The sequence below is a fragment of the Eumetopias jubatus genome, unplaced genomic scaffold, assembly GCF_037043125.1.
Source record: "Eumetopias jubatus isolate StellerSeaLion01/CBP00866 unplaced genomic scaffold, mEumJub1_p1.0 scaffold_3, whole genome shotgun sequence".
Classification (NCBI taxonomy): domain Eukaryota; kingdom Metazoa; phylum Chordata; class Mammalia; order Carnivora; family Otariidae; genus Eumetopias; species Eumetopias jubatus.
In genome coordinates this window covers 32,902,262-33,023,546 of record NW_028274809.1, presented here as the reverse complement: position 1 = coordinate 33,023,546, position 121,285 = coordinate 32,902,262, and the positions used below count along the sequence as shown (strand labels likewise).

General features: G+C 40.2%; 1 protein-coding gene, 2 non-coding genes and 1 pseudogene across 3 annotated transcripts; 1 reads left to right on the top strand and 3 right to left on the bottom strand.

Annotated features, from left to right (window-relative positions):
• Window positions 1-4,215: 4,215 nt before the first annotated feature.
• On the bottom strand, window positions 4,216-4,322 carry LOC148164682 (U6 spliceosomal RNA). Its single transcript, XR_015767950.1, has one exon. It is a non-coding gene; the product is annotated as a U6 spliceosomal RNA (small nuclear RNA).
• A 35,746-nt stretch (window positions 4,323-40,068) lies between these two features.
• Window positions 40,069-40,175, bottom strand: LOC114204177 (U6 spliceosomal RNA). Its single transcript, XR_003608133.1, has one exon. It is a non-coding gene; the product is annotated as a U6 spliceosomal RNA (small nuclear RNA).
• Window positions 40,176-44,917: 4,742 nt separating this feature from the next.
• Window positions 44,918-115,724, top strand: CYP20A1 (cytochrome P450 family 20 subfamily A member 1). Its single transcript, XM_028112109.2, has 13 exons — window positions 44,918-45,069; window positions 53,346-53,395; window positions 54,168-54,334; window positions 56,941-57,083; window positions 78,715-78,882; window positions 84,910-84,988; window positions 96,584-96,699; window positions 97,483-97,537; window positions 100,268-100,388; window positions 103,546-103,657; window positions 104,862-104,926; window positions 115,166-115,255; window positions 115,393-115,724. The coding sequence occupies exons 1-13, from the start codon at window positions 44,998-45,000 to the stop codon at window positions 115,541-115,543; spliced, it is 1,389 nt and encodes a 462-aa protein (XP_027967910.1). The 5' UTR covers window positions 44,918-44,997; the 3' UTR covers window positions 115,544-115,724.
• On the bottom strand, window positions 111,262-111,786 carry LOC148164681 (large ribosomal subunit protein eL21 pseudogene; annotated as a pseudogene).
• Window positions 115,725-121,285: the final 5,561 nt, after the last annotated feature.

Genomic DNA, 121,285 nt, shown 5'->3' with positions numbered 1-121,285 from the left:
AGTTTTAAAGCCACCTCAGAAACATGTACATTTCTCCCATCAGGAAATGATCATAAGCCAGAGATATCCATTTGTAATTCATTGAATAGTACAATAAGCTGGGCTTTTTTTTTTTAACTTTTCTTTCCTTTCACATAATTAAAATCTTTTATTAATCAAGTTTTGACAGTCTAAATGTTGACCTAATCCTCCTGTGTTTGTTAAGGTTAATAAATCCTAATCTAACCCTCATGGGTAATTCTCATTCCAGAACTCCTCACTAGTTTGGCCAGGCAGTTGCTGGGCCTGCATCAGAGTTGCATTTCTTTCTTGCATCTTAAACTCCATCTCAGAATCTGCTGATGCCATGTGCAACAACCCTATACCACTGGAACTCTAGAAGCTTTATCAGTATGACAGACTCCTAAATAATTTTTGTGAGATTTATCTCCCACCTTCTGGCATGCATTATTTTACTTAGGCATCCAGGAAATTTCTACTTCATGCTCCCTAGGTCCCAGTAGTATAATGTCATCAAAATAATGAACAAGATGTATGGAATTTCATAATAAAGAAACTATTTTGCTATGTCACAGAGGAGGACAGACATAGCCCTAGGATAAAACACTAAAGGTATAATGCTGTCTCTACTAGGTAAAGGCAAACTGTATCTGATTGCCCTTATTCATTAGAAATGAGAAAAAATTTTGCACCCACCCAACAGGTAAGTTAATGGGGATAATAATTACCACGTGGATGAAAGTCCAAGCAGGAAACAGATGGCATATTGAAATTGAGTAATTTATTTTTTTAAAAAAGATTTATTTTAGAGAGAGAGAGCAAGTGAGTGCGTGGGGCAGAGGGGGAGGGGGAGCAGACTCCCCACTGAGTGCGGACTGCATCTCACGACCCTGAGATCATGACTGAGCCGAGAACAAGAGTCCCACACTTAACCGACTGTCCCATTCAGGCACCGCCTGAAACTGAGTAATTTAAAGATTTATGAAGATGTAGGAAGGGTTTAAGGTATCAGTAGCAACAGAGGTGAGCTGTCACCAATCCTGGGCCTGAAGTGACAAGAGGAAGAACTCCAATTCCTAGAAAGGGTATCTACATGGAGAAGGTCTATGACAGGAGCTGTGGCCAACGGTGAGTCCACAACATGAAAGCCAGGAGAATGAATATCTTGACTTTACTTTCCTGTCATCCTCTTATCTTATGCTACTCTTTCTGATTGGCCAAACTTAACCAGAAGTCAGAGGGCTAGGGAACCCACTGAATATCCTTTTATATGGACAGTACTACCTGTAGACCAGAGCAAGAAAGACCCACTTTGGGTCCCGTGCTTGAAAAATATCCACATATCATGAATCCATTCAAAAAAAGTATTAGGGGCGCCTGGGTGGCTCAGTCGTTCAGCGTCTGCCTTTGGCTCAGGTCATGATCCCAGGGTCCTGGGATCGAGACCTGCATCTGGCTCTCTCCTCAGCAGGAAGCCTGCTTCTCCCTCTCCCATTCCCCCTGCTTGTGTTCCCTCTCTCGCTGTGTCTCTGTCAAATAAATAAAATCTCTTAAAAAAATATTAAAGAACACATGGATAAATCAGGATTTGTTGATCTATCAGGATTTAGTGGTATTTGTACAGTGAAACTAAACTTTCAACATCCACTCTCATAGTGAATACTGCTCGGGCTTTTGGGAAATACTTCACATCTCATGTCTCTTATCTTTGAAATAAAATGTGGCTGCATCTAAATGCTATAAAGGTTTGTAGGTTGTGCTCCTGCTAAAGTTGGAGAAGAATATATGAGTGGAAAGAGGATCTGAGCAAGTAGATAAAATAGATAAATTAATTTGTCAAGTCTTTGTTCTCAGTAGCATTAACACAATAGATTCTTGCGTAATGAAGTATCATTTCCCAGCAGTGTTGAGCAATCATTTTCCTCCTCTCTTCGGGTTCCAATTAATGAACTAGAAGCACTCAAGAATTACTGTGGTGACCACAATGGTTACAACAGGCAGCTTAGGAACAATTTTCTATATTAAACTATTCTTACGTTTTAAATAGTATATATGCAGATCTAGACATAATATGAGCAAAATATGGTACCAGTTCTTTACATTACTGCACAGATATAGTTGTTGCTTTGAGAAATGGTGAAAAATCACAATGTAAGTGATACAACTGTTACAAAGAATTTAAACTATTTTATAATATTTCCTGCAATAAAAATATTACCATTTGCAATAATTCCATTACAGTCGAATACAATAGGTAAAATTCATGGTTCATTTCTGAATCTAAATATTACTTTAAAAATTTTATTGATAGGGACACCTGGGTGGCTCAGTCGATTAAGTATCTGCCTTCAGCTCAGGTCATGATCTCCAGGTCCTGGGATCGAGCCCCATGTCAGGCTCCCAGCTCAGTGGGGAGTCTGCTTCTCCCTCTGACTCTCTGCGCTTGTGCTCCCTCACACTCTCTCTCTCTCAAATGAATAAATAAAAATATTTTTAAAAATAAAATAAAATTTTATCGATAAATCCAGTTGCTATTGACTCAACAGAGCAAAATTTCTCCAGCTTAAAAGAATTAGGGGCACCTGGATGGCTCAGTCGTTAAGCGTCTGCCTTTGGCTCAGGTCATGATCCCAGGGGCCTGGGATTGAGCCCCACATCGGGCTCCCTGCTCTGCGGGGAAGCCTGCTTCTCCCACTCCCTCTGCCATTCCCCTCATTTATGCTCTCTGGCTCGCTCTCTGTCAAATAAATAAAATTTTAAAATAAAGAAACGAATTTAAAAACTATCCTTTATATGAATTATGCCTCAATAAACCTGAAAAGATTATTTAAAAAAAACTTATCCAAGAAATACTATGACCCAAGGCAGGCTAATTTGGAATTAGTGCCAATAGAACATAAAAGATGTGAAAATCTTGATTATAAAAATATGGAAATTTCTGAAATGAAGGGAAGAAAATTAATTTTATGGAATAATTTATGAATTATGTTTCTACATTTTGTTTTTTGCCCAAACACACTAGACCATTATAGAACACGCAGACATGTGCAATAGTTAAGTTCAGCTGTTTTTGTTAGTTTATTTTTTTTTTTTTTAAAGATTTTTTATTTATTTATTTGAGAGAGAGAGAATGAGAGATAGAGAGCACGAGAGGGAAGAGGGTCAGAGGGAGAAGCAGACTCCCTGCTGAGCAGGGAGCCTGATGTGGGACTCGATCCCAGGACTCCAGGATCATGAACTGAGCCGAAGGCAGTCGCTTAACCAACTGAGCCACCCAGGCGCCCTGTTTTTGTTAGTTTATTGACTTTCAATCATAAAAACCATAGCTTTACATATGTTTTAATTTTGTCATTATGAAGGTATATTTTTAGGGCAGAAAGATAGAATATCATTTATGTAACAGTTTGTTAACTTCCTTTGTGAGTTTTAAGTATTTGGACATGTCAACAAAACCCATACCAACATCCCCATCTCCCTAAACCTGTAGACTTCTTCCCTCTACAGCAGGAGCCCATAAGCCTTTTCCTATAAAGAACCAGATAATAAAATATTTTAGGCTTTGAGAGCCATATGGTCCCGGTCGCAACGACTCAATTCTGCCATTGTAGCATGAAAGCAGCCATAGACAATACATGAATAAATGAGCATAGTGTCTTCCCATAAAACTTGATTTAGAAAAATAGATGGGGCCCCACAATCCGTAGTTTGCTGACCCCTGTAAAACAGTATGCCAGGATATATCTGGCATCTCAACTAGAATGTCTTGGCCGGTACTGAGTCCAGGCTTCAGTTAACCAAATAAGCACATTCAGATCTAATATCAGGTGCTCGATCTAACACTAAAATCTCAAATCCTGAATGAATGAAACTATATAAATATATTTGGCCCTTATTAGCCTTTATATTTTCTTTTTTTTTAAGTTTTTACTTAAAAAGAATTTAAGATTAAGATTATTTAAGTAATCTCTACACCCAACGTGAGGCTCAAACTCATGACCCTGAGATCAAGAGTTGCATGCTCTTCTGAGTGAGCCAGTCAGATGCCCGTTTTATTCTTTTTAAACAGATATGCCTAGAATCCACCCCAGTACATGCTTCCTAGGTTCTCTCTGACACACGATCTTACCCTTTGTCTGATGTATAAGCCAGTGTTCTGCCCCAGGTTCAGACAAAAGGGGGTGCACTGTGTGTAGAGAATTTTATTTTATTATTTTTTAAAATATGGAACACTTCACGAATTTGAGTGTCATCCTTGCTCAAGGGCCATGTTAATTTTCTCTGTATCTTTCCAATGTTAGTATACATGCTCCCGAAGCAAGCACTGCATGTAGAGAATTTTAAAGCAATAATAAAACAACTAACTGTCTTCTGCTTTTTATTATCACAATGTGCTGGCAATTGTAAAAATGTCGGTAATAAATTCCTCCATTCTGCTGGGGGTGCTCCAACAGCAGCCTCTTTTTCTTGAAATGCCACTGTTAGGTTATTTCCTGTAGGAACTGAACAGGCATTTCTCTTCATGGGTCATGAGGAGTTTAATTTTCTTTATGGGCCTGGAGATAACGAGAGGAAATGGGGAGTTCTTCAGGATAATAGGCAGGTCCTTGTGATATAACTGACCCAAGAGAAGTTTCTGAAAGACTTTTCTGTGAGAAAAGGTAGCTTTCTTGACAAGAGGACAGATAGTGAGGTTCAGAGGAACTTGTGGTTTGGGCTGTGTCTTGCACTGACCAAACGTCCTGATCTCAGAGTTCTATTCTTTTCCAACAGTGCTCAGACTTTAGAATAAGAGACTTTGACAAGGTTGTGCTTTTTTTTTTTTTTTAAAGATTTCATTTATTTATTTGACAGAGAGAGACATAGCGAGAGAGGGAACCCAAGCAGGGGGAGTGGGAGAGGGAGAAGCAGGCTTCCTGCCGAGCAGGGAGCCCGATGTGGGGCTCGATCCCAGGACCCTGGGATCACGACCTGAACCAAAGGCAGATGCCCAACAACTGAGCCACCCAGGTGCCCCAACAAGGTTGTGCTTTTAAGCAGGAATTGAAACTCTACAACCTGTACAATTAGATTTTGGGGACTGATATTCAGCTCTATCAGTCCTGCAGCTGCACAAGATAAGAAATCCTTTTGAGAGCACCATAGAAGGTTTCTGGTTCTTCATCTCTACCTTATTTTGAGAATTCATGGCCCATGAGACCCCAGCAGGCCCAGGCCCAGGTCCCTTCCCCAGAAAAATACAGGCACTAAGAAAGAGGGGACTTCTCTCCTTCTGAAAGCACAGGCACCAAGAATCCTGGAATGCCGGGGTGCCAAAGGCCATGTGTCCCTTTTGGAGATACTCTGTTTGAGCACTAAGTCACTGCAGAGAAAGCGGTAGAGCCAAAAGACAGCAAGGAACAAAATCTTGATACCTGGGCCCTTGATTCAGCTGTTCCCCAGCTTCTTTCCTAGTCTCAGAAAGGACCTAACCTGAGTCCTCTTTGAGCCTTAAGCAGATGAGTTTCTGCAACCTGCACGTGAAAGAATCCTATCTTTCACTATTTTATAACAATTCTGCTGGTGAGCAAACACCTGAGAACAGACAAGAGGAGACAGCTCACAGGTTCAGTTGGCCACACTCGGGCGCCTACCTTACAAGTATAAGGACGGTGACAAGCTTCCCTGTTTCTGGGATTGCAGGGCCTTCTCCCTCTGGGGTCCCCCACGGCCCATGACAGTTGTCCTCTCCCTGGGTGGGTGTGGGGACATTGTTGTGCTCTGCTTCCAAACCTCCCCAGGGGACACAGCAGGGACCATGAGTTGAGGGCCCTTCGTTGGCCGCTGACCCAACCTGGGCTTGGGGTTCCCGAGCTCCTGTGTGTGCAGGGGCACCTCCCTCCCGGGTCAGCTTCTGAGAGGTACCACCCCTGCCCTGGGGAAGGAGGCGGCTTCGGGGCAAGACCCAGGCCTTTGCGGCCCCAGCAGTGACTCTGCATTTCTGAGCGAGGCTCCCTCCTGGGCCTTGTAACCCCAGACCCGAGGCCTCGCCTGTTCTGAACGTCGGGGGGCCCGAGCCTCGAAGGGGCTGCACAGACATGGCTGTCCGTGCCCCGCGGTCTCTTCCCTGGGCACCCCTGCAGGGCCAGGAGGGAAGAGGGAAGTGGGCCCTGACTGGCGCCCCCATCCTCAGACTCCCGAAAATCTTATCCAGCCCTGAAGGAAAGGGGCCCCAATCAGCAGATCCATGGATTGCTCCTGTCCTCCGTGAGGCACTTTTGCGCTCTGCCCCCCACACCAGCCTCTGGTCAGCGACCGTGGCAAATGCTCATGGGGGCAATTTTATCCTTAGTTTCAACGGTGGCCCATTTGGGGCTGGTTGTGTTCTCTGAATTTTCTCTCCTGTCCCCACTGCTGATGAAATTTCCACCCGCAGGCCCTCCTTGGAAGGCACGGGCTGTAGATGGAGGGCCCCCTGAGGGAAACAGCCCGGGTCACTGGGTCGCCTGTACCAGTGTCACCCCGTTGCAGGAACACGTGGATTGAACATGGACAGGCTGGCTCCACAGAGTCCACGGAGGTGTCAGACCCAGCCGGTTCCGGTTGATTGCTCCTGAGTTGTTAGCACTGGAATCCTGCTCTCTTAGGTAATACCTTTAGGGACACCCTCGGTCTCAGACCCACAGTGACCTGCCAGCCCACAGTGACCACACAGAGGAGGAAGGGAGCCTCAGGGAGGGAGCACCTGGGACGTTTGCAGACAGGACCAGAGTCCTTGCAGCCCAGGGAAACTTCAGGAGAAGGGGCCTTGCCCGGGAAGGAGGCCTGAACACTCTGCCCTGATTCTCTTCTGTGCACAGACGGACGTGACCCAGCCAAGCCCCCCAGGTTTGCTGCAGGGCCAGGTGGACCCAGAGTGGCTGAGCTCCGGGCTGGGATCAGCCCTTCCCACCTCCCCCAGGGCTTGTGTGATTGAGACAACTTTCTACTTCACAGCAAAATCAGGGAGAACTGTTTTCTGGAACCTGGCTGGTCTCCCCTCCCCCGGCCCACCTACTCTGCCCTGGTTTCCGGGCACCGGTTGAGCTCAGAGGTGGAACTCTCCACAGGGTTCTGAGTGGTCAGTTGTGGCCACAGACACTGGCCCTTGGAGGCAGAGCTGTGGAGCCCAACGCAGCCATGGAGGGCCCCCCGTCGGCCTCCGGATCCCTTTGGCAGCTGGTGTTGGAGCACCTGTGGGGGGCGCTGCTGGTGATTTCTGGAAGTCTCCCCGTGTTGTCCTGGGCGGTGCTGGTATGGACTGTGCTGCTGGTTTTCCTAGTGAAGAGACGACTCCCTCGAAGAAGCGCGAAGGCGCTGGGCCACAGGGACTCTGCCCGCCACAAAGTGTGTGGAGCAGGCCGTGAGGAGAGTGGCCCAACCACACAAGCCGAGGCCGCCCTCAGGCCACCCGGGGTGGTGGCCAGTCCTCCCCCGAGAGAAGCCCTGTGCTTGTCAGCAATGAGCACAGACCTGAGCAGGTTGGTGCTTTGGGACACTGTCAACTTTCCAAAGAAGGCACCAAAGAGCCAGCCTCCCGACCTTCCCCAGGTTACTGGGGAAAAACCCATCCTCCAAACATCAGAGAAGGATGGAGAGCAACTTCTGAGGAAAAGAACAAAGGATTGGCGTGAAAACACTCCTTTTCCAGAAGGACCAGAACTGCTCAACCAAGAAGTTTCGAGATGGAGGCAGAAAGGTCAGGAGAAGGAGGGAGAAGAAAGCCTGGAGCCAACGAAGGCACGCATGGAGCCGGTCCCGAAAGATCAGGCCAGCCAGTCCCCGTGGAGGGCTGGACCTGGGCAGCAGGCCGTCCCCCCGCCTGACCTCCCTGCAGATCACGCCGGTGCCGGGACCTGGGGAGTCCAGCCAAAGAGGGGAGCAGGGAATGGCCATCGGGCACCAGTGGATCTGAAGGGCATCCCTGAGGGTGCTGGCTGCCCCGGGTCCCCTCCGAGTCCCGAAGGGGAACAGCAAGACAGAGCCAGACAACTGCGGGCAGAAAGGCGAGAGACCGCGGGGCTGACACGACAAATCCACAGCCTGCAAACCCAGGAGGCCTCTTTGCAGAAGGAAACTTCCCAGCTGGACAGAGAGATTCAGCAGCTGAGGCTGAAACTTCAGAACCCTCTGGATGAACAGGACCGATACATCCTTCAACTTCACAGGAAAGTGTTTGAGGCGGAAGCTCAGTGCTTGGAAGTGAAGAAGAAACTGGCCGGCGTGTACAGAGAAATGAACTTCACGTGCCAGATGCGCAACCTCTACAAGAAGATGGCCCAAGACCTGGGCAAGGAGCTGGAGACAACCACCTCCTACTATCGCAGGGTGGTCCTCTTCCATCAGGACAGAGCCACAAAAAGCTGGGTGGAAGCTGCGTCCAGAGAGAGAGAGTTCCAGGAGCTAAGGAAAGAGAATGATCGCTTGAGGCGGATGCTAGCCGGTGCGGAGTCCAGCTGCCGGCCGGTCCCGAGGGACCCTCCGGGTCCGGCTGCTCCGCCCACAGCCCCCGCAGGCCGGGAAGGGTCGGGGGGTCTCTGGGGTCATCGGGCCCCCAGGGGGGAGGGAAGGCCCACCGTGAGGGCCCCGGGCCCCGGGGTCGCCTGCAGGGCTGACTGGGCTCAGGGCAGTTGGGCTCTGAGCCGCCACAGCCCGGCTCAGCATCTGCACGGAGCTCTGTGAAGAAGGTCTGACGGCTCTCTCTCCGGTGAAACGGCTACTATTTCAGAACTGACGCCACAGTGACTCTCCGCGGGAGAGCCGTGTAACCCCATCGCGGACTGTGCAAATAGAGCTTCGTTCACATTGTCGTGACTACACAGCTTCCCGCTGGACGCCTTAGAACTCTAGGCTCTAGGTATGGTGTTCGGATTTAAATTAATGCCACTGGGCCTGAAGACATCCTCTATCGTGGACATGGATAGAGACTTTCAACAAGACCATTTCCGCGCTCTAGGACTAGGGTTACAGTTCCGCAGAAATGACTCAGTATTTATGTGAATAAAATGTGATTGCCTTAAAAAGAGAGAGAGAAAAAACTTAAACAAAACAACATCCCACTCAAACTGTATAAAATAGTTAGTGTAGTCCTAATTTAAATTTTAGTCCTAACTCATATTTTAGTCCTAAAGTCAGATTTTAGTCCTAAATTCAAATTTTAGTCCTAAATTCAATTTTTAGCCCTCCACTCATATTTTAGTCCTTAATTCTTATTTTAGTCCTAAATTCATGGGATTAGTTTCATCTTAAATTTATAGATAGGAAAGCTTAAGAATCTGCAACCATTTCTCCTTGTTCTGTGATGTTTATTCTTAATCTTTGTTGTTTTGTTTGAGATGCTATTAATGTTTAACATTTATGAATTTTAAGCAGTCAAAATCCAAAGTTTTCTCCCGATGACAAGCATACACTCCCATGCACGTGGGCGCGGGCACACGCGCACACCCCAGGATGCAGAATCCAGACTGTTGTAGTTGCTTTGTGAGTACCTGAAGATGTAAATCTAGAATTGACAATTTCATTAATTGCTTGTAGATAAATAAATTACTGAAAGGAAAAAAACATGTGTGTGTGCGATGTGTAAAGAGAGGAAAGCTTCCTTGATCTTTAGCACAGAGAGCAGAGTGCCCCAATGGACCAGGGAAGATCCCAGGCAGGAGCGCTTCTCCCACATGGGGTGCGGCGGAAGAGGAGGCCAGGGGACAGTCCCCAGCTGCAGCAGGGAGAAGGGCAGGACCAAGGAGGGGGCTCCCAGCCTCCATCCACAGGGGGAGGCGGTCCCACCCCTGGGCCTGCAGGGAGGCCAGGGAGGTGGCATCTGCTGAGCCCAGTGGGGGGCAGTCCCGGGAATGGGGCAAAGAGCCCCCCTCTGCCCTCCAGGCCCCCATGGACTGCTGGTGCAGGGCAGCCCCCAGAGGGCCTGGAGAGCAGACAGGAGAGTCCGCCTCGGGCACAGGGCAGGCAGAAAAGGGTCCAGGAGCAATTTGGAGACGGACCCACACACACAACTCTATTTCACCCAAAGTGTGCCTGTGTGCGTTACTGCCTGCATTCGCACCCACATATGTAGTGAGAATCTCTGCAGCTCCTACGATGTCTCTGGCGCTGTCCTGCCGTGAGGGGCGAGGCCCGAGGACCCCCAGGGCTTCCGTCCTAGTGAGGGGCAAGGCCAGGGAATCCAGAGCAAGGGGACAAGGAATAGCAATCTCTGCTCTGCGGAGAATTCGAATAGGGTGACGGCTACCGGGGTCAGGGGCCACACCCAGAGGGTCGTTCAGGCTGAGATGAAGGTCACGGGAGGTAGGCTGGGAGGGCAGGGGGGCAGAATGTTCCAGGCAGGGAGCACAGGAGTATAAAGGCCGAGGCAGGGCTGTGCTGCCGGGGCTGGAGAAACAGGCACAAGTGACAGGGAAGGGGGATGGCAGCAGGGGCCCTGCCCAGAGCTCTCCTTCGTGCAGGGTAGAGACACCGGGGCGGGTGTAGACCTGGAGACAGGGGTGGTGGCTGGGCACGGGTGTGATGTGTGTTCTGCACAGATCTGCGTGGCTTTGGGGACAAGGGAACGAGGGGAGGGGGAGACGGGGCTGGATTCTGGGAGGGGGCTCACAGGGTCTGCACGGAGCACTGGGGGCTGGCACTGGGGTGGTCATCATGGAGATGGAGGGGGAGGACAGATCGGGGCTGTGTTTGGGCAGTTGGGGGGTCAGAGGAGAGGCAGGAAGGAAGACTCCCACCTTCTGTAAGATCGCTGTGTGTTGTCTGGGCGTCCTCAAGGAACCCTTAGAAAAATCTCTGCGTGGGGCTCTGAGGAGTGTCAGCAAGGCATGGACCCCTTGCACGAAGTGGGGAGCCCGCTTTCTGAGGAGTGCGGCGTGGAGCAGGTCTGTCCATCTGGGCTCCCGCCAGGTTTCCACCATCCCCGATGGCCCTCCTGACCAGGTGGTCTCACCTCCCAGCTGCTCCCACAACAGGGACCCCGGGGGCAGCTTCGGGAGGGGCTGGAGTGCAGGGGGAGGATTTCCAAGGGGGCGCACGTCCTACCTGATGGAGCCAACGTGGCTTCCAGTGGGAATCACGACAAATTTCAAAAAAGAAATTTTAAAAAGAGACAAAGAGAAAGAGTGAAAGCGCATATGAATCACTTGAAGACCTTGTCACAGAAAGATTCGGATTCCTCAGGTCGTGGAGCTGAGACCCTGCTCGGCCCCCATGGGCCGTCTATGCTGGGACCAGATGGGGACTAGTCAGGATCCTTAGATGATGATGGGATCGGAGTGGGGGCAGTCGGGGGGCAAGGGCATTTCTGGTAAAAGGCCCATCACAGGCAAAACCCCGGGGGCACAAAACAGCCTAGTCTGGTGAGCAAGGCAAGGTTGTGCAGTTAGCTTTCTGGAGCCCAGAAACTCAACGCTGGGAGGGTGGGGGCAGGAGGCGGAATAGATGCACACCCTGTGCACCCGTACTGTTCCCACTTACCTTTCCAGGGCTCCTGTCCTCACGGGCAACCTTGTCCCTCGAACAATGCCCATTTCAGAGGAACCCAATGAACCATAGACGTGAGATGCCTCTTGGGGAAGGCCAGCCATGGAGGAACCACTTTGCTCAGGCACAGCAACAGCTCTGCAAAGAAGGAAACTCTTCAGCTTCAAAATACGTCAACGCCTTCACACCACATGTGCGCGCGCGCGCGCGCGCACACACACACACACACACACACACACACACACACCCCCTCATTTGTCCCCTGAGCAGGTTTCTGATAACTCAATGGGCTGTGCACTTACGGACACAGCAAATGCAAACACAGCTTCTAAGGATTTGGTAACAAGGTATATTTTCACCTCTTTTGGGGTTAAAGAATATGTATTTTACTGTTGTCCACCTCAACTGAAGAGTAGATATACAGATATTTAATACGGTTTCTGAAGCCTCATAAAATCTATACGCTTTCTCATTTCAAGCAGCAAATTCTCCTTTGACAATGCCCGCAGGTACAAGTTTCAGGGACAGCTGCCAAAAAGACTGTGTGTACTTCGTAAAGGGTGATATGCTGGTTAGACTTTTATCTTTCATTCACTCGCTTGCTCGCTCGGGAATGATTTATGAAGGGCCTTCTGTGTATGCCAGGCACCAGGCCAATTTGGGTACCGCTAAGAACCCGACAGACAAGGTCCCAGCCTGAAGGCGTTGACCTTGAGCAAGACGCAGCTGGTGCCCCAGGCCCTTCCCGGGAGGACAAAGACCCCGTGCCAAGGTCCCTCTCCGGTTCGGGTTCCCGGGAGCCAGGGAGTACAGCACTGTCAGGGAAACTTTAATAATTTGGGTTTATTAGACCAGATTACAGAGCCGGAAGAATCGCATCACGGATGGAACAACGGAAACAAACAAATAGATGAAGCCACGCATTCACCCAGTTCTTATAAAATTCCCAAGAAGGACTTCCAGGATGGAAATCTCCAGCTCGGGCTCTGACCTCAGGCTTCTTTCTCAGGAGGAGTCCGATCGATCGCGGCTCCTCGCACCCTGAGCCCAGAGCGGTGTGCACGAGGAGGCAGCTTTGCAGAGGCCAAAGGCACAGGATTGACTGGGGGCACATGACTTTCATCCAAGGAGCCTCATTTACTGGCATGTGAAACCAGAATAAATCATTCTGGCCATGCAGGGCTGTGCCCAAGGGAGAAATCACACTTGTGTTGTTCTCCAAGAGGGTAACTTGGTGCCAGGCGCACCGCTGTGGAGCCCGGGCACAGCAGGGAGAACCAGAAATGCAAGTCCTCTTTGTGTAAAATGTTGCCATTGTGCTCATCATGGGTTTTCTGCATAAATTTTCGTTCTTAAAAATAATATTACATGCAAATATTTATCTTGATTACGGAGTCTTCTTGGCATACCTTAAATTTTTTTATTATTATAAATTATACATATATAATTTACCATTTTACCTATTTTTTAAATATTCATTTATTTATTTTAGAGAGTGAGCGTGTGCGAGCGGGAGTAAGGGGAGGGGCAGAGGGAGAGGGAGACAGAAGCAGAGAAGCAGACTCCCCACTGAGCTTGGAGCCCAGCTCGGACTGGATCCCAGGACAGGGAGATCATGACGTGAGCCGAAGCCAAGAGTTGGAGGCTTAACCGACGGGGCCAGCCAGGCGCCCCTACCTGTTTTTAAGTGTAAAATTCAGTGGCATGAAGCACATTCCCGTTGTTGTGCAACCACCCCCACCATCCACCGCCAGAACTGTTTTGTCCTCCCAGACTGAACCTCTGCCCCCAGGAAACACACACTCTCCTCTCCCCGCTGCCCCCCGCCCCTGGCACCCTCTATCCTCCTTTCTGTGTCTAAGAGCCTGACTGCTCCAGACACCTCATTTAAGTGGGATCACACAGGGTCCGTCCTTTGGGACTGGCCAGTTGTGGTGAGCGTGATGACTTGAGGGGTCATCCACGCTGTGGCAGGGGTCAGAACGTCAGGATGTCATTCTTTTTTAAGCCTCAGTAAGATTCCGTGTGGGGCTAAGACCACATTTCTTTCACTCACGTGTGCATCAATGGACATTTTGGTTGTTTGCCCCTTCCTGTTATTGGGAATGACGCTCCTGGAACAGTGGTGTGCAGGTATCTGTTTGAGTCCAGACTTTCAGTTCCTTGGAGTGTGAACTCAGAAGCAGAATCACGGGATCCTATCGACAGATAAATGGATAAAGAAGATGTGATATAAATATATATATATATGTATATATATATATACACATACACACACACACACACACACACACACACAAAACACACACAATGGACTATTATGCAGCCATCAAAAGGAATGAGATCTTGCCATTTGCAATGACGTGGATGGAACTGGAGGATATTATGCTGAGAGAAATAAGTCAATCAGAGAAAGACATGTATCCTTTGCCCTCAATGATATGAGGAATTCTTAATCTCAGGAAACAAACTGAGGGTTCCTGGAATGGTGGGGGGTGGGAGGGCTGGGGTGGCTGGGTGATAGACATTGGGGAGGGTATGTGCTATGGTGAGCGCTGTGAATTGTGCAAGACTGTTGAATCACAAACCTGTACCTCTGAAACAAATAATACATTATATGTTAGAAAATAAAAAGAAGAGAGTAGGAAGTAAAAATGAAGGGGGGTGGAAATCAGAGGAAGAGACGAACCAGGAGAGACTATGGACTCTGAGAAACAAACTGAGGGTTCTAGAGGGGAGGGGGTGAGGGGATGGGTTAGCCTGGTGATGGGTATTAAAGAGGGCACATTCTGCATGGAGCACTGGGTGTTATACTCAAACAATGAACCATGGAACACTACATCAAAAACTAATGATGTAATGCATGGTGATTAACATAACAAAATAAAAAAATGTTAAAAAAAAAAAGAATCACGGCTCCTATGGGAGCTCCAGCTTTGATTCTTTGAGGAAACTCCCTCCTGTTTCCAACAGCGGCCACCACATTTACGTTCCCACCAGCAAAGGCACAAGGGTCCCAGTTTCTCCACATCCTCATGGACACTTGTTCCTTTCTGCTTTTGTTCTCCGATGACAACATCACAATGGGCCTGAAGAGGACACCCTCTCAGACTTTGTGCCCGAGGTGAGGTGTCCCTCACCCCACCCAGCCACGGCTTCCTGTCTCCCATGGGTGGCCCAGAAGAAGTCTCAACCCTGTTCAAGGATTCGGCTTCTGTCCTGATGGAACCCCAAAAAGGGGGCTTTCCTGTGCCCCCACACGGATCCACTGACTTTTTGGTGCCTTGGCTAAGACCACGGTCTGTGTCCCTGAGCCCAGTGGTCAATTCCCACAGATGTAGGTGAGCCATCGGAAACATGGGAAGGACCAGGGTCCTTCAAGGAAGGGCCTGACCTCTGACAAGCCGCACGTCCTCAGTTTGGTGACCAGAGTGCCATCTAACAAACAAACTGCTGAACACCACTTAAATTAAAAAAACAAAACAAACAAACAGAAAGGTTTTGAATAATATCATCTCGTACATGTTCTTCTGCAACTTGATTTTTGGCTCAGTCGTCTGTTCTGGAGAATTGTTCACATTGATGGATGCAGCTCTAGTTCATTCCTTTGAGAGAACTAAAGAGAGTCTTGTACACGAAGACCTCCTTTACCAGCCCCTGTGGGCCAGACGGGTGGTTTCTAAAACTGCGTGCCCTGGGCCTGACCCCCCCGGTCTTTTTCTGGGTGGATTTGAGAGAGGATTTCCTCTGGGGACACGGACAGTCTCATGCTTGGGCACAGCGGAGACACCCCCAGCCGGGCAGGACAGACAGACGAGCTCGTTATTACCCTCATTCCATGTGGATGGGAGATGCACACAGGGGTGCGTGCCCTAAAACCAAAAAGCAGAAACACAAATGCCTGAGGGATCAGGGCACAGAACTAAGACAGGAAGACGGGCAAGGGGGACTCAGGATGCTCTGTATACATTATGGGAATGCGGGAACTCAAAACCCTGGCTCCCAAATTTGGTCCTGAGCTTTCTGGGCTCAGCAGAGAGAGAAACCCAACCAGGGAGAAAACACCCTTCCTGAAAGAAGGAGGGACTTGCTCAGGACTAGGCTGTCAAAGAGCCTCCCGTGGGGCCCACACCAGAGACCCTGGTCGTCACGGGCTGTGTCCTCCTGTGATTCCTTCGTACACCCATCTCAAAGGAGGCATCCAGGACCCCTCGCTAGGGGGATTTGGGCTCCCTGTGCTCCCAGCACGCAGATCTCACCCCCCACGACACAGGTCCCCTCTGTCCTCCATGAGGTGTCTGTCTGTCTGTCTGTGCTTGGCAGCGCCCCCTCCGAGGGCAGGAACTGGGCTCTGCAATGTGCAGGCCGCTCAGAAAGGCAAAGCGCCCGCCCAGCGGAACCGGGGTTCACCCGCAGCCTGGAGTTGGGCTTCTTCTTCGTGGGGGCGTTGGGCGCGGGGGCGGGGGGGCGAGAGCAAACACCTCCGGCTGCTCCAGTCTCTCTGTCCACGTGGGGATGATGGGGTCCAGCTCCTCTGTGGGACGATTAATCACTGCCTCTCTCCAGCTCCCTGCTCCTGGTTAATCAGAGTCATAAAACATCTTAATGTTAGGCCACGTCCTTCTGCAAACCTGGGTAAGTCCCTTTGGAAAGAGAGCCTCTGCCAAGCCTCCTGACGTGGATGCCCTGGGCCTCAGGGGGGCTTTCGGCAACTATCCTGAGTGGAGCCGTGTGAAGACCCTGCCTCCCCCCTTGGCCATCTGGGCCCAGCAGCTGCCTGGTGAGCATGGGACCCACCTGGAGTCTGGGTGAGTCACCTAGGAAAGACGCCGTGCCCTGGCCACCAGCCTGGGGAACCGTGTGCCTTCCCTCCTGAGCTCCTGGTGATGGCGTGCTCTTCAGCCCTGGTCCCCGCCAGCATGGAAATCAGAGGGCCGGCCCCACACCCAGGGCAGGGAATTTGTACCTGGCCAGGCGGCCGGGTCAGGTCCTCAAGAATCGGAGACCAAGGCGGCAATTTCACGGTGCTCCACCCAGAAGGTGGCTCAGCCTTGTTTGTAGGGCCGTGCGTACTCTCCCAAAGGATGTTTGGAAAAGGAACTTGCTATTTATCGTTTTAAGCTGTGTAAGTGAGGTTGCCGGGAAGTGACAGCTAGGGACGGAGTTGGGCTGGGTTTTTTCGGAAAGGACAGCGCCGCTGTGAAATGTGAAACCCAAGCTGTTGTTCAAGCTCAGGGATAGGAAGACAAGTGCAGAAATTCTGGACTCGCTCCACTATTTGGGGGTCGCTGTCAGGATGCGGAGCATGCGCACGGAAGGAGCGGGAATGACAAGTCACCCCTGCGGGACTGGGCCAACAGACGCTGAGGGGCACGGGCTCCTTGTGCCGAAAACCCCAGGGAGGAGAGGTGCTGCTGGCTCGCAGCTGGGTCGCCCTGGTGCTCTCGGGACCCCCGTTCCGCCCCTGGTGTTGTGACGCCTGGCTGGTGGCGGCGGCAGGCGTGTGGTCCGGTCCACAGGACGGGGTGGTGTCAGGGGAAGAGCAGATGGAGAACCGGGAGCGCTTTTCGGTGGCGACACACAGACTGGGATAAGACGCTGAGTATGTTCTGTCCCTGAAGCCCAAGCCAGCAACGGCTCAGGTGCCAGAGGACGCCAGGCCCACATCCTCTGTGTCTCCGTGGACGGGCTGCCCACCTGGTTGTGGCTTCTGAGATTCCTTCTTGCAGAAGCAGTGTTGCTCTGGCTGTGACTGAGGGTCTTCACTTGCTAGTAGCATTTTTGTGGACTTGGCAGTACAGTGCACGTGAAATGGAGTTGAGCTGGTCCCAAGCATACATAGACTTCCATATTCCTCTCGTGATGGGATAAAGGACCAGCAAGGAGAGAGAAAAGGATCGTCCCTTCTTATCAAATAAATGTGTTGAGCCATCTGTCTCTGTTTTTGTTTTTGTTTTTTTTTAAGATTTTATTTATGTGAGAGAGAGCAAAAGAGAGAGCAGGAGCGGGGTGAAGGGCAGAGGGAGAAGCAGACTTCCTGCTGATCAAGGAGCCAGATGTGGGTCTGACTCGATCCCGGGGATTCCGGGGTCATGACCTGGACTGAAGGCAGACGATGCTTAACCAACTAAGCCACCCAGGTGCCCCATCTGTCTCTGTTTTTAAACATTTCAGTACCATATCTGGGTGGCTTTTAGGATGATGGAATGTTGTTATTTGATAGTTTAGGGCAATTAATACTTATTGAGTAGGGTAATTGGACCTCAGCTGGATATTATGAGAGGAGGGATCCAATCAATCAAAATCAATAAATGTTATCTTGAACAAAGCAATATGGTAAGTGTTTGAAAAGACTGAAACAGGACCTGGGTCATTGACTGGGTGTCCTCTGTGAGGCCACATCTCTGTAAGGCTAACTGTTGACTTTGTTTTCCTGGTACATAGAGCCTTGAATATGGTAGAAACTCCATAATTATTAGTGAAATTTTTTAGTACCCCCTGCTGTTAAGAAGGCTGTTAGACATTGAAGTGCATCTCTGCAACGGAGAGTGGTTCTCTCTCTGGGATTTTGTAATCTTCAGTAGATCGATCGTTACTCAAAAATTTTCTTGTTTCTTCCTAATTCTGTTAGGAATCTATCAACTTATCTTTTTGACCTATCGGTAACCATTTAATGTATTTTTCAGAGACATCAATAGGATTTCTAGAGATTCTACCAAGGTCTTTTCTTTACCGAGGCTGTTAATAAATAATCAAAGTAACAACATAAACAAACCACATCTCTAGCTCATTCCATTCCCAGAGAAATCCTTAAGGAACTACAGGATAGACAAAAATCTCATCTGGTGAGGCAAAGAAAAAAAAAATGAGTCTTGAAGCAGGGCAGTAGCTAGCTATCACCTGAATTCAAAAAACATATGCCCCCTGGGTGAGCCAATTAGAGAAAAGATACCCTTCCTCCAAGACTGACAGAGCCCTCACTAGAGCACACAGCTTAGTGTGTAGAACCAGACCTGGATTTTGTACCCTTTTATACCCTTTCTGGGCTCTGTTGAGATGCCCGTGGCTGAGCACTGTATGTAGTGCTGGAAAGTTTGAGTAGCGCTAAAGAAATTTCTGGATGGTAAGCAGATAGTAAGTTGCAACTTGAAGCTCCTTTGCCATACTTCTCTCTTAGAGAAGGCTGTACCTGAAGTGGGGAAACTTCACAAGTTTTAGGGCCTCACTGTGTCCAATACATGGTACAGTGATTGAAGGAGTAAAATGAGTGCTTTGTTCTCAACACTTGCATTAAACTTTTTTCAATTTAAAGTCAACAAGCCGATATATAGTACATCATTAGTTTCAGATATAGAGTTCAGTTAAATCATCAGTTGCATGTAACACCCAGTGCTCATCACATCATGTGCCCTCCTTAATGCCCATCACCCAGTCACCCCATCCCTCCACTCCCCTCCCCTCCAGCAACCCTCAATTTCTTTCCCATAGTTAAATCTCTCACGGTTTTTCTCCCTCTCCATTTTTCCCCCTTTTCTATTTAAATAAGGATGTCAGCTATTCTCTCCTCTTAATCTTTCTTACGACATCTCTCTTTTCTTTCTTTCTTCTTCTTCTTTTTTTTTTTTTTTAGAGAGAGAGAGAATGAGCATGAGTGGAGTGGGGGTGCAGGGAGAGAAGGAGAGAGAGAATCTGAAGCAGGCTCTGCACCGAGTGTGGATCCACATGCGGAGCTCGATCTCACAACCCTGAGATCATGACCTGAGCCTAAATCAAGAGTCAGACACTTAACCGACTGAGCCACCCAGGTGCCCCCTTACCATATCTTTCCTTTAAACTCCTTCATTCAGTGCCCCACCACATTGGTTAAGTATTATAACCTGTGATTTTTTTTTTCCCTTCAGTGTCGTTATAGCTCTGAATGAGTAGATTTCAATTGACAAACACATTGTTTACTGATGACTGGACCCTGGATGAGTGACTTATCACTCAGTCTCCTCCCAACCTCATCCATAGGAACAGGTGCCCTCCAGTGTCTTATTTAGAATATTAAGGTGTATTTGACCTAAGAGCCAGGGTTCTGGACTTGAATTCAAGTCTCAGGTTTGCCCCTTACTAACTGTGTGACCATGGGCAGTTGCTTAGTTAAGCAACTAGAGCCTCACTTTCTTCATCATGAGGATTAAATAAGAATGCACGCAAAGGGCTTGCGCCCAGGGCCTATGCCCAGCAAGCCTTCAAACCTTAGAAGCTCTGGCTGGCATCATCATTATTCCTAAAACTACCCTTTGCATGGCAGATCTTGCCAATCTTGCTTGGTATGCCGTGATGTTGTGATTTATAATGAGAAATATGTATTTGGTCTTCCTCCCCATTTTTGGCACAGGAGCTCCTAAAATCCTTGGAATTTCCTAAGTGATAAGAGCAACAAAAATGTCATTTGTTATGTTAATGAGGTGATCTAAGGATGCGGGCTGATCCCCAGGAGAAGCAACCATGTGATTAGAGGGTTGGAACTTTTAGTCCCACTCTCTGACCTCCAACCTCCTGGGAGGGGAAAGGGGCTGGAGATTGAGTTCAACCACTAATGGCCAATGATTGTATCAACCAAGTCTATGCAGTGAAGTTTCCATAAACCCCCAAAACGATAGGGTTTGAAGAGCTGCCAGGTTGGTGAACATGTAAGTGGAGGTGCTGCTGGGAGAGGATGCATCCAGAGTGTGGAAGCTCCTTCCTCTTTCTCCAGGCCTTCCGTGTGCATCTGTTCCTTCAGGCTGTTCCTGAGTTGTATCCTTTTATAATAAACCAGTAATCTAGTAAGTAAAATGTTTCTCTGAGTACTATGAGCTGCTCTGGTAAATTAATGGAACCTGAGGAGGGGGTCTTGGGAACCTCCAATCTGTAGTTGGTTGGTCAGAAGCACTGGTAACAATCTGGGCTTACAACTGTCATCTGAAGTGCATAGGGGCAGGGCTGTATTGGAGGACCAAGCCTTTAATCTGTGGGATCTAATGCCATTCCTGGGGAGATGGCGTCAGAATTTAGTTGAATTGTAGGTGTCTGGAGCATTGCTTGTTGGAAGTGTGGGGACCCCCTTCCCCACCAATTAAGGGGAAATGGGTCCAAAACTCAATTTATAGCATTGCAGTTTAGCCTCAGAATACTTTCCAAAAGTGGATTTTGAGCAGTCACTACTAAGTGGTTGGCTTTGTCACATGACAGTGCCCCCATTGTCAACCCTTGCTTGGAAAGTTATCTGAACTTGTGCAAATATAAGACATCTGATTGTGGGGACAGTGGGCTAGGGTGGGCCAAGCCAGGATGGGTGGGGGCTGGAAGCTCACTCAGGGACAAAGACGTTTGCTGGAATGAGAGGGGGGAGATGAAATTGGTACAATGAATCAAGAGTATGAAGCCATGATTGGGGCCAAACCAGAGGAAACAAATAAAGCAGGAATCTGAGAAGTTTAAAACTTCCAATGGCTAAGGGGATCCTGAATGTTCAGAGTTGGATCCAGGTCCAGGGGGAAAGGAGGGAAATGCCCATTCAGACAGAAGTCCAAGAATCTGTGGCTGTTGACACAAGAGTGAATCCTTCTAACAGTACTCCAAGTTATGACTTGACTTGACCAGGGTTAGTCCTTTGACCTGGTTTTTTAGTATCCTTTTAAGGACCATGTGTTACTCATTACAGTAAGACAAGGCTACTCACATGATTGTACTATTTTTAACCCACTTCCTCATACATTGATGAAGATAGTGTTTGTTTAAGGTAAATATTTCCTTATCTACCTGGATCTTCAGTTCCAAAAGTAATCTGTAACCTGATGGAGCAATCCCACTGCAAGTTTTGTAGGGGATAGAGATGTGTTTTGGTGTTTGAGCTGGATTGCAATGCATTTTCCTATAATCATGTGTTCTGTTTAGAAGTTGGGAGCAAATGTAATATTGGAGCAAGGAACTTAAAAATTTTCAAGAACTGTATGATTTCAAATATTTTGTCTCATTGTCCTTGAGAATTCTAATACTTTGACTATTCTAGATTATTTCAAATCCTGAAGAGGCACTGGGTGACCCAGTTGGTTAAGCGTCTGCCTTTGGCTCAGGTCATGATCCCAGGACCCTGGAATCGAGTCCTGTGTTGGGGTCCCTGCTCTGCAGGGAGTCTGTTTCTCCTTCTGTCCCTCCTCCCACTCGTTATCTCAATCTCTCTCTCTCAAATAAATAGCTAAAATCTTAAAAAAAAAAAAGAAAGAAAGACCCTATGCTTTGGAAAATATGGTTATTGTAATTTATAGTTTCAAAGGGCTCTTGTATATTTATTTGGCACATGAACCATTATATAAAATGAAATCATCAACAACCAGACTTTCAAAGAAGCATGATAAATGCAATCTGTACATTTAGAGAAGACAAATTGTTTATAAAAGTCCTCTCATAGGCTTGCAATTCCATCTGAGGCCAGTTTATGGAAAAATGATGCTATATCACATGAGAAACTTCCAATCTGGGTGTCCTTGTCTGTCTTCAGGACAATCCCTTCCCTTACAAGCTATTTGGGTGGCTCATAGGAGCTGACCAGGACACGTGGCTTGAGTGTGTCCTAGACAGGCTGGCCCTTCTCTTTCTCTGTCCTGCTCTGTATCATAGAGGCTGCCCCTGAAGGCTGCATCTCCCAGGCTTTCTTGTCAGCGGGGTTTTGGTTGGATTTGGCCAATGGGAGGCAGTGGTGGGAGACAGAAGAACAGGAGGAAGGAGAACCCACGATATTTCTCCCTTCTCTATCCTGACAGCGTCTCCACAAGTGGCGGCGTCTCTCTAGCCTCCACAGGACAGGCCTGGAGTGGTCGCAGTTCCCACTGGCTCCAGTCTCTGGGAACACTGTCCCCTTCTCTTGTCCCTCCAGGCTAGGGGTGGTGGCAGCTTCCCGTTGCTGCTAATCACGGGTTGCTTCACTGTTCCCTGGTTGAATTCCCAGCCTCCTCCGTCACCTGTTAACCAATTTAATCCATTAAAGTGCCTCTGTTTTAAGTTCTGTCTCCTGGCTAGACTCTGACTGACATAATGTTTTCTTCTCTCTCTCTCTTTTCTGGTTTTACCAATGTGGATTAAGCATCCAGGTGGTACCGCCCAGGTGAGTCAAGAGCGATGTTTAAAGGGGTATGTCAAAACGGGAGAGGAGGGGCACCTGGGTGGCTCAGATGGTTAAGCGTTTGCCTTCGGCTCAGGTCATGATCCCAGGTCGAGTCCCGCATCGGGCTCTCTGCTCGGCGGGGAGCCTGCTTCTCCCTCTGCTTCTCTCTCTCTCTCTGTCTCTCAGGAATGAATAATAAATAAAATCTTTAAAAAAAAAAACGGGAGAGGAGATTGTTGCAAAGAGAAACGAAGGCAAAACTGCCAAGTCAGCAGTTGCTTTTGTCCTTCTTTCCCCATCTTTTTCTACATCTTTCCTCATTATCTTCTCTCCCGATTACTCTGACCACCTGGACTTGTCTCTGTGCATCACCTCTCTCACTGCAGTCTGTGCATTCACCTCTCTCACTGCAGTCTGTGCATTCACCTCTCTCACTGCAGTCGCCTCTCCCCTGACTCTGGTCCGTCTCATTTTCCAAAGGAACCCCCGGATCCCGGAAGGGAAGGGAAGGGGGCAGGGCTGCACTGCGGCCCGATGGAGACGTCCCCAGAAAAGACCCACACGTTGACCCCTTTTCTGTTTCCCGGTCTTTCTTTAGATGTTTCACTGTGTGCTTTACTCTGTTGTCTGATGTTTTTCCATAATCTTAAGTTTAGCATTTTTAAAAAGGAGCTTGCCTACAGAACTCAACTTGGTGAATGGGTATTGAGCACCTGCCACTACAAGGCAGTCTGCCAAGTTCAAAGGGAGGTTGTAAAAGGAGGACTGTGTCATACTTCAGGGAACACGCTGGAGGTGGGAGGGACCACTCCTCCTGCTTCCCCCAAACTGCGCTTCTGTCCAACCACCTTTCCAAATTGGTCATTAGGTAAGTGCACCATCTAAAATTGTCAGTAAAACCTTACATTCGCAGACAAATTTCAGTTTAAAAGTTATTCATATCCTGAAATCTTGTCCTCTCCTTAAATCCTCCTTAGAAAAAACTGGAGCATAAATACATATTCACCAGGAACCCCTATGGACCTGCTGCCTTGTGGAGTCCTGGAATGAAGTCAGGATGACAGTTTGTGAGGCTCATAGATCTGTAAGGGTGCACATTGGCCTCATGGTTCAGATGCCATTATGGGAGCAACACTGTAAGCAGCCCAGCTCAAGTAAGTGAAAATTTCCTTCTTCTATTGCAATATTTTTCATATTTTCCTCTTAGTTTCTTTTCCCACCCCCCACCCCTCTTCATTACCATAACAAATGTCAAAGGAATATTCTGGGACAAAACCATTTAAGAAGGAAATAAATTCTCTTACAAAGAAACTCACAAAGAAGGTTCTAAAAGAACCAGTTTATTGAATTTTTAAAAATCCAACTATTTAAAGGAGAGAAGCTACAATATCATTATGATTATATACTACACAGTGAGTCTATACAGAGTTGACAATAGGAAAATTTCTCTAACGATTATCATAGCCGTGTGGTTGTGATGCATTATGACCGTTGTGGAGGCATGCCACTGAAATCTACCTTCAAGAGAGACCCTATTAGGAAAGAAGTAATTAGCGGAGAGCCTGCAGCTTTGCCACCCCTTTGGGATCTGCTGCAGCATTCCCACCAAGGCCAGGTTCTCCCTGGGTTGTTCCCAGCCAATAACTAAACACAGTTGGGGAATTAGAATCTGGTCATTGAGTAGTCTTTTCTCTGGAGCTCCCCGTTGGCTGGCCCGGCTGAGACTTTCCCAAAGCTGTACTGAAGCTAATGCTCTGTCTACACAATACTCCCTCCTCTCCTTTTGGAGTATCTCCCAGCCTCCCCTTGCTCCCTTGTCCCCCAAGCCTTCACAAGCATCTCCTCCAATAAATATTTGCATCTCCAATTCTGTCTTAATATCTGCTTCCCTGAAAACTGAGGTCTTCAGATGTCAGCAAAATGTCAGAGCTGAGATTTTTGCTGAGAAAAATAAAATGTTAACATCACCACTTTTTTTTTTAAAAAAGAAAGGCTTAAGTTTTCATTTATTTTGGTGGTTGGACCTCGATAATGTGGTCCACTCTTTTATTTAGGGTTTATCTCGGTCCCACAGTGTTTTGTTTATTTTTCCTCTGACTATTGCTTGTGCTGAGCACACTTCTGCATAAAGGCATGACGGCACCGTGCCACGTCAGTTCTGCTTTCACTCCAATTGCAAGAGAAATTAGGAGCAGACATGAGTGGAGAAAACCTGCCAGGTCGGTGCTATTTGTCCTGAAAGTCTTTGTGGTAGGCAGGGGGAAAAAAAATAGCCTCTCAAAGAGGTCCTGTCCTAATCCCTGAAACCTGTGAATATCACCTTATATGATAAGTGAGATGTTACAGATAGATGTGAGTAAGTCAGGGATCCTGGGCTGGGGAGATTATCCTGGATTATCCAGGCGGGTCAATGTAATTACCAAGATTTTATTAGAGAGAGGCAGGAGGATCAGTCAGAGAGAGAGAGAGAGAGATTGGAAGGTGCGATGCTACTGATTTGGGGGATGGAGAAAGGGGCCAGAGCCAAGGGATGCAAGGAGCCTCTAGAAGTAGGAAAAAGGCAAGGGGATTATAGGGATTATACCATGGGATTATTTAAAAAAATATAATGTGACTTGGTCCCTGCTTTAAACAAGCTTGGTCGAAAGTAATCCCACATGTCAGAGTTTGGTCTTTTTCTTCTATGTAGACTTGCGGGGAGGACAAAGAGTAGATTGAGATCTCATTCAAATGGATCTGGTGGGGAGCAGGTTGAAACAGAGACAAGAAAGTTTGGGGCAACAGAAATGTCAGGGAGGTTGCCTTTAGAAGGGGGAGCACCTGAATTGTCCAGGTACACTGAGGAAGGTTTAGGGGATCTAGTTCCAGATCTGAAGGTGGTGTCCTGAAATACTGAGTTACGGGTATGCACAGGAGAAATTCATGAAGTGGTGGACTGCTTGAGAGTCAGGCAGTCTGCATGGTATGATTCAGGAAGATTTGCTTATAGGCTGCAGCATGTCAGACGGAGGGGTAGGATCTGGTGCCCAAGAGATTTGTGTTGTGATGTCATGCCTTCAACCTAGAAGCAGGTAGAACATGAGGCAGGGCAAGAAAGGGTAGTAAAAAGGGGAGGGGTTTGGTTAGGAAATCTGGTCTTTTAGACAAATTTACACTGGAGGTAGGGAATACTAACTACACACTGGGAAGCTACGTAAAGAACAGGGATGAGCCCAGACTGGTTAACAAGAAGGAAGAGTGGCTGGGGAGACCAGTACTGACTGGACCACCTGTTTTTGAAAAGATGATTTAAATTTAAGCCCTACCAACAGAACTATGATTCTCAAAGTGAATACACATGGAAGTCTTTTGGGCATCTGCTTTAAAAAAATACAGACTCCTGGGGCCGCCTGGGTGGCTTAGTTGTTTAAACAGCCGGCTCTTGATTTCAGCTCAGGTCATGATCCCAGGGTCCTGGGATTGAGCCCCATATCGGGCTCAGAAATTCTCTCTCTGCCTCTCCCCTCACTTGCGCACTCTCTCTCTCAAATAAATAAATAAATAAATAAATAAATAAATAAATAAAATCTTAAAAAAAAAATGTAGACTCCTGGAACCTACCATCCTGATTAGTCCATTTGGGGCAGGGCTCGGAAATCTGCACTTTTAGCAGATAATTCCCACGAGGCTGGGCCACAGACCATGCAGTGAGTTTTCCTTCTCCATTCAGATTGGCTAATGCATCTGCACTGTAGGTGAGGCTTGTCAGGGTGGTAATCTGTGATGAGCAAGCGACAGGAGGGACGACAAATGGGGCAGTACAGGGTAATTATGTGTCTGTTCAAGGATGTTGGGATATGGAGCTTACTTTTTCTCCCTCATCACACTTCTTCCCCAAGAGCCTGCATTGCCCAGACAATTGCCCAAAGAAAGACAAAGTACTGCTTATTAACAGAGGAATAAGCACCGAATACTCTCCAGAACAGGGGTTTCCAGTAAAAAGCTGTATCTTTGAATGTGGCTTAGGCTGGGAAGCTCCAGCAAAGCTTTTGTTTCATTTCTCCTCGACAATAGAAAGGCAGAGTCTGTGGTTATCTAGAATAGAAAAGAATAGACCTGAGAGAGGTCTTGCTCCAGAGGCAAGCCTTGCAGACTAGCTCACACCACCGGAGCAGCAAGGGAAGAAGCAGGGTGCAGCTGTGTTTTTCATGAGGCACAGTGAGCTTGCCCAGTAGTAAAACACAGTCCAATCAGTATTCAGTCTCTAATCAGATTGGTGGTGCTCCTTCCCTTTGGGGAGGAGCTTATAATGATACCTTGGAGAGAAGAACAAGAAGTGTTATTGGACACTCCTTCATCTAGGAGAATTTGACTTCCCAAAACGGGTGAAAGTGATTTTGTATGTTAGAATGGAGAAACTCCAAAGGATTATTTACCCGCATTAATACTTCTTGGATCTATGGCGGTAAACACATAAGTGAATGTTCATCAGGCAGCTTTGAACAGAGTCCAAAGCTTCATCTTTAATACAGTGCTTGCTACAGGAAATTTGTACAATGAATAAGAGAATGACAAAACACATCTTCTGAGCAGTTTTTTCAAAAGCCCTCAAGTGGCTTTAGGTTTCTTCTGTAAGTCTCCTTAGAGACAGTTGTGAAACACTTATGCCCTTCTGGAGCTCCCTATGGCCAAATATGAGACACTGTGAACGACAAAATAAATAATGACACCACCAACAAAATAATAAATGACCCATAGCATAAAATAAATATCCAAGGGTCTATATTAATGTAGATAAATAACTGAAGAATAATAAGAGAGAGAAAAGACTGTACTTCCTTACAGTGGAATACCAATTTAAAAATGTAGAATGAATGATGGAAATAGAAAAATCACTCTTTCTCAAACTCCACTATAACAGTTGAAACAGGTGTCATCCATGGATGCCAAAATTAGTGGTTGCAGCTATCATGAGAAACAGGTATATGTATAATTTTAAAATATATCCCCCTCAAGATATTCTTAATTATAAGTGGAAAATAGTAACTTTCTAGAGTAGAAACAAGGCAGACATCCCTGTGACCAAGGGATCAAAATCAACCTCACCATGATAAAACAGATATCATCTACCTCTTGCTGGGATGCACTGAGATGGTTGAACTTCTGTGGGGTTCTTGCCAAAAATGCATAATCTCAACTAATTGTGAGAAAAAAAATTAGACAAATTCTAACTGAGAGATAGTCTGCAAAATAACTGGCCTATCCTGTTCACAAAAGACTGAGGAGCTGTCCCAAACTGAAGAGACTAGGAGACAGGGCAATCAAATATAATGTGGGATCCTAAACTGGATCCCAGACCAGAAAAACAATAGTAGAACAACAGGTAAGATTAAAATAAGATCTGGAGGTTACTTAGTCTTATCATGTTAATGTTAATTTTCTGGTTTTAACAATTGTACTGTAGTTATGTAAAAGAATAAGATCAGGAGAAGCTAAATGAAAGGGATACAAATCATATTTTTGCAACTTTTTTGTAAGTCTAAAATTGTTTCAAAATAAAATGTAGGAAAGAAAGAGCCCTTCTGAATTCAATGAAGGTATTCTTTCACCTTTAGATTTATGCAATGAAGGAAGGCAGAAATTATGCTGAAGATAAAATTTGGTACATGACATTAAATATTTTGTAGCATATATTAGGTATATATTTCCTAATTGACTAAATACAGTTTTTAGTTCTGTTTTAATAAAAAGTTAGACATTGAACATTTGATTAGGAATTTAATACCCTAGTGTGACTTTAAATCTGTAGAAAAATAGTTTCCAGCTTACATAATTTTGACTCATGGCGCCTCTTCTAGAAAAGCAATCCTCCGCAAAAGCGAACCAAACTAATCACATTTATCAGAGACAAAATAGATTGAAAGAATCCAACTTTCAGGGAGGTGTTCTTGCCATCTTGATTTTTTTTTTCTGATTACAAATCATCATTAATTTATATGGATAAGTTTAATTGCAGCAAAAATATAGTCATCATCCAGAAGCGCTTTTCTAGCACGTATTTGGCATTATTCAAGAATGCAGTGAATAAAAATAATGGAAAAGAAAGACAAAGCCTAATTCAATTCTGGATTCTGAAAAGATCTTTCAATCCCAAAGTCTCAGAATCAACAGAGACATTCTTTGGGAAATGTATTACCTGAAAGAACACTTTCGTTCATTCGGAAGCCTGTATTACAGAGCCAAGGAAGATGTATGGGAATACGCATGACTCTACTAAAGGAAATGAAGTTGGATGCAGATGTGATTCCTGTCCAATTTGGGTGATGGATGTATTCCCACCTCCCATGCTGTAAAATACCAGTCTACCGATTTTGGAAAGCACAGTGACCTTAGTACTAGGAAATGAGAACAGAAAACGGTGTGATATTTAGTGTGATTGTCAGCATGTGTGGTGGTGTAAGTCACCTGCAAGAACTCAGGTGAATATGCGAATATCATTTTTCTTTGGCAACACTAAAGATGGGTAGAAGCTAACATTTATGTAATGCTTACTATGTGCTAGGCTCTGCGCGACACACTTCCCAAATTAACTCCTGTAATCGTCACAACAGCCCTGTGAGGTAGATACTAATGATAATTCCCACTTTCCAGATGGAGAAACTGAGGCACAGTGGAACATCTGGACAGTCTGTCTCCAGAGTTAGGCTTCTAACCACCACAGCATATTCAGTGTAGTTCAGGGATTGCTTCCTTGCTGTGTTATGTTCACTTTTCTCTTCTGGCCATGTGCTATCCATTTCCTATTGGTTCTGGATATAAACTAATTATAGGCAACATTTTATAAGCACTTTGTGTAAACTAAATTATTTAATTCCCATATCTGGTGAGATTTCACCATCACAGGACAAAGCCAGGTCAGTAAAAGGCTTAATTAAGACTGCCTTGCTTTTGTGAAATCCATCCATAACACCATACGAAGCAGTATATTAATTTCTAGTGTTTTTTTTTTCTTAAGACAACCTTCATTCTTGGGGTGCTTGGTTGGCTCAGTTGGTTAAGCAGCTGCCTTTGGCTCAGGTCATGATCCCAGCGTCCTGGGATCAAGCCCCCCATCCAGCTCCCTGCTCGGTGGCGAACCTGCTTCTCCCTGTCCCTCTGCCTGCCGCTTGCCCTGCTTGTGCTCGCTCTCTCTCTGTCAAATAAATAAAATCTAAAAAAGAAAAATCAGAACAAGGAAATCAGGGATCATTGCCCTGTGAATGTAAATTGTAAGCCTGGCATATTGTTAATCAGAGCAGACATAGACAGTCATCTGAAGAATGATGAGATGTAGCAGGATGGTTGTTAGGTAAGTTGTGATTCATAAGATCATAAACCAAAAATTTTTTTAAAAAGGAAATACACCATTGTAAAACAATTTTAATTTCACTTTAATGAAAGGCCAATTGACATATTGGTTATAAGGATCCAGATTATTGCTACATATGTTTAAATGTTGGGTAACAAGTATGGGGTTCATAAAAATGTACTAAAAGGTTAATAAATTATAAATTATTAAACAAGGGACTATATGATACATATGCTATGGAAACAATTTAAAATACAGAGACAAATCTTATTCAAGGAGCTCAGTGCTTAGATTATCTTTAACAAGAGAAATCTCTATACTTGGCAAGGAGTAATCTTAATAAGAGGGGCAAAGTAAGTTTCTTTGAAGTGAAGAGCTGATACCCTGAATCTAATTACTTTTACTATAAAATAGTATTTAACTGATGGATATTATTGATCACAACATTAGATAACTTGCTTCTTCTCCCTTTATGTCATTTCATTTAAAAGGTGATTATACCACATTCCTGTTGCTGCTGTAACAATTAGCACAAATTTAGTGGTTTAAAATGACATAAATTCCCTCTTACAATTCTGGAGGTCAGAAATTTGAAATCAAATTCACTGAGCTAAGGTCTAAATGTCAGCAGGGCTGATTTCTGGAGGCTCTGTGGGGAAAATCCGTTTCCTTGTCTTTTTTAGCGTCTTGTGGTCGTCTGTGTCCCTTGGTTTATGGTCACTTTCTCCATCTTGAAAGCGTATCACCTTAACCTCTGCTTGCATTCATCTCATTGCCACCTTCTCTGCTTCTGACTCTTCCTGCATCCTTCCTATTAGGCCTATTGTGATTATATTGAGCTCACATGGATAATCCAAATTGATCTTCCCCATTTCAAGATTCTTAGCATAATTGCCTCTACAAAGTTGACTTTATTTTACCATGTAAGATAACATTCACAAATTCCAGAGATTAGGATGTGGACGTATTTGGGTGCCATTATTCAGCCTGACACTGTAATGAACACAAAAAGCCAATAGTACAAACCAGTTTGCATTCTTTCCTCTTTTGCTACCTGAGCCAAATTATTTCCTTACAAAATTATATAACTACTTTAACTTCGCAATTAGCGTTCTTACACAGTAAAATGGAGATACGAAATGGGAATGTGTATCACTTATGAAATACTTTTTTTTAGCTGGTAAGCCAGCAAGTTAACCAGCGTGAAAAGGTGTTTGTTAAAATCTGAGGTTTTTTTTAAAGATTTTATTTATTTATTTATTTGGCAGAGAGAGAGAGAGAGAGCACAAGCAAAGGAAGCAACAGGCAGAGGGAGAGGGAGAACCAGGCTCCTGATGCGGGGATTGATTCCAGGACCCTGGGATCATGACCTGAGCCAAAGGCAGACACTTAACTGACTGAGCCACCCAGACACCCCAGAAAATCAGTTCTATCAGTATCCAAAAGGCAGAATTTAATTTTCAGTATTTTAAAAGATACGAGCTATTTGGGATGCCTGGGTGGCTCAGTTGGTTAAGCATCCAACTTCTGGTTTTGGTTCAGGTCATGATCTCATGGGTCATGAGATCAAGCCCCACATCAGGCTCCACAGTCAGTAAGAGTCTGCTTGAGGATTCTCTCCCTCTGCTCTTTCCCCTACTCTTGCTCTCTCTCACTCAAATAATCTTTAAAAAATATAAATGATACAAACTATTTTACTTCTAGGTTTTTGGAATCTGAAGTAAGTAAAATAGTGATCAACTAAAAGGAGCTGTTATCATTTAACATTTGCCATAGTTGTTTCTGTTTGCACAGATCTTTGGAAAGACTACACACTTTAGGGATGATAGATTGAATATAAGTAACTATTTAGTTTTGCTCCATATTAAAATTCTCTCAGAACAATAGTAAAGGCATAAGCCAACAAGGGCGAAAAGAAAATAGAGAAGATAAGCAATAAATATTGGCAAGTGGAGCCATTTGGCCAGCTCAGTTGGTGGAGCATGCAACTCTTGATTTCAGGGTTGTAAATTCAAGCACCATGTTGGGTGTATATTGCTTAAAAATAAACTCTTTAAAAATTTTTGGAAAATAGAAAATTAATGGATGAATAGTAAAGCAGACCCAAATGGCTGAATCTGGATTACAGAGTGCCTAAGATAATGATAGATATCCAAAATCCAAATCTCTCCACATGCCCTCCAAAAAACCACACAGTTAAAAAAGAACAAATAAAACCTCAAAAAGCCCATGACTTCAAGATACCTAGAAGACAACACTACAAACTTCAAGTTCCTTAAAAATAGAAATTTAAAAACAAATTTCAGCAGAGTCATCTCTTAAGTCTCTACAGTAATCCTTTGTGGAGAACAAAGAGTCCAGAAAAATTGAGAGAGAGTAGGTAATTAGAGGACCTAGGATTGGGCTAAAAACAAGACTCCAGGAAAGGGCACCTGGGTGGCTCAGTCAGTTAAGGGTCTGCCTTCGGCTTAGGTCCCAGGGTCCTGGGATCGAGTCCTGCGTCGGACTTCCCCCTCGGCAGGGAGTCTGCTTCTCCCTCTGCCTCTGCCTGCTGCTTGCCTGCTTGTGCTCTATCTCTCTGTGAAACAAATAAAATCTTTTAAAAAAAGACTGACAGAAAGAGAAAGCTCATCCAAAGTGCAACAATAGTGAAAAAGAATTTCAGTGGATCAGAATACTGTATACAAAAAACTGGACTTAGTGTGTGAAAGTTGATGTAGCAATCTCAGAAGTTACTGCTTCTTGAGTATGAAAATGCGGTCACTCTGGAGATTGAACGGTGAAGAAAAAAAAAGGGAAATTTAGGATTTAGGATCCTGCACGCAATAGAGAAATAAAAATATTGAAAGACATGTAATCCTATCCCCAACTCTCAGCCACATAGAACAAAAATTTAAAAATTTGTTCATTATCTATCATGAACAAAGACACAAAAATCCTTAAGAGAATATTAGAAGATCAATTCTAGCAATGTGCAAAAAAGATAACATCCTCCCCAAGTGTGGTTCATCTCATCAATTTAAGATTGCACTAAGATTTAAAGTCGCCTGTTCAAAAATTCTCAGCAGACTAAATAGACTTCTTAATGAAATATTTATGAAAAAATATATAACATAATATTTAATGGTAAAAGACTGAATTATGTCTCCCTAAGATCAGGAACATGGCAAGAATACCCACTCTCACTACTTGTGTTCAACATTTTACTGGAAGTGCTAGCTACTGCAACAAGGCAGGAAAAAAGAAACAAAAAACAGTATACATTTTGGGAAGGAAACAGTAAAAGTATCCTCTTCTGCAGTTAACATAATGTATATGTATAAAAATCCTAAGATTTCTACACAAACTACAAGAATGATTGAGCCTAGCAAAGTCACAGGATCAAGGATGATATTAAAAAATGGGTTGTATTCCTATATACTAGTAATGAAGAATTAAAGTTCAAAAAGACAATTTACAATAGCATGGAAAGTATGACATACTTAGGGATCAACACAATAAAATATTTGTAGGACATGTACACTGAAACTATATGACTAGAAAATTTGAAGAGAATTTAAATCAATGTAGATTTGAAGAAACTGAAAAACCTATTGTAAATTTTATAGGGAAATGCAAAGGACCCAGAATAGCCAGAACAATTTGAAAAAGAACAAAGTTGGAAGACTTATACTCTCTGATTTCAAGATTTACTATAGCACTATGGTAATCTAGACATTGTAGTATTAGCATAAATATAGACATGTAGAGGAGCACCTGGGTGGCTCAGTTGGTTGAGTGGCCAACTCTTGATTTCGGCTCAGGTGATGATCTTATGGTCCTGAGATCGAGCTATGTGTCGGGCTCCACACTCAGTGGGGAGTCTGCTTGAGGATTCTCTCTCTCCCTCTGCCCCTCCCTCCCGCTCTCTCTCTAAAATAAATCTCTCTTTTTTTAAAGATTTTATTTATTTGACAGAGTACAAGCAGGGGGGGTGGCAGAGGGAGAAGCAGGCTCCCCACTGAGCAAGGAGCCTGATGTGGGACTTGAACCCAAGACCCTGGGATCATGACCTGAGCTGAAGGCAGCCGCTTAACTGACTCAGCCACCCAGGCACCCATAAATAAATCTTAAAATAAAAAAAACCATGTAGATGAATGGAATAATATAGAAGCCCTTTAGATATATCCATATATAATATGATGAATTAGTTGTCTACAAATGTGTCAAAATTATTCAGTGGGGAAAAGAAGTCTTTTCAACAGATGGTGCTGGAACTAGTTATCCATATGGAATAAAAAATCTCTCACCTTTACCTTACAAATTAACTTGAAGTGAATGATAGACCTAAATGTCAAACCTACAACTGTAAACTAGATGAAATCATAAGAATACATTTCACAATCTTATGTTACAGCTGAAGAATCTGAGTTTAGGAAAGTTGAATCTTTTATAATGAGCTGCCAGAAAACCTGTCTGACCTTTGCCCTGGAAGGAGACTTACACTAATAAGTAAGCAAACCTGCCTTCTATTCCAAAGGAAGACTATCTTTACCTTCTAATGTTGTTGCTGTACAAACATCATTGAAAAGATATGTCCCGAACAAAATGGCAGTTAATACCTTTCTTGTAAAGACTCAGTGTGCCAATACTACCCATCATCGATTTTAGGTCTTGTTAGACCATCAGGTCTTAAGGACCACAGGGCAGAGGCAAGTTGCATGAGCAAGTAGCCTTGATCCCCAAAGTATCCACTACTGTAGTACCCGTGCCCCTTCCTCAGCTGCATTTTATTTTATAGGTGATCCTGTATGACCAGATGGAGGAGGAATAAAAAGCCTCAGCCTGATTTACAGATGAGATGGCTCAGTATATGGCTAAAGCCAAAAATGGGTAGCAGGTGAATTGAAGCCTTACTTATGGGTGGTCTTGAAAGAATGGCAAGGGAAAACCATCTCAATGAGCAGATCTTCAGTGGTGCACCTTGTCATTCACTTTGTGTAGAAAGAGAAGACGCCTTAGGATTGAATAGATATGGAATCATGGGCAGCGATGAAAGGCCTAGCCAGCTGGTTAGAGGCATGGATGGGGCAAGATTTTAAGATTGAGGACAAAAATGTCTGCGTTAGAGGTATGTAGATGGACACATGGGAGTGGGAAAGAAGTGTTAAAATCTTTGAGTCACATATTAACACTACGAGCACACCCACCATGAAAGAGGCATTAAACAATCAAGTGGACAAAACAACCATTCCAGTTAAAGTCAGGTAGCCTATGCATTGGCCACTCCAGCATTGGCACAATGGGTACATGAAAGAAGTAGCCACAATGACAGAAATGGAGGCTATACATGGGTTCAACAGCATGAACTCTCCATTTACCAAGGCTGGTCTAGCTATTGCCACCACTGAATGTCCAACTTATCAGCAACAAAGATCAATGCACTCAATATCATTCCTCAAAGAGCTCAATGGGCCACTTGCTGGCAAGTTAGTTATTTTAGGTCCTTTCAATTCTGGAAGAGCTAGAGATGCATTCTCATAGGAACAGACATGTATTTTATATATTTTTACCTTTTCTGTCTACAGGACTTCAGGCAGCACCATTGTTTTAAAGGCCATGGAGTATGTGATTCACTGGCAAGGGATCCCACATAACATCACCTTGGACCAAAGAACCCCCTTGGTTCTGGTGCTGGACACTTTGGTTTCCTTTTCTTTTTTCCTTTTAATTTTGGTTTCCTTGTTCAGGGACTACCAGCCAAGAAGTCACTATCTTGTGAGGAGTAACTGATCCAGATTAGGAAGAGTTACAGCTGGCATTCCATAATGGGGAGACAGGAAGAAATATGTGTAGAATCCAGGTGATCTATTTGGGCATTACTTGGACTCCTTTGCTCAATTGTGACTGCAAATGGACAGAGAAATTATAGCCTGAAAAGTATATGGTTACCAGAGGCTCAGGCAGTTCAGAATAATTCAGTCATTCTTTAAGACTAACCACCAAGCATGGGAATGCAAACTAGTGCAGCCACTCTGGAAAACAGTATGAAGGTTCCTCAAAAAGTTAAAAATAGAACTACCTATGATCCAGTGATAACACTACTAGCAATCACACACTATTTACCAAAGAATACAAAAATACCAATTTAAAGCATTACATGTACCCCGGGGTTTATAGCAGCAGTATCTACAACAGCCAAATTATGGAAACAGCCCAAGTATCCATCAACTGATGAATGGATAAGGATGTGTTATATATATAATGGAATATTATATATATAATGGAATATATATAATGGAATATTAGTCATTAAGAAGAATGAAATCTTGCCATTTGCAACAACATAGATGGAGCTAGAGAGTATTATGCTAAGCGAAGTAAGTCAGAGAAAGACAAATACTATATGATTTCACTCATATGTGGAATTTAAGAAATGAAACAAACGGGCAAAGAGAAAAGAGGCAAACTAAGAATCAGACTTTTTTTTTAAGATTTATTTTTATTTATTTGAGAGAGAGAGAGAGAGCACACGTGGAGGGGAGAGGCAGAGAGTCCCAAGCAGACTTCATGCTGAGTGACGCAGAGCTCCATCCTACAACCCTGAGATCACAAACTGACCAAAACCAAGAGTTCGACACTTAACTGACTGTGCCACCCAGAAGCCCCAGAAAGACTCTTAACTATAGAGAACAAACTGATGGTTACCAAGAGGGGAGGTGAGTGGGGGGATGAGTGAAATAGGTGATGGGGATTAAGGAGCGCACTTGCTGTGATGAGGACTGGGTGATGCATGTCAGGGTTGAATCACTATATTGTACACCTGGAACTAATATTACACTGTATGTTAACTAACTGGAATTTAAATAAAAACTTAAAAAAAAAAAAACTAACCACCACCAAACAAGCCCTGGGACTTGGTAGCTGAGTAAAGGAAATCTAGCAGGGTTAGAAGAGAAAGATTATGAGTATCAGTGGTGGCCCTTAGACAAAGTGCAGAGGCTAACTTTTCCCTATTAAGTTTTCCCTCAGGAAGAGAGCAAGGTGGGTGCTTTAAAAAAGGCCCAGCAATATCTAACCCTCATGGGTAATTCTCATTCCAGAACTCCTCACTAGTTTGGCCAGGCAGTTGCTGGGCCTGCATCAGAGTTGCATTTCTTTCTTGCATCTTAAACTCCATCTCAGAATCTGCTGATGCCATGTGCAACAACCCTATACCACTGGAACTCTAGAAACTTTATCAGTATGACAGACTCCTAAATAATTTTTGTGAGATTTATCTCCCACCTTCTGGCATGCATTATTTTACTTAGGCATCCAGGAAATTTCTACTTCATGCTCCCTAGGTCCCAGTAGTATAATGTCATCAAAATAATGAACAAGATGTATGGAATTTCATAATAAAGAAACTATTTTACTATGTCACAGAGGAGGACAGACATAGCCCTAGGATAAAACACTAAAGGTATAATGCTGTCTCTACTAGGGAAAGGCAAACTGTATCTGATTGCCCTTATTCATTAGAAATGAGAAAAAATTTGGCACCCACCCAACAGGTAAGTTAATGGGGATAATAATTACCACGTGGATGAAAGTCCAAGCAGGAAACAGATGGCATATTGAAATTGGGTAATTTATTTTTTTAAAAAAAATTTATTTTAGAGAGAGAGGGAGAGCAAGCGAGTGCGTGGGGCAGAGGGGGAGGGGGAGCAGACTCCCCACTGAGTGCGGACTGCATCTCACGACCCTGAGATCATGACTGAGCCGAGAACAAGAGTCCCACACTTAACCGACTGTCCCATTCAGGCACCGCCTGAAACTGAGTAATTTAAAGATTTATGAAGATGTGGGAAGGGTTTAAGGTATCAGTAGCAACAGAGGTGAGCTGTCACCAATCCTGGGCCTGAAGTGACAAGAGGAAGAACTCCAATTCCTAGAAAGGGTATCTACATGGAGAAGGCCTATGACAGGAGCTGTGGCCAACGGTGAGTCCACAACATGAAAGCCAGGAGAATGAATATCTTGACTTTACTTTCCTGTCATCCTCTTATCTTATGCTACTCTTTCTGATTGGCCAAACTTAACCAGAAGTCAGAGGGCTAGGGAACCCACTGAATATCCTTTTATATGGACAGTACTACCTGTAGACCAGAGCAAGAAAGACCCACTTTGGGTCCCGTGCTTGAAAAATATCCACATATCATGAATCCATTCAAAAAAAGTATTAGGGGCGCCTGGGTGGCTCAGTCGATTAAGCATCTGCCTTCAGCTCAGGTCATGATCTCCAGGTCCTGGGATCGAGCCCCATGTCAGGCTCCCAGCTCAGTGGGGAGTCTGCTTCTCCCTCTGACTCTCCCCGCTTATGCTCCCTCACACTCTCTCTCTCTCAAATGAATAAATAAAATATTTTTAAAAATAAAATAAAATTGTATTGATAAATCCAGTTGCTATTGACTCAACAGAGCAAAATTTCTCCAATTTAAAAGAATTAGGGGCACCTGGATGGCTCAGTCGTTAAGCGTCTGTCTTCGGCTCAGGTCATGATCCCAGGGGCCTGGGATTGAGCCCCGCATCGGGCTCCCTGCTCTGCGGGGAAGACTGCTTCTCCCACTCCCTCTGCCATTCCCCTCATTTATGCTCTCTGGCTCGCTCTCTGTCAAATAAATAAAATTTTAAAATAAACAAATAAACGAATTTAAAAACTATCCTTTATATGAATTATGCCTCAATAAACCTGAAAAGATTATTTAAAAAAAACTTATCCAAGAAATACTATGACCCAAGGCAGGCTAATTTGGAATTAGTGCCAATAGAACATAAAAGATGTGAAAATCTTGATTATAAAAATATGGAAATTTCTGAAATGAAGGGAAGAAAATTAATTTTATGGAATAATTTATGAATTATGTTTCTACATTTTGTTTTTTGCCCAAACACACTAGACCATTATAGAACACGCAGACATGTGCAATAGTTAAGTTCAGCTGTTTTTGTTAGTTTATTTTTATTTTTTTTAAAGATTTTTTATTTATTTATTTGAGAGAGAGAGAATGAGAGATAGAGAGCACGAGAGGGAAGAGGGTCAGAGGGAGAAGCAGACTCCCTGCTGAGCAGGGAGCCTGATGTGGGACTCGATCCCAGGACTCCAGGATCATGAACTGAGCCGAAGGCAGTCGCTTAACCAACTGAGCCACCCAGGCGCCCTGTTTTTGTTAGTTTATTGACTTTCAATCATAAAAACCATAGCTTTACATATGTTTTAATTTTGTCATTATGAAGGTATATTTTTAGGGCAGAAAGATAGAATATCATTTATGTAACAGTTTGTTAACTTCCTTTGTGAGTTTTAAGTATTTGGACATGTCAACAAAACCCATACCAACATCCCCATCTCCCTAAATCTGTAGACTTCTTCCCTCTACAGCAGGAGCCCATAAGCCTTTTCCTATAAAGAACCAGATAATAAAATATTTTAGGCTTTGAGAGCCATATGGTCCCGGTCGCAACGACTCAATTCTGCCATTGTAGCATGAAAGCAGCCATAGACAATACATGAATAAATGAGCATAGTGTCTTCCCATAAAACTTGATTTAGAAAAATAGATGGGGCCCCACAATCTGTAGTTTGCTGACCCCTGTAAAACAGTATGCCAGGATATATCTGGCATCTCAACTAGAATGTCTTGGCCGGTACTGAGACCAGGCTTCAGTTAACCAAATAAGCACATTCAGATCTAATATCAGGTGCTCGATCTAACACTAAAATCTCAAATCCTGAATGAATGAAACTATATAAATATATTTGGCCCTTATTAGCCTTTATATTTTCTTTTTTTTTAAGTTTTTACTTAAAAAGAATTTAAGATTAAGATTATTTAAGTAATCTCTACACCCAACGTGAGGCTCAAACTCACGACCCTGAGATCAAGAGTTGCATGCTCTTCTGAGTGAGCCAGTCAGATGCCCGTTTTATTCTTTTTAAACAGATATGCCTAGAATCCACCCCAGTACATGCTTCCTAGGTTCTCTCTGACACACGATCTTACCCTTTGTCTGATGTATAAGCCAGTGTTCTGCCCCAGGTTCAGACAAAAGGGGGTGCACTGTGTGTAGAGAATTTTATTTTATTATTTTTTAAAATATGGAACACTTCACGAATTTGAGTGTCATCCTTGCTCAAGGGCCATGTTAATTTTCTCTGTATCTTTCCAATGTTAGTATACATGCTCCCGAAGCAAGCACTGCATGTAGAGAATTTTAAAGCAATAATAAAACAACTAACTGTCTTCTGCTTTTTATTATCACAATGTGCTGGCAATTGTAAAAATGTCGGTAATAAATTCCTCCATTCTGCTGGGGGTGCTCCAACAGCAGCCTCTTTTTCTTGAAATGCCACTGTTAGGTTATTTCCTGTAGGAACTGAACAGGCATTTCTCTTCATGGGTCATGAGGAGTTTAATTTTCTTTATGGGCCTGGAGATAACGAGAGGAAATGGGGAGTTCTTCAGGATAATAGGCAGGTCCTTGTGATATAACTGACCCAAGAGAAGTTTCTGAAAGACTTTTCTGTGAGAAAAGGTAGCTTTCTTGACAAGAGGACAGATAGTGAGGTTCAGAGGAACTTGTGGTTTGGGCTGTGTCTTGCACTGACCAAACGTCCTGATCTCAGAGTTCTATTCTTTTCCAACAGTGCTCAGACTTTAGAATAAGAGACTTTGACAAGGTTGTGCTTTTTTTTTTTTTTTTAAAGATTTCATTTATTTATTTGACAGAGAGAGACATAGCGAGAGAGGGAACCCAAGCAGGGGGAGTGGGAGAGGGAGAAGCAGGCTTCCTGCCGAGCAGGGAGCCCGATGTGGGGCTCGATCCCAGGACCCTGGGATCACGACCTGAACCAAAGGCAGATGCCCAACAACTGAGCCACCCAGGTGCCCCAACAAGGTTGTGCTTTTAAGCAGGAATTGAAACTCTACAACCTGTACAATTAGATTTTGGGGACTGATATTCAGCTCTATCAGTCCTGCAGCTGCACAAGATAAGAAATCCTTTTGAGAGCACCATAGAAGGTTTCTGGTTCTTCATCTCTACCTTATTTTGAGAATTCATGGCCTTAAGTTTATTTTTCCCCTTTCATAAGATCTGTAATGCAGTAAGAAATAGCCATCCACTTCACAGTCTTTTGTAATCCCTACTGTTGTCATCAAGAGTTATGTGACCACCCAAAGTTTTATCCCCTACCTGCATTCCATCCCATGCCACCATCAGTGATCATCTGAATAATCTTGTTGCCATTGCATTCCACAGACTATCAAGGGCAGATGTCTGTCATTCATGAGGTTGTCAGATATGTGTTTAACCTGGCCCAGGATTCCATCTTGTTTCAAGGGGCCATTCTTGTTTTGAAAACAGTATTTAACTCAGATGGTTCAAAAGATTTTAATGAAGGAACTATATACAGAGGTGTGAGCAAGGTTAAGAGACAACAAGGGATGCTGAAATATCCAGAGACTAGCGGCAGGGGAAACCATTATCAATCCTAGATCTGAAGGGTCAAGGAGAGAAAAAAATAGTACTGTTGCTCAGAGAGGGCTGGAGGATCACAGGAGACTACCTCAAAAGCTGTAGGCAGAGAGGGATATGGCGCCTGTGGGATAACATGGCTCAGAGCTGAGTGAGGAGCAAAAAGGAAGCTTCTAAATCTGCTTTCTTCTCAGCCTCAGCGTACTGATGCTTCTTATTGGTGGAACCCAACTGGAGGCAAGTCTATAAGGGAGCCCAGGTGGTGTAGTCTGCAGGAATTAGCTCCAAGTCACAATACAGGGCAAAGAATGCAGAGAATGCTCTGAGGATATGTGGGAGGGTGGAGAGCGGCAAACAATCAGCAAAAAGATGTTTCCATTTCTAATTCTTTCTTTTCAGTAAAACAGAAAGAGGATCTAATTGAGATGTGAAGGTGAGGTAACAGACCATTAAATATAAAATAAACATGGGGCGCCTGGGTGGCTCAGTCGGTTAAGCGTCTGCCTTCCGCTCAGGTCATTATCTCAGAGTCCTGGGGTCGAGCCCCACATCAGGCTCCCTGCTCAACAGGGAGTCTGCTTCTCCCTCTCTGCCTGCCATTCCCCCTGCTTATACTCTCTCTGTCAAATAAATAAATAAAATCTTAAAAATATATGTATATAAAATAAACATAGTCATATATATATATAAAATCCTAGTTAATCTTATTTTTACATGATTTTTGGTCTGTCCAAAGTACTGCAAAAAATAATGTTGCTATAAAATAAATAATGTTGCTATAACAATGTCTCATCTTATTTTTGTGAAAAAGTTTTCTTAGGGCTTACATATATTAAAACAGGAATAGAGTTGATACTGAATCATGGCTAATATTAGCAACAAACAATATTCACTCATAAATACATGAACTAATTGAAAAAGTGCCCATCCATCTGGAGAGATGCATTTCCAATAGAATTTTACTTATGTTTACTACTTTATCAAATTTTGTTATTTTTTTTTTACCAATTGTCTAACAAAATTGTAATGACAACTTGATCCTGAAGAAATATTTAAAAGAGTTTTAAGGGGCCCTGGGTGGCTCAGTTAAGAGTCTGTCTTAGGCTCAGGTCCATGATCCCAGGGTCTTGGGAATCTCTGCTCAGCAGGGAGCCTGCTTCTCCCTCTCCTTCTGCCTGCAGCTCTGCCTGCTTGTGTTCTCTCTCTTTCAACTAAATAAATAAAACCTTTAAAAGAAAGAGTTTTAAAATTTTAAATATTTTACATTTTAAAATATTTTATTTAAAAGTTTAAATCTTTACAAAATATTTCATAAGAGTTTTAAAACACGAGTTTTAGAGTCACAGAACTGAAATGTATTTTAAAATTCAAAATGTGTACACGTTGAGAACTATGACTGGTGATGAAAAAATGACTTTAAAGAATAAACATACTTTAGGATAAAACTCTGTAGGATAAGTGAAATGCTAATAATTTCAAAAAAAGGAACCATGGGAGGAAAAAAAGAAAGAAAAAGGAGCCATGGAAAATTTCCAGCTCTTCACAAAGAATGTGTGTATTTAAAAAACGTTTGATGACAGTCATCACATCATTATAGTATTTAAATTCCTTTTTATACATTTAAAAGAGAGATATAATAATTTCAAAATGTGAATATTTATAATACACTGGAAATTTAATCCTTTAAAGTCAAGATAAAAATTTTAGATGTCAACACCAAAATGTGTGAAAGTATATACATGGTTTTACAAAATATTTTTAGGTAATATCTGGGCAAAAGTTTGAACACAAGAGGAGGTAGCTGCATAGTTTTAGAGACTCAATCTCTGAAATATTGTGTGTCCTGCTCAGCCTCTGTAATCTTTGTCTCTTTTCACAGACCCTCAAAGTTCAGAGGGTCTGTGGCAATATAAAGGTTAATTTAGAACCTAAAGGGGAGTCCAGGTATCCTTGAATATTAGTGTCTAGGGTTACTGTTACTTAACTCTACTAGGCACTTAAAAATCTGATGTTTACTGTTTTGAAAACCTATTTGGAATATGATTTACATGGGAAACGTCTTTAAAATTCCAAAGAAGATATTTAAAAATGAACGATGGAAACACATCTATACACAGGCAACTAGAGTTAAAAGTACAATTTCTGCCAAATGAAAATCACATAGCAACATTTTGTTCCATTTGCTATAGATGCCAAGAGTTGGCATTTTCAATGAGATATGTTTCATGCTTAAGCAGTAAGTCATTTATCATAGATGTTCTAAAATGCAATCTCGAATGATTTCTCTTACCGAATTGCTGCCTTTGTGTGTATGTGAGATAGAGTGAGAGGGAGAGACAGACTTTATACCGTTAAAACTATAAAATCTGTACTTTTAGGAGCGTTCACTAAATGGAGCACCAGTAAGTAATGGGCCTTGCTTTACATTATCCATAATCAAAACTTCAATCATGTGACAAAGAAGAGGGATCTTACGGTATTTTTATGCTCAGAGCAACTAGTGCTAAAAACTAACGAGCATTTTGCCAGGAGCTGTGCTAAGTACTTTTCATAAAATATCCGATTTATTCCTGCGGGCAACTCTGTGTGGTGTTATTCCCATTGTTTTACACGAAGGAGATGGAAGCTTAGAAATTTCAATTTACTGCAACTCTAGCGGAAGTTACCCATCACTGAACAGTTCGTTGCCTTCACTCATGAGAAAAAGTGTCTTAGGAATCACATTTATTAGCACATCAAATAAATTCTTTTGCGAAACAAGGAGCATCTAACAGCACTTGACTCTGACATTTCCCAGTCCAGGTTAGCTTGGGTCAGTGGTTCTGAGGTCAACAGCTTTGTTAAATAAAACACACACCCCTCTCGCTCCCAGAGTCCGAGTCTGTAGGTCTGGGATAGGGTGGGAGAAATCAGCGTTTCTAGCAAGTTCCCGGTGCTGCTATTGGTGCTGTTGTTCCGGGGGCCACACTGTGAGAATCTCTGGTTTACGGGTTTTTGTTTTTTTACAGATTTTGTTTACTTGAGAAAGAGCATGAGAGGGGGAGGGTCAAGGGAGAAGCCGACTCCCTGCTGAGCAGAAAAGCCCCACGCGGGACTCTCCTGGGACTCCAGGATCATGACCTGAGCCGGAGGCAGTCGCTTAACCGGCTGAGGCACCCAGGCGCCCCTGGTTTACGGGTTTTAATCTTAAATCCAACGGGAAAGTGTTGGTCCGGGCAGAGCGATGGTAACTGCTAACGCGTTTTAGGTGCCCGGACTCTGCTTTCCCCTGCTGCTCCGACCCCAAGGCCCGGGCGCGTGCCGTGAGGGCGCGTCGGCCGTCACCTCGGCCCTGCGGTGCGTCCCCCAGCCTCGCCGCCCGCCCTCGGCGCTCCATTGCTCTCCCCGCCAGCCCCGCCTGGCCCCGGCCCCGCCTCCGGCGGCCCATTGGCTCGCAGGTCCCACCGGGCGCCTCCGCCCACACGCCCATTGCGCAAAGCTGGCCAGGCTGAGGCGCTGCTGCCAGAGCGCGGGATCCGAGACGTGGCTCCCGGGCGGAAGAACCATGTTGGACTTCGCGATCTTCGCCGTTACCTTCCTGCTGACGTTGGTGGCAGCGGTGCTCTACCTCTACCCGGTAACCGCCGTCTCGGCCTCTGGGGTTCTGGCCGCTGCCCCAGCCTCTTGTGTTTCCCGCATCCACGTCGCTCTGCACGCAGTGGGCCGCAGGGGGTGGGCCGGAGGGGAGGGTTCCCGCTCTCGCTCCAGCTCCGGCCGCGCGCGGGGGCAGCTCCCGAGCATGTGACTCAGCGGGCGCGCGCGCGCGCGGGCAGCGCTGGGAAGCGAGCGGCGCGGGCTGCTCCACTGCCCCTCAGGCGCCGCGAGCTGAAAGGCCGGTGGCAGCCTGGCTTCTTAGTGCCCCGCTCCCGGAATTGCCACGCCTCTGTTACAGCCTGCGCGAGATGTACTTTTGGATGTTTTTTTGGCAATAACTGTGCCAAACACAAATTATATTTTCCAGTGTGCCTGGGAGGAAACTTGAGGATGCTCCTCTCCTTTGTCCTTTCCCGAGGATTCTCCCAGCATTTTTTTTTTTTTTGCGGCTCCTGCCTTCCCATCCGTCTTTCCATCTGTTTATGACTGAAATCCAAAGTCCTTAAGGTCCAGACCGGTCTTGCTCTTCGCAGGGCCTCAGAAGCAAATGGAGCCGTGGAATGAGCATTGCCGTGGGTTAGTGCGTGAGCTTGACGTAGCAGCTGGGCTTCAGCTCTGAATCTCGTTCTAGCCTCCTTTTCTCTGCTTGCCTTTGTCAGCCTCAGAGGGTGATTCTGAGAAAGAAAGGAGCTAGTAGGTGAGCGGTCATCTCTTCACCTGTCTACCCAACAGGGGGTGTTACAAGGGGGTGTTTTTGTGGAAAAAGTTGTAAAGTAACTGAACACGCCAAAACATCACTGATAATGACCTAACACCTTCTTAAAATGTTCTTTTCAGAGCTGGTAAATAGATCAGATTGGAATATTGCAACTACACAATCCGGAACATCCAATATCTTTTTTTTCCCTGAGAAACGAGAAGTTTAATGGCTCCAGATCTTGAATTTTTTATAATCTTCAAGTGAGACTGTCCTTTGATTAGTTAATAGAAAGCAACACTGTTTATTTCAACCAAATACGTGTGCCAAGTATGGCTCCATGTACCGGGAATACAGCAGTGACAGCCAGGCAGGAAATTCCTGACTCATGGAATGTATATTCTGGTGAGAGGAAATAGATAATCTAAACAAGAAACACAAATGGTATTTTAGTATTAAGCATCATGGAGCAAAATAAAGTTGGTAACAGGTAGGGTTGTTACTTTAAAGCAGGACGGTCAGTTTTTTTAAGGAACTCCATACTGTTTTCCAGAGTGGCCACACTACCTTGCGTTCCCACCAACAGTGCCGGAGGGTTCCTTTTTCTCCACATCCTTGCCAACACTTCTTTCTTGTGTAGAACTACCCTATGATTCAGTAATTGCACTACTGGGTATTTACCCCCAAAATGCAAAAACACTAGTTAAGAGGTGTACATGCATCTCTATTCTATAGCATCATTATTTATAATAGCCAGTTTAGGGAAGCAGCACAGGTGTCTGTCAATAGATGAATAGATTAAAGAGGATGTATATGCACAGGAATATTATTCAGCCATAAAAAAGAATGCCATCTTGCCATTTGCAATGACATGGATGGAGCTAGAGGGTATAATGCTAAGTGAAATAAGTCAGAGAAAGACATACCATGTGATTTCACTCATGTGGAATTTAAGAAACAAAGCAAAAAAAAGAGAAAAGAAAAAGAGGAAGGCAAACTAAGAAACAGACCCTTAACTATAGAGAACAAACCGATAGTTACCAGAGGGGAGGTGGGGGGGGATGGGTGAGGATAGGTGATGGGGATGAAGGAGCGCACTTGTTTTGATGAGCACCAAGTGTTGTATAGAAGTGTTGAATCACTATATGGTATACCTGAAACTAATATTACACTGTTAATTATACTGGAGTTAAAAGAAAAAGTAGGATGGTCAAGAGATAAGGAGGAATTTGAGTGGAGACCTGAAGGGGATGAGGGAACAAGCCATTCAGGTATCTGAGAAAGCATTCCAGACAAAGGGAATAGCCAGTGCACATCTTCAGGGGGAACCATACTAGTGTGTTTCAGGAAAACAAGAAGACTAGTGTGGCTGGAGTGGAGTGAGGAAGAGACTAGTCAGTTAAAATCAGAATGATGGGGAGGAAGGGCAGATTTTTGTGGCAGGCCAGTTTATGGACTTGGCTTTTATTCTGAGGTAAGCCACTGGAGGCTTTCAACAGAAGAGTGACATTGTAAATGTAAGGGAATTAAAATTTAGTTTTACTAGTTAAATTTTTAAAGAATCATTTTGACTGCTACGTTAAGAAGAGACTTAGGGGCCTGGGGCAAGGGTAGAAGTGGGCAGAGTAGTTTGGCTGTTATAATAATTTTGGTGAGATGTGGAGCTGGCTTGGACCAAGGTGGGGGTAGCAGAGTGGTAACAGAGATAGAGGGAACAGAGGAGCGATGAGGGGTATGTTTCGTTTGGAGCATAGACAGTTCATCCACAGTAATGGGAAAGAGGGCGGGATATATGGGCACACATGCAGGCGGATGGTAGTGTGGTGTGGAATTATCTCCTGATTTCTTTCATTTTTTCAATGGAATAGAAGCAAAATTATCAGTTAATGGTGAGGATAGGGGATTTAAAGAGAGAGAGGGAGTAAAATAGCCATCTAGAAGATTATGGAGTGGACTAGGGAAGTGTATGACTTCCAGGCAGCTCACTTGAGGTTCATGAAATTAAAATAAGACTCTTCAGCGTGGTTGTGTTTTTTCTTCAGCTGTGTGGGTTCAGGGGCAGTTGATCAAATGTTGGATTTAATTAGAATTGGTGTTTTGCTATGATACCAGGATACAGGGCGAAGTAATGTTTCTAATGACACATCATGGAATCTGAGCTGGGTAAAGTGGAAAATGAATATATGAGTGGGTGATTTAAAAGTACTTTTGGGGTTAAAAATAGTTTTTGGAGTGAAGATACTAAAAATAAAATAGAAGGAAAGATAGGAGGTGCTTGAAGATTTGGATGCTTGATGTTAAAACTCTGGAGATGTTGAAGTTTTTGGTCATGTCAACCTTGCACCCATCCTTTATTCTTCTTCTTCTTTTTTTCCCTGAATGTACTTTTTCTTAAACTAAGATTGTAGAATTACAAAATTCTTTCAACCTTGGAACCTTAAGTAGGATGCCCTCAAATGGACTGATTTTAGTCCTTAGGGAGACAGTGTGTGTTGCTGCCTATTTAAATACAGTTCAGTTGGAGCCCCAAGAGTGTCAATGTACTGCCTTGCTTTCCAGATGCCTCCTTCCTGAGCCACCGGGAGAGGTGGGCACCTGAGCAGGGACCTTCAGGTGACTTAATTTGGTTCGCCATTGCCTACTCAGTTGAACTGGGTTTTCATTCTTGAAGAAACTCACGGAAGGGCATATTTCTCACAGGTTCACATACCAATTTGTACAGAGATGTCCTTGGTGCAGCTTATGCCAAGTTATTATGGAGATTGTTCCTGAGTATTGCATGACGGCTGCGAAGTTGGAACAGGCAGGCCATGAGTGTGAAAGCTTTAATTTATCTACCTCATTTATTTTTTGTTTCTGTAGCCGTAGTGTCTATTTTCCTATTTTCTGACCACTGAAGTTTTCTGATGTCCTATCTTAAACCTGAGTTGATGTGTGATGGGAGCAGCTGGACGTTTAAGATATTTTCGTGATTCTTTTTTTTTTTAAACTCCCCCCTTTTTGTGTATGTAGTGATGGAATGTGTTCTAATGGTTGAAACGAGGAAGGAGAAAGAAGGACCTTAATTTCTGAATGGAGGAGTCTCTCTCTTTGTGGAAAAGTAGATCAAGGCTGTTATCAAAAGTCTGTCTGTGTTATTGCATCTGACTTTAAGATCCAAAAAAAAAAAATTTTTTTTTTTGCCACGTTGTGCCTTTCCTCCTGGAATTGTGAGCGAACACTAGTACCTGTTTACACTGTGAAGTGGACATTGTTACAGAGAACACACCCGAGGCTTTCTCACTGTTAAGCAAATAATGCCCTTGTGAATGTATGCTCTATGGAGAAACTCCTGTAGTTTTACCTGCTGATGCTGTCTGTCTTGTTGAAGAATAAATTTTGGATGGTTTTTTTCCTCTCCACCTCCAAAAAAAATCTAATGTATGACCATAGGAATGTTGCTGACGTAGGGTAGAGGCTTGAGTAGGGGAGAGATGGATCAGGGAAAGAGGATAAACTTCTGTAGGAATAGGAGTGTGGGATGAGGGAAGACCTGGGGATGGTAGTCCTGGCCTTTGTGTGGTGTCTAATATAAATAAGGAAAAAGGTCATAATAACATTCTGGATAGTCTCAAGGCAGATGGTAGGGTGAGGCTATGAATTGGGGAGATTGAAGTTTTGCGGGGTCTTGTCCGGGTGCATGCCAATTTTGGGACCCCTCATCATTTTGGCTCTTTGGGAGATGTGGTTGTGGTAAAGGGCAGGAGAGCATTTTACCTGGCATTCTGGGGTTCACTCTTCATTTTTGCTGATGAAGTGTAGAGGTTGATCTAGGAGCCAGTTTATCCAGAGTATATACAGATTTCTAAGGCTCCCTCTTCCGGTTTGCTGATGGAGTTGTAGAAGCCAGTATTAGGCTAGCAGGGAAGGATTGTACTTAGTATTTCCACATTGTTAGAGTTTATTCACTCCTGCCTATCAGTTTTTTCCCAAATATTTCAACATTTCTGTCATAACACTACTTTGTGAAGCTGTCCAAATATTCAAAGACCTCAGTTGTGTTTTCTTTCCCATGAACATATCCATTCTGGAGCTTTCCATCATCCTTTCCCAGTTGGTACTGGTTACAATCTCCTTCAGTTTAGCTCTTGTCCTTTTACTATCATTGTGGGTATTCTCTTTACCTGTTGTATACCCTACTTCCTATTTCACTACTGTATATGCTGCAGCACATCAATTTCCAGAAGCTTCCTAAGGACATGTGCATGGAAAATACATCTTATGAGACCTAGCTTGTTTGAAAATCTTTCTGTTCAAGCTTTATACTTCAATACTAGTTTGGCTTGGTATAAAATTCTAGGTTGGAAATAATTTTCCCTTAGAATTATAGGGACTGCCACCCCCCCATCCTGTTTTTCCTGAGTCTGGAATCTCGAAGTCTCCTTCTAGAAGGTTGGTAATCACAGGAATGGAGAAAGACACCTAAGGTTTCTCAGGGATCTGTGCACCAACTTTTCAAGAATTGTTAGCATCTATGTCTTGCCTTGTGTCTTATCCTGTCTTTTGGTCTTTTGGTCACTGAGAACAAATCTGATTGCTTTTTTGTAGTTCTCCTTTCTCCTCCGCAGACCTCCAGAGGAGGCCTCTCAACTATGTCAGTTAATCAGTTCTCCAACAGCTTAACACTTCCAAAAAAAAATGTTGAACTGTTCCTCTCCCATTCTCTTTATCCTTGTTTTCTCCTTTTTTATCTCTTCACTTTCATTTAGTGGGATTTCAGGAGGAAGAGACAGTTGATGAATGTTATCAGTTTATCATGTTTGAAGAGAAATCAAGAAGCTTGTTTTGTTTTTAAAGATTTTATTTATTTATTTGACAGAGAGAGACACAGCGAGAGAGGGAACACAAGCAGGGGGAGTGGGGGAGGGGGAAGCAGGCTTCCCGTGGAGCAGGGAGCCTGATGCGGGGCTCGATCCCAGGACCCTGGGACCATGACCTGAGCCGAAGGCAGACGCTTAACAACTGAGCCACCCAGGCGCCCCAAGAAGCTTGTTATGTCATTAATAATTTTAGCCCGGGGGAAAAAGTAGGATTTTTTTTTTTCTACCCTGACTTTATCTTTTTCTAATTATGGAGTTCCTTCCATCCTTTTCCCTACTATTTATAATATTAAACTTGACAAGTTTCCGTCACTGAGGAGACTGTAGGACAGAATACGGTGTAGATTTCATTATCAGTTAAATACAAGTCACACATACTGTTATCTCGATAGCACTCTTGTAGCATTTTGCAGAAACAATAAAACTCTTCAGTTAGTACCATTCAATCTAGTATTTCTCTTTTGGCATACATACCCTAAAGGAGGAAAAAAGTAAAATTGTATAAAGATTTTTACAGTACTACTTATATTAATGAAAAAACAAAAGAAAAAATAAATAGCCCATAATGATGTAATGTATGGTGATTAACATAACAATAAAAAATTAAAAAAAATAGCCCAGATGTTTATAGCAGTATAGTAGGAAAATGATTAAGCAGTTTCAGCTACATGATAGTACATAGTTTAGCCTTTAAATGTTCAAGTATGTTGAATCAGCAGCACCTGGGTATAGCAGTCGGTTAAGTGTCTGATTCTTGGTTTTGGCTCAGGTCATGATCTCAGGGTTGTGAGATCGAGCCCCATATCAGGCTGCATGCTCAGTGCTTGAGATTCTTTCTCTCCCTCCCGCTCCTCCTCTGTGTGCATACATGCATGTGCCCTCTCTCTCTCTCAAAATAAATAGATCTTTAAAAAAAAATATGTTGGGGCGCCTGGGTGGCTCAGTCGGTTAAGTGGCTACCTTCGGCTCGGGTCATAATCCCAGGGTCCTGGGATCAAGCCCCACGTAGGGCTCCTTGCTCAGTGGGGAGCCTGCTTCTCCCCCCCCCGCCTCTCTCTCTCTCTCTCTCTCTCTCTCTCTCTCTCTCTCTGTATGAAATAAATAAATAAAATCTTTAAAAAAATAAAAAAAAAATACGTTGAATCACTACATTGTACATGCGAAACTAACACTGTATGTTAACTGTACTGGAATTAAAACTTAAAAAAAGAAACATTTTCCTTTCATTAAGATATAAAAAAATAAATTGTTCAAATAAGGAAATACTTATTCATTTACTTCTATAATGTTAATTAGGTAAAAAAGGGCAGAATGACAGGTAAACTCTGATTAGTAGTAGTCAAAATTACTGACAAAATTCAAAATTGATTCTGGAGTAAATATTTTAGGTTATTTTCTCTGTAAATATTTAGTTTATTTAAAAATTATTTTCGGGCACCTGAGTGGCTCAGTTGGTTAAGCAACCGCCTTCGGCTCAGGTCATGATCCTGGAGTCCCACGATCGAGTCCCGCATCGGGCTCCCTGCTCAGCAGAGAGTCTGCTTCTCCCTCTGACCCTCCCCCCGTCATGTGCTTTCTCTCTCTCAAATAAATAAATAAAATCTTTTTAAAAAATTAGTTTCTAAAAATCCTGTTATAAGAATAGTATGATTGTCATAAAATTAAATAAAAAATAACACTGATCCCAAAACACAGCAACTGTAAACCCACTACAAAATTGTTAAATATTAAAATTCCCCAAACTTTTCCCCAGTTCATTTTTTTTTTTTAATTTTTATTTATTTGACAGAGAGAAACAGTGAGAGAGGGAACACAAGCAGGGGGAGTGGGAGAGGGAGAAGCAGGCTTCCTGCTGAGCAGGGAGCCCGACGCGGGGCTCAATCCCAGGACCCTGGGATCATGACCTGAGCTGAAGGCAGACGCTTAATGACTGAGCCACCCAGGCTCCCCACCCCAGTTCATTTCTTAGAGGTTGTTACTTGAACAATTTGCTATGAATTATTTTGTTATTTGTTTGTATGCCACACACCTCACTGACAATAATGACTACATTAAAGCAAAAGATGAATATCATATTGTATTTTGGTAAATTCTTTGACTAGGAAGAGGAGAACTATTTTAGGAATGAATCTGTTGTAAGCATGACATTGATTTTTTTTTAATTTCATTTATATTTTTAAAGATTTTATTTATTTATTTGAGAGAGAGAATGAGAGAGAGAGAGAGCATGAGAGGGGGGAGAAGCAGACTCCCCACTGAGCAGGGAGCCCGGTGTGGGACTCGATCCCGGGACTCCAGGATCATGACCTGAGCCGAAGGCAGTTGCTTAACCAACTGAGCCACCCAGGTGCCCCGATTTTTTTTTTTTTAAACTAAGATAGATGGGACCATTTATAGACTCAGAAAAACAATAAAAATGGTGCTTAATTATGTATTAGTGGATGTTAAATTTTTCAGCTTGTTAATTTAATTGACACAGGAAGGGTATTAAGATTATTCTTTTAAATACAACGAACCCAGTTTTTGTATTTTAATACAGAAAGCATTTTTGAGATTCAAGCAAATTGGAAAGCCATCACTTAAGGTCCTGCAGATGTCTTCGCAAAACATATGATATATGGGATATACGATTATGTATCATATACTAAATTATGTATTATATACTAAATCATTATACTAAACTATTTTTAAATTTTTCCTAAGGCTTCTAGACAAGCTGCAGGAATCCCGGGGATTACTCCAACTGAAGAAAAGTGAGTAGTTATTTTTTTGGGAATTCAGTAGAGTTAACTCTTAATTTTTGGTATCAAAACTAAAACCTATTTTTAGATTACAGAGGTTATTTAATTCCATTGTGTACTCTAAATTTATCTCTGGGCATACAGCCTGAACTTTGTTAAGAACAGAAAGGGGGGCTGTATAAATAAAAAACTTTAATTGCTTTTGGGATATCTGGCTGGTTCAGTCAGTAGAGCATCCAGCTCTTGATCTCAGAGTCGTGAGTTTGAGCCCCACGTTAGGTGTAGAGATTACTTATAGATAAATAAAATAATGAAAGGTTAAAACACACACATAAATCTTAAAAAAGTTTAATTGTTTTCACTTTCTCTAGCCGGAGAGTATTAAAAATGGAAAGATAAGATAGAAGGAAAGAAGAAAAGAATGCCATAGCATATCTGACATTTTAAATTAGCCTATGATGATGTTCATTGCTTTCTCAGAGGGAGATGTTGTAAAAATTAGATCGTTTTCCATTGTCTAAGTCAGATGTTCCTTGTGTATCTTTCTTACTTGGCTTGAACTGTTATAAATCCTCAAAATATCAGACAAATCCATATCTGAATATAACCACAGAAACGAGAAGTCAAATTTAACTGTGGGATTTTGCAGTTATTTGTATTCCATGCACCTCTGCTCTCTTCTATTGACACAACTAATTCAGAATCAACTGTTGTTTTTCTGATTCTTCCAAGTTAAATTTCTTATTTTTCCAAGTTATTTTGTCAAATGTTGCTCTTTTCTCAGGGACGGTAATCTTCCGGATATTGTGAACAGTGGAAGTTTGCACGAGTTCCTGGTTAATTTGCATGAGAGATATGGGCCCGTGGTCTCTTTCTGGTTTGGCAGGCGCCTTGTGGTTAGTTTGGGCACTGTTGACGTACTAAAGCAGCATATCAACCCCAACAAGACATGTAAGTTTAATTTTTTTTCTAATTAGCTGATCTTTATCTTTTAAGAATAAAAGTCTGTTAGGAAGAGCCATACATTGTTCATGGGTAAGAATAGCTAACATTTATTGAATGCTTTATATTAAGTGCCAGGCATTATGCTAAGGTCTTTATAATTATTACCTCATTTTAGGTACAGTAAAATGATTATTTTTTCCTTCAATTTATAGGTATATACAATAGAATCCCAATGTAAATTCCAACAGAATTTTTTTGGAAAAAATAGTTCCAGGGTGCTTCTGTAATAGTAAAGGTACTTGAGCAGTCAGGAAACATCTAGAAAAGAATATTAATGAGGGGAATACTTGTACCATCAGGTAGAGCAATGTGCTATAAATCTAGATTAATTTAAAGACTCCTGTACTGTGATAAGGCTAGACAGATTGATGGCATAGAGTAGATAATCCAGTAGACAAACCAAGTATACATGATAAAGAGAGCATTTTATGATAAAGGGGAAAAGTAATAGATGGTTTTGGAAAACTGGTTAGCTATTTGGAAGAAATAAATCTGCCTCCCTGCCTTACTCTTTATATCAAAATAAATTCCAGATGATTAAAATTTGAAGTCATAAAAGTATTAGAAGAAAACATGGTTAACTATTAAATTGGGGGTGGGTATTGATAAACCTTTTCTTACCATAGCTTGAGATCTAGGGGCCATCAAGCACAAGACAGGTAAAGCTGTCTTCATAAAAATGAGAAATTTCGGTACAATAAAAAACACCTTGAAAAGGGATGAAAAAGAGAGAGGTGGGAAAATGTTGGCCACATATTACTACGCATGATGTGTAGCGGTTGATTACTATATTTCATAACATAAAGGTACCATGACAAAGTTTATAAGAGAAATGGGGAAATTATTTACTACCCATATATATATAAAGTAAATAAAAACTAGTAAGAAAATAAAAATAAAATGCAGTTGTAGAAAAATGGGCAAAAACAAGTTAATTAAGAAAGAAGAAATAAAAATGCCCAGTAAGCAAATGAAGATTTCAACCTCATTAGTAATTAGTGGGATGCAAATAAAAATGAGAGTTTTGCCTATCTGACTGGAAGAGAGGGAAAATATTGGCAAAACTCGTTGTTGATGAGGGAATGGAGAAACATGGAATGTAAGTATTTTACAAACTTGGGAGAGAAGGTTGACAGGATCTTTGACTTAACAGTGATAACATAAGGAAGTTATAAGTTGATAATCATGTAAATGAGAGAAGACATATTAGTATTATTTACAATAAAAATTTGAAGCAAACTTAAATGTTTTTCAGTGGCTGAGTAAAAGGAATATATTCAGGCTTTAATATGATGACATAGATTTATTTTATCAATTATGCCTACTGTATGCAAACACTGTTACAAGCCATTTACACATATTAACTCATTTAATCCTTAGGACAACCTTATGAAATAGATATTAGTGAATACTGAGATACAAAGAGGGTAAGTCTTTGGCCCAAGGTTGCACAACTAATCAGTGATGGAGCTAGGACTTGAAGGTAGGCAGTCTGGCCTAAGTTTGTGCTCTTAATCACTAAGTTTTCCACAACATGGAAGGATGGCTCTGTCAGGAAATATAAAGATGAGTAAAACCAGACATGGTCTCTGCTTCTGTGGAGTTTATAGTGTAATTTGGGGAGTAAGGGTAGCATGTAAACATTATTTAAATGATCACACTAATGAACTGGGTAAAGTGTGCTGAAAGAAGGGATTGTATTCTTTGCAAAATTTGACATACGTTTTGTCTGTCTCTGTTAAGTAATATTGATGGCTATAAAAAACAATCTTGAAAATGTTTAACGGTATCTCTGTAGTGAAATTTAGATGAATTTTATTTTCTTTGTATTTTACTGTTGTTTTAATTTTTTTTTTTTAAGATTTTGTTTATTTATTTGACAGAGAGATAGAGAGCGAGCACAAGCAGACAGAGTGGCAGGCAGGGAGGGGGAGAGGCAGAAGCAGGCTCTCTGCCGAGCAGGATCGGCAGGGTCCCATCCCAGGACCCTGGGATCATGACCCGAGCCAAAGGCAGACGCTTAACGCCTGAGCCACCCAGGCGCCCCAGTATTGTTTTAATTGTTAATGTTAATTGTTAAATTGTTAATTTAATGACAATGTATTTTTTGTATGAAAACAATGTAGTCATTAAAGAAACACTTAAAAAATGGAAGAAGAAGAAAGAAGAAATTTCTGAACTAGGCTAAATAATTTTAACTGTAATACTTGACCATTATACACAAACAACAATTTTGCTTTAAAATCAGTGGAATGAGCTTTTTATAAAGTCAAAGATATTGTTGTCATGTAGGTAGAAAATTTATGTAAGTATTAATGATTTATAGTGGAATAACCAGTCAGGATATTGTATTCTTGCCAATTTTTATTGCCTCTTGAACTGTTCATATATAGGGAAGATAGTGAGGGGAGTTGGGAAGAAAGTTGCCATATTCTCAGCTGCAACCCCCTACCTCCCTGATCTGTTTTTCTGGTAGAGTTTTTATTGTTGTTGTTTTGTTTGTTTTCTGAGTGATTACTTTGACTCAGAAATGTTTAATTTGTCTGTTTCAGCGGACCCTTTTGAAACCATGCTTAAGTCATTATTAAGGTATCAATCTAGTGGTGCAAATGTGAGTGAAAACCACACAAGGAAAAAATTATATGAAAGTGGTGTGACTAATTCTCTGCAGAGTAATTTTGCTCTCCTGCTGAAGGTAAGGTGATAAGTTTGGCCCAGAATTCTATAATACAGATAATAGTATATTTTTGACTACTAGTGTGTCTTGTCTTTGGTACTTTTTTTTTACTTGTCTTTCTTTCTTTCTTTTTTTTTTTTTAGATTTATTTATTTTAGAGGGGGGAGCATGCATGGCAAGGGGGAGGAGTGGAGGGAGAGAATCTCAAGGAGACTCCTTGCAGAGCATGGATTCCCACTGCCAGGCTTGATGACCTGAGCCTAAGTCAAGAGTCAGATGCTCAACTGACTGAGCCACCCAGGCCCTCCTCTTACTTGTCTTTCCAAGCTGATTTTTATTCTGAAGTTCTGAAACAAAACAAACAACAACAGAAATCTTAACACCTATACTCCCTGTGTAAGTTGGAATGATGGGATTACTGGGCGTTTGCATAGACAAACTGAAGTCATACTGGGAGAGGGACCTGACATTTTTAAGAAGTTCCACAAATTATATACAAAGTTTGAGAACAATACTAATCCATACTATTTTCCTTTTGACCCTAAAGATCCTTGGCTTAGCCTTGTGTGCTACCTGACAGTTCTCTGTGTCCCAATAGGGCTGTTCCAAACCTTCACCCTTATTTTAGTATTGCCAGTCCTAACCAACCCCTTTCCTTGTTACAGGTAGCCTTGCCTCCTGCTTTGCTGAGACCAGAGTCCCTTACCTGTAAACTTCCCCACCAACAAACTCTATCCCTCTCAATCTTTTGTTCTTACTTCTCATTTTAAATCTTAAAGAATCCTTTCTTCTGTCCAAAACTAATCCATCCATTTGTGCCCTTTAAAAATAATGGAATTTATAAAATTAATACATGGTTACTGTAGAAAACACGGAAAATCTAACTTTAAAGAAATCATCCATAATTTCACTATAGATGTATATATGGATGAAATCATACTGTATGTACAATTTTATATGGTTTTTCACTTTAAAACATATCATAGGGGCACCTGGGTGACTCATTTGGTTAAGCAGCCGACTCTTGATTTCTGCTCAGGTCATGATCTCAGGGTCCTGGGATCGAGCCCTGCATTGGGCTCCATACTCAGTGGGGAGTCTGCTTGAGGATGCTCCCCCTCCCTCTCCCTCTGCCCCTTCCCCTGCTCGTGCTCTTTCTCTTTCTTTCTCTAAAAATAAATAAATCTTTTAAAAAATATATCAGAAACATTTTATCATGTCATTAAAACTTTTCCAAAAATAACTAAAATTATGCTTACTTTTTTTCTGATAGTCATTTTATAAAATATGGAAAATTTTAGGAAAGTCCTAAGGAAAAAATAAACATTTTTAATGCTGTCTAGGTGGCTCAGTTGGTTAAGCGACTGCCTTCGGCTCAGGTCATGATCCTGGAGTCCCGGGATCGAGTCCCACATTGGGCTCCCTGCTCAGCAGGGGGTCTGCTTCTCCCTCTGACCCTCTTCCCTCTCATGCTCTCTGTCTCTTATTCTCTCTCTCAAATAAATAAAATTTTTTAAAAAATGCTGTCTATTATCAGTGATAACCATGTTTAACATTTTATTTATTTATTTATTTATTTTTGAGATTTATTTATTTGACAGAGAGAGACACAGCGAGAGAGGGAACACAAGCAGGGGGAGCGGCAGAGGGAGAAGCAGACTCCATGCTGAGCAGGGAGCCCGATGCAGGGCTGGATCCCAGGACCCTGGGACCATGACCTGAGCCGAAGGCAGACACTTAATGACTGAGCCACCCAGGCGCCCCCATGTTTAACATTTTAAAATCCTTCCTATCATTTTAGTCTTTTATGTGCACAGAATTTTAGTCAGCATCATACTATATGGATAGTTATAGACTCTGCACTTTTTTTTTTTTAGATTTTATTTTAAGTAATCTCTACACCCAACATGGGGCTTGAACTTAAAACCCTGAGATCAAGAGTTACATGCTCCACCATCTGAGCCACCCAGGCGCCCCTTTTTAATGCTATTTTAAAGAACGTTTGTGATTTAGCTTGCCTGCTTTTCCAGTCTCCGTTCCCATTCTCGTTTGTCCTTATACTATAGCCACCCTGGTTTTCTTTTCTATACCTTGTTCTTTCCCATCTCAAGGCCTCTGTATATGCTGTTCCCATTACTTGGGATTGCCAGTTCTAACCACCCACACACCTAGTAAATGCATGTTCATCTTTCAGCTCTTAGTTTGAATGTCACTTCCCCAGGGAAGCTGTCTCTGATCATCCCACTGTCCCTAGGTAGGTCCCCTTTTAGTTGCTGTCATAATAGTCTGTACTTACCCATCACAACACCTTTCACTTATTAATTACATTTTGTGTAATTCTTTGAATGTCTCTGCCCTAAATTGTATGCTCCATAAAGGGAGGGTCTATTTTAATTATGTCTGTATACTTGGCTCTTGGTGTAGAATAGACTCTTGGTAAATATGAGTCTAGTTCTTTTCTCTCAAGAAACATTTTTCTCATCTTGCCTGGCTAACTCCTCCTCTAGTCCCCAGTTTAGTTACGTACCCTTCTCTATGCACCTTCTCTAAACTACAGTAACAACCTGAGTATACTTACATGACAAAATTAAATTGATTTTTTTCTCTCTCTCCCTTCTTCGATTGTGTTTTCCATCTACTTTTTCCTAATGTATGTGCCTCACGTGAAGTTATTTATTTTGTTGTATGTTTAATGAAGTTCACTGGAAATAGCATTACTTTATAGTATGAAGATTACGCTTGGGCACGAAGCTTTGAATCTTGCTTCTGCCATTTAGTATCTGCATGACTGTGTGTTACTTAGCCTTTGTGAGCTTTCATTTCCTCATCTCAGTAACATCTACATTACAAATTTGCTGTGGGGATTATATGAGACAATGATGTAAAATACCTAACAACAGGTCTTAGGACACAGTAGCTACTCAAGAAATACCTCTCCTTTTTTTTTTTTTTTTTTTTGCTTGAGAAGTAGATTTTCCAACCATTTGTTTGCTGTTCATCCTCCTCCCCAATTCTGTTCTCTTAACATTTCTCCTTATGTTTTTCCTGCTTCTCTGAAACACTTCCTTTTTAATGTTTCCAGCTTTCATAATGCATTCCCTCTTTTATGTGAGTTGTTTTTGTTTGTTTGTTTGTTTGAGTAAGCTCTGTGCCCAACATGGGGCTTGAACTCCTGACCCCAAGATCGGGTTTTTATAGTTGATGGACCTATATCTGTCTCCTTTGGAGGGTTGTATAGAAGTCTTTTCTGTTCTGTAGAGTTTAAATCCACATTCACTCCCAAGAGCACAAACACACCCCACCTATTCTTGCATTACATAAAGTAAATCACTTTTAAAATCATGGAAAATTTAAAGGAATAAGTGTAGAATAGTGTAACAACCATCCATGTCCTTATCACCAAATTTTAATAGTTATCAAATTAGACTCAATCTTACTTTATCTCTGCCCCTACTTACCTCCCTTATCTTCTCTCTGGATTATTTTAAAGCAAATTCCACACAGATCAGTGAGGACATGCTTTTTAAATGGCCTAGCAGTATAACTTTTTTGAGTTATAGAATACCTGATAGTTGTTAAGAGAATGTATTATTGACTCTTAGCCACTTTTTAAAAGTAACATTTGATAAATGCTTAATGCCATTTTTTCCTATCAGAGTTTTAATTGAAACTCACACTTCCTATTCAAGACTTGAGACTGGCTTGCTGAGTTTACTGGAAGCATTAATTAACACATTGGCTCCTCTCTGGACAGTTTTCCTCCTAAAAACAGACCAAACAAGGCCTTTAACCATGGCTGGATATTGATTAGTCTCTCTCCTTCCAGTTCCTATTTCTTCAGGGCCCTCAGGAGACTTGTATACCAAATCCCCACCCTCTCATTGTTCTCGTTCCTGTTTGGTGTCTCAAGGTTCGGTGTTGGCTGTGTTCACATCATGGTCTCTAAGCCTGTCAGGTTGCCTGCTTGGGTTGTCACGGCTCTTCTGTCATCCCACATTGTCCTCCCTGGAAACAGTTATGTTGCCTTTCTCTAAGCATTCACCAGTCAGAATCTTCCTTTCTGTTCTGTTTAAACACCTAACATTTGTCAGTAAACAGCATCTTTTTGTATTTAATTGTGTATCTCCAAGGAGTTTTGCCCATTTCTCTTTTGCTTTCATTGATAGAAATAACCTTTTTCTTTTTAGTAAAATTTACTGTTAAGAGCCTTAATTATTCTTTCTTCTCCGCATCAAACTAAGTAAGTCTAACTTTTTAATCTTTTATCATAGGCTCTATTTCCGAAGCTTTCACTCTTTTGTGTTGTTGCTCTGTATTCCAGATTTTTCTCCTCCTGCCCAATTAAAGGCAAATCAAGATAGAAAATTATTTCCCAATTTTCACGTTTCTTGCCATCATATTTTTAAGTTTTAGTTCATAGATTGGGTCCAAATGTAAGAAATGTGTTTCAGGTTTATATTGTCAACTCCATAGTACAAGCCAGTTACTTAGCTTAGGCATTAGTCAGAAATACCAGCTAAATGTTGAATCAGGAAGAACATGATTGAATAGTGCTGCTCTCAGAGCACCTTCCTCCTCCCTACCGAGAGTTTTCTTTGAGAGAATAGTGTTGTTACCAGAGTTACCACCCCAAAATAAGTTGTACCCTTCATATTGACATAATAAACTTTTTGCCTTTTTTTGGTTTTTTGTTCAGATCTGAGTTCTGTGTTCTGATTCTTCTCTAATCCTCTCAAAACTTATCCTAAGACTTCTCGCTCCTTCCTGTCCTGGCCCTCTCTGCTCCAGGGCTGTGTGTAAACCTCCACTTTAACTCTGTGAGTGTAACTTCTCTCTTCTCTATACTGAAACCCCATATTCTCCTGTTACTTCTGGGAAAAATTCTGATTTAACAAGTATTTCTGGATTTTAGGATTTAGGACTATTGTCCATAATCCTCTTAATTGACAGCTTAGTAATAGTTAATAGTGAAAATTACTGAGTTTGTTGGTTTAATAGCTTGTATGGACTCATTTAAGCCTCACAACAATTTGTGAGTAGGTATTGTTATTTGCCCCTTTTAACAGGTGGTTAAATTAACTAGTCCAGGGTCATATAGCTAGTAAAGAGTAGGACCAGGATACCATCCCAGTCTGGCACATTGTTTCTCTAGCTCGGTTCTGCTACCCTGGTATGTAGTTTTGCTTAGCTAGTTTTTTTCCTTTCTTTTTTCAAAATCTTTTTTAAGCTTGTGGTCACAATAATACCCTAGTGTAAGGTGGGAATTGAAAATCATTTGCTTCTCAGAAGTTCTGATAAGTTCACAATAATTACCTAGGGGCACCTGGGTGGCTCAGTCATTAAGCGTCTGCCTTTGGCTCAGGTCATGATCCCAGGGTCCTGGGATCAAGCCCTGCATCCGGCTCCCTGCTCAGCAGGAAACCTGCTTCTCCCTCTGCCCCTCCCTCTGCTTGTGTTCCCTCTCTCGCTTTGTCTCTCTCTGTCAAATAAATAAATAAAATCTTTTAAAAAAAATTACCTAAAGATTTTTTTCAAAGAGAAAGTTTGTATTCTTTCTGAACAGCTGATATAAACTCTAAAATCTTATCTGTTGAATTGTAAGTCTGCCTCCAGGTGTACTTTTATCTCAAGCCTTATTTTTCTGTAATATAATTAATTTTATGTTAGTTGAAATTGGCTTGGTATTTTAATATGAACATTCTGAAGAAGTCTAAATTATATTGTATCCTTATCCATGACACATGATAAGATTGATAGTATACATTTTTCAGGTCTTTACAGTTTGTATATCAAAGATATATATATCATAGTCTTTACAGCTTATGTATCATATAAATATAGTTGGTGAAAGAATAGTCTAGCATAGACACATTCTTGTCATTCAGCCACTGGGTAGTTCTGTCGTACATGTAAATGCACATCTGCCACACATGAAAAAATTGGAAGGGATTGTCTAAAAAAAGCAGTCTATTAGGAATGAAAGGATTTATCACAGAATTAGACATTATCAGCAGTAATAAGTCAGTATGTAACACTAAACTATCAAATGAAGCTCATCAACAGGTAGTTAGAATTTTCACCAACTATAAACTGGTCAAGATTCACAAATTAGAAGAGATTCACATAATCCTCTAGCGAATGTACTAGATATGTGCCTAGAGAAAAATCCTGCATAAGTCTTTTGAATATTTGCATTGTTTTAACAGAGGACAGTGCAAACAAGTAGATGAAGCCATGGGCAAATCACTATACAGTAATGTGATACAAGGGACAGTATTCATAACAAAATTTTTGTGGCTGAAAGAGAAAGGAAAAAAGAAAAAAGACTTTACCAGCACTTAATCTGTTAGTTATATAATCAGCAGTGATCTGATACTGTGGGGAGATAGTCACAATTCAAATTTCTGATAAGTAACACATTGTCCTAATAGGTTTGAGGATACCATTTGGGTCCCAAATTTGGTGTTCAGAAATACCATCTATAGCTGTTTTTTTCTTCAATGTGTAATGTCTCATATAAGAAGCCTCACCAGAAAACTGACTACCTATCACTCAAAACTGAGGAAAGGTACACCCTGGATTTCATTTAAAAACCAGCTGTGTATAAAAGCTTTTATACACTATTAAGAAATATAAGCTCCAGAAGAAAAATGGCTAAAGAAGTGAACATGCAGTTCATTGAAGAAAACATGTAAATGGCCTTTAAATATTTGAAGCTTGTCTAAACCTTACCAATAATTAACAGAATAATCCAATTAAAGCAATGTTGAGATATTTTTTACATGTTAGGCTGACAGAAGTTTTTTTAAATGACAATAGCTGGTGCTATCAGAGGTATGGGAAATGGGCACTTTGATATTGCTGATAAGACTATAAATTGATAAGTGCTTTCTGCAGGGCAGCGTGGCAATATATATCAAAAGCTTAAAAAATGACTACTCTTTAACTCAGCAATTTCATATCTAAGGGAAGCCAGTTGGAAATACATGTATGTACAAAGGTGTCTACTGAAGCATTATTTATTAGCAGAAATTGGAAAATACTTAAATGTCCAGTAGTAGAGGATTATTTAAATGATAGTGAATCCATAAAATGCATTGGAATAAAGACATTAAAAAGATGGCAGAGACATTTATTTATTAATTAGTAATATAGGGGGATGATTTTAAGATGTTTTATTAGTTTGCTGGGGCTGTCATAACTAAGTATCCCAAACTTGGTGGCTTAAACAAGAGGAATTTATTGTCTCACAGTTCTGGAGGCTAGAAATCCAAGATCAAGGTGTCAGCAGGGTTGGTTCCTTCTGAGGGCTGTGAGGGAAAATCTGTTCCATGCCTCTTCTTTGGTTTGCTGGCAATCTTTGGTGTTCCTTGGCTTGTAGATGTATCACTCCATTCTCTGCCTTCATGTTTAGAAGGAGGTCTGTGTGTGTGTGTGTTTCTGTGTGTGTGTGTCCGTCCCCTTTTTGTAAGGACACAGTCATACTGGACTAAGGCCCACCCTAATGGATTCATTTTAACTTGATCATCTGTAAAGACCCATTGCCCAAAAAGGTCACAGTCACATGTACTGGAGGTTAAGACTATAAGACCGTTTTGGGGGATAAATTTCAACCCTTAACATAATGGCAAGTGAAAAAACCAGCATACAAAACAGTTTGTATAGTATCATTACATTTTCCAAAGTAGATCTATATACACACATATATGCACACATATAGATGGATATATGTACGTATAGAAAAACTAATGAAAAGCTATATACAAAAATGTAAGTAGTTATCTTCATCTGCGTTGAATTTAGGGTGATTTAAATTAATTTCTATATTTTCATTTATATTATTTGATTTTCTTTTCCATTGACCTTTATTACTGTACAATTCAAAAAAACTATGAACTACTCACCTGTCAGTGATAGTCTGAATATTTGAATTTTCATTAGGAATGCTTAGTAATCCATTGAATAATTAAAACCAAAACTCAGTTTATTGAATTTTCTCTAAGAACAAAGCCTTTTATTCATGGACTTTTTAGGACTATATGTTTGGTTTCTTTGATTCTTCTGGAAGCTGTTAATATGCAGTAATTGATTTGGGGAGAATTACGTTTCCTGCTGGTGTTACTGCATTGTTCAATATTTTTCATCAGATTCTTTTTTCTTTTTGAAAAATCAAAAACTGTTCGTTGTAAAAAGCCAAATTTTATAAAGTGAAAGATCTGATGTTCAGTGACTTTACATATATGGTCATGACATACATTACTAGTAAGACAATTGAATGTTTAAAGAAGTATCTGATAACTTTTTTTAAAGATTTTTTAATTTATTCATTTGAGAGAGAGAGTGAGAAAACGAGTGGGGTGAGGGGCGGGGGAGAAGCAGACTCCCTGCTGAGCAGGGAGCCCAATGCGGGACTCGATCCCAGGACTCTGGGATTGTGACCCGAGCTGAAGGCAGAGGCTTAACTGACTGAGCCACCCAAGCACCCCAGTATCTAATAACTTTTGAGAGAGTTCTTACTCTCTGTCAGAAACATAACTTATTCTTTGTAGTAGAGACAGGACAGTCATTTTGAAAAAGAGAGTTGGTTATATTCACTAAATATTTATTGAGCACCTAAGATTTGCCAGATACTGCTAGGTGCTAAGATTACCAGTATAAAGAGCTGCCCTCAAGAAGGTTAATGTCTAGTGGTTATCAAGTACTGGGTCTTTAACTAAATAATTAGTTAATAGTTTATATAAAGTGACTTACAATCTTAACCCCAGTACATGTGAATGTGACCTTCTTGGGCAATGGGGTATTTACAGATGATCAAGTTAAAATGAATTCATTAGGGTGGGCCTCAGTCCAATATAACTGTGTCCTTACAAAAAGAGGACGGACACACACACAGAAACACACACACACAGACCTCCTAAACATGAAGGCAGAGAATGGAGTGATACATCTACAAGCCAATTATTTAGCTAATTATTAGTTAAAGTGAATTATTAACTAATTACTATATAATAGTTTATATAAATAGTTAATAAAATTTAAAGTGATACTACATAAAAGCATTCCTTTTGTTAGATGTTGGAACCAGTCTCAAACTCTTGAGTTTCTGACAGCAAACTTTTTACCACTTTGTATTTCTCTTACTACTAAAGGTACTCTTGGCCCACATTCTGACCCTTAATCTCAGAAAACCTTCTTCTTTTATTTGAGATTTTATTTATTTAGGGCACCTGGGTGGCTCAGTTATTAAGCATCTGCCTTCAGCTCAGGTCATGATCCCAGGGTCCTGGGATCGAGTCCCACATCGGGCTCCCTGCTCAGGAGGAAGCCTGGTTCTCCCACTCCCCCTGCTTGTGTTCCCTCTCTCACTGTCTCTCTCTCTGTCAAAAAATAAAAAAATCTAAAAAAAAAAAATTTATTTGAGAGAGAAAGAGCATGAGCAGGGGAAGGGGTAGAGGGAGAGGGGACAAGCAGACTCCCCACTGAGCATGGAGCCCAACTCTGGGCTTAGTCCCAGGACCCCAAGATCATGACCGAGCTAAAGTCAGATGCTTAACCAACTGAGCCACCCAGGCATTCCTCTATTTTTTTTTTTTAAAGATTTATTTATTTGAGAGAGAGAGTGTGCACCTTTGGGGAGGGACAGGGAGAGACAGAATCTTAAGCAGACTCCCCACTGAGTGCAGAGCCCGATGCTGGGCTCACTCTCACCACCCTGATATCATGACCTGAGCCAAAAGCAGGAGTCCGACACTTAACCCACTGAACCACAGAAAGTACCCCACACTTTCTGTTTTTGAATTTCACCAGTCTTGTGGTTTTAGTTTCCCTCTTACCTAACAAGAACATAGTTGGTTACTCTATGGATATATTTTCTTACCTTTTTTACATACATAGAGGCATAGTGGTTGACAGCACGGGCTCTTCATCAGACAGCCTGGATAGAATAGGAATTCTGTGATTTTTGTTGTGTAGCCTTGGGCATCTTATTTTTTTTCTGACACATTTCCTCATTTGTAAAATGAGGATAATAATGATTACTTGTTGGGTGCCTCAGTGGCTCAGTCGGTTAAGCGTCTGCCTTCAGCTCAGGTCATGATCCCAGGGTCCTGGGATCAAGTCCCACATCGGGCTCCCTGTTCCTTGGGAACCTGCTTCTCTCTCTCTCTCTGTCTCTCATGAATAAATAAAATCTTTAAAAAAAAATGGTTTCTTGTCTCATAGTATTAAGGATTAAATGAATTCATACATTAGAAGATGCTTCTGGGGTGCCTGAGTGGCTCAGTTGGTTGAGCATCTGACTCTTGGTTTCTGCTGGGGTTGTGATATCGTGGGTTGTGGGATTGAGCCCCACGTTAGGCTGTATGTTCAGCAGGGAGTCTGTTTGGGATTCTCTCTCTCCCTCTCCCTCTGTCCCCCCAACACCCGTGCACGTGTGTGCTTGCTCACTCTCTAAAATAAATAAATAAATCTTTAAAAAAAAAAAAAAAAAGATGCCTCCAGATAGGTTTTCAGAGTGGTTTTACCATTTACAGTCTAACAGCAGTGTGTAAGAGTTCCACTTTTTCTGCATCTTCACTGATGCAGATGTACATACATCTATGTACAGTGATAGATGTATAAAGGTTTCTCACTATGATTTTAATTTGTATTTTCCTGATGGCTAATAAAAATGAACAATCTTTTCATTTGTTGGATATTCACTTTGATGTAGCATTATTTCAGGTCTTTTGCCTGTTTTTCTTTGGGGTTTTCTCTATTTTTTTTTTTTATTTTTAAGAGGTTTTTAAAATTTCCAAATTTGAGAACTTCATTGGCTATATTAATTATCTTCCTCTGTGGCTTGGCTTTATATGCTCTTAAACTTGTGTTTTGATGAACAGATACTAATTTTAGTGTAGTTCAACTTATTATTGTTTTGCCTTTATGGTTACTGCATTTGTGTCCTATGTAAGGTATCTTTATTTATTCTAATGTTATGAAGATAATTCATTTAAGTTTTGTTTGAGACTTGTTCTGAGAATCATCCTTCTTCTATTGTGCTGTAATGTTACCTTTATCATAAACCAGGTGATTGTGTACGTCACTCGATTTATGTAAAGTTATCTTCATGTATAATGGAAACTTATAAGTGTCCCTTCCACTTATTTTGGTCTTTAGTTTTTCTTAATAATATATATTTTTTTAACTTTTCAGTGTAAAGGTCTTGTACATCTTTAATTAAATTTACTCCTAGATATTTAGTGGGGTTTTGATGCTATCATAAATGGTAATGTTTTTAAATTTCATTTTTTGTTTTTTGCAGATATATACAATTGATTTTTACATATTGACCTGGTAGTCATTAACCTTGCTAGATTTCCTTCTTAACTCTAATGGTTTATCCTAGTATCTGAGATTAATGGACAGTTTTTATTTCTTTTCCAATTCTAATACCTTTTCTTTTCTTGTTTTATTGCCAAACATTGTTATATTTTTAATGTCTTTAGGCTCTGGAGTACCTTCCGCAAGAAAAACTTGGTTAGTGTTTCTAAAGGTCTTTATCATTATGGGTCCAATCAGGAGAGAGAAAGCACATAATTACTTAAATAGGGAAAGTTTAATATAATTATTGGGACGCCTGGCTGGCTCAGTTGGTTAAACATCTGCCTTCAGTTCAGGTCATGATCCTGGGGTCCTGGGATCAAGTCCCACATCAGGATCCCTGCTCAGCAGGGAGTCTGCTTCTCCCTCTGCTTGCTTCTCCCTCTACCTACCACTCCCCCTGCTTGTGCTCGCTCTCTCTCTCAGAAATAAATAAATAAAATCTTTAAATATATATATGTGTATATATATATATATATAAAGAATTAAGTATAATGGGATTGAAGAGTGAGAGATTGGCTAGTCAGAAGTAAAGAGAACTCTAAAGAATAAAGGAATAGCAGGTATAAGGAGCAGTCAGTCATCAGTTCTAGGGCTGAGAGGGCTCAAGTAAGATCCCATGTCCTCAGGACTGAGATTCAGACTGTTGGAGGGGGCACAGCTGTGGATGGCAACTCTTGAAATCAGATTCTTTATCGTCCTCAGAGTTTGTTCTTGCTATTTGTTGTGGGATATTGCTGCTTGCTTAAATGTCTTTTCTGAACTGTTTTTGTAAGGTCTGTATTCTTGTGTGTGGACACTGAAGCATGTTTTGTTAGATTAATGGTCAGCTGGTGTTTTGACAGATTTACCTTAAACACTTGACAAAAGAAAAGTAAAAAGAAAAAATACTCTTCTATTATTTGTAGATTGGCTTTGCCTTTGGGCCTTCCTTTAACACTTATCTGGGCCTTTTATACATTCACCTTAGCTTTTACTTCCTACTTCTTTGGAGCCAACAGACCTGTCATATGTGAAAGTTTATTCTTCTCAGGCCTTCTCTGAGCATGTGTCCTGCTCTTTGGTATGTCTGTGGCTTTCTTAATTCCCTGGTATATGGAGAAACTTTCAAAAGATTACCACATTTATTTCTTACCCTAATCTCTTCCTTTCCAGGCTTCTTGGCCTGTTTATTGCTTGTTCCAAGTGTTGTTTCTTGCCCCAGCTGCTGTGGTCAATACCTGTGCCTTTAAACATTTTTGGCAGAAGCCACCCAAGAACGTGTCTTGGGAACACTCTGGGAATGTTGGGTTGTGCAAAACAAAGGGAGGCCTTTGTAGCAGTCCTTGAAGGCAGCTGCCAGGCAGGTTGAGACTCATAACTACAATTCTTGGAGAATAATGTCTTTATTTCTTCCTAGCACTCTGCACCAGGAATATGGACTGCTATTCTCACAGCTGCTGCCTGTCTGGGATTTGGGGATGGTAGGCAGGTTGTTTAAAATGCCACAGTGCTTACTTGCCACAAAGTAGCAGCTTCTTTCTTCACCAAGCTTTCCCCTGGCTGTTGTAAGTTTTTTACTGCATTATAGAGTTTGTTGGAAGCTGATGCTGACAACTTTAGCCAGCTCATTACTTGCTTTTGGGGAAGGAGAGAGTCTTGGGATTCTCTACTCCATTTTCAGTGACCGTTTTGGTGACCAGTGGTGATGAAGCTTTTAATAACACTCGAAAGATGTCAGGTTTCTGCAATGCTATTGGCTTTTGGCCACCATGCTACTACTGAGCTGGGGAGAGAAGAGAGCTGGAAATAACCTTGAGTTAAAACATCACAGACTCCACTGTTTTACCAAGGTTCAATTGCTGTTGAATAGATACTTCTCAGTGGGCACTGGGTTTTGGTTAACTGCCAACATGCTACAACATGTTTGGTTGGTTTGCATGTGTTTGCATTATTTTATTTTATTTATTTTTTTTAAAGATTTTTATTTATTTGAGAGAGAGAGAGAGCATGAGAGAGGGGAGGGTTAGAGGGAGAAGCAGACTCCCTGCGGAGCAGGAAGCCTGATATGGGACTCGATCCCGGCACTCCAGGATCATGACCTGAGCTGAAGGCAGTCACCTAACCAACTGAGCCACCCAGGTTCACCTGTGTGCATTATTTTAGAGGGAGAGCAATATCACTAAGGCCCTCACTCTACCATTCTGGAAGTCAGTCTCTCTTCTGGAACATTTTGAAAGAGAATAGTAGGAGGACTTAAGATGGCAGAGGAGTAAGGGGACCCTAGGCTTGCCTTGTCCCTCAAACATAGTTAGATAAATACCAAATCATTTTGAACACCCAAGAAATTGATCTGAGGACTGAGACAGCAAAACTGCACAACTGGACGTAGAAAAAAACCACCATATCATGTAAGGTAGGAGCTGTGGAGAGTTGGTTTGAAGGAGGGAGGAGCTGCAGGTGCTGCAAAGTGGAGGGAGCCCTGATCATGGAGAGAGGAACAAGAGAGAAAGGACAGAGAGAAAGTGAAAGCACATGCAGGGAATTGCACAAGAGAAACTCTTTCCTCAAAACCATTGACTGGGAAAGAGAAAGGGGCTGAATACTGCAAGTTTTATAAACAGTGAAGCGCAGAGTCTCACATTCAGAGGCCTGTGCCATCATTACCAGGGGCATGCCTGGTGGGCTTAGCAGTGCTAAGAATACACTAGAGACTCCCTTACTGCAGAGATAAAAGAACTAAAAACTAGTCAGGCCAAAATAGAAAATGCTATAACCAGGATGCAAAACTGACTGAACGTAGTGACAACAAGGATGGATGAAGCAGAGGAACAAATTAGTGGTATGGAAGATAAAATTATGGAAAATAACAAAGCTGAAAAAAAGAGGGAAAGAAAGGTATTGGATCACGAATGTAGACTTAGGGAACTCAGCAACTCCTTAAAGTGTAATAACATTCGTATCATAGGAGTCCCAGGAGAAAGAAGAAGCAGAAGGTTTATTTGGGGAAATTATAGCTGAAATCTTCCCTAATCTGAGGAAGGAAACAGATGTTGAAATCCAAGAAGCACAGAGAACTCCCATTAAATACAACAAAAGCCAGCCATCGCCAAGACATACCATAGTCAAATTCATAAAATACACAGACAAAGGAAAGAATCCTGAAAGCAGGAAGGGAAAAAAAAGTCCTTAACCTCTAAGGGAAGACAGATCAGGTTCACAGCAGATCTGTCCACAGAAACTTGGCAGGCCAGATAAAAGTGACATGATATATTCAACATGATGAATGGGAAAAATATGCAGCCAAGACTATTTTCTCCAGCAAGGCTATCATTCAGAAGAGAAGGAGAGAGAGTTTCCCAGAGGAAAAAAAAAACTAAAGGAGTTCATAAGCACTACACCAGTCCTGCAAGAAATATTAAAGGGGACTCTGAGTTGGGGGGAAAAAGACTAAAAGCAACAAAGACTAGAAATGAACAGAGAATATCACCACAAACACCAACCTTACAGGTAACATGATGGTGCTAAATTCATATCTTTCAGTAATCACTCTGTAATAGGACTAATGCTCCAATCAAAAGACATAGGGTATCAGAATGAATTTTAAAAAAAGACTCATCTATATGCTGCCTATAGGAGACTCATTTTAGACCTAAAGACATCTGCAGATTGAAAGTGAGGAGATAGAGAACCATCTATCATGCTACTGGATGCTGAAAGAAAGCCAGAGTAGCCATATTTATATCAGACAAAGTAGATTTTAAACCAAAGACTATAACAAGAGATAGAGAAGGGTATTATATGGTAATTAAGGGGTCTATCCATCAGGAAGATCTAACAATTGTAAATATTTATGTCCCCAACTTGGGAGCACCCAAATATATAAATCAATTACAAACAAACTCATTGATAGGGGCTCCTGGATGGCTCAGTCAGTTAAGTGTCTGCCTTCAGTTCAGGTCATGATCCCACATCGGGCTCCTTGCTCAGTGAGGAGCCTGCTTCTCCCTCTCCCTCTGTCTGCCACTCCTCTTACTTGTGTTCTCTCTCTCTCTCTCTGTCAAATAAATACAATCTGGATAATAATACAATAATAGTAGGGGACTTTAACACCCCACTTACATCAATGGACAGATCATCTAAGTAGAAAATCAACAAGGAAAAATGGCTTTGAATGATACACTGGACCACATGGACTTAACATATATTCATAACATTTCATCCTAAAGTGGAATATGCATTCTTTTTGAGTGCATGTGGAACATTCTCCAGAATAGAGCACATACTGGATCACAAATCAGCCCTCAAGAAGTACAAAAAGATTGAGATCATACCATGCATATTTTCAGACCACAACGCTATGAAACTTGAAGTCAACCACAAGAAAAAATTTGGAAAGACCACAAATACATGGAGATTAAAGAACATCCTACTGGAGAATGAATGGGTTAATTAGAAATTAAAGAAGAAATACAAAAATACATGGAAGCAAATGAAAATGAAAACAGGATAGTCTGAAACCTTTGGGATACTACAAAGGCAGTCCAAAGAGGGAAGTATATTGCAATACAGAGCTAACTCAAGAAACAAGAAAAGTCTCAAATATATAGCCTACCCTTACACCTTAAGGAACTAGAAAAGGAACAGCAAATAAAACCTAAAGCCAGCAGAAGAAGGGAAATAATAAAGATTAGAGCAAAATTCAATGATATAGAAATCAAAAAACCAGTAGAACAGATCAACAAAACTGTTGGTTTTTTGAAAGAGTTAATAAAATTGATAACCCCCTAGCCAGACTTATTAAAAAGGAGAGAGAAAGGACCCAAATAAAAAATCATGAATGAAAGAGATCACAACCAACACCATAGAAATACAAATAATCATAAGAGAATATTATGGAAAATTATAGGCCAAAACCTGGGTAATTTGGAACTACCAAAACTGAAACAAATAAAAAATTTGAGTAGACCCATAACCAGCAGAGAAATTGAATCAGTAATCAAAAATCTCCCAACAAACAAAAGTCCAGGGCCAGATGGCTTCCCAGAGGAATTCTACCAGACACTTAAAGAAGAGTTAAAACCTATTCTTCTCAGGTGCCTGGGGTGGTTCAGTCGTTAAGGATCTGCCTTCATCTCAGGTCGTGGTCCCAGGGTCCTGGGATCGAGTCCCACATCAGGCTCCCTGCTTGGTGGGAAGCCTGCTTCTCCCTCTCCCACTCCCCCTGCTTGTGTTCACTCTCTCACTGTGTCTCTCTCTGTCAAATAAATAAAATCTTAAAAAAAAAAAAACCCTATTCTCAAACTTTTTCAAAAAATAGAAATGGAAGGAAAACTTCCAAACTTATTCTGAGGCCAGCATTATTTTGATTCCAAAACCAGACAAAGACCCCAGTAAAAAGCAGAATTGCTGGCCAATATCCCTGATGAACATGGATGCAAAAATTCTCAACAAGATACTAACAAATAAAATCCAATAGTACATTAGAAGAATTATTCATCACGACCAAGTGGGATTTATTCCTGGGCTGCTAGGGTGGTTCAGTATTTGCGAATCAATCAACGTGATACACCACATTAATGAAAGAAAGGATAAGAACCACATGATCCCTTCAGTAGATGCAGAAAAACTTGACAAATACAGCATCTATTCTTGATAAAAACCCTCAACAAGGATGGAACATACCTCAGCATCATAAAAGCCATATATGAAAGACCCACATCAAATATCCTCAGTGGGGAAAAACTGAGAGCTTTTCCTTTATGGTCAGGAACTATACAGGGATTTCCAGTCTCACCATTACTGTTCACTTTAGTACTGGAAGTCTTAGCCTCAGTAGTCAGACAACAAAAAGAAATAAAAGGCATTCAGATCAGTAAGGAAGAAGTCAAATTTTCACTATTTGCAGATGACATGATACATGACTCCCTACTGTTTGGAGAAAACCTGAAAAACTCCACCAAAAAATTGCTAGAACTAATACATGAATTCAGCAGTTGCAAGATACAAAATCAGTGTACTGAAATCTGTTGCATTTCTATACACCAATAGTGAAGCAGCAGAAAAAAAGCAAGGAATCAGTTCCATTTACCCAGGCGCCCATGAACTAATCTTTGGCAAAGCAGGAAAAAATATCCAATGGGAAAAAGAATGCCTCTTTAATAAATAGTGTTGGAAAAACTGGACAGCGACATGCAGAAGAATGAAACTGGACCACTTTCCTACACCATACACAAAAATAAACTAAAAATGGATAAGAGACCTAATTGTGAGACAGGAATCCATCAAAATCCTAGAGGAGGGGCGCCTGGGTGGCTCAGTCATTAAGCGTCTGCCTTTGGCTCAGGTCATGGTCCCAGGGTCCTGGGATTGAGCCCCGCATCAGGTCTCTGCTCAGCGGAAAGCCTGCTTCTCCCTCTCCCACTCCCTCTGCTTGTGTTCCCTCTCTTTCTCTCTCTGTCAAATAAATAAAATCTTAAAAAAAAAAAAAATCCTAGAGGAGAACACAGGCAACAACCTCTTTAACTTTGGCTGTACCAACTTCCTATAAGACATGCCGTTGGAGGCAAGGGAAATAAAAGCAGAAATGAACTATTGGGACTTCATCAGGATAAAAAGCTTCTGTGCAGCGAAGGAAACACTCATCAAAACTAAAAGGCTGCCTATAGAATGGGAGAAAATATTTGCAAATGACATACCTGATAATGGGTTAGTATCCAAAATCAATAACGAACTCATCAAACTCAACACCCAAAAAACAAGTAATCCAGTTAAGAAGTGGGCAGAAGACATAAATAGACATTTTTCCAAAGAAGACATACAGATGGCTAACAGACACATGAAAAAATTCTCAACATCACTCATCATTAGGAAATACAAATCAAGGGGCGCCTGGGTGGCTCAGTCGTTAAGCGTCTGCCTTTGGCTCAGGTCATGATCCTGGGGTCCTGGGATCGAGCCCTGTGTCGGGCTTCCTGCTCAGTGGGAAGCCTGCTTCTCCTTCTCCCACTCCCCCTGCTTGTGTTCCCTCTCTCACTGTCTCTCTGTCAAATAAATAAAAATCTTTAAAAAAATAAATAAAAAAAAGGAAATACAAATCAAAACCACAATGAGATACCACCTCATACCTGTCAGAATGGCTAAAATTAACAACACAGTAAAAAACATGTTGGTGAGGATGTGGAGAAAGGGGAACCCTCTTACACTGTTGGTGGGAATGCAAACTGGTGCAGTCATTCTGGAAAACAATATGGAGGTTCCTCAAAAAGTTAAAAATAGAACTACCCTATGATCCAGCAATTACACTTCTAGGTGTTTACCCAAAGGATATAAAAACAAAGATTTGAAGGGGTACATGCATCCCGACGCTTATAGCAGCAATATCAATGATAGCCAAACTATGGAAAGAGCCGAAATGCCCATCAACTGATGAATGGATAAAAAAGTGGTATACACACACACACACACACACACACACACACACACACACACACACACACACTGGAATATTACAAAGCCATTAAAAAATGAAATCTTGCCATTTGCAGCAACATGGTTGGAGCTAGAGTGTATTATTCTAAGTGAAATAAATCAGAGAAAGACAAATACCATATGATTTCACTCATGGAATTTAGGAAACAAAACAGATGAACATGTGGGAAGGGTGGAAAAAGAGAAGGAGGCGAGAGGCAAAGCATAAGAGACTTTTTAAAAGAGAGAGCATGAGCTGGGGGCAGGGGCAGTAGGAGAAGGAGAGGGAGAGAAGCAGACTTCCCACTGAGCGTGGAGCCTGACTTGGATTGATCTCACGACCCTGAGGTTATGACCTGAGCCGAATTTAAGAGTCAGACGCTTAACCAACGGAGCAACCCAGGCACCCCAAGAGACTCTTAGCAATAAAGAACAAACTGAGGGTTGATGGAGGGAAGTGGGTGGGGGATGGGCTAAATAGGTGACAGGTATTAAGGAGGGAACTTGTTATGATAAGCACTGGGTGTTATATGTAAGTGATGAATCACCAAATTCTATTCCTGAAACCAATATTACACCATATGTTAATTAACTAGAATTTAAATAGAAATTTGGAAGAAACAAAAAAGAATGTAATAGGATGCATAAACATAACAATAAATTTTCAAAGTTGTGATAGTGGCATATGTGTAGTCAACAAAATAGATAATGTCCAGAAAAAATCCCAAGTTCTTAATGGGAATCTGTGTATGATGAATGGCATTTCAAATCTGTGGAAAAAAGACATGTACTTAAGTGTGAGACAACAATGTAAGCATTTTGAAAATTAAGTGAACAAATAAATCAATGGAATGCACACTTTATACCAAAGTAAATTCTCCTTTAAATGTAAGGATCAAGGTAAAGGCTTGGCATTGACATGTGATACTTGGAATAAATTCAAAAAAATGGCTCAACACTAAGATCATAAATTCTGAGTGTGTAGCTTTGTCACATGGTGTTTGGCCTGACAACTTACTTAAAAAGGATTAGATATTCAGGAATAAATAGACTGAGTGATGAAGAAGGTAAGGTCTGGCACTTTAGTATCTTAGTGGGTGAACACTTAACACTCAGTTGGGTTTCCCAGTTCTGTGCTCGAATCTGAGATGGTTGCAAGTTACATACTTTTCCTAGAGTTTTGAGATAAAATCCCATGTTTATTAAGGAAAATAGTGTTTTCTGAAGCAAAAGAACTTTGATGTGTGACAAAGAAATCTTAAGGGTTTGTTTTATATCTATTAATATGTTTTATTTTTTCTACAAGAAAGCTTGTTTACTGCCAATATTTACCTTACACATTTGGAACTTACATGGTTATCTATAGTCAAACTTAAATTGGCTCTTCTAATTTTGCCAAGAAATAGCCTCACTTTAATGGTTTGTTTCCAAAATCTTTTTTCACCTTTTAATATAAAGTTATGTGAACTTTAGTAATAACATAGAATTCTAAGTATTTAAAGTATCTGGGATTATTTTGTTCATAACATGAAAGTAATTTTTAAATTATGTAATTATGTTCTGTTTTAATCATTATCTTCCTGTTTTCTTCATACTTCACCCATCTCAAAGAGTTTCCTTAAAGTATATTAACTGGTTCAGTGGTGCTTGGGTGGCTCAGTCGTTAAGTGTCTGCCTTCAGCTCAGGTTATGATCCCAGGGTCCTGGGATTAAGTCCCGCATCAGGCTCCCTGCTCAGCAGCAAGCCTGCTTCTCCCTCTCCCTCTGCCTGTAGCTCCCCCTGCTTGTGCTTTCTCTTTCTCTGTCAAATGAATAAATAAAATTTTTAAAATAAAATAAAAAGTAAAGTATATTAACTGGTTCAACTCATTAATCTTGATACTATGGAATTATTAAAACTTCTCCTTCTCAAAAAAAAAGTATTATTTTCCAGATATGTCACTTTAAATTGGTATAAACCTATGTGGTGAGATTCTTTTTCATTTTGAACATTTATTTTCTGAATCATAACAATTTTAATCCTTTATACTGTGACAAAACTTCCATGGATTTGATATGGGAAAGGAACTTAAATTTAAGTATATTACCTCACAAAACCTTTCCTCCATATGTGACATGGGTATAATTATCCCTATCAGCGCAGCCACACAAGGTAGATGTCATCTGCTTTTACCTGTTGAGACACCTGAACCTTGGAAGAGTCAGGCAAATTGCCCAAAGTCACATTGCTTCTGAGTGACAGAGCTAGAAGGAAAACCAAGGGTTTTCTGACTCCAAAGCTTTTGATCTCTTTACTACCCATTGTTTTTATTCCATAAGGAATTTAATAAATATTTGTTGAATGAAGGAATGACAGAGACTGAGAGGTTTCTGTCATTGAAGCATGTGTAAGGTTTTACACACTCATGTTTATTGATTACCGTATCACAGGCACCGTGATGAATCTTTATTTATTTATTATTTACTTTTATTTATTATTTATTTATTATATATATTTAAAATTTAGAACCTTTTTAATTTTTAAATAGAGACAGATTTTAGTCTCTTAATTTCTATTAGGTTTAAGGTTTTTCCAGCTCTTGAACTTTTAATTTATCTTTTTTGTTTTTATTATTGTGGTAGTTGTTTTGTTTTGCAAATCAACCCTTTGATAGAATCTGAACCAGAACCATTGAGGGTATAACTATACGCGAAGCCACTGTTAGCCAGACAAATTAAATAAACACCTGAATGTTTACTTTGATTAGAGTTGAACTGTGAAATTAATCTGCTTGCTGATTTTTTCCAAGATTTAGCAAGAGGAAATAATAAATCGTTGTGGTTTTCTGTTCTTTTTCAGCTTTCAGAAGAATTATTAGATAAATGGCTCACCTACCCAGAGTCCCAGCATGTACCCCTCGGCCAGCATATGCTTGGTTTTGCTATGAAGTCTGTTACACAGATGGTAATGGGTAGTACATTTGAAGATGATCAGGAAGTCATTCACTTCCAGAAGAATCATGGCACGGTAAGTCTTGGGACAAGTTTAAAATTATTCTTTCATCAAATTGGATAGTTTAATAATGTAGACTTTACCTCTCAAGAAGAAGGTTTAGGATCTTGCAGTGGAGAATTTTCTTGTTTTGGGCTAAAATAGCAGTGCAAGCAAAGATAATTGTATTTCTAAAAAATGTAAGAATTACTTTTTTTAAGGAATTTTTGAAATTTAAAAAGCATCTAAATTTCCTAAAGAAATTTCCTTTTAATACTTATCAAGTATGTTATAAAATAATACTGAATTCTAGAATAAAGAGAAAAACTTTAATAGAACTAGGCTATGTCCCATATAGAAAGAAATTAAAGCCAGTGGAACATTAAGATGTTAATGAAACGAATATGATTTGAAGAAAGGCTAATTCAGTCTAAAATTGATTTACTTTTTTTTCTAGATTCACATATGGAATTTATTTTATTCTCTATTTTTATTAGTTTCAGTATTAATTTACTTAATCCCAATGTTAATTTATTTGGTTCAAATAATACTTGGGTCGTTTTGCTGCATTTTGGGTCTCTCAGAAATTATTTCTTATTTTATTCAAATCTACAAAAACATTTTCGTTAAATAATCAAGATAATGTGTTTAGAACAAAAATCACTAGAAACTGTGGCTTAACACTCTCTTATTGTTTAATATACTTTTCCCCATTAAAATGGTTTAATTACATATGTCTGATGATTACAAAATACATGTTTCTTATCAACATATTCAGGAGTGTAAAAATAAAGGTGGAAAAATCACTCTAAAATGAGGAGAAAGAAAATACCAGCATAAAAACATACAGAATAGGTCATTCTGGAAATAATACTGGATGTCTTTTTTAAAAAATGCGATCTTGGGACGCCTGAGTGGCATTCACTTCCTAGACTAGTCTGTGTACCCAGGCAAAATAAATTGGTTAAGGAATTCCTAAAATGTCTTCATATTTTAATGAAGAATCAACTTTTGACTCAGTTATTGTCTGATTTTTTTTTGCATGTTGACAAGATAGCACTTTTTTAAAAGATTTCATTTATTTGTCAGAGAGAAAAAGCACAAAGCATGGGGAGCGGCAGGCAGAGGGAGAAGCAGGTTCCCCACTGAGCAGAGAGCCCGATGTGGGACTCGATCCCAGGACCCTGGGACCATGCATGACCTGAGCCGAAGGCAGACGCTTAACTGACTGAGCCACCCAGGCGCCCCAACAAGGGTATTCTCTTAAATAGTGACAACACAGTTTTCAAACTTGGGAAATTGAACATTCAAACGATACTGTTATCCACAGCCCATATTCAGATTTCTTCACTTTCAGTGGTCAGACCTCTTTAATGTGGAAGAGTTCCTCAGTTTTTCTTTGTTTTTTGACCTTGACATTTTTTAAAAAACAAAGGCCGGTTATTTTGTGCAGTGTCTCTCAATTTGGGTTTGAGTAGATTCAAATTATGTATTTTTGGAATCTGGTATTCTCTTAACAATACTAGAAGTTGTCAAAGGGAAGTTTCCAGACCATAAACATGACTTAAGTTCCTTCTTCAAATGATGGGTTTTTTTTAATAATTTTTTATTGTTATGTTAATCACCATACATTACATCATTAGTTTTTTTTTTTTTTAAAGATTTTATTTATTTATTTGAGAGAGAGAGAATGAGAGACAGAGAGCACGAGAGGGAAGAGGGTCAGAGGGAGAAGCAGACTCCCTGCTGAGCAGGGAGCCCGATGTGGGACTCGATCCCGGGACTCCAGGAGCATGACCTGAGCCGAAGGCAGTCGCTTAACAACTGAGCCACCCAGGCGCCCTACATCATTAGTTTTTGATGTAGTGTTCCATGATTCATTGTTTGTGCATAACACCCAGTGCTCCACGCAGAATGTGCCCTCTTCAATACCCATCACCAGGCTAACCCATCCCCTCACCCCCCTCAAATGATGTTTTAATGTCTGAAGCACCACAGTGTTGCTGTTGTCCTATCATGCCACCAGGAATAATAATCAATTTATGCATGCAGAGGCAATGACAACTGCATATGACTGCTGCTTGGTTGACAGCAGTTGAGATGCCATCACTTGCAGGACGTATACTGATTTCACAGGTGTCAAACTGAAAAACGTACTCATCACATATAGTTGTATACTGTGTTTCTGAAATGTGCTCCGAAAACTTGTCCCAGTTATTTTCCCACCAACATTAGTGTGCTCATTCCCTGACATTTAGAGTTATTGGTCCTTTAAATATTTGCCTATATAATAAGTCAAAAATTGTATTTCATGATTATAATTTTTATTTTTTATTGTTTACAAGGTTAAACATCATTTAATATTTTTATCAAACATCTGTGTTTCAATTTGTGTTTTGTGGGATACTTTCTTATGTTCTTTGCCATATTTCTGTTGATGTGTTTTTTACTAATCAGAAAGAGCTCCTTATTTTTTTTTAATTTTATCTTTATTTTTTAAAGTAAACTGTACACCCAGCGTGGGGCTTGAACTCATGACCCCGAGATCAAGAGTTGCATGCTCTACTAACTAAGCCAGCCAGATGCCCTAAGAGCTCTTTATTTTTATCTCAGTTTTCATTTATAGGATTTTAAAAAAAGAAAGGCTTTATTTTTTAAAGCAGTTTTGGGTTTATAATAAAACTGAGAGGAAAGGGGCGCCTGGGTGGCTCAGTTGGTTAAGCATCCAGCTCTTGATTTCAGCTCAGGGCAGGGTTGTGAGATTGAGCCCCATATTGGCCTCCACGCTGAGTGTGGAGCCTGCTTAGAATTCTCTTTTTCCCTTTCCCTCAAAAAAAAAAGGAAGGAGGAAGATACAGAGATTTCATATACCCCTTTCATATACCCCGTGCTTCCACACATGCATAGCCTTCACCATTATTGACATCACTTACCAAAATTGTGCATTTTTTTCTAAGGATGAACCTGTATTGACATATCATAATTACCCCAAGGGTTCACAGTTGGTATTGTACATTCAGTGGGTTTGGACAAATGTATAATGACATATATCTATCATTATAATATCATACAAAGGATTGTTACTGCCCTAAAAATCCTCTGTCTATTCATCTCCTGCCTCCTCTTTCTGGCGAGCACTGACCTTTTTTAAAGATTTTTTTTTTTAAAGATTTTATTTATTTATTTGACAGAGAGAGAGATAGCGAGAGCAGGAACACAAGAGGGGGAGTGGGAGAGGAAGAAGCAGGCTTCCCACCGAGCAGGGAGCTTGATGTGGGGCTTGATCCCAGGACCCTGAGATCATGACCTGAGCTGAAGGCAGACTGTTAACGACTGAGCCACCCAGGCGCCCAAACACTGACCTTTTTATTGTATCCTTAGTTTTGCCTTTCTAGAATGTCATATAGTTGGAATCATTCTAGTTTGTAAACTTCTCAGATTGGCTTATTTTTCACTTACATTTAAGCTTCATCCATGTCTTTTCACGGCTTGATAGCTCATTTCTTTTAGCACTGAATAGTGTTGTATTGTCTGGATGTACCACAGCTCATCCATTCATCTACTAAAGGACATCTTGGTTGCTTCCCAGTTTTGGCAGTTATGAACAAAGCTTCAGTGAACAGCTGTGTGCAGGTTTTTCTGTGGACATAAGTTTCCAGCTCCTTTGGGTAAATACCAAGAGGTGTGATTGCTGGTAAGAGTATGTTTAATTTTGTAAGAAACGGTTTTTGAGGATTCTATTGATGTATCCTCTGGCTCAGAGGTTCTTTACTAAGCTGTGACCAGTGTAGTAATAAGCCTATGAAAGGCATTCTTCATTTCTGCTACAGTGTTTTTTATCTCTAGCATTTCTTTCTGGTGGTTAGGATTTCCATCTCTCTGCCTACATTGCCTGTCTGTTCTTGCATGCTGTGTACTCTATCCTTTACCTAAGGATCCTTTAGACCCTTAGCAGCATATTAAGCAGAGTTGTTTTAAATTCCTGGGGGCACCTGGGTGGCTTCGTCAGTCGGGCATCTGACTCTTGGTATTGGCTCAGGTCATGGTCTTGGGTTGTGAGAGCAAGCCCCACGTCAGGCTCCGTGCTGGGCGTGGAGTCTGCTTGAGGTTCTCTTTCCCCCTTCCCCCTCCCCCCACCTCCCCCCCGCCCCTGCTCGCATGCTCTAAATTAATTAATTAATTAGTTCTTCATCTGATAATTCCAATGTCCCCTCCATATATTGTTCTAATGCTTGCTCTGTTTCTTCAAATTGTATCTTTTACCTTTTGGTATCCCTTGTAATTTTTTTATTGATCCCTGGACAAACCGGGTAAAACAAACTGGTGTAAATAGGCCTTTAGTAATGTGATGGTGAGGTGTGAGGAAAGGGGAAGCATCCCACAGTCCTATGATTATGTGTCAGTCTTTTAGTGAGCCTGTGCCTCTGGATCGTAAACTTCATAAGCGTTTCTCAGTTTTTTTTTCCCCCTCCCCATTTGGGTGGGACAGGATGGCTTCCTTCTTCCTTCTTCCACCTGAAATGCTGGCTCTGACTGGAGTTGGATATTTCCCTTCTCCTAGGCAGTTCAGCTCTGACAAAACCCCAGCCTGTTAGGCTCTGAGGGCAGGCCTTGTTAAGAACAGAGTGCTCTGGTTTATTTCAGATTAGTTCCTTTTTCAAGGAAGTTTTTTTCAAGCTTCCCTGCTAGAATCCCAAGGGGGAGTTTCTTCATTATTTACTGTGGGAACCTGGTTGAGCTCTTAAAGGTAAATCTCACAATATTTTTGGGGGGCGGGGGTTGGGACTATGATTGGGTCTCCCTGGAGTTTTTAATTCTCAGTGTTGTATATACTGAACCTCCAGCTGTTTGTTAATTACAGTTCAGGTTTTCCTACCCCAGGACTGGGTCCTGAGGTGGTTTCTGCCTGTGGGTCTCTGCTTCGGTAAGAGATAACTCCCTGATTTCACCTGTCTCTTTAATCTTGGGCCCTGTCCTATCTTCCTGTTTTCCCTAGTTTCTTTAAACCCTGGGTCCTCTCCTGTCTTAGGGTCCAAGAAGAGTTGTTGATTTTTCAGTCTGTTCAACTTTTTGTCATTGGAATGGAGTTGCTAAATGAATGCAGCTTTCTCATCATTAATTTATGCCCTCTGCTCTGTCATGCTTAGAAAGTCCTTTCCCGGGGCTCCTGGGTGGCTCAGTCAGTTAAGCGTTTGCACAGGTAATGAGCTTGGGGCCCTGGGATTGAGCCCCACATTGGACTCCCTGCTCAGTGGGATGGTCTGCTTCTCCCTCTCCCCTTGCCCCTCCCCCCTGCTCATGCGCACTCACTCATTCTCTCAAATAAATAAATAAAATCTTAAAAAAAAAACTCCTTTCCTGCTTTAGGGATATATATAAACATTTACTATACATTTTCACAGTACTTTTAATAGTTTAATTTTTCACATTAAAGAGTGTGTAAGGTATATCTTTGTAAGGTAAGAGTTAAGGACTCTTACTATTAATAATTATTCAAATATTTAGCATTGATTAATGAGTGTTATATTCTTTCTCTACGTTCTTTCACAGCTTTTAAATAAGCTAAAGTTTTTTTCAGGGGCTAATTATCCAGTTTTGAAACAACTGGTGCCTGTTTTATTGTTTACTATCTCTAAACCCTAGACTAATTTTTAACCTTTTTTCTGGATCTCAGCCAGTGCTTATCAGTATCACAGGTGAAGTAAAAATTTGGATTTCCCTATGAATTTTATTCATCCACTGGTGCTGTTATAGTAAAAAATTGAAAATTGACGCTACTGCCACATCCTTTTCTTCCCCATTCCTACATCTTTTAAAGAAAAGAAACTTGTGACTTTCTAGTTATAATTAGTTTTAAAGTGCCCTGACTGAAATTATTAAAATATATTTGCACTCTAGCCTCTGAGACTATGGAGTAAATCATTATGCAGCCCACTTAAAAGGGAGAACTTAATTATCAGATCTGTTGGTAAGATAGGAATTTCCCAATTACTGGCTTAGATTGCTTGGTATTACTTAGAAAATCTACTTTACTAGATAACAAGTATGTTTTCCTATTTTCAGGTTTGGTCTGAGATTGGCAAAGGCTTTTTAGATGGATCGCTTGATAAAAGTACAACTCGGAAAAAACAATATGAAGATGGTAAGTTTTGCTACTCTTAAATTATAGTAAGGATATGTGCCCCAATTTTAATATGGTCATCTCTGAATCATGAGATTATAGGTCATGTATATTTTCTATCTTTATGTTTTTCTCCTACATTTCCTATATTAGAGGTTTTTCTTAAAAGAGAGGAAAAAGCAGTAAATCAATAAATGAAACTCTAATACTCACTATAGAATGAGGCTGGTATAGCCTACAGGAAAATGTAAGGGTGCAATCCTGGGAAAGCAATTTGATAATACATATTAAGAGTCATAAATAATGGGGGTGCCTGGGTGGCTCAGTCCGTTGAGTGGCTGCTTTTAGCTCAGGTCATGATCCCAGGGTCCTGGGATCAAGCCCCACATCGGGCTCCCTGCTCAATGGGCAGCCTGCTTCTCCCTCTCCACCATTTGTGCTCTCTTGTGTTCTCTCTATCTCTCTCGCTCCTCAAATAAATAATTTTTAAAAAAAGAATGCTTTAAAAAAAAGTCATAAATAAAGGATAAAATTATCTAAGAGAAGAAAAAAATCATGAATATTTTTTTGTAGTGCTGTTTCTATAAATAGAAAATCAGAAGCAATCTAAATGTCCAACAATATAGGAATTGCTAAATCATACCAGCTTAGATATTGTATAGATATTTGTAAAAAATGTAGGAACATAAAAATTCTTGCTATTATAACATTGAGTAAAAATATTCCCAGGTGCCTTGGTGGCTCAGTCGGTTAAGTGTCTGCCTTCGGCTCAGGTCATGATCCCAGGGTCCTGGGATGGAGCCCCACATCAGCCTACCAGCTCAGCGGGGAGCCTGCTTCTCCCTCTTCCTCTGTCTCTCTGTGCTCTTTCTGTCTCTGTCTCTCTCTCAAATGAATAAATAAAATATTTGAAAACATTTTCAGGGGCGCCTGGGTGGCTCAGCTATTAAGCGTCTGCCTTCGGCTCAGGTCATGATCCCCGGGTCCTGGGATCAAGGCCTGCATCAGGCTCCCTGTTCAGCGGGAAGCCTGCTTCTCCCTCTCCCACTCCCCCTTCTTGTGTTCCCTCTCTCACTGTGTCTTTCTCTGTCAAATAAATAAATAAAATCTTTAAAAACAACAACAACATATATTTTCAAAATTTGGGGGCATTGGTTACAACTTTATATCTACACAGAAAAATAGCAGTTTTAGTTTGATAGCTCCACAGAATTCTTCTTCTTTTTTTTTTTGGTTGTGTATCTTCTATCAGTAACTTAATGATTATAGTGTTTTAATACTTTTATTTTGAGCTGCTTCGATTCCTTTTTTGGAAGTAGGGTAAATTAAAATACATGGGCTATGTTGGAACAGTGGATTATTTTCCATATATAATAGTGTTGCTTCCATTACTGTCATCCTTCATTCTTTAAATAAATGTTTGTGGTCTGTATGTGCTAGGCACTATTTTATTTTGTGTGAGGGAGACAAAATTCCCTGCCCTCATGGGGCTTACGATTCTAGTGATTCCCTTGATGTCCAACACAAGTCCAAAAAAGCCAATGCACTCTGGTTTTTATTGACATTGTGATTATCTTGATGGATGCATTAGGACTAATTCCCCTTAATAAAAAATGTATTTCACAAATATTGGTTCAATTAATCCAAAATGAAAATTAATAATTTATGCCCTGTGATTCTAAATAAGAGTAGATTATCTAACATGATACGTTTCTTGGGTTGTAACATTGGTGTAAATCAAATTTTTATTGAAAATGATTCTCTTTTTGGTATTTATGTGAGTAGGAAGCCATGGCTGGATCAGTGCATCTTTTGTTTACGTGAGTCATTCTTAACCTGGTCTGTACATTAAAGTCACCTTCAGAACTTAAAACAAAAAAAACTGAAGATCAGGCCCCACCATAAACCAGTTTATTCAGAGTCTAAGAGAGAGGTGCCCTGGGCATCAGATATTTCTGTGAAATCTGTGCAGATTATCCTGATGTACTTGTAGGGATGAGAATGTACAGCAGTAGTTACCAGGCTTTGCTACACATTGAATCTTTTAAGAAGTATGGGGGTGCCTGGCTAGTGCAGTCAGAAGAGCATGTGACTCTTGATCTCATGGTCATGAGTTCCAGTACCATCCTGGGTGTAGAGATTACTAAAAAAAAATTAAACTATAAAAAAATAATAAATATTGACATCAGGCTTCCATTCCTAAACATTTGGATTTAATTTGAATGAGGTGTGACTCATACTTTATGATTTTTTTTTTTTTTTGAGAGTGAAAGTGGGGCGGGGGGCAGAAGGAGAGAAAGAGAATCTTAAGCAGACTCCATGCCCAGTGTGGAGCCCAGTGTGGGGCTGGATCTCACGACCCTCAGATCATGACCCAAGCTGAAATCAAGAGTCAGATGCTTAACTGGCAGAGCCATCCAGGTGCCCCTGCTTTACAATTTTTTTAAAAAAGCTTCCTAGGTGATTCTGATCTGTGGCAAAATTGGGAACCATTGCATCACAGTGTTAATAATTTTTCATTTTAATCACTAATGTATTACATTCATGCAATTCTATAATTAGTGAATATCTATAATATTCTGGTATGTTTTTGGTGCTGGGGAGATGTTGATAAATAAAAATTGTAGTGGGAAGCAGCAGACAATAATCTACATAAGTAAACTGAATAGTGTTTTTTTTTGAAGTCTTTATTCATTCATTTGCCAGAGAGAGAGAGGGAGAGTACAAGCAAGGGGAGTGGCAGGCAGAGGGAGAAGAGGCTCCTTGCTTAGCAGGACTAAGCATCGACTAAGGATCGATGCGGGACTTGATCCAGGATCCTGAGATCATGACCCAATCCAAAGGCAGACCCCCCACCATCTGAGCCACCCAGGTGCCCCTTAATAGTGTTTTAAAAGATGAAAAGTTCTATGGAGAAAATTAAATCAGGAAGGGAGATAGGGTGTGCTAGGGATGGGGAGGTTGCAGTTTTGAATAAGGTTATTAGGAAGGGCCTCACTAAGATTAGGTGACTTATAACACTTGCAAGAGATAAGGAGATCACTCACTGCAGATCATGTGGCTATCCACATGTCCAAAGGAAGAAGATTCTATGTAGAGGGAAAGTAATTGCAATGTTCTGGAGATGGGAACTTTTTGGCTGGAGTGGTCAGTCAGAAGAGGAATAGAAGAGATGAGGCCAGAAAGACTGGGGAGGAGGGACAGATTTTGTCTGGCTTGTATCTCATTGTATGACTAGGTTGTTACTATGAGATAGGAAGCCACTGGAAGATTTTAGCAGTTATAATCTGAGTTTTGTGGGGTTTTTTTAAGATTTTATTTTTAATTTCTACATCCAATGTGGGGCTCAAACTTACAACCCTGAGATCAAGACTTGCATGCTCTACTGACTGAGCCAGCCATGCGCCCCAATCTGAATTACATTTTTAATGGGTCACTCTGGCTGCTGTGATAGATTATAGGCACGTAGAGCAGAAGCAGTGAGACTAATTCAGGGGCTGTTGAAATGAACCAGGCAAGAGAAATAATGTGACTTGGACTAGGTGGTAGGCAGCAGAAAATAGAGAATGAAGGAAGAAAAAAAGGAAGAGTAATTTTGTATTTTGAAGTTAGAACACAGACATTAGCTCACAGGTTAGTTGTATGGTATAAGAGAGAAGGAGACACCAAGGTTTCAGGCCTGAGTATTTGGAAAATGAAGTTGTTAGGGAGATAGGGCAGACTTGGGAAAATCCACTTTTTGCTGGGGAAGATCAAGAGTTCATTTGTAGATATGTTTAATAGGCTTCAGACATCTAAGTGGAGATGCTAAGTTCGTTGTTAGATGAATCTGGAGTTCAGGGGAAAGAAGTGCAAACTGGAAATATAAATGTGGAGTGTTCAGTCCATTGGTTGTATTTAAAGCCTTGAGACTAGTGACCATCAAGGTAATGAATATAAATAGAAAAAGAAAAGAGGTCTGGCGGGGGAGGAGCAAGATGGCGGAGGAGTAGGAGACCTAAATTTCATCTGGTCTCAGGAATTCAGCTAGATAGGGATCAAACCATTCTGAACACCTACGAACTCAACAGATCAGAGGAAGGAATAGCAGCAACTCTCTGAAGAGAAAAGCGACCACTTTCTGGAAGGTAGGACGTGCGGAGAAGTGAATCCGAGGTGATATTCAGGAAGATAGATGGCAGGGGAGGGGGCCTCCGTTAGTCGTTACCGGCAAGTGATAGAGCAGCGGAGCACAAAATCAGAAATTTTAGAAGTCGACTCTGCTGAGGGATGTTGCTCCAGTGGCTAAGTGGGGGGTGGAATCCTCGCTGGGAGAGTGTGGTCTCAGGACCCTCAGGGTCACAAAAAGACCGGGGGTGCCTGAGTGCAGCAGAGCTCCCAGGTATCGGAGCGGGGAAGCTGGCTGCAGAGACGGAGCCGAGGAGTGGGCTCTCAGCTCAGGGTTGTCATAAACCGTGATCCGTGGCACAGTCGGGCCACTGCTCTTCCAACAGGGACCCAACAAGCGGCAGATCCGGGGAGACTCCTCTTCCTCCCCGGGGAGGAGCGGTGCAGGTGCGCATCGCAGGGATCTGCTGGGTTTGGAGACTCCACACGGGGTTGTGAGCCAGAGATAGAAAAGCTTGGTCACAGGCCGGGTGAGCACGCAGTGTGGCCAGAAATGGGGGAGACGGGAGTGATTGCTTTTCTCTGCAGGCGCACTGAGCAGTGGGACCCCGAGTTTTTGGCTCCTCCGGGGTGGAGATTGGGAGGGCGCCATTTTCATTCTCCTCCTCCAAGGCTGTACCGAAAGCTTGCAGGGAATAAAAGCTCCTGAGAGCAAACCCGAGCAGATTACTTAGCCTGGACCGGCAAGGGCGGGGCAATTCCGCCTCCAGCAAAGACATTTGGAAACCATATATATATATATATATATATGTTTTTCTTTCTTTAAAATTTTGAGAGGCACTTTCTTCTAACAGACCCAAATACGCCTGAAATGTAGTGTGTGACACTGAGCTGTACACCAGCCTGATCATATTTGATCATATTCTGTTTTTATGTTTGTTTTTAACTTTTTCTGTTTCTTTTTTCTTTTTCTTTCTTTCTTTCTTTCTTTCTTTCTTTCTTTCTTTCTTTCTTTCTTTCTTTCTTTCTTTCTTTCTTTTTCTTTCTTCCTTTCTTCCTTTCTTTCCTTTCTTTCCTTTCTTTCCTTTCTTTCCCTTTCTTTTCCCCCAGTTTCAGGTCTCTTCTGATTCATTTAGTGTATATTTTTCTGGGGTTGTTGTTACCCTGTTAGCATTTTGTTCTCTCATTCATCTATTCTACTCTGGACAAAATGACAAGATGGAAAAAATCACCTCAAAAAAAGAACAAGAGGCAGTGCCGACTGCCAGGGACCTAATCAATATGGACATTAGTAAGATGTCAGAACTAGAGTTCAGAATGACGATTTTAAAGTTAGCTGGGCTTGAAAAAAGTATGGAAGATATTAGAGAAACCCTTTCTGGAGAAATAAAAACTAAAATCTAACCAAGTCGAAATCAAAAAGGCTATTAATGGGCACCTGGGTGGCTCAGTTGGTTAAGAGACTGCCTTCGGCTCGGGTCATGATCCTGGAGTCCCGGGATCGAGTCCCACATTGGGCTCCCTGCTCAGCGGGGAGTCTGCTTCTCCCTCTGACCCTCTTCCCTCTCGTGCTCTCTATCTCTCATTCTCTCTCAAATAAATAAATAAAATCTTTAAAAAAAAAGGCTATTAATGAGGTGCAATCAAAAATGGAGGCTCTAACTGCTAGGATAAATGAGGCAAAAGAGAGAATTAGTGATAAAGAAGACCAAATGATGGAAAATAAGGAAGCTGAGAAAAAGATAAACAACTACTGGATCACGAGGGCAGAATTCGAGAGATAAGTGATACCATAAGACAAAACAACATTAGAATAATTGGGATCCCATAAGAAGAAGAAAGAGAGAGAGGGGCAGAAGGTATATTGGAGCAAATTATAGCAGAGAACTTCCCTAATACGGGGAAAGAAACAGGCATCAAAATCCAGGAGGCACAGAGAACCCCCCTCAAAATCAATAAAAATAGGTCAACACCCCGACAGTTAACAGTAAAACTTATGAGTCTCAAAGACAAAGAGAAAATCCTGAAAGCAGCTCGGGAGAAGAGATCTGTAACCTACAATGGTAGGAACATTAGATTGGCAACTGACCTGGCAGGCCAGAAAGGACTGGCATGATATATTCAGAGCACTAAATGAGAAAAATATGCAGCCAAGAATACTATATCCAGCTAGGCTATCATTGAAAATAGAAGGAGAGATAAAAAGGTTCCAGGACAAACAAAAACTAAAGGAATTTGCAAACACAAAACCAGCCCTACAAGAAATATTGAAAGGGGTCCTCTAAGCAAAGAGAGAGTCTAAAAGTAACCAGACCAGAAAGGAACACAGACAATACAGAGTAACAGTCATCTTACAGGCAATACAATGGTACTAATTTCATATCTTTCAATAGTTACCCTGAATGTAAATGGGCTAAATACCCCAATCAAAAGACACAGGGTATCAGACTGGATTAAAAAACAAGACCCATCGATATGCTGTCTGCAAGAGACTCATTTTAGACCCAAAGACACCCCCAGATTGAAAGTGAGGGGGTGGAAAACCATTGACCATGCTAATGGACACCAAAAGAAAGCTGGGGTGGCAATCCTTATATCAGACAAATTAGATTTTAAACCAAAGACTCTAATAACAGATGACGAAGGACACTATATCCTACTTAAAGGATCTAACAATTGTAAATATCTATGCCCCTAACATGGGAGCAGCCAATTATATAAGCCAATTAATAACAAAAGCAAAGAAACACATCAACAGCAATACAATAATAGTGGGGGACTTTAACACCCCCCTGACTGAAATGGACAGATCATCTAAACCAAAGATCAATAAGGAAATAAAGACTTTAAATTTCACCCCCCCCTCACTGAAATGGACAGATCATCTAAACTAAAGATCAACAAGGAAATAAAGACTTTAAATTTAGACACACTGGACCAAATGGACTTCACAGACATATTCAGAACATTCCATCCCAAAGCAACAGAGTACACATTCTTCTCTAGTGCCCATGGAACATTCTCTAGAATAGATCACATCCTAGGTCACAAATCAGGTCTCAACTGGTACCAAAAGATTGGGATCATTCCCTGCATATTTTTAGACCACAATGCTTTGAAACTAGAACTCAATCACAAGAGGAAAGTCAGAAAGAACTCAAATACATGGAGACTAAGGAGCACCCTACTGAAGAATGAATGGGTCAACCACGAAATTAAAGAAGAATTAAAAAAATTCATGGAAAGAAATGAAAATGAAAACACAACTGTTCAAAATCTTTGGGATGAAGCAAAGGCAGTCCTAAGAGGAAAGTATATAGCAATACAAGTCTTTCTCAAGAAACAAGAAATGTCTCAAATACACAACCTAACCCTACACCTAAAGGAACTGGAGAAAGAATAGCAACTAAAGCCTAAACCCAGCAGGAGAAGAGAAATAATAAAGATCAGGGATGAAGCAAAGGCAGTCCTAAGAGGGAAATACAAGCCTTTCTCAAGAAACAAGAAAGGTCTCAAATACATAACCTAACCTTATACCTAAAGGAGCTGGAGAAGAACAGCAAATAAAGGCTAAACCGAGCAGGAGAAGGGAATTAATGAAAATTAAAGCAGAAATCAATGAAATAGAAACCAAAGAACAGTAGAACAGATCAACGAAACTAGGAGCTGGTTCTTTGAAAGAATTAACAAGATTGATAAACCCCTGGCCAGACTGATCAAAAAGAAAAGAGAAAGACCCAAATCAACAAAATCATGAATGAAAGAGGAGAAATCACAACCAACATGAAAGAAATACAAACAATTATAAGAACATATGAGCAACTATATGCCAGCACATTAGATAATCTGGAAGAAATGAATGCATTCCTGGAGATGTATCAACTACCAAAACTGAACCAGGAAGAAAAAACCTGAACAGACTTATAACTACTAAGGAAATTGAAGCAGTCATCAAAAATCTCCCAAGAAACAAAAGCCCAGGGCCAGATGGCTTCCCAGGGGAATTCTACCAAACATTTCAAGAAGAATACCTATTCTTCTGAAACTGTCCCAAAAAATAGAAATGGAAGGAAAACTTCCAAACTCGTTTTATGAGGCCACCATTACCTTGATCCCCAAACCAAAGACCCCATCAAAAAGGAGAATTACAGACCAATATCCTTGATGAACATGGATGCAGAAATTCTCACCAAAATACTAGCCAGTGGGATCCAACAGTACATTTAAAGGATTATTCACCATGACCAACTGGGATTTATCCCTGGGCTACAAGGTTGGTTCAACATCCACAAATCAATGTGATACAATACATTAATAAAGGATAAGATCCTCTCAATAGATGCAGAAAAAGCATTTGACAAAGTACAGCATCCTTTCTTGATCCAAATTCTTCAGAGTATAGGGATAGAGGGTACATACCTCAATATCATAAAAGCCATCTATGAAAAACCCACAGTGAATATCATTCTCAAATGGGGAAAGACTGACAGCTTTCCCCCTAAGGTCAGGAACACGGCAGGGATGTCCACTATCACCACTGCTATTCAGCATAGTATTAGAAGTCCTAGCCACAGCAATCAGAAAACAGAAAAAAATGAAGGCTTCCAAATCGGCAAAGAAGTCAAACTCTCACTCTTTGCAGAGGATATGATACTTTATGTGGAAAACTCAAAAGACTCCACCCCAAAACTGCTAGAACTCATACAGGAATTCAGTAAAGTGGCAGGATATAAAATCAATGCACAGAAATCAGTGGCATTCCTATCCACCAACAAGACAGTAGAAAGAGAAATTAAGGAGTTGATCCCATTTACAATTGCACTCAAAACCATAAGATACCTAGGAATAAATCTAACCAAAGAGGCAAAGGATCTGTACTCAGAAAACTATAAAATACTCATGAAAGAAATTGAGGAAGACACAAAAAAACGGAAAAATGTTCCATGCTCATGGATTGCAAGAACAAATATTGTGAAGATGTCAGTGCTTCCTAGAGTAATCTACACATTTAATGCAATCTCCATCAAAATACCATCCACTTTTTTCAAAGAAATGGAACAAATAATCCTAAAATTTGTATGGAACCAGAAAATACCCCAAATAGCCAGAGAATGTTGAAAAAGAAAAGCAAAGCTGGTGGCATCACAAATCCAGACCTCTAGCTCTATTACAAAGCTGTCATCATCAAGACAATATGGTGCTGGCACAAAAACAGACACATAGATCAGTGGAACAGAATAGAGAGCCCACAAATGGGCCCTCAACTCTATGGTCAACGAATTTTCGACAAAGCAGGAAAGAATGTCCAGTGGATAAAAGTTTCTTCAACAAATGGTGTTGGGGAAATTGGACAGCCACATGCAGAAGAATGAAACTGGACCATTTCCTTACACCATACACAAAAATAGACTCAAAATGGTTGAAAGACCTGTGAGACAGGAGTCCATCAAAATCCTAATGGAGAACACAGGCAGCAACCTCTTCGACCTCAGCCACAGCACCTTCTTCCTAGAAATATCGCCAAAGGTAAGGGAAGCAAGGGCAAAAATGAACTATTGGGACTTGATCAAGATAAAAAGCTTTTGCACAGCAAAAGAAACAGTCCACAAAACCAAAAGACATCCGACAGAATGGGAGAAGATACTTGCAAATGACATATCACATAAAGGGCTAGTATCCAAAATCTGTAAAGAACTTACCAAACTCAATGCCCAAAGAACAAATAATTCAATCAAGAAATGGGCAGAAGACACGAACAGTCATTTTTCCAAAGAAGACATCCAAATGGCCAACAGACACATGAAAAAGTGCTCAACGTCACTCGGCATCAGGGAAATCCAAATCAAACCTCAATGAGATACCACCTCACACCAGTCAGAATGGCTAAAATTAACAAGTCAGGAAATGACAGACGTTGGCGGGGATGCAGAGAAAGGGTAACCCTCTTACGTTGTTGGTTGGAATACAAGCTGGTGCAGCCACTCTGGAAAACAGTATGGAGGTTCCTCAAAAAGCTGAAAATAGCACTACCCTACGACCCAGCAATTGCACTACTGGGTATTTACCGCAAAGATACAAATGTAGGGACCCGAAGGGGTATGTGTACCCTGATGTTTATAGCAGCAGTGTCCACAATAGCCAAACTATGGAAAGAGCCAAGATGTCCATCGACAGATGAATGGATAAAGAAGATGTGGTATATACATACAATGAAATATTATGCAGCCATCAAAAGGAATGAAATCTTGCCATTTGCAATGACATGGATGGAAGTGGAGGGTATTATGCTGAGCGAAATAAGTCAATCAGAGAAAGACATGTATCATATGATCTCACTGATATTAGGAATTCTTAATCTCAGGAAAGAAACTGAGGGTTGCGGAGCAGTGTGGGTTGGGAGGGATGGGGTGGGTGGGTGATAGACATTGGGGAGGGTATGTGCTATGGTGAGTGCTGTGAATTGTGTAAGACTGTTGAATCACAGACCTGTATCTCTGAAACAATAATACATTATATGTTAAAAAAAAAAAAGTTAGCAGGAAGGGAAAAATGAAGGGGGTAAATCGGAGGGGGAGACGAACTATGAGAGACTATGGACTCTGAAAAACAAACTCAGGGTTCTAGAGGGGAAGGGGGTAGGGGGATGGGTTAGCCTGGTGATGGGTATTAAAGAGGGTACATATTGAATGGAGCACTTGGTGTTATACACAAACAATGAATCATGGAACACTACATCAAAAACTAATGATGTAATGTATGGTGATTAACATAACACAATAATAAAAAAAAGAATAGTGCATCAGCAAAAAAAAAAAAGAAAGAAAGAAAAACAGAAAAGAGGTCCAAAAGCTGAGTCCTGACCTTAGACCTTCTCTCATTAAGAAATACGAGAGATGAGAGGGAATCATCGAAAGGAGACTGAGAATGAGCAGGCAGCAAAGTGGGGGAAAGTATGGGGTCCAAGAGGGCATGGAATCCCAAGATCCAAATGAAAATCTTAACACCTGAATAGTATTTGATCAGGGTCCTGAGATCGAGCCCCACATCGGCCTCCCTGCTCAGCAGGAAGCCTGCTTCTCCCTCTCCACTCCTTGTGCTCTCTCTGTCACATAATAAATAAATAAAATCTTAAAAAAAAAAAAGGACAGACTTTAGAAGGCAAGTAGGTAGTATCAGGTGAGACGTTTATGTGTGTGGAGGCCTCCAAGGTGCTAGCGTTAGTTCCCATTCTTGACCTGGGTGGTGATATTATGGGTCTTTGCTTTATAATTATTCCTTAAATTGTACATATATAGTATTTGCACCTTTTTGTATGTAAAATTTAGCAAAAAAGAAGGAAAATAAAATTGATGAATTTAAACATAAATTAACTTTTAAAAATTGTTGCTTACAACTCTTTTTTTGGAAAGTTTTATTCTGCACATAGCAACATTGTACAGAAATATTAAAAAGTGTTCAATTTTTACAAATGCTTATATTCTAAAATCATTTTTGTATTTCTTCTCTTAGCCCTTAGACAACTGGAATCTATTTTAAAGAAAATCATAAAAGAACGAAAAGGAGGAAACTTCGGTCAACATATTTTCATTGACTCCTTAGTACATGGGAACCTTAATGACCAACAGGTGATTTAATTGTTAAATGTTTATCAAGTAAACAATAATCACATATGTATAGTGTGCTTTGTATTCACTTTAATCCAGATGCACTCCCAAAATTCAATGGCTTCTGTTTTATTGTACATCATCTGTAAATAATACAAGTATTTAGTCTCTTATTATTTAGCTCTTTGAAGCATCTATATATTATTTAATATTGCATAAGCAAATGTTGAATCAAAATTCTCTGATCATAAAAGAGGAGGACTTACCTGACTAGGTTGGCAGCTTGACTTGTTCCCAAAGCACTCTGTTATCCCCAGCATACCACTGTGTTTGCGGTGTTGTCAGGCAAAGGACAAGAGTGGAACCATTATTACCACACCTGTTCATTATAGGAACCTTCTGCCCCCTCTACACATGTGAGTCTTCATAGACAGAATGGGTTTCTGGATGTGTATAGGTGCAGAATTGAATAAGGCTCCAAGGATAGTGGTAGCCTCTTCTGCACCGTTCCTGAGGCTTTGTTGCTGCACCTGGCCAAGCCAGAAAGATAGCACTGAGGCAGTTTGTTTGGAAAAACAAAGCATGAGCCAGTGATAACTACCAATAAATGTTTATTGCATCAAAAAGGCAATGTAGTATTTAGGTTGGTTTTTACATTCGATTTTTTTAAGTGAAAACATTATAAAGAAATAATATTCTTTTTTCCTTTCCTTGACCCTAATTCTATACTATAGGTTATTTTGATAGGGTCTAATACAGGCCACCTTATATTTTACACTTTCTAAACTTAGTTTTCTCTCCTAGATCCTTGAAGACAGTATGATATTTTCTCTGGCCAGTTGTGTAATAACTGCAAAATGTAAGTATAATTGATTTCTTTTTGAGATAGATTATAAAATATACATGGTTAAAATAAAGGAAATATTGTTTATAAGACCTCTTTATAATTTCCCTTCTCTTGTCTTTTTTATTCTTGTTTGAAAGGCTTGATTCACACAGCTACTGTTTTTTTTTTTTTTCTTAACCCCAGGTGCTCTATGCCACCTCTGAACATTGCCATAAATTTCTTGACATGGTTTATGGATTGTGAATTCTAGTTAGGGCCTTTAAATGAACTGTTACTGACACCTTTCCAACCAGAGCAGTGAGCTTTTCAATTTCCTGCTGCAGCTTTTCACTTTGCCTCCAATCCAGTTTGCTATTATTAAGGTCTACCAACAGAGGATATAGGCCACAGAAACCACGATTTGAAAGAACTCTTTTGGTGGAATTGAAGATGATTTTTATTTAAAATTCTAAAATGTGTGATATGTTTCTAAGTTTCCTTACTGCTTTTTAGTTTAGCAGAGTACCATTCATTCATATGGTATTTATAAAAATTTGTGTATGTTTATAAAAATATAGTAATATAAAATGCTAAAGGAAGTATCAAAACAGTTTGAAATAGAAGAAATTTATGATCATTTGAAGGATTTCATTTACAACTCTTTCTGTTTAAAAATAGTGATTAAAAATGTAAACTTCCCATAAATTTTTCTTCTTTATAAAATTTTTGACATCTAGAGATGTCCAGGTATTATAGGTTAAATGGAATCTGGGTGTGCATGTGTCAAAAATAATGTATTGAACTTCTTTAAAAAGTGCTTACCTTGTTTTTTTAAAAATTTACTACATTATTAAACTATATCTTTGCTAAAGACCTTCAAAAAATCTGAAGCAGTTGTGCTCTGTATACAGAGCAAAAAAGTGACCATTTCCAAAGTTGGGTTAATATTTTAATATTATTGCGCTTTTAGGGAGGATTTCAGACTATCACTGTTTCTTTGCATGTGGTTTGGTTATTTTTTAAGGTACCTCTGAATTTTTTTGAGAGTCAAGATAGGCAGGAAACTTTAATCCTCTGCTACTTATTAGCCTTGAGCAAGATATCTGCCTCTGCATTTTCTTCCTTTTCTAAAATAACAGTTTAGGTCTAGATGACCTCCAAGGTATTCTCAAATCTGCAGTTGTGTCTTTGGTTCAGTATCATGATTAAAGAACGTTCATGACTTAAAATATTATTTTTAAGCTATGCTCAGTCATACTTCAGAGTCCTACAAAAGAACCAGTGTTTGAGATTATTAAACCACATAGTTATGTTAATTTGAAGTGATAATATGGTGAAGCAGGGTTTATGAGTGCCTACTGTGTGCATATCCTTATAGTAAATCTTTCAATATTGTATATTACTGTATGTTGTAAAATTACAAACATGTACATATTGTACACTGCACAAGTTTTCATATCACTTGTGAAGCAGAAATTCTATAGTTCATTCAAAAGCCCTAATAAAGAAGTATATGTAGGAAAAAGTTAAGGATAGGCAGTTACTCCTGTGCCTTTTTATAAACTCTGAATATGAATAAATTATAAAAAAAAAGTTGAGTACCAGGTAGGTATTAATTTTATTGGTAATAACATTTAGTACAGAAAGTGAATTATGTCCTTTCTAGGCATGAGAATTGGATAAGTGAATTAGGCAAACATTAAAAAAAAAGTAACTGAGACAAATTTAAGTCGGCCCTTAGCTCAAGAAGGAGATCATTAATAAGTAGAAGTAGAAATTACTAAATACATTTTTAAAAGTGGTTGACACAGAAAAAAGTAGTATAGAGTCATCTCAAGCATAATCTAGGGTAAGAGGTACTAGTATCTGGAAGGTATCTGGATAGTTCCATTCTTTGAATAGTTATAATCCCAGTGGATTTCTACAGGAAATATAACTTCTCTTATTTTCTCTGTTTTATGTTCATCATGTAATTTTCTTACCTTTTCATTTCCTCAGTGAATATAATCTATAAGCCATTTTAAGCAAAAGTAAGCCTGTAAGTTTAGTAATCTTCCAGTCTTGGTGTTCATCAAAACAATTGTGGTATTTGTTGGAAGTACAGATGCCTGGACTCCACCCTAAACCTATTGAATCAGAATCTGTGAATATGGGGTTGTGCCATCAACCAGTTCCCGGGTGATTTTAGAGAACTATTGTCCTAAGCAATAACCAATACCAATTCCTGAACCAGTGTATCTACCATTACAAGTAAAAATTTAGAATATTGATTTATAGGTAAATCTCCTGCTACCCTGATTTGTATGAATCCTTTCATTAGGTCTCCTGAAGGAACTAGTAAATCAGTATTTTTATTACACAGGGTTGGGTGAACTAGACAATCCATTACAGTTACCAACATTTAACACTCCTTCAGAATAATGAAGTTTATTTATTATCATTACTGTTTTACCGAAAGTAGTGCTCGCTTCGGCAGCACGTATACTAAAATTACCGAAAGTAAAATGCATTCTTGTCTTCAGTTACTTGCCAGTTTTAAGAAAGCAATTGCAGATCTCTTTAGGAGTATTCTATAAATATTCATGTTATGTTCAATGAGGTACAAATCCTGTGAATAATCGTGGTATTGTTTTGGTAGCTTTATGTGTCTTCCATATCAGAAGAGAAGGAAAACACAAGAAAAAAATAGTATGTTTTATCTTATTCTGCACCCAAACTATCAATTAGCTATTTTCATTGTTATGAATGTAAATTTTTACTTAGTGTGCACCTGGGCAATCTGTTTTTTAACCACCTCTGAAGAGGTTCAGAAAAAACTTTATGAAGAGATAGACCAAGTTTTTGGAAAGGATCCTATTACTCCAGAGAAAATCGAGCAGCTCAGGTAAGAATACAATAAAAAGAAGCGGATATCATGAACGGGTAAATTCGAGTTGGTTTAACTAGCTTATTTAAAGCTAATGATAATATCTAGGAAAGGTATATATTTTTAAAGGACTTAAAGTGTTTACATACAGATCTTATTAGATAATTTAATTTGCTCTTTAAAATCATAAGGTAGTTGGTTAAGCATCTGCCTTCGGCTCAGGTTGGGATTGAGCTCCTCATCGGGCTCCTTGCTCAGCGGGGAACCTGCTGCTCCCTCTCCATCTGCCCTGCTTGTGCTCTCTCTCTGTGTCAAATAAATAAGTAAAATAATTAGGTAGTTTTGGGAAACCTTTACATTAGACTATATAAAATAGTATCAGCAATGTTCAAGTCAGTAAAGCACTCATATCTTGTTGATGGAAATGCAAAATGGTACAGACCTGTTGGAAAACAGTGTGGCAGCTAAACATACACTTAACCATACAACTCAGAAATTCTCCGAGGCATTTACCCAAGAGAAATGAAAAAATATGTCCACACAGAGACCTTTATGCAAATGTTCATAGCAATATTATTCATGATAGCAAAAAGCTGTAAACAGCCCAGATGTTCATCAGCTGGTGAATAGATAAATTGTGTTATATCTGTACCATGGAATATTATCAAGTGGTAAAAGGTAATATCTTATCAATATATACAACAGTGTGGTTAAATGTCATTATGTTAAGTGAAAGAAGTCAAACACAAAGACTGCATACAATATAATTTCCTTAAGGTGAAATTCTAGAAGGGTCAAAACTGTTGTGGTAGAAAGGGGATCAGTGGTTGTCTGGGGCCAGGAATGGGGAGGGGATCAACTAGCAGGGAGAATGAGAAAGGTTTTTAGGGTGAGGGAACTGTTCTGTATCTTGATCGTGGTTGTGGTAACACAATTATACACAATTACTAAAATTCACATTATACAAGTAAAATAGATGAATTTTTATATGTAGATAATAACCTTAATTAAAAAGATTTTTTTCTCTTTATTTTTTTAAAAGATTTTATTGATTTATTTGAACAGAGAGAGAAAGAGAGAGCAGGGGAGGGAGAGGGAGAAGCAGATTCCCTGCGGAGCAGGGAGCCTGATGCAGGACTTGATCCCAGGACCCCGGGATCATGACATGAGCTGAAGGCAGATGCTAAAGACTGAGCCACCCAGGCGTCCCTAGAAGTTTAATTTTAGTTCTTTTTATTGTCCCCACTATTCAGACCACTATCAGCTTGTCTGGGATATTTCAGCAGGCTTGGATCTTGCAGCCCTCTAATCCAGTCTTCAAATTGCTACTGGAGCCTATGACTGCACACAGTAAACACTTTGGGTGTTTTAACCATAAAGATAACTGAGGACCAATTCCAAATCAACAGTCTTTGGGCATCAGAAGTTTTCAAAAGCTTCATAGATGATTCCAATGTGCTCTAAATCTAATGTTGAGAATCACTGTACTAGTAATCTTTCTATACCTGAGGAGTTAACATCTGGGTAGATGACTCCCCAATTTAAAATCTTTCAGTGATCTGGTTGTCCTTAAGATAAAATTTAAACTCTACATCAAAAACTAATGATGTAATGTATGGTGATTAACATAACAATAAAAAAAGATAAAATTTAAACTCACCAACATGGCTTAGGAGGCATTTCAAGAGCTGGGCCTTATATTCCTTTCCCACCTTATCTCTTATTTGTGCCTCTTCATACCTTAGGTTTAACTATACTGAAATTCTTTTGTTTCTTCAAAGCTATAGTACTCTTTTTCATCTCTTGGCTTTTGCAGACTACTCCTTTGTCTAGATTCTCTCTTCCTTTCTCTTCTAGCTAGCTCCAGTTTTTTCTGCAGGTCTCAACCTAAAGTGCTTATTTCTCTGCAAAGTCCTTTCTTTAGTTATGTGCTACTGCCATATGTTCTCCAAAATCCTGACCTGGCTTTATCATAACAGTTATTGTGCTTTTTAAATTGTTATCCTTCCTGTCCTTACCTCTCTCGCTTTCCCTGCCAACTAGACCTTGAATCCCTTTGTGGGTATCTGTCTTATTCACTATTGTAGTTCAGTATCTAACATGGTGCTTGTAATGTAGTAGATACCCAATAAATAGTGGTTCAAAGAGGAAAGGAAGGATTTTCCTTATTTTTTTTTTGTTTTTAAAATATTATAAACAATCAACATTCCTATGCTTGGCATTTTTTTTAATATTTCCAGCTGTTGCTATTAATAAAGTCCTAGAAATGGGATTGTTATTTAATGATACATACAATAGTTTAGTATTTATGATTACGGGCTATGGAGTAAGGCAGACCTGGGTTTGAATCCTGTTGACACCACTTCCCTGCTATGTGATCTTAAACAATTGCCTTATTTCTAAAAATCTATAAATTAGAATAATAATAGCATCCCTGAGGTTCTTATAAGGATTAAATGAGATACTACATAGAAAGTGTTTAATAGAACTGGCTTTTGGTAAGATTTCAATACATTTTAGCTTTTATTCTTATTGTGATGTACACCTAATATTTTTTTAAATATGCAAAAAAAATTTCCATAGTTGGAGTATGTGTATTTTTCTTTATGGTTTCTGTCACTGTGTTGGTATTTTTATAATTTTTGAGTAGGAAATTTCTGTGTTAAAATTTTTTAAATTTATTAAATTTATTAACAATAAAGGACTTTTCTACTTAAAAATTATACAAATACTGTTTTGAGTTTTCTTCTGGTACTTTTAAAGTTGTTTTTATTTGTTTAAATTTATACCTACCTGGACTTTATATACCTCTAATAGATAACTTATTTTCAAGTAAATTAGAATTATGATGTGACTATTTCCAATTAGGAAGGTTTTATTAAAGTTGTTAAAAATGTATGTACATGAGAGACGATGGACTCTGAAAAACAAACTGAGGGTTCTAGAGGGGAGGGGGTGGGGGGATGGGTTAGCCTGGTGATGGGTTATTAAAGAGGGCACGTTCTGCGTGTAGCACTGGGTGTTATGCACAAACAATAAATCATGGAACACTACATCAAAAACTAATGATGTAATGTATGGTGATTAACATAACAATTAAATTTTTAAAAATGTATGTACATTTCAAACTGCCTTTCCCAGAGTTAAGGAACTGTAAAAAAACTTTTTAAAACAGATATTGTCGGCAAGTACTTTGTGAAACTGTTCGGACTGCCAAACTGACCCCAGTTTCTGCCCGGCTTCAAGATATTGAAGAAAAGATTGACAAATTTATTATTCCTAGAGAGGTAGGAAACATTTGGTATACTTAACTCATTCAGTTATTCTTTTCAACTCTTAGCGTGTGGTTTTGAATTGTATTGTCTAAAATGTCTAATAAATGATACCTATTATTAAATTAAAGGCATAGTTATTTTAAATGAGAATAATGTATGCTGTTTTAGGGTATAAGCAATACAAAAGAAAGGCTCCCTTCCTCACATGTACTACTGTTAATACTTTACTGTGTATTTTTATAGGTCTTTTTCTATGTATATATATTACTCTGTATGTGTATATACACATCTGTGTATTTTAAAAACTGAATTTATATGTGAAAAGTTGCTTTTCATATATCATTCATTAATTTGCTTCTTTCATTAGGTGTGGTTATTAGTTATTAGTACAACTGGTACTTGATACAGCTCCAACTCATTGTTTTTTTTTCCAACTCATTATTTTTAATGGATATATAGTATTCCATCACATGAGCGTGTTACAATTTATTTAAGCAGTCTCCATTGATGGAAATTTAGAGTACATCAATTTTTTTTGTCATTACAAATTATATACTTGTATAGGTATTGAGTAGAGCTTTAGAAATAGAGTTTTGGGGTCAAAGTGCTATTTATGTTAAATTTAAATTGCCCTCTAAGAGGCAATTTATATTTTCAGTGACAGGGTATGAGAATGCTCTTTCTCTCCATATTCTGACTACTCCTGGATTTATGATTTTTTTTATATATTTCTTATATGAAATACTGTCTCATTATTTTAATTTGCTTTTCCCTGATCATTGGAGAGATTGAGCAGCTTTTCATACATATTTATCAGTTTGTATTTCTTCTTTTGTAAATTATGTGCTTGTAACTCACTTCTTTCTAGTAAGCTTATATGTCTTTTTGTATATTGTACATACTAACAGTCAGTTATATGGAAAATATATTTTTCCTATTATTTATCTTTTACTGGTGATTTTGGTGTGTTTTGTTTTTACTGGATGCAGGTTTTAAATTTTCGTAGTTAAGTCTGTTATTCCTTTATGACTGCCAGATTTTGACATGCTTAGGGAGGCCTTCTCCACTGTAAAATCAAAATAATGACCTGTGTATTATTATTTCCTGTTTTTATTTTATATTCATCTATATTAAAAGAGCATCTAGGATGAGTTGGCTTCTTGGCAGTCATTTTGTCTCTGTTAGGCCTTGACTAACTAGAGTAATTTTTTTGCAGACCCTTGTTCTTTATGCTCTTGGTGTGGTACTTCAGGATCCCAGTACTTGGCCATCACCACATAAGTATGAAATATCTATCTTTATCTTTGTGATTATTGATTTGTATGTGTTTGTGTGTTTTGCATTCCTTTTCTAAGTTTTGAGGAGAAAATTTAATATGTGACAATGATATAAGCAAGCCACTGCCTTCTCTTTAGTATCTTCTGTTCACTGCTCTTTCTTTCATGAATCTGCTATCTGCTACTCTTTGTCTTTCCTATTATCACTTCTATCCTAAGACCTATTTAATCTCTACAATGATTCTTTAATTTCAATAGAATTTTGGAATTCTTTTGTTGGTAATTGGATTTTCTTTTGGAATTTCTTTGTTCTCCTGCCGTTGGTCTCGATTATTAATCTCTTTAGTCAAATTCAGAAAGTATATGTTGTCTCTATATGTGTTATATGTGAGAATGGCAGAGGAAGGAAAAAGTGAAGAACAAAGCTGCTATTGTTTGCCTTCTAGATAGGCATCAAGTAAAATTCACCTTACAGAAATGGATTCAGATTTATTGCCCTGGTAGAAGGTTATATATTGAGTTGACTGGGGTTAAGACAGGTGTGTAGGGGTGCCTGGCTGGCTCAGTCATTGGAACATACAGCTCTTGATCTTGGGGTTGTAGGTTTGAGCTGCACGTTGGGTGTTGAATTTACTTAAAAGTAAAATCTTAAAAAAAATACAGCTGTGTGAAGTGCAGTGGGACAGGGTTGGTGGCATGGTTGAAGTATTTGTACCTATTTCTGGAGTATAATGAGGGGTTTATTAAGTGTTCGTATCATTTCAGTTTTTAATATAATGATATTAAAATAAATCTACTAATAAATGAAATAGCAGTCCTTCAAAATTTGCTGTAAGTAAAAAGTAAATTTTATATTTCAGATGACTTATAACAAAATTGAAAATACACATTGGTAGAAAAATTTATGCTTATAATTTAGAAAAACTAATATTTCCAATTTTAAAATTGTTAAAAAAATTACCATGTGGAAAATGCCAAATTTTTGATAAATTTGAAATGTAATGTGAAAAATATAAGAAGTTTGCTGGAACTTTTGACACTATTCCTTCCCTCAAAACAGAGAATCTAGGTTACAAATTGAAAATATTAAAAAAATATATATGCTAAAATGTGGAAATAAATTTCAGGAATCAAATATAATCAGATATAGGAAATGTTAGTCATAATGTTTTGTCATAATGAAAAACTTTCTGAAATGGGCACCTCCCCCTTGAGAGACAATTCACACTAACAAAAATGTACGTAAACTGAGATAGTTAGACCCTGTAGAGACAATTGATTAATTACTGTTTAAATGTAACTGTCACACAGATAAGGATGACGAGATTAACTTTTTTCACTAAACTAAATGCTCTTGAGGTCAACATAGTATGTTTCATACCATTTTATAGCTGCATAGTATTCTATTAATATGGATATACCAGGGTTTTTCAGCCTTTCACCCACTGGAGAACATTTGGGTTGTTTTGGTAATGAAGCTGCTATGAACATTCATATAAGGGTTTTTGTGTGAACATAGGATTTCATTTTTTTTTTAAGATTTTATTTATTTATTTGACAGAGATACTGCGAGAGCAGGAACACTAGCAGGGGAGTGGGAGAGGGAGAAGCAGGCTTCTTGGTGAGCAGGGAGCCTGATGTGGGGCTCAATCACAGGACTGTGGGATCATGACCTGAGCTGAAGGCAGATGTTTAACAACTGAGCCACCCAGGTGCCCCAGGATTTCAAACAGTTTTTTTTTTTTAAGATTTTATTTATTTGAAAGAGAGAGAGAGAGAAACAGCATGAGAGGGGAGAGGGTCAGAGGGAGAAGCAGGCTCCCCGCTGAGCTGGGAGCTCGATGCAGGACTCAATCCCAGGACTCCGGGATCATGACCTGAGCCGGAGGCAGTTGCTTAACCAACTGTGCCACCCAGGCGCCCGCCCCAGGATTTCATTTCTTTGTAATAAATGCCCAAGGATGCAATTGCTGGGTTATATGGTTAGTGCTTGTTTAGTTTTGCAAGAAATTGCCAGGCTGTTTTTCAGAGATTCTCACCAGCAGTGTTTGAAAGATTCATCTTCTCTGCAGCCTCATTAGCACTGACTACTATCACTGTTTTTATTTTAGTTCTAATAGATATGTGGTGGTATTTCGTTACGGTTTTTAGAGGTTTTCTTTTTGAGTGAGTAACTGACATTAACTATTAACTATAGGTATTCTCCCTATAGAAAAAATGTCTGTATATGATTTATTTATAAAGAAATGATAGAGGGGCTCCTGGGTGGCTCAATCAGTTAAGTGTCCAACACTTGAGTTTGGTTCAAGTTATGATCTCAGTGTCATGAGTTTGAGCCCTGCTTTAGGCTCCACACTCAGTGGGTTATCTGCTTGAAATTCTCTCCCTCTCCCTTTGCCCCTCCCCCTGCTCACACTCTCTCTCTCTCTCAAATAAATCTAAAAAAAAAAAAAGAAATGATAGAAATACATTATAACTATTACCATATTGGCTGTATTTCAGAGCAAGAAAACCTGGGTCAAGTTCTGTGATTAAATATACAATAATGTAAATATTACTCTAAATTATGAAATATTATCAACTTTAAAAACCAGACTAACACAAAATTCTCCACTGAAAAGGAGGAAGGCAAATATCAAAAACCTCAGAATGGACTGGGACCAAGATGGTGACATAGCAGGCTCCTGAATTTCCCTCCTCTCCTGGGCACACTCAGTGTTACTATGCATGGAGCAGTTCCCTCTGAGAGAAATCCAGAAACTAGCTGAGACACATTGGGAAAATGAGAAAATACTCACTCTTACAATAAACCCACTCCCAGCGCAGTGCCATATAATCGGGAGAGAACTCCCAACTGCCAGCTTCTCCTCGAGAATTGAAGAGTTTAGACTGCACAGTTACTGCCCCAGATTGAAGACTCCCACTGAAGATACGGATTTCCAAAACACTTAGTTCTGAAAGCCATCAGGGAATGTGTTCATGAGTCCCACAGGCTTATAGAAAACAAAGAAGTAGTTCTTAATAGTGTATGATGGGAACACAAACACTTCCTGTGGCTTTTCTCCCAGGGCTCAGCAAAGAGAGAGCACGCAAAGACTCTTTTCCTGGAAGGAGGTTGACTGCATATTTTAGAAGCTGCTGCCTTAGGGTCCAGCTTCTAGTAAGCACACATCTCCATGTAATGGCCATGATCTTCCCTGAAGCCTGCGGGAGCCAGTGGGCATGACCTGCACCCAATTCACTCCAACAATAAAACCAAACCATAGGCCTCTCCCTTGTGTACACATCTAGTGCCCCAGTTTTATAGCTGCTATCTGAGGGACATGCCCCAAATTACCTAACTCTGATAGCCAGGGGGTCTTGTATTCATAAGTACCATAGGACAATAGCAAACAAAGAAGTACTTGTTAATAAGCATGCAGGTATTTACTGTGGCTAGCCACCAAGGTTAATCCCAAGGGTGCAGGCAAATGCCCATCTTCCAGTCTTTCTCAGGATTTGACTGCTTCCACATTAACGAAGTACAATCCCTATCAAAATACCAATGGTATTTTACACAGAACTAGAACAGATAATCCTAAGATTTGTATATGATAAAAGACCTCAAATAGCCAAACAACATAACTCAACATAATAAAGGCCATATATGACATACCCACAGCCAACATCATCTTCATTGGTGAAGAGCTGAAAGCTTTCCCTCTAAGATCAAGAACAAGACAGAGATGTTCAGTCTCATCACTTTTATTCAACACAGTACTGGAAGTCCTAACCACAGCAATCAGATAAGAAAAAGAAATAAAAGGCATCCAAATTGGTAAGAAGTGAAATTGTCACTATTTGCACATGACATGATGTTATATATGGAAAACCCTAAACACTCCATTAAAGAACTATTAGAACTAATAAATGAATTCAGTAAAGTTTCAGGATACAAAATTATTATACAGAAATCTGTAGCATCTGAGAAATTAAGAAAACAATCCCATTTAAAATTACACAAAAAACCTCCAAAACCTAGGAATAAATTTAACTGAGTGAAGGACCTATACTCTGAAAACTATGAGACACTGATGAAAGAAATTGAAGGTGACACATATAAATAGAAAGGTATACCAGGCTGCCTGGGTGGCTTTGTTGGTTAAGTGGTGGGCTTTTGATTTCCGCTCAGGTTCATCCATGTTGTGCAAATATCAGGATTTCCTTCTTTTTTAGGGCCCAATAATACTGCAATAAACATGAGAGTGCAGGTATCTCTTCAAGATAATGACATTGTTTCCTTTGAATATATATGCAGAAGTGGCATTGTTGGATCATACGGTAAATTCGTTTTTAATTTCTTGAGGAATCTCCATACTATTTTCCCTTGTGGCTATACCAATTTACATTCAGACCAGTAGTATACAAGAGTTCCCTTTTTTTAAATTTTATTTTATTATGTTAATCACCATACATTACATCATTAGTTTTTGATGTAATGTTCCATGATTCATTGTTTGCATATAAAACCCAGTGCTCCATGCAGTACATGCCCTCTTTAATACCCATCACCAGGCTAACACATCTCCCCACCCCCTCCCCTCTAGAACCCTCAGTTCGTTTCTCAGAGTCCATAATCTGTCATGGTTCGTCTCCCCCTCCGATTTACCCCCCTTCATTTTTCCCTTCCTACTATCTTTTTTTTTTTTTTAACATATAATGTATTATTTGTTTCAGAGGTACAGGTCTGTGATTCATGAGTCTTACACAATTCACCGCACTCACCATAGCACATACCCTCCCCAATGTCTATCACCCAGCCACCCCATCCCTCCCACCCCCTACCACTCCAGCAACCCTCAGTTTGTTTCCTGAGATTAAGAATTCCTCATATCAGTGAGATCATATGATACATGTCTTTATCTGATTGACTTATTTCGCTTAGCATAATACCCTCTAGTTCCATCCATGTCGTGGCAAATGGCAAGATTTCGGGTTTTTTGATGAATGCATAATATTCCATTGTGTATATATATATGCACCACATCTTCTTTGTCCATTCTTCTGTTGATGGACATCTTGGCTCTTTCCATAGTTTGGCTATTGTGGACACTGCTGCTGTAAACATTGGGGTGCACGTACCCCTTCGGATCCCTACATTTGTATCTTTGGGGTAAATACCCAGTAGTGCAGTTGCTGGGTCATACGGTAGCTCTATTTTCAACTTTTTGAGGAACCTCCATACTGTTTTCCAGAGTGGCTGCACCAGCTTGCATTCCCACCAACAGTGTAGGAGGGTTCCCCTTTCTCCACATCCCTACCAACGTCTGTCGTTTCCTGACTTGTTCATTTTAGCCATTCTGACTGGTGTGAGGTGGTATCTCATTGAAGTTTTGATTTAGATTTCCCTGATGCCGAGCGACGTTGAGCACTTTTTCATATCTGTTGGCCATTTGGATGTCTTCTTTGGAAAAATGTCTGTTCATGTCTTCTGCCCATTTCTTGATTGAATTATTCTTTGGATGTTGAGTTTGATAAGTTCTTTATAGATTTTGGATACTAGCCCTTTATGTGATATGTCATTTGCAAATATCTTCTCCCATTCTGTCGGATGTCTTTTGGTTTTGTTGACTGTTTCTTTTTGCTGTGCAAAAGCTTATCTTGATCAAGTCCCAATAGTTCATTTTTGTCCTTGCTTCCCTCGCCTTTGGCGATGTTTCTAGGAAGAAGGTGCTGTGGCTGAGGTCGAAGAGGTTGCTGCCTGTGTTCTCTGTTAGGATTTTGATGGACTCCTGTCTCACAGTTAGGTCTTTCATCCGTTTTGAGTCTATTTCTGTGTGTGGTGTAAGGAAATGGTCCAGTTTCATTCTTCTGCATGTGGCTGTCCAGTTTCCCCAACACCATTTGTTGAAGAGACTGTCTTTTTTCCACTGGCCATTCTTTCCTGGTTTGTCGAAGATTAGTTGACCATAGAGTTGAGGGTCCATTTCTGGGCTCTCTATTCTGTTCCATTGATCTATGTGTCTGTTTTTGTGCCAGTACCATACTGTCTTGATGATGACAGCTTTGTAAAAGAGCTTGAAGTCCGGAATTGTGATGCCACCAGGTTTGCTTTTCTTTTTCAACATTCCTCTGGCTATTTGGGGTATTTTCTGGTTCCATACAAATTCTAGGATTATTTGTTCCATTTCTTTGAAAAAAGTTGATGGTATTTTGATAGAGATTGCATATCCACATCCTTGCCAGCATTTGTCATCTCTTGTCTTTTTTTTTTAGGACACAAAGTTTGCTTTAAATATTTTTTGGGGGGAAAGGACACCACACTTCCACTCAGTTAAGAGAAACATTTTTACAGTCTTGAGGTCTTTTATTTTCTTTACATTTATCATGCCATGAATTCATAGGGAATGGGTTCCAGCAGTTCGGGCTCCTTTCCATTGGTTCTCACAATGTGTGCTTCTCTGGGTGGGGCACGCTGGTGCTTCAGTTGAACCCAAGTACCTTTCTCTTTGGCTTCCTTCTTTTTCTGATCATTTTCCTTCACACGCTTCAGAAAGCTATCTCCGCTCTTGAGTGTTTAGTATGCTCAATGTGTACATTAATTCTCTTGGCAAGAATTATACCCTTAACTTGTTTGTTTACAACAGTGCCAACAGCCTACTGAGTAACATTGTCGACTCTTCCAGTTTTGCCATGGTAACATTTGCGGGGCATTCCTTTTTGAACAGTGCCCATTCCCTTGATGTCCACAATATCATCTTTCTTATAGATTCACATGTATGTGGCCAAAGGAACAACTCCATGTTTTCTAAAAGGCCTAGAGAACATATAGCGGGTACCTCTCCTTTTTCCCTTTGTGTTGGTCATTTTGGCGAATTACTGGAAGATGGCAGTTCCCGGCCAAAAGGCTGTCATCTCTTGTCCTTTTGATAATAGTTGTCCCAACAGGTGTTAAATGGATAAAGAAGTGAATATTCCACTATATGTATGTGTGTGTGTGTGTGTGTGTGTGTATCTGTCTGTGTGTATCTGTATACATATACACGTATCTGTGTCTTTTATCTACCTGCCTATCTATCTGTCTACATAGTGGAATATTATTGAACCATAAAAAAGAAGGAAATTCTGCTATTTGCACAACATGGGAGAGCATTATGCTAAGTGAAAAGAGCCAGACAGAGAACTGCATTGTAGCACTTATATTTGTAATCTGGGAGAAGAAAGAAAAAGTCAAACACATAGAAACAGAGTAGAATGGTCCTTGTCAGGGCTGGGGTTAGGGGTAGGGGAATAGGGAGCTGCTAGTAAAAGCGTACAAATTTTCAATTATGAGTAAGGTCAGTGGATCTCATGTATAACATGGTGACCATGTATGCTAATACTGTATTGAATAACTGAGATTTACTAAGAGAGTAGAAATTAAGTGTTCTCATCACACTGACACAAAATAATAACTCTGTAATGTGGTAGATATGCTAATTAACTTGAGAGTGGGTCCTTTCACAACGTGTATGTATATCAAATCATCCTATTGTATACTTTAAATATATTACAATTTTATTTGTCAAATATACTTAGTAAAGCTGAAAAAACAAAATCCCTCAGTATTTAGGATGAAACTACTTTTAGTTTGGCTTTCATTTTATTCTTAATCCTTAAAATTGTGAGGTTTTTTTGTGGGATTTTTGTTGTTGTTGTTGTTGTTTTTAAAGATCTTATTTAGGGATGCCTAGGTGGCTCAATCAGTTAAATGTCTGCCTTTGGCTGAGATTATGATCCCAGGGTCCTGGGATCAAGTCCAGCATCAGGTTTCCTGCTCGGTGGGGAGACTGCTTTTCCTCTGTCCCTCCTCCCACTTGTGCTCGCTCTCTCACTCTCGCTCTCTCAAATAAATAAAATCTTAAAAAATATATCTTATTTATTTGAGGTGGGGAGGGGCTGGAGGGGAGGGAAAAAGAATCTGCACTCAGCACAGAGCCCAACACGGAATCTGAAGCAGACCACACACTGAACATAGAGCCCAACACAGGGCCCAATCCAATGACCAGGAGATCATGACCTGAGTCAAAACCAAGAGTCAGACACTTAACTGACTGAGCCACCCAGGCACCCCAGTTGTGAGGTGTTTTACAAAATAATTGGAAAAATTAAGTTTGATTCTTTTTTTTTTTTAAGATTTCATTTATTTGTCTGAAAGAGAACAAGCAGGGGGAGTGACAGGCAAATGGGGAGGAAGAAGCAGGCTCCCTGCTAAACAGGGAGCCTGATGTAGGGCCCGATCCCAGGACCCTGGGATTATGACCTAAGCTGAAGGCAGATGCTTAACCAACTGGACCACCCAGGCAACCCAAGTTTGATTCTTATTTAATCTAAAAATACATAGATATCTTTGGGTAGAATTTAGGGTCTCAATTTTCAAGATAGTTGATAAAAGGAAAAGCTGATTGGGGTGCCTGGCTGGCTCAGTCAGAAGAACATGTCACTCTTGATCTTAGGGTTGTGAGCTTAAGCCCCATTTTGGGTGTAGTGATTTCTTAATTTTTTTTTTTAAGATTTATTTATTTAGGGGCACCTGGGTGGCTCAGTCAGTTGGGCATCTGCCTTCGGCTAGGGTCATGATCTCAGGGTCCTGGGATCAAGGTGCACATCAGGCTCTCCGCTCAGTGGCGAGTCTGCTGAACCCTCTCCCTCTGTGATCGCTTTTGCTCTCTCTCAAATAAATAAATAAATAAATAAAATCTTAAAAAAAAAGTTTTGTTTTTGTGTTTTTCGGGAGAGGAGCAGAGGGAGAGAAAGACTCCCAAGCTGACTCCCTGCTGAGCATGGAGCCTGACACGGCCCGATCCCAGGAACCATGAGATCATGACCTGAGCTGAAACCAAGAGCTGGATGCTCAGCTAGCTGAGCCACCCAGGAGCCCCAAGATTATTTAATTTTTAAAAATCTTATTTTATTTTCTTTATTTTAAAGTAAGCTCTACTTGCAACGTGGGGCTTGAACTCATGACCTTGAGATCAAGGGCTGCATGCTACACCAGCTGAGCCAGCCAGGTGCCCCAGAGATTACTGAAATAAATAAATAAAAACTTAAAAGGAAAATTATTTGTTACAATTTTTATGTGGACTATAATGTGAGTCTAGTATATTCCAGTAGTAAAAGGTAACTTACACTTTTTCAAAAGAAAATGAAGTAGAATTCTTTTTTTTTCTCATAGCACAGTTTAGATCTTTTAACTTTTTTTTTTAAGATTTTATTTATTTGTCAGAGAGAGAATGGGAGAGAATGGCAGGCAGAGGGAGAAGCAGGCTCCCCACTGAGCAAGGAGCCCGATTCGGGACTTGATCCCAGGACCCTGGGATCATGACCTGAGTCAGAGGGAGATGCTTAACCAACTGAGCCACCCAAGTGTCCCTAACATTTTTTTTTGAGAGGAATTTTTATGTTCCATAGTGGTTGCGTTTTTGGTTGTTTCTATATATCCCATTTCACCAGTGACTTTTTACAGAGTGAAATTCTGTACAATAGGAAAAACTCTTCTTAGCCTCTTCATTTCCCTCACTTACTAGTAAGTCTGGATATAATATAATTGATGAATATAATTTTACGTCTGGTGTATCTAGTTTTAGGAAATACATTTTAATTGAAGAGGCAGTATAAAATGCTTTGCATATTGATGAGATGGTCTCATATAACAGATGTTTTGAACACTCTTAAATTTAAATATTCATTATGTGATTTTGTATGATTTATCCTTATATCTCATAAAATGATGCACACCCATGTTACAGTTTCATTCCTTGCTGGTTCCAGAGAAATGTATTCTGTATCTATTGTTTAGAAATAATACATTTAGTAAAAGAAACTAAATATATGTTTAATAGTTTGAGAACATAATAGGTAAAATTTATTAAAGATTTTTATTTATTTATTTTAGAGAGAGAATGTGTGTGCCTGTGCCAGGCCTGTGCCCTATCTCTCAGGGCAGAGGGAAAGGGAGGGAGAAAACCTCAAGCAGACTACTGCTGAGCACAGAGCTTGAGGCAGGGCTCAATTCCATGACCCTGAGATCATGACCTGAGCCAAAATCAAGAGTCAGACGCTTTTACCAACTGAGCTGCCCTTAATAGGTGAAATTAAAATATAATTGTGACAGCAGTTTTTATTTTCAGTACTTTTCAGACTTTATTATATACCTATGTTTTTATAGTACAAATATACAAAATGCCAATGGAGCTCTGTTGTGATTTGCCCCAAACCTTTTTAGATTTGATCCAGACCGGTTTGATGATGAATCGATGATGAAAACTTTCTCCTTGCTTGGATTCTCAGGCACACAGGAATGCCCAGAATTGAGGTGAGTGATAGAGAAAGGAAAGATGCCAGATTTTATACTTAGAATTTTGATGATGACTGCTGATGAGAATGAGCAATCTATATAATTAAAGCGTAATTTTTAATCTTTAGTAACCAGTCAACTTTCTTCCTGACTAGGTTTGCATATATGGTGACCACAGTACTTCTGAGTGTATTGGTGAGGAGGCTGCACCTACTTTCCGTGGAGGGACAACTTATTGAAACCAAGTATGAACTGGTAACATCATCCAAGGAAGAAGCTTGGATCACTGTCTCAAAGAGATACTAAAATTTTATACATTTAACTTTCTTGAGGATATTGATGGTTTAAAAAGTCTGTATTGAATCCTTTTATAAATCAAGTAATACTATGGAATATAAATACCTAAAGTACTTCATTATGTAAACTTGGGTTTTTGCATATCAGACTTTCTTAATGCATGATATACATTCATACTTATTACATCAATATAATGATAATTTTAACAGGAAGCTCTCTGTTTTAATTTTTGTTTTATCATGTTCTTTTTTTGTTGTATTTTGCTTTTTGTTTTGTTTTGTTTTATCACTTTCTATGCCATTATCTTCATATTATTTTTCTTAGTTTGATCGCTAATATTCTTGAAGAGAAACATTATTTTCCACACTTTGGGGAATCATGTTTTCTGAATATTCATAAAAGGGAAACATAATCCTAACTTCTTTTCATACTTTAAATCATTTCAAAGGGGGAAAACAACGACTTCCCATAATTTTATTTCTTGGGTAATTTTATGTCTTGGACTAATATTTTTATTTTCTAAATATAAATTAGCTTATGTTTAATCATCATTATTAGGTTGAATAACCCACCTTGTATTTGCTTACTTTTATGCCTCCCAGATAATAGTGTTCATTTCATGACTTATACAAGGCTCATCGTTTTAAATGGTTCTGAGTCATTTGGAAATGACTGAATGTGTTTTGAAGTGCTCCTTCTAAGTAACAAACTAAGATTGAGGCTTGTCTTTCCTTCTGTTTTGCTGGAAATTTTAGTAGCACTATATTACTTCATCATTTCTCATTTGTGGGACAAACTGAATTACTAATTTGTTACTATTACATCATATTATGTCACATAATGAACTTAATGATTAAGAAACAAGAAAGCACTAACCACAAACCAAAACCAAATTTTAAAAAAAACACACATTGCAAAATATATGACAGGGATAATATCCATATGATATATAAATAGTTTGAATAAATTGGTAAGAAAACATAATAGATAAATGGCCAAAAGACATGAATAAACAACTTTTAGAAGGGGAAATAGCTATTCAACTTTTAGAAAAAAGGGTCAGCCTCACTAGTAAGCAAAGAAATATTGGGGCTATTTAAAAAATATTTTTAACTGTCTGAAAATTTACACTGAGTACTGATAAGTTTTATATTTAATACTTTTTTATTGATAGCACTGTAGTTTAGTCCACTTTTTTTGGTTACATTGTTCTTGAAAAAAAAATTTTTTTAAGACAACAACTGGAGGAAATATGCCAAGTGCAGATAGAGAGGAAAGGAAGAAAAATGATAACTGTTTGCAAGTGGGTTTATTTTTGACACTGCTGAATTCCTCTTGTAATTTTAGTCTGAAGATTGTACCCTAGTTATTGAGGTATTTTATGCTGTGTTTATGGTCAGATAGCTAACATTTTAGAACTAGTTAGGAGTGATTAAGATAGAATTTAAGTAATTAGATGCAGCTTTTATTTCTGACAAAAATATTTAATTTATGGAATAATTTAAATTCTAAAACTGTAAGTGAAATGTATTCTTAGTTCCCAGCATCATGTTGTTTCCAAAAAGGCACACTGTTAAATTCCCTCCCATCATTTTGTATGGTTTTGTGTATATAGAGCATCTTCCTTTGTTATCCAAGTACCTTAATTGGTTTGGAAACTGGCAATGGAAAGTTAAGAGTAGGCACTTGATATGTAAACCAAGTGTCAGTAAAATCAGATGAGATAAGTGGAATTTTAAAGCAAGTGAGACCATGGGGCGCCTGGGTGGCTCAGGTGTTAAGCGACTGCCTTCGGCTCAGGTCATGATCCCAGGGTCCTGGGATCGAGCCCAGCATCGGGCTCCCCGCTCAGCGCAGAGCCTGCTTCTCCCTCTCCCACTCCCCCTGCTTGTGTTCCTTCTCTCGCTGTGTCTCTCTGTCAAATAAATAAATCTTTAAAAAAAATAAAAAAATAAATAAAGCAAGTGAGACCTGATCAGCAATGATCAAGGCAAAAACAGGGCAGCTGAGCCAGAGAGTGAGAGAATTGTCATATTGCCAAAAATGAGCCACTGTATAATTACTAATAATGATTTGAATCAAGGAAAATAAGAGAATCAGCCAAATAAGCACATTTTATCCATGGTTACGTGACCGACTTAAAACATTACACATAAATTATCTTCTAGAGGATTTTTTAAAAATAAAAATACTGTCAGTCCATTCACTGTTGTTCTTACTTGGCCCTTTGTGTTTATCAAAAGACTGGAATTGAAGTAGCCTCAGTGTCACAAATGGCTTGTAGCTTGACTCTAAGCAGGACTCTTAAATTCTGTAGCTTTTTGGGTTTTTTAAAACTATTTCTTACCTGATTTTGATATGCATTCTTTTCAACTGTTGAGAAGTTTACTGTTAAAAACACCAGCACAGGGCACCTGGGTGGCTCAGGCGGTTAAGTGTTTGGCTCTTGATTTCAGCTCAGCTTGTGATCTCAGGGTTATGAGATTGAGCCCTGGGTCAGGCTCTGCGCCAGGTGTGGAGCCTGCTTAAGATTCTCTCTCTCCCTTTCCTCCTTCCCCCCTTCTCTCTCTCTTCCCATCTCTTAAAACAAACAAACACATTTTTTTATGGAAAGAAAGGGCTCTTCCACACTTTGTGCTAATAAAATTCAAAGCAGAATTGATTCTGTGCATGTGTTTGGGAAAAATGAAAAACTCATGTGCTGTTTTATCTGGCCCATAAATGTGCAGTTCCATTTTCTTATATAAGTAGATTCTATCTTATTTATAGACCCTATGTAAAAATTTGTTTGTCTTATTTTAAAATAGTTTATATTTTAAAAACAAAATGTTCTATTTTTTGTCATGAAAATTATATAGGCTTGCTGTAGAAAAATCTTGGAAATACAGAAACACAGAAATAGGAAATTCAGTCACCTGTAGTCCCACTACTTGGAGTTAGTTGTAAACTTCTGGGGTAGATGCTTCTACTCTCTTTTATATCCACTTGTAATTTTTACAGACATATTATATATAATATTCTCTTCATGTAATATCTGATGAACTAGTATTGTTTTCTACAATTGAAACATTAATATTCTCACTCAGAACGTAAGTGCAGATTTTCATCATTCTTTTTCTCTCCTGTTTCCCTTTGTGGGTATTGTTATTCTTTTAAACTTTAAGATTTTATTTATTTATTTATTTGTCAGAGAGAGAGAGCGAGCGAGCACAAGCAGGGGAGCATAGAGGGAGAAGCAGGGTCCCTGCTGAGCAAGGGCCCTTATGTTGGGACTTGATGGGAATCATGACCTGAGCTGGAAGCAGACGTTTAACCGACTGAGCCACCCAGGCATCCCTATTCTTTTCAACTTTAAAAATGGCTTTACTTCTTCCTCCATTTATCAAAACAGTAATTTATATTTTGTACATCTGAGTTGCTAAAACCATAGAATAGCCTATGGTGTTGAAATGAGCATTTAAAAAATGAAATTATTCTTCTATCCTAAGAAAAATATTTAATTCAGATTGAGGTGGCATTTCAACTTTTAAGAGGAAATCTTAAGAATTTCTATTGTTTTTGAACTCTGGGGCAAATAGATTAAGATTCTTCCCTTGAAACCATCTTCATTTTTTTTCCTGCAGATCCATGAAAAGTGCAGTTAACCCATAAAGTGTGCTTTTTCACATGTGGTTATGATGACAGATTGAAAACTGCCTAAACACAATTCTACTGAGTCTGTAAAAGTGAGGTCGTGACCAGTAAACATCAGGGTGTAGATTTAGTAGCCCTGAGAGGATAGCTTGTGAGAGAAATGGACACTGTTTTCAAGGGCAGGTTTATATAATATCAACAAATTGATACGAGTGACCTTATTTATCTTCTTAGCCAGCCCTTTGCCTGTTTTCTAAGTTACTAAAACCAATTATTAAGGTAGAAGGGGAGGGCACAGGAGGGCAGGTAGGACAACAAAGCAGTTACTGTTACTACAGAAGTCAGAGGAAATCAGCACAGCCAGAAAGGCTTCGTACAATGTTGCTTTGAGGCACCCAGAGTGACCTCCACTGACACAAAGGAATGAGACTGAAATTTACAGCAAGAGGTAAGTTCCAAGTAGAAGGGGGAGTGGAAGGAGCGTTTGTTATAAAACAAATACTTTATATACCTATCTCATTTAGTCTTTTAGAGCGTGACAGTAGATTCAGTGACAAGCTAAAATAGTTTTTCATTCCTGCTGGAAGAAATACTATAAATGAATACAGGCATGTACTTGCTAAGAAATAGAAAGTAAAAGATCTAAATTTCAAATTATCTTAGTATCTTCAGTGAGGTTTATTGTGTATTTTGTTATTTAAGAGGGAATCAAGCAATAGTTTCAAATGATATAGTGTTCATAATAACTAAAGAAAATGACTAAAAAGGGTATTGTAAGAGCAGTATTAAAATAAAGAAATCTTAAGGGGGCGCCTGGGTGGCTCAGTTGGTTAAACCGCTGCCTTCAGCTCAGGTCATGATTCCAGAGTCCTGGGATGGAGCCCCGCATCGGGCTCCCTGCTCATGCAGGAAGCCTACTTCTCCCTCTGCCTGCCGCTCCCCCTGCTTGTGCTCTTTCTCTCTCTCTCTCTCTCTCTCTCTCTCTCGCTATCTCTCTCTCTGTGTCAAATAAATAAAATCTTAAAAAAAAAACAAACACAGTCAAAAGAAATCTTAAAGAAAACTAATGCTACCAATTCAAGCGTAGCTGTATAACTGATTAAATTTTTTCCTATTTCTACATAACGTATATTTTTACACATTGCAATCATAACTATATTGTTTGCTTAGTGAATTTTCAACATTTTTCTTTGTTACTTTTATAAGGGTTTTGGGGAAATGATTTTGGGGGGTGGGATGGGAATAGATTTGAAAATCTGTAAATCAAACACTACATTTATTTTGATGACCCCGCGTGAATGGATAATTGTAAAATTGGAGTTGGGAGCCGTTTTGTAAAACATCCAGGTGATAAACCAAAGGGCAGGAAATGACATTCCTCGTCCAGTTCCACTCCCTTGTTGAATCTAGAGACTGGGAATGGATCTTGTTATATAGCAGGTGATGAGATGGCATGAGCAAATAATATCCTGTTTGGTAATTTTATTTTTTTAATTTTTGTGTTTGGTAATTTTAAAAACCACAAATTTATTTATATCTAAAAGACTTGCAAATTCTTGTTACAATTTTTAACACAGAAGAGTAGGAAATAAAACTGTGTACTTGACCATTGTGTTATAAAGTTGTAAAGTGCCTGTCTCCAAAAAGACAATCAATAAATATTTTTGAATAAATGAATGAGATCTTCATTGAGGTTTTCTGTGCATGTAGAATAAAGGTGATGATTTAATAGTTGGAAAAGTTTTCCAGGTAGCCAAACTACCTCTAATGCTAATAGTACTTTGTGATATGCTAAGTATCCCATTACTAGAAGTATTTAAGATGTTATGTGTACATCTTTCAGTGATGCCTGTATCAGGTGTGAACATAGATTTAGAATAGGCTGTAGTTGTACAAAATATCAACCAAAATATTGGTAAGCAAATAGTCCTTTCTCCCTTCTGTATCTATCACCAGATCATCATTAAACCAGGAAATGTTTAAGGAACACAGTTTTGTTTAATTAGGTTAGCGAGAGCATTATTTCCCAAAGTGTGTTTCATGAAACACTGTCCTGTGAGATACTCTGAGGAAAAGTTTACTTGATCATATTCACTCTCAGATCCTCGATACTGTATT

Excerpts from the sequence above, each read along its gene's own strand:
- CYP20A1 (XM_028112109.2), top strand. The coding sequence starts at position 44,998 with ATGTTGGACTTCGCGATCTTCGCCGTTACCTTCCTGCTGACGTTGGTG. Across the intron at positions 45,070-53,345 it reads CGGTGCTCTACCTCTACCCG|GCTTCTAGACAAGCTGCAGG; the intron begins GTAACCGCCGTC and ends ATTTTTCCTAAG. Across the intron at positions 97,538-100,267 it reads TTGTGTAATAACTGCAAAAT|TGTGCACCTGGGCAATCTGT; the intron begins GTAAGTATAATT and ends ATTTTTACTTAG.